Source organism: Thunnus albacares, chromosome 17 (genome assembly GCF_914725855.1).
Source record: "Thunnus albacares chromosome 17, fThuAlb1.1, whole genome shotgun sequence".
Classification (NCBI taxonomy): domain Eukaryota; kingdom Metazoa; phylum Chordata; class Actinopteri; order Scombriformes; family Scombridae; genus Thunnus; species Thunnus albacares.
The window spans coordinates 17353510-17478993 of NC_058122.1; the positions used below are offsets into that span (position 1 = coordinate 17353510).

The window sequence follows — 125484 nt, forward strand, 5'->3', positions numbered from 1 at the left end:
AGGTGAGGCAACATCCCTGAGGCAGAGAGTACCACCCCTGTTTATATTTCAACCAGGCTCTTTGAAAAGCAGCGTCAGGCTTTACCCAGTTCACAGCAGCTTGGATGTTCCCCTTTTACTCAATATTACTGCTGGTCTTCAAAACTCACAAAATCTAATGGCACAAATACAGATATGTTTTTAAGGCAGAAATATTGTGACAGCTCTTTGAAGCGTACCTTGCCCTGCATGTATTTTTCAGTTAGTTCAAAAGGAGTGAGGACAACAAAGCTGATATCACAGCCCATATGTACCCTACTCTGTTTTCAGAAGTGCCCACCATTTCTGTGCACTCGTACTTGCATTTTCTCCTTTGTGTGGTGAGAGAGGAAGTATTATGATGGAGCGAATGTTCACAGATGGTAACAGTCTGCTGTCCTACTTGATCTCAGACTCATTTATTTTTTTTATGAATCACATTAAATTGTTAAGGTGCAGGCTTTTTTCCTGTTTTTTGTTGTTTTTCTTTTTTTTAAAAAAATAAAATAAATCTGTGTTATAGTGTGGCTGTTTTAAACAGGGTTTACTGGGACCATTGCAGAATAAATGTTTACAGAACACAGCTCATACCAAATGCTTTTAGTCTTTGACCTAGTTATTGCTTTATCCTTGGAAGCAAAAAAACATTCAAAAACAGCTATTTGGAAAGATTTAGTTGTCATCAGGTAGTTTTGAAATCCCTTCTTGGGGGTTTAATCTGTCAACAATCAATCATAGTTGTCCAAATTTATTACCGCTTTCTGCCGCGTGGTGGCAATAGCGTACAGAGCACTTGGCCTGGGCTGGCATTGCTTGGCTCAGGTTGTGCGTACTGCTAGAGTATGTGGTCAATTCATAAAAAAAACTATTTGAATGTACAGTCAGCGGCCACCCATATTCAGAGCACAACAGAGGTGTTTTTAAGCATCAGGAAGGCTTTTTAACCTCCACAGGAAGGTGAACTGAACCTATTTACACTTTCATACACTACACACACCTGGGAGCTCAGTGCAACCTTACCGCTGGCTACTGGGTAATGAAATGAAGCAGCTGGCCTTGCTAAACAGCCTTGCTCAAGTAGAGTTTTTCGGGGAAGGTATTTGAGAAGGAAAAAAAAAGATCGTTTGACTTTAATCAGTGGACAGATACATGACACGAACATTTCGTTTTGAGCAAAAACTGCCATCTAGTCTTCATCTGAACTTGGAGACTGTACAGTCACCATCTCGTCATCTCTTGTTTTTTATTTTTTTTTTATTTCACTCGACTCTCTGATACATTCCGTGGCAACTCGGAGCAGTAAGTAGATGATGTCAATATTCTGTCTCGCACACTTGACAGCCGAGCAAATTCAATTGGACTGACTCCGCCTTGCTCATGCGGGACTTGTCCACAGGCTTTTCATACTACCGCGTGCCTGTCTGCATGCCTGGTGCTCTCTGACGGAGTGAGCTCTCCTCACACTCCCCAGTCACTCACCCTCATCACCAGTGAGGAGCAGTCTGACGCACAGGACCAGCAGCAGCCAGGACTCTTCCCGGGAGTGTGTGGCCGCTGAGCAACATGTTCCCAGCGTGGAGACGGGGAAGACGCACCGGGGGCTCGACGGTGCCGCCGGGGACCATGGTTACAGCTGGACAGACTGCACAGGTCGGACAGGTGTGGGTCTCCTGTTGGATTCTGCTGTCGGCGACGTGTATCCTCAGCGCTCAGGCTCAAGGTAAGATGCGCAACTCAGATTTTTTGTTCACATAGTCTTGCTACTAATGTTGTTGGATGCGACCAGAGGAGCGCGCAAGAAAGTCTGTGGTAGAGATGTAGTTTTAAATGAAATATATGGCAAAAATATAAGGAAAAACTGTCGTGAATGTATGCTTTAAAAGATGTGGTCATGCATCCAAACTTAGATCAGTTATGGTAAAATGCCTGTCACACACTGAATGAAATTGTTAAATTATTTCCCTCAAATAACACCGTGTGAAAACTGTGGATCTGACGTCCCCCATGTCCCCCTGCTGTAATCACAAGGCCACTTGCATTCTCCAAACGCTTTAGGAGCACAGCCCTTTGTAAAACTGAGCGCTATAATATAATATATGTGTATAATATAATAACACAACTTGGTGCCAAATGCGGGTTGTGATAAATGCGCCCACTTTGTCATTGTGAGCAATTTGGAATGCATTAAAAAGTCGGCAATACAGCATGTTGCTTTAAAGAGTTATGTGTCTCAAAATGGGACTTTAAAGAAATCATATTTTCATATTTATACTACTTAATTAATACATTTACAGAATGTAGCATTTTTAAAAGGGGATTAACAGATATTGTTACAAGGTCCTCATGAATTATAAAATAAGTGAAATCTGTAGAAAGACCAGTGACCCTGACTGAGATACCCCACAACAAATTGTGTCTCTGCTTGCCTATAGGCAACCCTTAATAGCCTAGCAGAAGTCATTAACTTGTATGAATATGACTATGGGAAAATCAAGCAGGGTTATTATTTGAAGGCTGTATTACATTTCCTAATGTCCACTTTTACACTCACTTGTAGGCTGTGTGAAAGCAATGTGCATGGTGCAGAATGAATAAATCACATGTGGTTTCACTCACGTCTAGCACAATCTGATATGTAGATATAGGCATGAACATGAACTACACTAATCACACAATTACTGTGAAATTGGTATGACTTGTCACTCGCCATCTGTCAGTGGATGACCTGTGCCTCTTGACCAATGAGAAGGTATCATGAGATATACAGTAGATGCTTGATAAAGACAGAAAGCAAGAGAAAATCCTTCCTGCATCCATATTTTATCATTGGAAAAACATAACTGCCAGTTGTCACAAGAAGTGAAGGTAAGTTCATAATGGACAGAGTACATCGTTTGGGCTTACTGGGTTATGAATTCCATCAGCAGCCTTGATGAATATTCACATTAAATGGAATTTAAGTTTATGCTTAATAATTCAACCACAGGGTTGTGGTTTTTATTACAGAGGGGCATGCAGAACTGTAACAGAAAATGCCCATTTGACATGAGGCATTTAATTCAATAGGTCCCGAAGGAGAAAAAAGAAAATCTCACATTAGAAGTTGATTCATATGGGAAGTGGCTTTTCTATGCACTCCACATCTTATAATCACAATACTCAGTGCATCAAAGTGCTAAAAGCAGCATAATCCCTTTGCTTGTTTGTCTTTGAACAGGTCGCATTGCTCTAAAGTGCTCCCAACCTTATCTGAAAAGAGTCTCAGGCGTCTCTTATTATGCAGGGCACAGTTCCTGTAGCTGTTATTACCATCCTTTTCTCGGGGTAACATGCTTGTCTGTGAGGATCTCTTGAGCGCTTCTAGGTTACTTCACAGGGCTTTACCTTTCCTCCCCAAACAGACCTCTTTCTCATCAATGCAGTTGGTATTCAGGCCCCCTTGAATATTCCCGGCTGCACATTAGCATTGGTGAGAGATTCACTTCTCTGTCTGCCTGCTCTTTCAATTGAGAAGGACCTCCTCTATGGCGCACAATTGCTGCTTTAGGTTCTTTACTGAAGACGCAGTTGCAGTCTTTGCAGGCGGTCCTCTCGGCAGCCAGAGAGGTCTTGTTCTCCTAAAGTAGGAAGCAGATCTCATCCTCATGGGGCATCCGTGTTTGCAAATGACTGGCGGAGCGGCTGTGCCTGTGCATAAAGTAGGAGAAGCTGTAGTCATTCCCTGAGAGCAGAGGACCTCTGAGGATGTCATAAATTAGGCGACACACAGGCACATGAGGCCCCCAGGGAACCGGAGGTGGTATGTACTTGTTTTTCAGCAGGTTCCTACTGAAGCTCCTGCTGTGTTTAATACTGCTGGCTGCTCCAGTGCTCAAGAGGATACCTGATAGAGTCCACAGGGGAACCTTTCTCCTGCCAGAGGCTGCTCTCAGCAGGCCATTTTAAGACTCATTTAGACCCCCTCATCAAAATACCAAGTAAATAGATGTGAGGTTTTGTATTTCTTCACCTCGTAGCGGTTTCTGTATCTCCTCACCCCTCCTCAGAGTCTGTGCTGCTGAAATCTACCCCTGTGGTTCATGTGAGAGACTGTGTTTCTATGCGCATCTTGTTATGTGCATCTTTGAAAGTGCGTGTGTGCTTGGTGGCGGTTATGTTCCTGTCTATTGAGCTTTAATCTAGATAGCAGCATTGACATTCTGCCAACCGGCAGCTGCTATAATTTTCTGGACGTACGTTATTATGCAGCTTGACAGCTGTCAGCCATTTCCAAATCTTTAAATCTTATGATAATCCACCATGCTTACAAAAAAGCATTTGTTTAAAACACTCTGAATCCGTGTGTGATTAAAACTCCCTGCTCTAATGCGGGCACCAGATCATAATTCATCTACATCAGTGACACACTAACACACATGCTCATGCAAACACACCCATGGAAAATAGAAAAATCAATGTGTACAAGATTACACAACTCCATCACGAGAAATATAATACAGTTTTAATAGAATCAAAGACATCTCCTAGTTCCAAAGAAGACACACCCACACATACAACACTCCATCACAAATGATAGAAAGCTTATCTGTTTTGCATCTAGCTCCACAAAAGTAGAGCTACATACCCACATTGATGCCAGATGTGCCTCAGGCATCTGATTTTAGACATGATAATAAATCCTGAGCCCTATAGGTGATGAAATTGTTGCATTTTCCCAAACTTAAAGCACTTTGATTGCGTCACAAGTCCCATATGGGGCACAGTGACATGAGAGTGGGAGTGCTGTAACTTCTCAGCTACCATGCCATAATTACACATAGTACATATTTATGACATATGTATCTCCCTGTTTGGTGAAATGTAGTTAATTAAACATGTTTACTGCTCCAGAGAGCTAACAGATGTCTGCTGAAATTTGGACTAAATGCTTGTTTTTCTTCGCAACATGGCTTGTGCCCAGAAAGACCAGCTAGTCGCTTGCACAGCCTCAGGTGAAATGCAGTGGCAGCCTGACTTCCAAATCAGACTCCTCGTGTGTCTTCAGCGCCTGCCTCCCATGTCTGGCTGGTTGGCTGCTTTTTGTCTGCCAAATGCTGTCTACACATGTTTATTCATGTTGCCACAGGATGCTTTATTCACCAAGATGGAACATAGCACAGCTGAATTATATATATATATATATATATATATATATATATATATAAAAAATCCATGCTCACTGGCAGCAACATTTGAAATAAATGAATGAAAAAGCCTGATACGATTTATTTTTTTTCTTAATGGTAATGTATCAGAAAAGAAAAAATAGTGCTTCAAAACCTGTTTAAGGGTGAAAAATGATTACAATCTACTCTGTTGTTTAAGAACAATAGGGCTGCCATGCTGTCAACGTTTCTTAGCTTCAGGAGGCCTTTAATTGGCTCAGTCGAGCAGCAAAACTGTGTTTATAGTTCATAATGGAAATGTAATCAAATTAACTTGTACCGCAGGGTTTTGGCATTCGCCCCTTGCCCAGTAATTGCCATTTGCCCAAAGGGCTATGGTAATGGCTATTTGCATGGGGCAAAAAGTCCTATCTCCCACCATGACTCTGTCATGCTGCCATATTAGGGTAACTGGCTGAAATGATGACTTACTATGCTGGAGTTTGGTTGCGCTGTGCTGTGTTAAGCACTTATTACTACGATGTTAGTTTGTGTTGAGAATCTTATTGGGCCAAGCAGGCACACAGTAACCCAAACCTGGATTGTTTTTTTTGATGATAGGTTTGAGAAACGAAGGTATGATGCAACCAATGAGGTAAGGAAAAACCTTCAAACCAATCTTTAGCCACAGATAGCACTTCTTTGTCTTACTGGGTGAAAAATACAGTTTGGGAAAGGTAAAGGCTACTCAAATGAGATTTTTTATATAATAGCAGCATTGACTGAGGAAGCAAGTCCTTCTTTTGAGGCCAGTTTTAATCACATAGCTGAGAGTGGTTTTGTTCCCACATCTCCTTGTTTACTGATGAGACTGAGGGGAGAAGCACTGCAGGGGGAAACAGACAAATTCTTCACGTATTAATTCTCCCGGCTAAAAGTCTAATCAATCTGACACAGGACTGGCAGGCACCTCTTTTACTATCAAGAGCAAAAAAAAGAAACGTCTCAAAGAACAGGCTCTGAGCTGGTGAGCTGGGACAGAAATTGAAAGAGGGAATGACCTTGGAAAGGGAGGAGGATGCAAAGTGGAACTATATGTTTGATTTGTCTGATATAATTTTGACAAGGGAGCGAAGATGTTGTGCATGCTCCTTCATCAAAGCATCATTCTAAGGAGACGTTTGAGAGCCCTCAAAATGGTGTCATTACTTTCATCCAGGGAAAAAAGGGATTGTACTAAGGCAGTATTCTTGGACCATACATCTGTCTTCAAGCCCCCAAGCTGTTCCATGTAAACATTTAAACAACACAAAGGCAACTCAAGGAAAACTGTGGTGAGAAACAATGCTTTTTACAGAATAATGTGAGCACTGAATCTCTGCTCTCATTCAGCTTGCCCCTCCTGGGGACTGGTGAGTGTATTCTTGTGTTGTGAATAAAATGGCAAAAGAGGCAGAGAAATGGAGGAAAAACTGTGGTGGGGGTGGCGGGCCCGTGTTTTCTCTCTTTCCTAGTAAAAACAACTGGTCGTAACGATCCATTTTCTTTGTACATTCACATGAATGAATTCACATCTTGCCATTCTGCTCCATTCCTCTGCTGACCTCAGACCAAGCCAGTCACAACCCCTTGGTTATGTTACCTTACCACCACCATCAAGTTTCCCTGCAGTAAGTGATAATGTGGATACATGCCAATATTACTGTGTCACTCAATACAGATACATGGGAAAGGAAATATAACAGAGTCAGCTGAACAACAAGCCCCACCACATATGGAACTGAGGAGGACAGAACGAGAATGTGCTTGTGTTTGCTTCCAGGGTGCTACTTCGCTGCCTGCTTGTTTGACTATCAAAGCTGCATCTTTCAGCTGATACTGACAACTTTTAATTTGGCTGTTTGAAGAGATTTTTTTTTTTGTATAAGCACCATACATGGAAGTGAGGTCAGGGTTCAGTGGGTTGCCAGGGCTGGGTGAAGGGAGGAAGTATTCCAGTCCGTGGCATACTTCCTGTCCACGAGCAGGGTCTTGCCTGGAAAGAAGGAGCCTCCACGCTCTCCGTCTGCAGGGCTGAGTTTGCTGCTCTGCTCAGGCTGTGCTTGGCAGCAGGCCTGCCAGTCCCGCTAGGGGGCCTGGCAAAATGCCTCTAGCTGCATCCCAATGCCTTGTGCTCAGTATTGATTAGGACCAGCGCTGACTCTCATTCCCTATGGTCCTTTTCTTGGCCACATGGGATCCCATATCATGTTTGACATCACTTTTGTTTCCCAACACCTGCCTTCTCCCTCTTCCCCAGATAGACAGAGCTCAACATCAGACCATCCCCACTGTCACATTTTGACAGTACTCCACCTTCAGTGTAAACAAATGGAAATGAAAGAAATTCCTATCTACAATCTCGTCCAGCAGGGCTTTGGTGTTTGCTGATAAAGAATTCCTGCCCAGTGCACAACGCAGAGTAGAGGTGGTTGTCACCGTAGTATGGCAGGACTTTAATGTACACATATCTTTGATCACTGTCCTTGCCTCTAACATCAGCAGAGTGTCAGTTAAGAAGTGTGATGCTGATGGGAACTGACAGTAGCACTGCAGGCCTCTGCTCTATGCTTCATGTCACATCTGGATTCCCTCTCTATGGCCCCCCAGCTCAAGCCATGAAAGCGCTTCAGGTGTGAGACTGAAAGCATATGGAGGGATTCAGCCTCAGTGTTTGTCCAACACTGTATGAAAGGCAGCATTTCTCTCTCAAGGCAAACTGTGTGTAAAGAGATAGACTTAAAACAAAGACAAACTGCCACCTGATGATTTTTCGTGAAAAAGATTTATTTTTCTCATTTTATTGCCCTGTCATAGTTATGGAGCTATTTATACAACTTATACATCTCTTGAGAGCATATTGGGTGACGACATATTTGACCATAATAAAGAATTGACTGGTAATATTTAACTTAAGTACTTAATCGAAACATACAGAATGAAAAAAGGCTCCAGAAAAATAAGGGTGGTCGGAGAGCTTGATTTCTTGAATGATACAAATTATGTAAGTGTACAGTACACATGAAAATCAATACAGCCTTCTATATGCTTACAGGATTAATAGGTGCAGGGCCACCGAGAGCCAGTGTTTGACAATGAAGCATGAATCCGCCAATACGCAAATCGAGTCTGCCATGTGTTTCTGCCTGGAATGATTTAGGATCAGTTTGGGAGAGCTCCTCAGAGGTTAAGCGGGAAGTCTGTGGTGCATTGCACCTCTGAAAGCAACCAATACTGACAAGGATAAAAGAGATCCTGTGCAGATAAATTTTCCTATTTATTTTAATTTCAAAGGCAGCTTGAAAGAGGAATCCAATAAAAGTGCCTTTATTGCTTTAATGCATGTTAGCAGATGCACAAACATGCACACAGTAAAAATGTGCTGGGTATAATATGCAGACACATTTTCTTCCTCTAACACATGCATCTACACACGCACGCAGATTGTTTCATTATCGCTAAATGGAGCTTTCTCAAAAGACCAAACCAGTATTTGAAAGCTGTTTTCGGCACAACTAATGAAAGTGGGGCACAGCCACGGTGTCTCATGTGAATAGACAAAATCAGAATCAGCTTTTTCAGTGTGAAGCGTCATGTTCTGATGGTCCTCTGTGCAAAATACTTTCCAATTGAACCTGTCTCCCTGCCATATCACAGTTACTGCCAACTGCAGTGAGGTGGCGGAGAAAAGGGGGAACAGAAAGAGAAATGAATATTGCCACGGACGTTGTGAGAAGGCATATGTGGAGGGGGCAGGGGGCGGGTAGGGTGGGGGGAGAGGGGGTGCTGGGTGGGGTATTGATGGAGGAAAGAAAGGAGAGCGCTGCATCAGTGGGGTAGAGATTGCTGTGGTGTACAGTAGCACAAATCCTAAATTCTGTGCAGATCCGACGGTAGCTAGGAAACAGCTGACAGTAAAATGGGGGGATCAAAGGGATTAGTGTGCCCAGTTTGAGCCCAAACAGTAACCCTTCCACTTCACCCACTGCCAGCCTTTTTATACATTCACCCCTGTATTTCAGTGGCGTGCTCGGCCATCTGTGGTTATCCTCCTCTGAGTCTAATTGTTTAATTTGGAATCACCCTTTTACACACTATTTAGTTCTTACATCCTCTCACAGACAGGCAATATGTAGAAAAAGGTCACCGTTTCAATTTTAGAAGAAAAGGAGGCTGAGTGGAGTAAGGCAACCCCGCTCCAACACACACACACACACACACACACACATAGGCTACACAAAAATACATACGCCTACACACAAGTAATCCAGACAAAACAAAGACATGGCATCTGAGGGAAGAGAATGCACATGTCAGACACAATCAGTGCTGCCTTTTGTGATCTGAGTGAGATTTCCTGTCACTGGGGCTTGAGAAGCAGCCTGTTTAATTCTGCAGGGGACTGCCATGTCCCAAATGCCTCGGTCACTGTCTCCTCTTGTCTCGGAGCCAGAGAGACGTACTTAAACAAACAAGCCCATGCTTCCCCTGTTGGGGAAATGTACCAGGAGGACTTTTGACAATGTTGGCCTCCCGTCTCCAAACCGGAGAAGCAGCGGACACATGAACACACTCTAGGCTGACACAGAGCTTTACCTAAGAGACTAAAGCCAAATCGGATCTACATCACATGTGACATACATATGATGGTTCAAAACTGATTTGTGATGCCTGACTTAGGCGGAAGCATTACAGCAGCAACAAAGGCAGGGATGGCTCTTGCTCTTGTCTCTTTGTGAGCAGATTCTACATGTGGACACATGATGGCTGCAGCTGCTCTGACTTGTGTTGCTGTTGCAGAGGCCTGAGGATGAATTTCAGTGTCATAGTCCTCACAGCGTGCACAAATCGCTGGTCAAGCTATTTTAATTTGGTAGCGGGAAGCTTACAAAGAATAATTTCCATGTTCTGTGAAAGGGAATGTTTGAGCACGTATCTTATTGTAGCAATGCTGGACATTCTTTGCCTGTGGGTACAGCAGAAACGGGGGAGTCAGTGGGATTATATCAGTTTAATGAAGTTACTCTGGCCGATGTTTAATTTCATGAAATTCAATTAAAAAGCTTTATTTCCATTTCTGTAATCACTCAAGGGGTCGCAGTCATTAGATTATAGAGAAGGAATTGTGAGGAGAAATGGAAAAAATCAAAAATGTGTTCTTTGAGTGCTTGTTATGCAGATCCACTTGTGTCTTTCAAATGCTTCCAATGCACAGTGAAAACTGTGGTAGGGAGAAAAAAAGGGAGAAAAAAAAGCTGTAACTGAAAATTGAATTGTAGGTAGGTAAAGAAACACAGTGGAATAAGTGTATTGTAAGGATGCAACTGGGTTTGTGCAGTATACAAAGAAGTATACATGTTAGATCCGGACAATAGATGCCATCACTTCAGCAACTACCTTCCTCTTTTTATTATCCTCTGTTGGCCCTGCTCTTGATGCTCTGATTTTATTGTCGAAGCTCCTGTTTTTGCTATATATGTTAAATTGGACAAAGCACTTCTCTTGTCCTCACTGCATTAGTGAGGAATAGCGAGGAAGAGAAAAAGAGATATTGTAAATGACAGGGAACATGTAACCCACCAGCCTTCTTACAAACACAGACTGCTGAGCTGACATATGCGAACTCAAAGGGTGGCGGTGTTTAAAAGCTTTAATCACACCGCTGCTCAGAGCCTCAATGTGGCGTTGCACTCTGCATCATTGAAAGCTTGTTTTATTAATGTTGTCCAGAGTGAAGTACGGTGGGATAGTGGGGTTGGGGGCGGAGGCGGAGAATGCATTGTGCTGTTGATTTAAAGTGGGGTGGAGCAGAAACAATGGCCATGAAAAAAACATGGCAAGGCTGTGAGAAGCAGCCAACATCCATTACTTTGGAAGGCACAGTGCCTAAAATAGTGCATAAGAGAGTGGATTTATAGTAGAGAGGAAAACATTTGTACATGATGGGTCTTAATGATACTAGAGAAAACTATATTTATATGTAAAAATTTACAGTCTTGCCATCCTTAGTATAAGTGTTGATTTTTCCCGGATGTCAGTCATAAAGAAAGACTTGACTCTGGTGCTCTGGTGCTCTGGTTGGCTCTGTAGAATTAGTTCATCATGTGCTTTATGTGACACATACAAGCCAATCAAGGCAGAGTGCGCTGTCTTTCAGTGAGTGGATGAAGTTAAATCTCGCGTGAGTGCCTAATTGCTCTCATTAGCACCCGACGTTCACACCAGTTATTCTGCACAATTAACTGGCTGCCACCAAGATGTTATGAGGCAGAATATTGCGGTGGGTCAATGGAAAAAAAAAGGTTGTAATTAATTCTCACTTAAATTAATGATTTCATATTTCAAAGGCTGGTACAATGGCAATTTTGCTGAGATTCCCCAAGGGGAGACCACTGATGAGTGTTTTTGTGTCTGTGTATGTGTGCGTGCGTGTGTGTGTGTGTGTGATTTGGAAATGAGGAAGTGCGCACGGTTGATGGAAATCAGGAGGCATTGTTGTTTGACAGTAGGCACCTTTGCGGTGATTGCCTGTGTTATTAATTTGTGAGATGAGGCTGGCTCCTCCAGCCTCTGATGGTTACGCACGGCATTAAAGAACTGCTGCTATGAATGACACTAAGGACTAATGAATATGAATACATTTATAAAAATAGGCACGGGCTCCCCTCTCAGTGCAGATTGGGAGTGACAGTCACATTGGCTGGGCATGGTTGATGAGAGAGGGAACCGCTGCCCCTGGAGATGGAGAATGTTGCAGGGATCAGACAAACAATCTGCACACACATAGACAAACACACACACACTCAAACACAGACGACTGCCCCGGTGTGACATTCAGAAAGGCTACAGCATTTAAGAATGACAATCTTGTCACCTCGCGATAGTATTTACTCACTGGACACAAACAATATATGAAAGCCTTTGTCTATACTTCATTGTTATGTCCCTGAAATAATAATTATCCCAGTATCCATCCTCATGGCCAGATCAGTCTGAGCACATGCCCAGGGCCTCATTGCCACTAGGGGGCCCTGACAGAGGAGTAAAGAAGATCAACTGCCTACATTAAATAATGTTTAACATATAATTTAAAATATTTTAGAAATATAAAATTCAAATCTGAAACTTTATTTCAATGTTTATATATTATTTTATTCATTTTCATTTCCAGTTTAGTAGAGATCATGCTTGTATGGTAGCAGCAGCGACATGTAGGCTGGCAGCTTTTCGGTATACTTTTGGGTGCAGCAATGTGCAAAAAAAAAAAAAAAAGAAACATGAAGAGGAAGGAAGATGACAGAGAGGGGCTTTACACAAGTTTCTCTCAGGCCCTGCAATTTCAAAGCCCACAAGCTAGCCTCAGTTCCCCAATGCAAGACCTTCCACACCTGAACATTCGGCGGCAGAGGTGGATGACTTTAGCCCCAACGTTACATTAGCAGTAGAGCAGCAGTGGGTTGCAACTTTGACAGATACCGAAGATGATTCCTCTACAGCAACACAAAAACACCACAAGGATGGACAACAGATGAAGACAATGCAACATCAGCATCAACAGGCTGAGAATGGATTAACAACCTCCCTGGATTTTGATGACATCACCGAGGACTTCACCTGATTGAAAGTCAGGAGAAAGCATCTATAAATGTAAGTTTCCATTTAAATATTTAAATCTGAATAAGCAAAGACACATATTAAAATCATATGTAAAATGCATATAAATTAAATGTATTTATATCATACATTTCATGTATACTTTCCACTATTAATAAATGACAAACAAATTGCGTTTAAATACACACACACACACACACACACGCATATATATATATATGTATATTACCTAACTAAATTAATGAGCGTAATAATCGTGTGGCAGTTAAAAGTCATTTTGTTTGTTTACCAAATATCAAAATGTGCATGTAGGGACCCATTTAATCCGGCTCTGTCCATCATAGCTAATTGCTCCATTTATGCATGATGTCACAGTAAATAGATCATTTATTATTATGTGCAAAATATTGAGCAGGTGTGTGACTTGAAAGACGATTTCTGTTACCTTTGAAAATCCACAGGTGTCATATTGTTAGCAAGTGATTTATGCCACACAAACAGCACATTTACATTCCCTGTCAACCAATTTATAGACTGTTTCCTGAGGAAACAAAGTGGAGTAATTTATTGTCATTAAGGCACAATTAATTACTTTCCAACTGACTTTGGGGACATGAAGATATGTCAATTTATGCCTCTGTGGTTGTAGTTTGGCATTTAAGCACAGTCATTACCTTATAAGGCCATTAATAATGAACACCAATGTTAACTGAAAGGCAGTTGTTGATATTGCATCCAATATACAAGAAGGAAAGCTTTTATCGCTGCACTTTTCATTTTTTTTGCTGCTGCTGCTGTTTGAAACTAGTAGCAGAAATGTGCACTATGGAACTTTTTTTTCCATCTTCTTCTCTAGGAACCATTTTCAGTAAGTCATCTATCACATGTGCCGACCATCTCACACAGGCTTGTTTCTCTAAAGATGTATTTCATTTTTCTATTTATCAACATCAAAAGCTGTGACCTCAAAAAAAAAAAACCCACAGTCATTCCACCACACAGCCATCAGAGAAACTTAGCATCACTGAGTGCGTTCTTCCTTTAACACAGATGAGAGATATGGCAAACAAGAATATGCAAATGTGTTCATCTGTTTCCCTCGGCAGGCGACAATTTTAATTGATTAATTGAAGATGTTTATTTGACTGGTTGCAGCTTAATAATCCAAGATGTTATTCGTCAAGCTGTTCAGTTTAGGTGCGATAGCGTGACTGTTTTACCCCGCTTCCATATTTTCCCTGCAAGTTAATGTCCTTATTTTTCTCAAGTTTGAAGCACAGGCAAGACCAATCCCTCAAAGATTTGTGAAGGACTTTGATTGAGATAAGTGGGATACTCATTGGCTCTGACAGACGTAACCTTGGAGAGTGTTTGCTGGCAGCCACTTGAGGAGCATGGCAGACTGTGAGAGCTGGACATTGGGCATGACTGACACCATGGCGCTAACCTTGAGCCAGGTTCCTGTAGAGCAACGGCTCAGTATTTAAAGCCCAGAGAAAACTCATTGAGCATCTGACTTAACTGGGTTAGACTACACCCATGGTTGCAAGCCATCAAACTGAACTAATTAACAGCTGAAACAACCTTGAAAGCTGCAGACAATGGTGTGTTAACAGTGTTTGCCCCACCACCATTCTCATCCCCCCACCATTCCTAGTTTGCTTCGTGCTATGCTACTCAATTCATTTGTTTTGCACTTGAACAACAGTTACTTTATAATCTTTTCTCACCAGCTGAAATTAGGTTAGAAGTACCTTCCCATCAAACCGTTCTGTTGAAAATTGGAGAGGCATAAAAGACAGATAAAAGCGCTGCATGTTGCCCCTGAAAAAAAAACACGTTGGTTTGCGGGGTCTGAGACAGAGACAGAGAGAGAGAGAGACAGAGCAGATGCAAGAGCAATCTCAGAAAAATGCTCATCACTTTCTAGGATGCTTAATGGAATGAATCATTAAATTTACTTGTTATTTGTATGTTGGCATGTCTGTTTGTGATGTTGCCCTAGAAAGTGAAAGTGCCTGTGAACATAATACAGGTTCGGGAGGCATGCTTTTGACTTATTCTTGCATGAATCGAAAGCAGCAGAAGGATTTACTCAAAGGGGAAACTCATCAAATTCTGTCAGATTTGAACTCTCATACCACTGAGCCCCAGGGACTCTGTTTGATTTCCTTCTGATTCAGCAAGGCTGCCATTTTCTTCTGAGGGTAGTTTGGCGTGAGCTGCTGCTGGAGGTCAGGGGCCAATTCAACGTTATTGAATAATAAATAAATAGAAATATGTTCCAGCTGTAGCTGATCCCTGTTGTTTCTTCTCCTCTCACTTCCCAGGGCAAGTAGACAGCAGCTGGGGCCTTGTATTCGCTGTAATGGCCTGTATATATGCACGGTTTCATATTTCAATCACCGCCACGGCAGCAGAAATTGGTGGTTTAAGATGAAGTTGAAATTGGAAAGTGGCTATCGTGTCTGCATGAGGAAACACATTTGAATCCCAGTGGAGAAGGTGCTCGGCAGCTGCGTATGGAACGCAGGCTGACAAGTCCTTAGGAGTGGAGTTAAAGTTAGAGTCACAAGTGCTCCAGCGCCTTTCAAGCCATAGCCAAATGATTTTCTAGCGGAGGTCGCATCAGGGACATGAGATTTGAGGAAGTATTTCATAATAGCCCCATAATCAATGATTCATCACTGGAAATATTAATGAACCATAAATGATGTATTGGACTCTGATGAGGTAGATCTACAATCATATCGTTAAATGTCACTGGGCTGTTCATTCATGGTAATAAGGTATTTGTAATAATTAATGTTTCGTGTTATTTAGCAATAAATCCTGTGCAGAAAATGATATGCCAGTGCATATTCATTTGGTTTTTGTAGTTGTGCTGTAAGGCCGTTGAAAATGAGTTTAAGAGTTTCACCTTTCATTTTTTGCTGTCACTTCTTTCTGTTACTCACACAGTCTCTCCTCTCTGCTACATTAACTGAATATTCATTATGTGGCTAATAGTGGTGCCTTTGAAGAGGAATGATCATATTTAATTTTCTTGCCTGAGAAGGAACAAGTCAGTGAGGAGACTGTGTAGGAGAGGAGTGTATGGGAAAGATAAAGGGGAGGGAGCAAGAGAATTAGATCAATGATGAATGGAGTGGCGGAGGGGCATGGAGTTTATGGACAGGCAGGGGTGAAGGGATGGGGGGCGGATAGGTTGAGATGAGTCTCCAGATTACAATATGATTATATCAGTCTATCTGCCTGATAACATTGATTGACCTGCACCTGTGTCTCCACAACTCCTCCATCTCTCAAAGCCAGTACAGTGTATGAGAGTGCATTGTTCTCTCCCCCACATTGTGCCTCCCCTGCTTGGAGTCTTTTTTTTTTCCTTTACTCTTGGCAAGAGGGGATCAGATTATGAGAAAAAAAACTCAACCAGTGGCCACAGCGGTATTTCTTCGCTCCAGCAGCTGCAGTCCCTGGCTGCGTTTATCGCTTTATCGATTACCATCACAAGGCAGTAATTTGCCGGGACTTACAGGGACATGATTAAAGATCCGCAAGCGATGCATGGTGGTTCGAGTTGGTGCTGGGGTGTCATGTTGATGAACACGCACTGACATACATACACACATACACAGACACTAACACGCTGGTGAGCAGGGAGCGCTCAAGGGAGGGGGGCGACGGGTGCATTCCTGTCACAGACATCAATGGCTTTAAATCTCCTGAGCTAACCTTTTAATGCTCTCAGATCCTTATGGCTGGCTGGATAATTGATTGTGTTTGGTCTAATGGGATTAAGAGGCAGTAGTGGCCTTGGGCTGGACACAGTGGCGGGGATGGCAGCAGTGGTAGTGGATTGGAAGATGGAGAGGCAGATAGAAGCATAGAGTGGATGGTGTGTGGAGAGAGAAGAGTGTGTGTAAGAGTGAGAAAGACAGAAAGTGAGACAAAGTGACAGAGACAGAGAGGCAGGGCAGAGCCAGAGAAAAGAAGCAGATTTGAAAAAGACTGAGAGGAGAGAGCGGATAAAAAAAACAGGGTGGATAGATAGCTGCAGGTCTGCTTCTCAGTCCATCCCTAATTAGCTGTATGAGAAAACCAGGGAGGGGAGCTGATGGTATCCCCAAGTGAAAAGCTTGTTAGCGTAGGAGATGCTATCTGCCGGCTATTGGTTTTGGCCGTGTTTTGCTCGCTGGGTGAGTCACTGGGTCTACGGTGTGCAGTGAGATGAAAGCGGCGGGAAAATGAGAGCCAAGGTGGTGAGGCCCATCCCCCACTTATCACCCAGGATAAAGCCTGTCCCATCCTAACTTATCAACAGCCGCTGTGCTTTAGCTTCATCCCTTACACCAAAGCTTGTTTGAATGTGTCAGTCTGCTAGCCCCCCTTTCTTCTCTGAATTATTTTTAACTTCCCTCCACACTTGGGATGAGATAAAAGGAGAAGTTTGTGTGGGAGAGTAGTGAGGGATGAGGCTGCGGTTTGTAAATTTTTGCTGGAGTTTTCACTGACTGCTTGTTGCCGTGTATATTGCAGCCGTGTGACTGGAACCCCTAGTCTCTTTACGCAGCACATGGCTCTATCATGAGTGCACACACAGCACAGAGCTGTCAACATCAATGCCAGTTTCCTTTTTAGTTTCTAGCATCGGGCGAGTGCCTAGGGGGTACCAGCCAATTTGCCGTGCTGGAGGGCACCAACATAAAAAAAATGAAAAAACGTTAATAGTTGTCATGGTCAGAAATAGAAGATACAACATTTATAAAGCACTTGATTTAGCTGTTATTTATCATTATTCCTATTAAAAAGAATATGAATAATAAGAATAAGAAAACAGTTGAAAAGTAGCCGCTGCTGTGCGTCTTTCAGCACCATGGATGTATGGAGAGTGGTGAGGAGAGACACAGAGAGAGAGAGACAGAGAGAGAGAGAGACGCTGTTATTTCAGTAATAACAGTAGTACACTTTATTTACAAAAGCAAGAAGGAAAATCAAGTCCTTTATAAATGTTGTATCTGCCTTTTCTGAACAGGGAAACGAAAAAAAGCCTTTCATTTGTGGTTTTGAAATGAAAATCTAATCACCATCCCTCAAGAGAGGAGGAGGTCTATGACACCACTTATCCCCCACCCACAATGCTGTCCTTTCATCCCTTACCAGGAGATTTAACAACCATTCACATTTGGCCTCATGTGGCAGCTCCAACGACTGTCATTTACATTTGGCCTCAAGTGACTCCAACGACTCTTACGACTGTCGTTACAACAGCCAGGAGCACTAACGAGCCAAATGACCTTGATAACAACCCCACAGAGCTTTAATACCTGGGAGTCCCCAACAGTCAGTTAGAACAGAAGAAGCCCCTTGGATGAGAGGCGAAACATCAAGCATCTACAACTAAGTCCAGTTGCCCTCGCTTCAACCCTCCGTGGATAACCATGACCTGGATGACTGAGAATCTTCACAGATGAAAACCAAATCAATATTCTGTTTTCATTCCTTTAATTTCTGTTTCTGTAAACAACAGAACAACAAAACAACCATAATTTCTAATAGCCAACATATTGCAATGCATTGTCTGAATGTGCTGTTCACGTCACCTCTACTGTGCTCTATTATCATTAAGCTGTTGAAATGATTGCTTGCAATAGTTGTTATTGCCCTTTCCTTATTTGGTATATGTGTGTAATAATAATAAAGGTTTTGCATATAGTCCTCATACAAGCCATTTATGATCAAAATAATGATATTTAGCATGATGTGTTGCACTGGGATGTGAGTTCATGTAAATCTATGGTCTTTATACCTATAGTAAATTTCACTTTTTTTACATGTAAAGTGGGAGGAGGGGGGCACTTCAAGTGTGGTCACCCTAGGGCACCACACTGTGTTAATCCGGGCATGCCTGCCTCTCCATCTATGTTGTATACAGCCAGACAGAGCCTCATAGTATAGGGTTAACAGGGTCTGTCATTGCCGGATTGTTGGCTCTATTCACACGTCCAGTCAGCCAGATCATGCCACAGATCCAGGTTTTGTCTCTAGTGAATAGAGAGGCTGCTGCAGCCCACTGGCCTTTTATGATGGGCCACGTTTTCACTTGGGCTCAGAATATGCCAGGTCAGGATAACTGTTGCCATTTTGGTGGGCGGCGGAAGGCATTTTGCCAACCTCCTGTGGTGAGAGTAGAGTAGTGAAGCTAAAATGTGTTATTGTGCGTATGTGTGTGCATCAGTGACAGTGCGAGTGTCGGTGAATGAGAGACAAGAAGAGAAGAGAGCAGCAGCAGGAACCAACGAGGGAGGGTATGCGAAAAGGCGGATGATAAATCCAATGTGTATAGAGTAGGGAATGTGTGTCTGCATATGCTCTGGTGGGAATATGAGAGAGTATGGGGGACTGCGGCGCACATGAAAAATCATCCTCTGTGTTTGCGAGTTAGAGAAAATGTGTCACTCTGACCTGGCTGTCTGCCTATTCTTGTCGAGGAGACGACAGGTGAGGGGTTGCTATGGTTACCTGGAGTAGGGGTAGGGTTGGAATGAGTGTTTTTGTATGGTGGCCTCACAATTTTGCAGTTAGAACTTTTTTTACGCCTCACATGTTCCAGTTTTGTTTAGGTAATGGCTGATATTGTAGCGCCATATGGGTGCAGCAGGTGTTACTAGTAGCTGAGTGCCAGTCTGTGCACATAGTGGGTGTTAGAAAGAGCTATCAGTCAGCCCCTTTCTCACTCCATAGAGACTTCCCAGAGAGCTGTGTTGTCCCAACAAGGGCCAGATGCTGCCTTGGTTTGCTCTGCTGCCCTCTTTCCTCTCTTCCCTCATTCCCAAGCCCACATCAAACACGCGCAGCCCATTTCCCCCCACAGCTCTAAATCTCTTTAATTCCATCATCTGTTGCCCATTGAGGGCAGCAATTTAGTCTTTACGCAGCATTTTAGTGTGCCATTAAAAATTCTGTGAGGTTGGTGGCCAGGCCCTGTAGCGGAGAGGTGGCCAGTCTTCAAACTGTGTCTCTGTGTCTAACCTCTACATTACCATCCCCCGGGACACATCCAACCATAAAGATAGTGTTTGAACAGCTCGGCCTGGACACATAGAGAATATATTACAAATCCCCTACACGCCAAGCTCAGCCACTCCATCATGATGGTTGTCTCTACAACATTCACATATTGTGATAACAGCTTAGGCCACACTATGGTAAGGAATGGGGCTGTTTGAGTAGTTATCATGTAATTATTTTTTCTTTTTTTTTTTCTATAGAAGTTAGTCACTGTTCAATATCTGGCAACCATATGAGATCTGACCTTAACCAACATCTGGAAAGGAAAGTTATACGTGCTGCTGGATGGATTTTATAGACACTAGTTTTATGTACTTTCCAGCAATTTTACCATTACTTTTACAGTGATTGGAAACTGGCTGTGCTCACTTAATGACTTCCCTATCACCCAGATGGAGAGCAACACCCACACTCAAAACAATGACAGAACAATGACTTGCAAAATAATTCTGCCACACAGAATTATACCAGTATGAATTGTTTACATCATTACAGCAAAAGCACTCAACACTAACCTGAAGCTGCTCAAGCGTAATAAGCAGGCATTTTTGCCCTGTATTGAGTCCCGGGTCCCCTGAGGTTGGGTTTCACTGGTTCACTCCTTCTAATGGTGGGCTGGATGAACCGATGTTGGCCCTTTGCTGCTCTTGCCAGCCACTCTCCTCCTCTAAGGTTAGAGAGAGGCTGTGTCCTTAGCAGACCTGACATTGACACTAAGAGTTATTGGCCTGTCTTAATCAGAGGAGTGCCTTGAGGCAGCAGGGAGTCCCTATGCTCGGTACAGACCTGACCTGTCCTACTGCCCTGCTGCCCAGCTCTCCTTCTGACTTTTACTGAGTTAGAGTGAAGGGTGTTTTCGATTTTTTTCTTACCAAGGTCTTCTAGATAAACTTTCATTAAATAAATAAATAGAAATGTGTGTTTCTTTAAGACTTTTCTACAGCTAGAGTATTTTATCCCCCCCAGTAGTATTCTCTTCTACTGATATCAGTTTAGAAACTGTAAAATCCCTGTGGAGATCTGAAAAATAAAACCATAGTATCCAGTAGAGGTGTGCCCGAATACAAATACATTATTTGGCAAAGAAAAAATAGTGGGTCTTTTACGAATATTTCTTTCATACAAATATTTTTAAAATTATTTGTTTTTAGGAAGAAAAAAAAAACATCTCAAATACCAGCACACAGGGTGGTTATACCGCTATCACAGTCTCTCTCCTCTGCTCCGCTGTTACATCTATCAGTAGGTTTCAACAAGGGGAGTCACATCCAACAGCCATATTACGCACATTTACTAATTTGGACATCACTCCTGGAGTTGGGGGTGTTCCCCAGAGATAAAGCTGAGCTACTGACATGAAGTGCTCCCAAGGGACTTTACATAACCTGTTGTTCCCCTTCTCATCTCCACAAAGTTAGGTTGTAAAAAATACGCAATAAATGAAAAGTGCAAAACAAGTATCACCTTTGAAGTTCTTCCCTACACGTTTAAATGCTGTGCTGTCTCTGTGTTATGGGTGTATAAAGGTAGAGGTCTGCCTGTACTAAGGCAATGAGCCAAGTTTTAGCTCAGTAGTCAGCGCTGTCGTGTATGATCTGGGAGACTCCAGTTCGAAACCCAGTATGGGGACCTCCTTCATAAGATAGTTTATTTACCAACACTTATTATAACACTTTAATTGTCTAAAATTAAAAGCGTAATAAAAACAAAAACAGTATTTTTAAGCCTATTTCCGCTTTTTAGAATACAAATACAAATAATTTTGTTACCTTAACAAATATAGATACAAATACAGATACTGGACTGCACATCCCTAGTATCCAGACTTGGACATGCTTCTTAGTTGGGTCAAAATGACTAGATAAGAGATCAGTATCAAGTGTCCCTGGAAGGAACAACACAACCCAGGAACACTCAGTAAATGAGTCATAGCACATAGAGGGGCACCATGATCGAATTTAAAATAAATCATTGTTTTATCTGTAACACTATGAGAATCATTCTCCCCTGGTCTACTGTATGTGTATGTTTAAGCAACTATTTTCCATGCATGCTTATCACTCAGTATTTAACAGGATGGATGCAAAATGTGTTATATCCCATATTATTCCTACCAGTCTAACACAACAGAGAAGATGTTTATTGTTGGGAAAAGAGAACCTCCATTCATCTGTTTGATGAGATTATTATCAGTAAATATTTCCTGTCTCCCTATTTACTCTGGTATCTCATTGGCAGTGGCGTGTTCCCATCTGGGAGTGTTTTTCACCCGGTATCTCACGGACAAAGATAAACACTGGTGTTGTTTGCTGGTGAGCCGATGTCAACACCAGTGATGTCACTGATACCCATTGTAACAAACAAAACCACGAAACAATGATATGGGATTAGCTGCCCGCCGATCAGGGACAGCCCAAGGGTAGCGGAGAGATATGGGCCTGTATAGCCCTTTGGTTTAGCACATCTTGCTGACAGCTGTCTGTCCACATGTCAGCCAGTGAAACCAACCTAATCCAAGGCTGCATGGCACCTCAAACATACAGAAACAGTGACAGTAAGGAGTAACATGTGCCCCCTCCCTCTGGCTTTGCAAATGCTAGGTGCTGGATTATTTGTGGTGTGGCAGATCATCCGCAGCCCTCTCACCCACCCAGTCAGCCGCAGAGGTGGATTAGAGAGGCCTGGTAATCTGACTGTGTGTGGTGACACATGTCAACCATGGGATGTCTAGAGAGAGGAGTTTGGGTGAATTAGAAATGGCTGGGTAATCCAGGCTATCCAGCCCCAGAGTCTTTCAATTCATTCTCACACCAACCCCCAGTCACCCCAGAAACACACACATATGGACACACACACACATATGTAGGCACATATTGCACACATACGCAGACATTCATGTACATGGGCCCGTGGGGTTCCTTGACATTACCTCCCTGACATTACCTCCACAGCACAAGCCCAGCCTGGGATTCCTGTCACATCCTTCCATGGGCAAGACTCACATTTTCATTATGGTGGAGCCAGTGGCGCTGCACAACCTTTTTCTCCTCTCTTCCTCTCCTTGTTTCATCTTCATCACCATGTCAATCATCACAATGCTGTCACTCTGGATCTGTCTCTGAACTAAGCTGTCTCTGAGCTAAGATCCAGACACACTTGAGAGACCGAGGCAGACTACTCACCCAGACTCTTCTTACTTTAAGTTGTACTAGTGTTTCACTCCTTTCTGCCTCTCGACACTTCCCTGCATTTTTTTTCCCTTTTTCCAGATTTTCTTTTCTTTTTTCTTTTTTTTACTGATCTAATTTAGAATATTTCCACATATTAGATGAAGCCTGTACATGCGGAACAGAGTACACATGGCCAGGGAATTGAGAAGTGCAAATAATTCCCTCATGTGGAAAGGCTGCAATTAACTGGGGATGTCAGCCTTTGTAAAATATAATTGAGTTCAGGACGAAATGAACGTCTCTAATCCGGCCGACAGAGCACTGTCAATCAGCGTTCCTCGCATCCCCAAAACCAACTGTCATGCTTGTTTATGTCTGTCTCTCTACTGAAATTTTGGACACTAATGCTCTAGCAGCTGCCTCTCTCTAATGCGTGGGTGACTGTGTGAGTTTGTGCATGTCCAATGGGAGCGGGATGCTGCACTATGGAAGACACTGGACATCTGTTTTCTCTGGTCAGGCTGGAGATAACGTTGTGCACTCAGGCATGGTGTCAAACACCTGTGTGACTGCAGAAACATTTTCTCCATTACTGAGCATAAATCGCCTCTTGTGACGTACAAAATGATATCAACAGGGAATGTAGCTATTAGCATAGCATGGCTTCACCTCAATTCTGAGGGTCAAATAACAGTCAGCCATTCAACTGTCTTTCTAGTCAATAGGCCACTTCCTCTCCCATAGATACTGTATATGAATTACATTTCTCATGATTGCACTGCTGTGCAAGGTATCTTCAAGACATTCTCATGGAAATGTCAACCATTTTCAATTCTCAAATAATGCCTGTCATAGCAAAAGGATGAGTGTTGACCTTAAAGTGTCTGGATAAATGAGTCCACTCAGAGAACAATCATTTTTTTGTCCTCTTTAATTCCTCCTCACCTGTCTCTCCTGCAGCAGCGGCTGCTTCAGGCTCTGATCTATGGCCTTTTTCTAATCAACCCTCTTACTGAGAGGTTGAAAGGGTTTAGGATTACATCAGATACCTCAGTGTCACTCAAAACAGGCCTCTGTGACTTTGTCTGTGTCACACAGTTCAGCTTTTGTGTGTGCAATGGTTCCCTTTCAAGGGCCTCTTCAATGATCCCCACAGACTCCCAACAGGCTCCAATGGAAATGGATTAATTACAGGGCGCCTGACAAATACCTGCCCGCAGTTGTGGCAGCTTTGTAAATTCTCTTGACTAATCAGCTGAAGACAGAGCCTGGTCACTCAGCATAATCTCATCACCAGCCTGACACTGTAGCTGGGGCTGAAGGGCCTCTAGTCAGAGATTAAATGTGTTGAACTCTCATTGTTGTTCACCAGTAACTTACGCTGTCATCTCAGCGCTGTCAACAAAAAGCAGTGGTTCTTCACCTCAGACACCTGTGGACCAGTTGTGATTGAGAAAAATCTCTCTGGTCCTCTTCAAACCCTTTATCTCTTAAGAGCTTTGATCTCTTACTGGAATAGATTTAGGATTGATTGTCTGCTCCCTGTGTTTGTTTCACTATGAATTTCTGTTTGCTATGTGCGCTGTGTTGTGCTTTCTCTTTTCTCTGGGATTGCTAAGCAGTTGAACACAGGGTTTGTTGTGTTTTCAGAGTCATCAACATGAAAATAAAGTAGATGTTGTTCTTAATGCAGCCTTGCACCAAATGCACAATTTGTTTCCCTGTGCAATAGATACTGAAATGTGAGTTATTACAAACAACTGATGTGTAAATATCCAACGTGATTTCACTAAAATCCCTAATAACCATAATTCTTTGTGCACATTCCTGAAACTCACTCTGAAGTACTTTGCAGTCTGTAACCTGTTTTCTCAGGCTCTTACCTACCATATGTTGGTTTTGAAACTAATTTCTTGTGGTGCTTCAAAATTAGATACTCAAGTCTGAATATTCATTTAATATATTCAGTTGGCGTTTTCTGAAGTACAGAGGAATGCCTGCAGCATTGTTTATGAATTTGAATAACCCTAAAATTATAGAATACAGCAGGAATACAGAGCAATGCTCTGACGTACCTCTAAGAACACCTTTGAAATTATGCGTGTGTGTGTGTATGTAGTACCCTGCTGCATTTTGTTTACACATTACATTTCCTTTACATATTGTTTCTTTGATATGTATTTCAGTTAGCAATTATACAGCGTATCTCGAAGCCAAGAGAGACACTAAGACACAGACAATAGATGAAACAACTGAGAGACGAGACAGTGTTACAGAAAGCTCAGACGAGACAACATGACCTTAGAGACTAAAAAGGGTCCCAACCAGACTAACCTATGATTTGCTAGAGAGCCCGACATCAGTAGCAGTTAGTACACATAGTACTACCCTAGTTAAGGTCAATGACAAGAAAGATTGTTTATCCCTACCTCCTATTAAGAGATACAAAAGCACTTTTTACAAGTGGATAGATTAAATGTACCTACTATGACAGAATGGTCCTGCAAGAGAGAGTCTCAGGAAAGAATTCCAAGGGCTTAAGAATGATGTTGCATGCCCGCTCTCTGCCTCTGTAGCTGCATCAGAAAGTATGCCATAGCATGTATCCCAGAACCACAACCAGAAAGCTACTTGAAACTCACATACACATGGAAAGAGAGTGCTCCTAAACCCCAGTATTGTGCTGATGTCTTTTGCTATAGGTGTGGTGAAGATGGTCATTTGCAGTGAGAGTGTCAAAACCCAGAAAATCTCAGAAAAGTGAATAAGCGTCTTCTGAAAACAAAACAGTCAACAGGAAACTTCCCAGAGGCTCAGAAGAGGAACGGCTTGACACTCCAGAGAAGATATATTCCACAAAGTGTGACATGGTAAAAGAAAGGAAGGCTAATCTGCCAGAGGGTTTAGTTGGACCTAGCTCTATTGTCTCTATACAAATTGAGGGCATTTATGCCAAAGCTTTACTGGATAGCAGGTTTCAAGTAACCCTATTGCTCCTTTTATGACAGGTATTTGAGGCACCTGCTCTTGACTCCTATTGAGTGCCTGGAGATTTGGGGCCTCAGTGTGGAGTAGTATCCATATGATGGCTATATGTGCTTGAAACTTGAGTTTAATAGAGATGTAGTTGAGACCATAGAAACACCTGTGCTTGTGTCCAGATCTGACCATGAAAGGTGAGATTTCCATTGTGGTTGACACAAACACCTCTATAACTGGGAGACTATTCCATTCCTTCAAAACACATGAGGCAGACAATTTCCTAAATACCCTCTATATTCACCCAGTAATAAAAGAAGTTTGTGATCTGTTTCAGGAAACTCCTGATGATTCGGCTTAGACAAAAAGAGGAACAGTCTGATTCACATGGTACAAGCCTTTCACTCTGCCGCCTGGTGGAGTTTCAACAGTTGTTGGCATTCCAAGTTTCCTGGAAGTCTCCCTAGTGAAGCTGTTCTTACAGACTCGCCTGAGGAGTGATACCTGTTGTTTAAAATTCAACCACTGTCCACTGTCGTCGCATCACAGTCACTCTGAGAAATGTGTGACATTGAAATGTAGAATACCAGTTGCTTACCTGTTTCTGGTAGATGTGATAAATACAGTCCCTGAAAAGGAGGGGCTTTATTTCAATTGTCCCCTTCCTCCTTCAACTTTGATTCTCCTGTGCCTTCTGAGTAGAAGGAAAGACTGTGTCAAAATAAAGAGAAAAAAGAGGTTTTCTCCTGCAGTGAGTTTGATGTTGGTTGTGCAAATGCACACAACACAGCATTCGTGTGACAGATGAAAATCCATTCAGAGAACGTTCCAGACACTTACCTCCAGGTGATTTAGAAGATGTGAGAAAACTGAATGAATCTGAATGATCTCAAAGAGGCTGGGATCATTTCAGAATCCAGAAGCACCTATGCTTCTCCAATAGTTGTGGTTTGCAAGAAAAATGGAACCATACACGTGTGTGGACTACAGGACATTAAACAAGAGAATGATTCATGACCAATACATACTCCCTCGTGCGGGAGATGCTCTGTCCTGCCTGAGTGATGGTTCAGCGTGCTTGATCTCAGAAATGGCTGTTTTTAGATCCCTTCAAGTGCTGCTGATAGCACAAGTTGTGGAGAGGATTGGTGATATGGACCTATTGGAAGTTCTGGTGTACCTCGATGATGTAAGCATTTTTGGAAGAACATTGGAGGAGCATGAGTAAAACCTTCTTAGGTCCTGTTCACACCTGGCATTAACATGCCTCTCCACATGCATCTTGAGTGACCAGTCATGATCGGATCGAGTAGGCGGCCTTTCAGTGTGGCCCAGGACACATTGCATTCACACCGCAAAAAGAATGTGGTCACATGTGGCCCAGACCACCTCTGAATGTGGTCTAAGAAATTGGATCTCAATGCGTCCTCAATGCGTCTCGGGTGCGTTCACACCTATAATTAAAGCTGCGCACTTGTGATCAGATCACCCAAAACACATGTTAATGCCAGGTGTTAACAGGGCCTTAAAGTGCTGGACAGATTAAAGGAGGGAGTACTAAAGTTATCCTTGGATAAATGCCAGTTCTGCTGCCCCTCTGTAACCTACCTTGGTCATGCTGTGTCTAGCAATGACATTGCTACCGACCCTTCAAAGATTTAAGCTGTGAAATCGTGGCCACACACTGAGAACATCACTGCTCTTCGCTCTTTCCTTGGCTTTTGTGGATATTACAGACAGTTTGTGAAAGATTTCTCCAGAGTCTGTCATCCATGCAGCCAATTATTGCAGGGCTGCATTGTGTTTGGAAGGCTAGGAAAAAGGCAAAGATTAAAAATGATATCAAAGAGGAAAGGAAACCAAAAACAGACTTGCAAACAAAAGAGTGGTACCATCCCCCAGAGCCATTTGGGCCTAGGTGGGATGAAGAATGTGAGAAAGCTTTTGAGACTTTAAAGAGAATTCTTACAGATGCACCTGTCCTGGCCAACCCAAAACTACCTTATGTTCTGCATGTTGATGCAAACAGAGAAGATTTGGGAGGTGTCCTCTATCAGGACCAAGGAGAGGGTTTGTGCCTAGTTGTTTTTGTCAGCAGAAGCCTATTTCCAGCAGAAAAGAATTATCCCACACCTAAGTTGGAATTTTTAGCTTTGAAATGGGCTGTTACCAACAAACTGCATGATAACCTCTATGGAGTCAAGTTTGAGGTCCACACGGACAACATATCTCCCAGCCACAGCTAAGTTGGATGCAGCAGGGCATCAGTGGTTGGCAGAACTGTCAATATATGATTTCAGCCTGAACTATTGCCCTTGAAACAGAATATTGATGTGGATGCATTGTCACAGTGTCTTCATGCAAACAACAATACTTCTCATGAGGAGGAGAAAACCTGCCACCACAGTCCAAGTTGTCTGTCATATGTCGTCGATCAGACCACCTCATTACCACCACTGCAGAGCCGTTGACCTCATGGGCTCATCCAAAAATGCTGTATCCAGAGCCTATTGCAGCTTGTCTTTTTGAGCACTCAGCAGTTGCCCAGAATGATTTCGGCAGACATCTCAAATTCTCAGCAGAAAAACCCATGCATTGGAGAAGTGTGGCAGGCTGTTATTCAGAACAGTGCCGACTGTGCCAACAAAGGGAAACATCCTGATGTGTCATTGTTGCAAAAAGAGTGGGGAAAACTAAAGGTCAAAGACTCTGTATTGTACAGAATAAGTAAGCCACCAAAAAAAACGTTCAGCCAGCAACTGTTGTTCCCACCAGAGTTCAGAGAGACTGTGCTCCAATCCTTACATAACCAATTGGGCCACCTCAGGTTTGACAAGACCTACGGCCTGATACAAGAGAGGTTGAAAAAACTGTCCTATGTGTATTCAGAAGAGGACACAGCCTAAGAGAGCTGCTGAGTTTTCACACCTTAACAGTGATGGAACGATGGATCTCATCTGTATGGATTTCCTGACGACTGAATCTGACCCCAGAAACATCAATGTGCTTGTAGTTACAGATCACTACACGCAATATGCTCAAGCTTTTGCAACTAAGGATCAAAAGGCATCAACTGTCACTATGGTTCTGTGGGAACAGTATTTTGTCCACTATGGTCTACCAAAGGGAGTGCACTTAGATCAAGGCAAGGATTTTGAGAGTTGCCTCATCCATGAACTTTTGAGCATGCTTGGCATAAAGAAAACCAGAACTACACCCTACCACCCTCAGGGTGATCCACAGCCTGAGTGAATCAGCAGAACTCTACTTTACATGCTCAGAACCCATGAAACAGAAGACAAAAATAAATGGAGTAAACATCAGCCATCTTGTGTGTGCTGAATGAGTCAATTGGCCATTCTCCATGTTTTCTAATGTTTAGACGAGAAGCCAGGCTGCCAGTAGACATGACATTCGGGGTCTCAAGTGGTGGTACCTCCACCAAATCCTATTTGAGGTATGTTAAAAAGATGAAATGTGAGCTGAGAGGAAACAAGCAACGCTATGATCAGAGAGTTAATTTCTGTCCATTTGTCTCTGGTGATGGACTATTGATCCGAAACCTTGGACTACAAGGGAAAAACAAGCTTGCTGACAGTTTGAAAGCTACTCCTTACAGTGTGGAAAGTCAACTGCCTAGTTTGCCCATGTTTAAATAGAAGCCAGAAAATGGACATGGTTCTGAAAAAGTACTGCACTGCAATCACATTCTGCCTATTGGACAGGAGGTGCAGCTGCGGCCTGAGAAGAACAATGAGATACCTAAACCTAAAAGGACAGCCAGCAAAGGACTCAAAGCAAAGATAACTGAGAACTGTGATCTCTCTTGTTTACGGGCCCCTGAACGGGATGACAAGATGGAGTCTGCATCCGACTCAGAAGATGATGAAATGAGTGTACAGCACGACTATCATCCACCACAAGAATTACAGGAACCAGAACCTCAGAACAATGAACACTCCAAACCTTTCAGTTCGGATTTGGATCTAGCTGTCGTCACAAGTAACTCAGGAATGGAAGAGGCCACAGGTGAAGAACCTGTAGCGGGGGATGAGGATGAACCCCTAATATAAAATAGGACTGCTGAGAGGTATCCTGAAGCCAAGAGAGACACTGAGACACAGATGATAGATGAAACAACTGAGAGATGAGACTGTTACAGGAAGCTCAGACGAGAGAACCTGACCTCAGAGACTAAAACGGATGCCAACCAGACTAACCTACAACTTACTAGAGAGCCCGACATTAGTAGAGGTTAGTGCACATAGCGCTACCCTAGTTAAGGTCGATGACGAGAAAGATTGTTTATTCCTGTCTCCTAGAGATACAAAAGCACATTTTAAAGCACTTTTTAAAGGGAATGTTTACAACCTATTTATAACAACCTATTAAATGAAGATAATGTGATTTATGTCGTTATCCATGTCATGAGGACATGACCATTTTGGTGGGGGGAGAGTATCGTACCCTGCTACATTTTTTTAACATATTACATTTTGTTTACATATTGTTTCTTTGATATGTATTTCAGTCAGAAATTATACAGTATATCTCAAAATATGTGCTGGTTAAATTAATCGCTGGAGTATAATAACTTTTGCATTAATTTATAGTTAGGTACGATGTTGAAATGTTCTCTGTTTTAAGTAGTCTTTGAACCTCTCAGGTCCTTTTTCTTCTGGTGTTTATTTGGGGTGGGAATCTTTGGGAATCTCACCATTCAATTCAAATCCGATTCTTTTGTGTGTGATTCGATTCAGAGTCAATTCTGGATTGAATGAATAGAAAAGGGGGGCAGGCCTATTTTCAGTCTCTTGCTCCAGTATACTGTGTGCCGAACCATTCGCTGGTGTCCTTAGTCCACTGAAATACAATATGAAACATAACTGCCAGATAAGATAAATGGTCCGCAGCCTTTTTATTTTAAAAAGTTAACTGCATTATTGAATTAAATAATTAATGTGAAAGCATCTTACAGTCTGCTGCCTGTATGAGAATAATAAAATGAGGGAGAGGTGGATTGCTCTGCTGTGTTGTTATTAACGTCATGTCTCCAGCAGTGGAGAGCAGCCTCTCTGCTGCACTGTTAGCTCTGGGGACTGACATTGTTGTCCAACATGCTGAGCGGGTGCAGGGTTTTTGAGGTGAAACAGACTGAGCACCAAGTTATTTTCTTCAACTCAGAGAGTGTTTAAGTTGTTTGTGCTGCAGTGTGTGTTTGTCAGCTGTTCTCATTTGTTACTGCTGGAGTTCACTGCTCCACTCTCCTAATGTTAGTCTCCGAGTGATGGCGCAGAAAGTTCACAATATACTTAACGTTCGTCTCGCAAAGGTAACTATTTAGACATTAAATCAAAACATGGTTGCAACCACTGCCTTTTGTGAAGATGAACTCTAGCGTATGTGTGCCGTAGACTGTCTAGGTGCTGCACTGCCCTTACATTTGAGTTTTGCCTTTTCATTCTGTCAGCATCACATTATTAACTAACATTTAGAAAACAGATTTTTGAGATTTGTGATTTGATTCAGAATCGTTCATCGGGATGCATCTGAGAATAGATTTTGGGTAGCCAGGTGTAAATCTGTTATTAGCCAACCAGGGCCAATCAGGAGATGAGTATCGTAACCTACCAGGCTCTTAGAGGGATGGGACTAGAAAGAGCAAGAAACTGTTAAATTACTCACCAAAGTTGTTAGCCAGGGGTTTTATCTCAGTGTGTAACCCTGTTAAAATGGGAGCGTGAGCTGTGTTTTGGAGTTGTTTTCAGTCAGTAATTCTACTAAACTGGTGTAACTGCCATAACCACGTGTGGACTGTTGCTAGTTAGCTATTGCCCTTGGTAGCTGGGAAGAGACTTTTGCATGGTAATGATATGATGATATGGACATTTTTAGTTAGAACATAGGAAATATACTAGTGTTTGTGAATTTCTGGATAGTGTGCTTTGGATGCTGCCACACATGTTGCTGCAGTTAGAGGTGCTCAGGACTTGCTGCTGCATACCAGAGAAACCTGCCTTTTGCACACAGACAGAGCCTCTGGATGGCTTTCTCCATCGCCCAGCTCACCACTGAACATGATTTGAGGATTTGAAAAGACAGTTATCAACAGCTTTCTGAGTTTCCAAGGATCAGTGAGTACAGACAATATTTTCTGTGAGGATTTCAAATGAGCTCCAACAAGCGCGCCAACAACATGGTACCATAAATTGAAGGACAAAACCCTGGGTGTTTTGTTTTATTTTGTTTGGGATCAGTAATATTTTTTTTCTGTTATTGCATTCAGGTCTTTATGGTTTAGTATTTGTTAATGTTTGATAGAAATGCAATTCATATGGTAAAAATAGGGGCTATATGCATGGGAGTTTTAAGCTCACAATAACAGTATAGCTATAAAATAATAAATGTCCAAATTTGTCAATTATTATAGACACATCTTAATTGTGTATTCTCACCAATTCCCCTCCCTTGCACAGATGTTATCAGGTATTAAAAGGTATGCCATAACATGCTGTAAAATGAGAATTGAGTGGGTGGGCTACACTTGTGCTTGTGTGTGTGTGTGGGGGGGGGTTGAGTGTAGAGGGAAGAGGATGGTGGATGAGAGAGAGGGTTGGTGGGGTGTTGGGCATGCGTGATCCCTTTGACTGGGATCCAGATCCACAGGCGGAGAGCACTGAGCCCTCAGTCAGCATATCACATAAAAGCACCAGGCTTTGCAGGATTGCAAACTGGGAGTTTATTTTTTCCTCATTTGTTTTCCTTCCTCTTGGTGAGGACAGGTTTTCTACTATTGTGAGGAGTACACAAAAGAGTCTACCATTATCACAGCCGTAATCGACCATTACAGTTTCTCTCCCACTAGAGTGCTCGTTAACTGCAGGACAAAAAGCCTCCAAAACAGACAACGTGTTCTGGTGCAAACAACAGGGTGGTTCACCGTGCCAGCTTAAACCAACAGCTTGTAAATTGAATCCTGTGGCATACAGTCAAGTTTACAGTGTTCAGTGGAGCTTTGCCACTATCAACCAGCCAGCAGAGCCCCAAACTGACCCTAGGGCTCAACAACACCTGGCTCTTCCCTAGTTAATCACAGGCAAAGATCCAATCTAAACAAAAGTGTCAGACGTGAACCATGCTTATACATCACAGTATTTTTATACTTCAAAAACAATGCTTTTGCTTAATGCCAACAGTTTGATAGTCTATGTCAGCTGTGGCTAGTCTAATTCACTGTGTATCTCACTGTGTCTGCATCCATTTACAGGTTTTTGTTCCCTTTGTCAAAGCATATTATTAACACTAATGGGCTTAGAATCATACATGATTGGAACTGTCAGCATTTGGATAAAAATAAAGGCTAGTTGAAGATGGAGTAAGTGTTTTTAAGTGTGTGTGTGTGTGTGTATTTGGGGCCAAACTGTTACCTGTGTGTGTACGTTGGCATACAACTTTACCTACGCTTTGAGTGGCTCATTCAGGGGGCACACTCGCGACAAATATCCAGTTGCATCAGAGAAATTATGTGCGACAGCAATCACTTTACATTCCCAGAACCGAGCAGATGGAGCGTGCTATACGGTGAAATAAACACACTGGTAAAAATCAAGCCAGCTCTGGGGGGAAGGGGACAAAAAGTCACAGAGAAAACAACATTTGGCAGGGCTTTGTTCAGGATTGCCCACTGCGTTGATGGACTTAAGGTACAGAATTAATCTGTTGATTGAAGTAACATTTGTCCCTAACACCATGTCATCCGTTTATTTTAAACACATCTCTCCATCTCTCAATCAGCTCTCTGCTCTTCAGATGTCTTCTGCTTTAAGTGTTTTGGTCAAATAGGATTATGAGGGACTGGTCCACATATGGCCTGTACTGGTCCCTAGTCCTGCTGGGAGATGTAATCCCACCCTCCGTCCCCTCTTGCTCTGCTGCATTATCAGATGGCCAGCATGTGTAGTAGTATTATGCCACATACCACCACTGTCAGCACCCTTCCTTCACAAAGTACCATGGACTTTGTAACATGTATTATCAGTGAATCTCCTTTATAAGCCGTTGTCTCCCCCAAATTGTGGCTGACCAGGGTGTTTGATATACTATATTTGGTGGGATGGGGGGGGGGGGGGGGGGGAGCAGAATGGACCTGCAAGGAGATTACAGTGAGGGAAGTAGAACAACAACAATGTACGGATTACAGGCAGGATTTGTGTGAGAAATACATGATATCCTCTCTCATCCCTTTATCAGATTGGCGGTGATGGAGAGGCAGTGGTGGCTGGGACCAGAGAGAAGTAGGTTTGGATTCATTAGGACAGAGCCAGATCAGGACAGAGAGTGATGATAGCAGTTCATAATTCAATAGAAAGTCATCTCACAGTCAGATGAGGCAACTGCCTGTATAAGTCCAACTTAAAATGTAATATTAGAATCTGCCTTTTCCTAAAATGAGAGAATAAATTTGCCGATTGGATAATTTCAGCAATCTATGTTTCAACTTGACTTGATTCATGAATTTCCATAATTAAATTGCATTACTGTACTCTTAAGTGCAACAATTTAGCAAACAATGACGTTTGTTCCTCAACCAGAATAGTCTTCTGAAAACATGTTGCAAGAGGAAAAAAACAATATTTAAGGCCATTTTCAAATTTTTATCAATGTTGTTTCTTCCAGGCTGCCCTGTGTTTATTTTCAATATGTGTCAGTGTTGCAATTGTTGCATGGTAATGCACAGATTGTGCTGAAACCTCTTTTGGTTGTGCATTCAAGGAAACTCTTGTCTTTAAGATTTGTGAATTGGCTGCTGAAAAACCCATTTTAAAAGAGCAGTAATGTAAAGTACATTGTACTTGCTGTTAATAGACTAAAACACTCTAAACAACTAGTAGGCTAAAGTTCTTTAAGAGAACACAAGACGGGCATTTTTCTGAAGTGAAGTAGTCCACATAGTTAATGGGAGCTTCTTGAATCTCAGCAGTGAGGGAATTATAATTTAACCTATACAGACAGAAAATCAATTCTTTTCCTCCCATGAAGCTGTACGCAAACACAGAGAAATCAACAACATGTCCTTTACCTATAGTTATCTGTATTGACCGAGGGGGAAATGAACAAACAGCTCCCTGCCGTATTTATTGCCTGTGTTCAAGTGAACCCAACTCTGACAGCATCAACCAGACAAGGCTGGGTCCCTCACTAGTCAAGCTGACACACCTTCTCACAGTGCTGTCCTCCCACACCTTTCTCTCCCATCCCTCCACTTGTCTCCTCTAAATAGCCACAGTATAGGGTTCCTATGAATGCAATCACTGTAAAGACAAAACTCACCAAGCTTGACTTTCTGCAGTGTAGTTCCACCACAGTGCCAGACAGAGGGAGTTGGGGAAAGTGATAGACAAATGAAAGAGCAAAGAAGTGAAATAGCGACAGAGAAGATAGAAACTAAGAAAGGCTAGGAGCTGAGGGAATAATAGAGTGAGAGGACTAGGGAAGGAAACAGATCGAACAAGAGGATGCCATGACAATTATAGGCAACAGAGCCCCTAACGTCAAAGTGGAACCCTATTTCTGGGAGCTGTCTATTCTTCCGAATGTGAGACAGTAAATACCTTGTTTCTATCTTCCCCAGACGTCATTGTGACCACCGATTCCACAATGGAAACCCTGATGAGGAGCACATGCAATTGCTCTCTTTTAATAAAATCTCACAGTTCCCATTACACCCCGGCACAATGGGCCTCACGCCTGGCCGCTGATTGAGTTCCTACTCTTGGGGAACCATAATAGCAGCCAAGCCACTCCCCAAGCCTCTCCTCTCCTCTCCTCTCCTCTTTTCCTCTTTTTTTTCTTTCCGTCCTTGCTACATTTCCTCCCGCACGGAGGAAAGAGTGAGACCTGCTGTCTTTGACTGTTATTGATCTGATTGATAAGTGGCCACTTTTAAATTGTTACCTCATCTTATTGATGTGAGGCACACCTTTATCAGGGTGGCCTTAGTAGCCTTGGAGACAGAGTCTGTCAAAGAGCAGTGCTGATTATGAGGGATTTTGTGTAGGTTTGCTGAAAGAGTCACGGGGTGAGTTGGATTCCTTTGCCGGGGAAAGGGCGAGATGGTTCTCAGAAGTGGGTTAGGTTGTGGGAAAGGGGATTTATTTGGTGTAATTGTGCTTTCTTCTCCGGCAGTACTTTAGCCTTAAGCATAAATACACTTTGAAGGAGAATTCACCTCAAACTAGAAACACAACTAAAGAATGGATGTAGAAACAGTAACTATTCAGTGTTTGAATTACAGATCAGTTAATTTGCGTAAAAAACAATAAGACCTCAACAAAGTCTTCAAATTTTTAAAACCACTTTAATATCATTATCAATGCCTTACATGAATGAGATCCATAAATATTAAGTTGGCCATGCATAATGATAGAATAGCATTAAATCTGTCATAAAATCCATTTTTAATCTACCATCAAGGAATTTAGTCAGTGGTGGCCAGACCATGACCTCATCTGACCTTTGCAACTTTTTTGAGAAGTGGTTGCAGCATTGAAACGCAGCAGCGGTTGGAACAGTCGTGTGGCTACTACAAATTAAAGGATGAGCATGAGACTCAGATTTGATTCATTAAATTCTACTGACTCACACCCACTTTTAGGGCCTTCACTGCATAGTCTGCATCCACTTTGTAGTGGATCAAAGAGGTAATTTTCTTTTCCTTGTTGACTTGTAATAATATAATCAAAACATCATATGAGCATATGCACAGCAAGATTATGAGCATACGAACATACATTCTGATCTGGTACATAAAAAACACACACACAGCAGTAAACAGACAAACACACACACACAGGCTTCCTCACAGGTGGTAACCCATTAGAGACCTTTTGATTAGCTGTTTTCAAGATGTGAGTCAGGTAAACCGAGGCGCTCCCTGCTGCTGTGTGATGCTAGTAAAGGTCAGCAGCTGGTGGCTTTGCTCCTGTCTGCACTACACTTACTCCCTAAACAGAGCTCAGACACCCTGGGAGTAAGGAGAAAAAAAAAAAAAAAAAAGCTTGTATTCACCAGCTGTCTTCATGTGAAGGCCACACATGTATGCTCCAGAGAAGACATACAGAATTGTAAGCAGGCATTTTAAAACGAAAAAAAAGAGGAATGTGCAATTTTGCGCTTTACACCACTTTCTTAGATAAGAGTATAGCTTCCAGATATCACTTTTTTTTTTTTTTTTCTTGCAGGGATGATTTCAGATTTCTTAACTTGGCAGAGTATGTGAAAGCGAGGAGGAGAGATAGAAGAAAAGAGAGATGTTCGTTCTGTCACTGTCCAGTCTACTGTTTAACTTCAGTGTTTCATGTAGGTCAGAGCTCTTGATGCACGCTTTCTCTCTCTCTGATACTCCCCAGGCCTGCCATCAGTTGCTTATGTCATATTAATTTCATATGGACTAGTAGATGGGCAGCCTTTGATGTACTTTATATTGATTTTTAGTGTATTACTTATATTTGATCCAGTTGGTTGACTTGTCTATGTGTGAGGGGACTGATACCATGAAGATAAGGGTGTCAGATCAGTCGGGTGCCATGCTTTATTTCCCCCTCGACAAATCCGCCGAAGTTTTCACATCTCATCCCTGCACCGCGATGACAGCCCGACAGGAGCGGTCCGGCCCGACACACATTGCAACGATAGACAGCTCATGCTGAGAATAATGCCACCGTTGCTCATGCTGACAAGAGCACATCCCTTCTCATTTCACTGAGAAGGGATGCAGAGAGAGAGAGAGACGGGGGAAGGGAGAGTGTGGAGGTGGGAAAAAGAGCAAGGCTGACTGGCATCCAGTCAAGGAAAAAAGACCGATTTTTGAGCTCCACACAGTCTGCCACCATGATGGTAATCCTTCAGCAACACCCTTCTTCTGCTGTGTAGGTAGACTGTCAGACTGATAAACAGATGCACACACACAAACCTGGATTATATAAACCAGGCCTGTACATCTGTAAGCAACTTATATGCGTGGTAACACGCTGCTCAGTAATAATATTTTGACACAGAAATAATTGTTTAGCAATGAAAAAGCCGTGACCAATACAAATTAAGCACTGCTATTTGTTATCACATGTCTAAAATCAAGTATGATCAACTAGTATGGCAAAAAAAACTTTTCCTGAACATTCTCAGTGATAATAATATTAACATCAGCTGATACAGGTAGGAGTTTTTTTTGTTTAAATAATGACTCTGACCTTGTAGGATAGTACCAACAATTATTGTGTGTAAAATGAGCATACGCATCTCATTCGCACTTGTATAAATGCACGGTAATGATGACATAGTCAGCAACATAACCTCAGCTTTCTTCAAAAGTCTTAACATCGGTCAGTGTTGAGATTTTCAGGGCAGTTAGTTGTGTGCACCCACGTTATTAAATCACAAGACATATGCTTTCCTTTCTTCCCTGAACATTGTGTACAGAAAATATGTCTCCTGCCGGTGAAAATGTGCCAAAATCATGAGTGATTTCATACTACACTGAAAAACAACCAGTCATTTGTTATGTTAGAATGTGGGTGTGTGGCTCTTTGAGACTAATGTGATTAAGTACCACACAAATAACTTTGACTTGACTTTTCTTATTAGGGGTTGGACCTGTTAATCCTATTTTAAATGTAAGCTTACATCTGTGATTTTCACTTCAATAATTACACCCACTTTTAGCTTTAATGTTTGCCATTATTTTTCATATTAGAATGACAAACATCCTCTAAGATGATTTTGAAAATATTCTCTTTAATTTTGCTTAAATTGGACATCGGTACTGTAAATATAAAATCAATCCTGTCCAGCCTGCTTTATACTGCTGGGATTTAATAGCTAACATGTTATGAGAAGATGCACTCATTTATTCTGTAGGTGAAGCAGAGAGTAAGCAAGTACAAGATTGATATATATAATATATTGGAATAAAATGTCAAATACATAAAAGAGTAGTGAATAATGAGTATTATTTTTGTGAGGAGACCCAAGTTTTAAACACATAAGGCAGCACAGCACAGGACCAAGTACTCAATATATAAACATGACATTCTCTGGTTGATATGCATTGGATTAGATCAGAGTGGATTAGAGGAATGTGGAGGCAGGTTGGTGAGAACAGATCACCTAGATTGAAGAGGGATTTCTAACACTTCTAAATGAGATATGGGCACGCCTTCAGAGATAAGAAGCCACATATGAAAATGGGTCAATTGTTCTGCAGGTTTAGCTTGTGATTAAGAAGATTACGTTCCACCAGTGAACAACAATGGCAAAGTCAGACAGCAGCCCAGTTGTACTTAGCCACTCCGTCAGCCTGGCTGATCCCTATTCTGTCCTTTCACCAGCATTCAGACTTTCATGTTTTGAGCGATGGGTCTTAAGTACTGAGGCTGTGCTTGTCAGGCAGCTGATTTTCTGCTGGAACAGAACATAACAAAGCACAGTATCATTTGCCTCATTCCCCAACCAAAGGCTGTTTTGATGAAGGTTTGTGCGGGTGTGTTTCTGGTCCCACCACCTCAATCTCCATTTTTCAGAGGAGAGTGATTAGAGCAGGGGCACTTAGGCCAGAGCTAGTAGACTGCTATTGATTGATCAAACCTGGCCATTCAGTCCTGGAGAAGAGGGAGGGTTTCAACGCAGTCTTCTATCCTTCTCTAATGAAAGGGAGGCAAAGCTTGCTGCCTCCTTTGATCCAGATGGGATTAAAACAGTGTTGCTTATGGAAGTAGAAAGATCAGGGCTGACTGTTTCTCCGTCTGTCTGATGTACTGCTGGGAAATATATACAGTCCTCTGCTGTGGAGTTAGAGAGTGGGTCAGTTCATGGTGGGGACAGGAGTTCTGATTTACTATCAACTCTCAGACCACTTGCCATTACTGTGCTTTGATCACCAGCATCATCAGTTTCTCATCTTTATTTATTTTCACCCTCTGTTTTCTCTCTTCTGCGGATTTATGAGATACGGGCTGTGCCTCTATCTCTTGTTTCTCTGTTTGTTTCTCATTTCCTTCCAGAATCATATCTGTGTTTGCCGCTATTACATGTTTCCTGTGTTTCTACGAACAGTTGTCTTTGTAATGCATCACAAGCCTTCCACTGAAGGCAACAGATCTGAGGTTTTTGACAGTCTGTCTGTTTCCAACAAGGCAGGTTAGAATCAATAAGATCATTTATTTATGCACAACAGCGCCTTGGACTGCAATTTGAAGGAAGTCCTGAAAAAGACTAATAAACTTGAAGCCACGCTTTCAGTAATCAAAGCTGATTTTCTCTGAGAGAAAACATTTTCGCGGGAGCTGGTGAGGTGGAGGGCTTTGATACAGCCTAGAAGCCTTCATAAAATTTTTAGATGTAGAGAGAGTAATTGACATTTTTTTGCAAGTTGGCAGTCAGAACCACATATGCTTTGCCAAATGGGACCTCAAGTTTGTGCGGTCAGTCTCTTTCTTTCTCTCCCCCTCTCTGTCTCTCTCTCTCACAAACACACAAACAGACATGCACTCACACACACACACACACACACACATGCACACACACACACACACACACACACATTCTGTCAGGTGCATTTTCAGTTTGATCTGTTTTATGGATTTCTCTCACAGCTCAGTTGAAAATTCAATTAATTGAGCCAAGCTGTGAAATATCTATCAGATCAGGATACAGTCATTTTTCAGTGTGGACCATGCAGTATTCATATCTGCATGATGCATAGAGTGCAAAACATAAACCAAGCTGGACCGTTGATATATGCACATATCTGCCTGATTTATCTGTACTGCTACTCACACAAATATTGAGGCAGGCACTTTCGGTGATGAGGCGGTCGACCAGGTACTTAGGTTTTCAAGCCTTGGGGCAGTGGAATGCGCTATGATATGTGCTGTGACATGTGGCCCTACTGTTAACCGTACATTTGTTGTATGCCCTTGTCCAGCTTTTGTTTGTGTAGCCTTCAAGCTGTTTAAAATTACATTATGCTAAAACTGGCCACCAGAGGGGTTTTGTGTGGCTATTTAACACACACAAACAGATTCACCCACTTATATGTTACCACAGAGGGAAGGTGGAGTTGTTAAAGAGACACTGATAGCTGCTGGCAGAAGCTGTAGCTCCGTCTGATCGTGCTCTCTGGGAGCGTTGTGCATGAGAGAGCGAAAACACAGCAAGTGGCATCAGACAAAGTGAGAGAGAGCCTATTTGTCGCGTTCATCCTCTCTGTCCAACTACCTTCTCATTAGGCTGGAGACCGGCAAGCTGCGTGAGGCCTGGTGTGCCTGCCAGAGAAAAACCTGACATTATCACCTATTTATCAGAAGTTGCTGAACTCGTTGTTGCACTACCAGGCATCAATGCATCAATAAATCAGCGATCACTCTGGGCGGTTTTGACTTCTATAGCTTCCTGCCACCCTGACACACTTTTATATACTCCATTTTATTCACTTTTTATGTGCTGGGTTGATGTATTTTATTGAGCTAGTTACTACAGAACATAAACTAGGGATTACAACCTTGTGCATAAAAAAAATCTGCCCCCAGAGAGAAATGGAAGCAATCTGTTTTTAATATACTCTACTTCTCATTCTCTGCACTGTTTCCACGCTTCACTCTCCGTCACTCAGGCTTCCTTGCTTGTTGCCTGTGAATGTATGCAGAAACCGAGCAACATTGTTTTTATATCCTATTATCCAGAGAATTTTGCCCGACCCTCTCACCCCTCAATTTCCCTCCGTACTTTACCTTTCTACCTGTGAAGACTTTCCAAAGCAGATGCTGTTATCTCCCAGGCTTTCAACAGCCTGTCACATCCACTAGCTGCTCCCTTCTTCAAAAGCTGTCTCCCCCTACCTTGCTGGATGCACTCCCTGCAGTTCCTGATACCTGCTGGGAGGCGCTGCCAGTGATGTCAAACTTGGACAACTGTGAAAAAAAGGGGGAACCGACACAAGGGTCAGAATGATGGAAGGAAGGAGAGAGCATATGAGTGAGAGATTGAGGGGTGCCGCTGCAATAAGGTTGTTATTTATTTTTTTTCCTTCTGTTTCCAAAGCTGACTTTATTGATTTTTCTAACCTGAAACACAGCCACAGTAGAACCTTCCATCGTCCTATAGATTGGAATTGATTGCCTTGAGGCTCTCTTGTCCTGTAAATATTTGCAAGGCTTTATTGATTCCATTAGTGGCTGGCTGCTATTTGTGACAGTGGTATGGATGGTCGCTGTTGGTAAGACTAAACTAATGCTGGGAGGCCGGCGTTCTTTTTGTTTTTTGTTTTCTTTTCACATTACATTAAGGTCTTGTTTCACACGTGTATTGCTGTATATGACCTGTCCTTGCAACCATTATGAGGCAAATGGTCACCTGCTTGATTTGTGTGCCACTTTCTGAAAGCAAGCCATTCAGGTGGATGATATACTAGCTCACAGCCATTCGCATTAGTCCGTTTATTCATCCTCAATGAAGGCATCAATACTCTATTTACTGCCAGATATTTGTATATGAAGCCATACACACAGGGATGGAAAGAGTACAAGAATATTTTATTTAAGAAAAAGTACTTTACAAGTAAAAACAAAATTACTTTTGTAAAAATGTATTTTGTACTGTTGTAAAAATGTACTATAGTATAGCGTAACAAAATCCATGTCCAGACCAACAATACATATCTTTTCTTTAGACAGACACTTTGCAGTCTGTGCATTAAACTGATTATCACACACACAGCACTACGTTCTTATGTAATGCAGTCATTGTTGACATTCTCCTGAGTGGCTGAGTGGCATCATGTTAGCCTTCACAGTCTAATTTTATTTCATTGTTTTTTGTTTTTTTGTCCCACAAACTGTTCACAAACTGCTAGGGCCAACCCAAGTTTTACTACCCCCCTCATTCCCCCCAACACTTTACCAGTGAACATACAGTACGTTTAAAACATGTAACTTTTACAAGTAACCTTTTTTTGGCTACTGTCTTTTGTTCCATTCAGTTTATAAAGACTTTTTCATGTGACTTCTGTTCTTACTCTGTAATAGGTGCGATTTGTGGGGCAGCGGAGGCAAGTTGTGAACAAGCTGATAAGCTGATATGGCAAAATTGTTATCAGACAGTTGCTACTTTACACATACAGCAATTACAGAGCGACATTATCATTCATTTTGACTCGTGTTTCTGTCCACCTGATAAATGTAAGTTCAATATTCATTCTCTTTCAACTCCTTTGGTCTCTATCAACTTTAGAGCTTTTTCTCACAAAACAGCTGCCTGTTACAGCTGAAAACGAGAGTGGTGAGATTGGACCAAAATGGTAAAGTTGCAGGCCGGACAGCTAAACACTGAACCTAAACTCAATAAAGCTCCATAAAGCCGAGAGGAGCTGCAAAGTCAAGTGATGAATCTCTGTTGGTTCATCACTATGATTGACGCCTCTGACATTACTCATTGTCATTTGATACATTGCTATTATAAAAAAATATTGATTATAGCCACCTTTAGTAAAAGTAAAATACATAATATTTTAATGCTCAAAAAAATACATAGTACATAAGAAAATAGGACAAGAGAAAATGTAACTCATTGCTTCCACCCCACAAACGATGACAGAGATGTGTTTTGTAGCTAGGTGTGGAGGGCCTGACCTTGGATGTGATCCACACTAGTTCAACCTCGTACTGGTATGATAGAGAGCTCTAAAAGTGCTGTAGTCTCATACTCATAAAGCCTAAACACAATGCTCTTATAGGGGCCAGGGATGTACAACAGATATATAGGGTGGGTGTTTCAACTAATCTGAGGAAGCGAGGGGCTGCGAGATGCTGCTTAAGAGCACAGCGGAGAGCGAAGTGGCCCACGCACTGCTGCTCCGTTAACCCTCATCTCCTCAAACTTCCCCCCCGCCTGCATATTCTACTGTTGTCTGAGGAACACAAAGACTATTTTCAGGCAGCCAATCCACACAAGAGTGGGAAACTGCAGCCCTGCGTGCCCCTAAAAGCCTTCATGACTTTTTAATCGGTGGCTCAGGGCGGTGCGTCCGGCGGTTGGAGAGAGGACCCCACTGCCAGAGCTCCACTCCATGGAGGGATCAAATCCCCCCCGCTTAAATCTCGTGCCTGTCAAAGCAGTCAGGCATGGAGGCAGCGGATGGGTGGAATCTGAAGGTGAGAGAGGGAGGGAGTTGGCAGTGGAAAAGAGCAGTTTGCGGTTGAGAAGGGTGGATGGGTAGAGGAGAGCCAGGAGGGAATGTTTGTAAAGGGAGAAAGAATTTATGTAAAACTGCTGAGAGAAGGAATAGCCCTGCACCAAAATAGCAATTTCTGAGGTGAAAAAGAGTTTGTTCAGTGGACTTGTAAGAGAAAAGTGATGTGTGTGTGTGTGTATGTGTTTTCGCGTGCATGGTACGTTTGGTAGGGGCAACACAGCGTTTGGAAGTGATGGATTGTTACAGCATACCAAACAGAGTGGGAAAGGTGGGTGGTGGATTTTATTGGAGAGCTGGAAAGGTTTTGTGATGAATAATAGTCATGAGTGAATTGGTCATTGTCAGAACCCTCCAGAGCCTATTGAATCAGTAAGGCTAGGGTTTTGCAATGAGCTTCAGCCATGAAGATCAGCCTGTTGGGTCGTAATAGATGGAAAGTGAGTTGATGGAGGCAGGAGGTACAATAGATGAGGCTAGCTCTCACTGCTGGAGCGGCATTTGTCTGTGGGGAAATGGGCCACAGGAGAGACCTGTGTTCCTCCCACACACTGTGCAGAGATCAGAGAGCGATATGGATGGATTTGATGATCAGGCACATGCACACACACACACACACACATACATACACACATGCACGGGTGCATGCACACATACAATGAGACTCGGAGCAAAGTAAACATGCTACAAGGGTAACATGCAGGCTAATGATGCCCTGATGACCCTTCGCTAATGATTTCCCTCAACTCAGCCAGGAACATGATGGGCTTTGATCTGTCTGTCATTAAGGGACTGTTGAGTGCATGCACGTCTCTTTAATCTGATGAAGAATTCAAATATACATGCATCGACTCACTGGAGACGCACACACATGTACAAGCATGTATCCAAATATGAATTACATATGCACACTCACATTCAGAGACACAAATAAACTCTTACTGTACACATCTGCAATTACTGTAGCCTATATAAAGGTCAACAAGAACTGCAGTGATACTCATCGCGCACACACACACACACACACACACACGCGCAGGAAAGCACAAAAAGCTCTTGAATCCATGACAGAGATTAAACATGTCATTTACTCGTAATGGTAAAAGAGCAGTAATAAATAAAACAGATGATTTATTAATATCCAGAGTTGTAATCCACTGCATTATATGTGTATTAAAGCACATTACTTACCATGGCATGGTGAGCGTTAAAGTGCTTCTAATAAAATTCTTAAGTGCCTACAGGCATTTCAAATAAGCAGCAGATCTCTGAGCAGTATATCCTCAGTGTCTCACTAATGGGACTGATGTAAATATGTTCATTTGTGAATCTTCCCTCCAATTTAGCATTGCTCATATTGTAGATGAAGATTATCCAGGGATTATGAGGCTTGAAAAAAAAACGCTATTTGATGTGTATTTATGCACGGCTTATAGATGTAGTAATATGGAATTAGGTCCCATCATGGGTGGAAAATACAAACGTGAAAAAATAAAAATTGTCACTTCTTCCTCCCCCATCTGGCTCCCTGTCAGGTTGTCATTTAGTGATATTCATTTCCAAAAGTGGAAATTTAACAGACGTTTATGATGCAAATCACAGGCTATAACTCTATGTGGTGTGGAGGGCCGCATTAAGCCTTCAAATCACTCATGCCGTTGCTTGGGCGCCAGTAGCATTATGCCATATTCGCTTGATCGTTCGCATATATTTCAGTGCGTGATTGCAGCCAGCAACAGTCAATGCCTCCGCTTTGTAGGTCCTCAAAGGCGGAGAAAGTTCAGAGAATTACCAACATGATTTTTTTACACTTGTGTGTTAAGAGCAGTGGTGGGAACATTTCAATAACACAGCGTTAGAAAAAATGCTCTGAATACATTAACCTGATGGAAGATGGTGTTCCTATTTAAATTTATGTAATTTCTAACGATAACCTCCAGGATATACCTGACATTGTGTTAAGACTAAAATTGCTGTGGTTGTAATTCCTTTTTTTCACATAAAGAGCTCTTGCATATGTATAAGACTGTGTCAAAAAATAGAGCTAACCTTGGTTTTTACTTTCACATATTTAAAACTTCTTCACACCTCTCTCAGCTTATGTCTCACATTCTCTTGAAACGGACGTGTTGGGGGGCAGAGAGTTGAAGGCTTGAATACAGGATGGGACAGGGTAGATTTTCCCTTTAGCAAGGTTATTAATCTTTGCTCCCAACTCAAATGGAAGAAAACAACCCTGCCACCATCACTGCAGCAACACTGGGAGCAATCTTAGCTCGAGTGCAAGCTTAAGAATATAATTAGAAAAACATCATCAACTTCATATATTAGATAGCATTGTTGGCACGGCGCCCTGAGCTGTAGTCTGTGCCAGGGTTATGATAACTTTTGACCATGGAGCATGGTTTTCTTGTAAGCAGCTTGCAGTTTTTAGATCCAACTGACGAAAATCGTACAAGTAGAAATGGGCTGGTTACATTAATCATTTGATGAACAGATGACAGGAGGAGGAAGAGAGGGATGACGGATATAAAATCAAATTTAGAGACCAGATCTCCCACTTTTATGTGCACTAAACTTACATGTAATAAAGAGAAATATACCCATTATTAATGTTCTGGTGTGGTCTGCCAGAATTAGTGTTATCATTGTTAATTATTTTCACTCTCAAGCATGCATAATTTCATAGTATTCACATAGGATTCTATTATGCACACCCAATCTTAACAAGTTGTGTTTCTCACACTAAACCTTCCTAAAGGATTATGTGTAGAGAGCGCAACAATTAGTATCTCTGACTGAGAATTCTTCCTGTTTTGTTCGAGTTGCATGCGTCTCACTCAGCACCCATTACTGTATCTGATAATTGAGATGAGCAATGTGGTGTGAAGTCATGTAAGAACCAGCCAAACGCCTCCATTAGCATAATGTCAGGGCGTTCAGATCTTTGTCTGCCTGCTGGCATAGTGCTGGCTGCCTGTCTTCACACAATGCCACAGAGCTGTGTTCCTCCCCTGTCTTTCTTGCTACTGGGGCATGTGCACTTCAGAGACAGGAACAGGCAAAGAGTGTTCCTCTGTCTGTGTTGATGTCTCAGAGGTCGGAGACGTGGCCTTGCGGGATGTTGGGTAGGAGTCTGGCAGCTTTGAGGTTCCATCTGAGGGAAGTGATTTTGAGGGTGATGGGGTAGCTATCATACCATCACAGAGCAGGACTTGGTGCTCTAGTATGGATGATGGGAGAAAATAGTGGTCAGAGGGCCTTTCTGTAATGTGGTGGAGAAAGCAGTGATGTGACAAGCTCCATTCTGTCAGCTCTCACACTCCAGAGGTCTCAATTAGGAACAGGGACTCTCTGCTCCTGCAGGATGCCCTGATGACAAAGGGGATAATCCTGCTGCACATCACTCCAGACCTCCACCAAAATTAGAAAAGATGAGAAAAAGCATCCATTGCATCGTCCATATCCTCTTCAATTCTACTCATCTATCATCTTGAACTCTTGCCAGCAAAGACCTGTCGTTCGTTACATGTAATCAAATCTGTGACGTATTGTCAGTGTTACACAATCCCCGCCTGGATGAGTGATCGGCACCAACGAAGGTGTTTGTCTTCTGCGAAACAGGTAAATAAAGCCTTGCCATTACTGGTTGCTGTTCACACTTGGGCCTAGAGAAAGGAAGGGAGACAGACAGGCAGGCCGTGTAAATGTAATGAAGGGAGATAATAATTCTTTTCTCTGTCAGCTGCTCTCTGCCATTAGCATTTACTGCCAGCCCCTGCCACTCACTGCTTGGCGCCCATGCACTCTGCCACACTGATAAGAATCACAATCACCAGCCATTCCACACGCATATATTACAATGGCAGGCACCCTGATACTTCGCACCTAGCAAAACACTATTAGCATGCCAGTGGTATCGCACCAATTCAGAGATTCAAAGGGATCGGCTGGGGAGAAAAGCACGGATGGGACATGGCAGTTTGAGTCCATGCATTTTGCCTGATAATACTCTGGTGTCTGTATCTTAAAGACACACAGTCACAAACACACAAGGTTTGTGCACACGGGCACAAACCTCCACACACACACATACAGTATGAGGAATAAAGGAGAACAAGGGGCAGACAGTTTTTCATAATGTCAAGAGCAAAGATGACTCTCTCCTCCAAAAACAGTACAACTCTATCTATATGTTAATGGTGGGAAGAAAAGATCCAGATTCTGTCTGGTGCATCAAGCAATTAAATCAGTACTTGTCTGATAGCTACACCTTCGTGAAGCTACTCACAGAGGTCCCAGGATGGACAGGCAACACAGTATTGCAGGTGCATCTGATCATCTCCATCTCAATGCATGTGAAATAATGTTTCCCCCACCATACCATCCACTAATTAGGATCTAATTATCCAGGCTAGTGTAAACAATCGCGGCAGATGGCATAGCACGCAGTATTAACTCTAATGACCCGGGGCCCTGTGGAATTCACATTTCAGCGCGTTTGTTTATTTTCCTCCATTAGTCTTTGCCCTACTTTCTAAATTCACTTAGGCCTATTTCCAACCTTCTCATGCCTTGAGAAAAAAGCTGCCCGCCTCCTATTCCCGATGCCGCTCTTGTTATTTTTTTTATTTGCTATTTCTTCTGCTCACTGTAGTTTATCTGTTTTGTGTTGCTCTCTCTCTTGTAGTTTTTTTTTCTTTCAAACAATGTCAATTAGCTCTCACAAAGATCAAGTGAAAATTTGTACCTATTTTCTCCCCCACCCGCTATCATCCATCTCCCTGCTCCCTAGTGAAATAGAGAAAAGAGGAAAGTCGGAAAGAAGTGTGTGTGTGTGTGTGTGATTTGCCGCACAAAACCTTGCTTCTGCCTCCAAATTGTAGAAGCCGTCTGTCACACCGGGAAATAACACTGTGATGTCAGTCACACACGCACTACAACGGGTGGTAAAGCCTGGATCATTTCCCATTGTGTTCTGCCTATAAGAGCTCTCCAAACCTCACCTCCTGAAGACAAAACATTTCTTATATCCTGTCCTTAGAAAGTAAGAAATTAACCATAGCGCCTGGCTTACATTTCTAAGTTGATACATCTATTTGCTTCAAGAATATGCTCACAGCTGATGTAAGACATGAATCTTATTTGAGTGCCACAAAATCAGGCAAGAATATCTGCTTCATCTTTTACAAAGCTATGACTATCCCTTGGTGATTTAAGACAACTTTCTTACATCTTGCTACAGTTGTTCAGCTGTGGTTTCCCCACTGTATATCGGACGAGGCTGAGCTGACTGGAGACTTGATGCAGCGGAGGGTGTGTAATGGTGGCTGTGAGTGTGTGAGGTCTCATTAATTGACGCCGGGTCTTGTGCCTGTGCTCTTCTGCATGCCGTGTTCTCTGCCCGGAGTTGGACTTGCTAATTAGGCTCCTGGATATGACACAGACACATCCCTCGGTAGGCCATACAATATACTGGTAGTGACTCAGAAACAGAGTGCTAAAGGAGAGAGCAGGTTCGAGGAGATGGAGGAAGATAGTGAGTAAGGAGCGATGCAGAGATGCGGAAAAAGATGGAGAGATGTCTCGACAGCGATCTTGGGACACAGAGAGAAAGCTTGAGAGAGAGAGATGACAACTGATGAGAGGGCAGGGAGAGAGGGTATGAAAACAACTGTATTGGGAGAGATCAAGGCCGCCGAGAAAAAGAGACTGCCACAACACACAGAGAGGAAACTGTTGTTGTGGTGAAGAAAAGAGAAGAGAAACTTAAGATGGGAAGAGAAAAAAGAGGGGGGAATCAAAAGGAGAAAGATAGTTTGTTTGAGACAGGCAGAGCATAGCAGAGAGGTAGAAGAAGGCAGTCAGAGGAGCAGCGAGGCAAACAGGGAAGAATTCCAAACAGAAAGGGTGTGTGTGTGTTTGAGTATGTCTGGGACTCTGAATTTGTCTGCGCTGCCTGCTAGAGTGTGTGTCCAGATAATTCAATCTGCTGCCCATTGACTGGCTTCGCGCTCCATCTTCACTCCTAATTAAATCTCCATTTGTTGGCTGGATGATACTGCTTCTAATTGTGTTGCTGTAGCATCAGATAGGCACACCTAAACACACACATGCACACACACAGGCCCCGCAGCGAGCGGGATCCCTGACACGTCACCGCGGTACATTACACCTCAATTAATCACATCAATTACACATCAATTAACCCGTGGCAATGCACTAAACACAGCTGGGATGCAGGCAGTATTTCATCTGCTGTGACCTGAGGATTTTTTTTCTGCAACATCAAAGCAGACGCATCATTAAAAAGAAAAACATTTTAGACAACCTAACATGAAAATCCATATTTCTCATTCATCTCCTCCTCTGAACTTTATTAACATGACTGTACAAGCTTTTAAAAGCATGCCACTTCGGCCATGACGTCTATATTGCCACAAAATAGATACCAAGGGATTTTATACAGTACATAGTCCTACTGAATGGTAGGGGAACATGATTTAGGGGCTATAAAAACAGAAGGGGGTAGGGAGACATCGAGGTGTGATGGACTGGCACTCACATGTAGCATGCAGATGTTGATCCATGGGCAATTTCTCTAAATGAATGTAGGGGTAGATGGAGGCTCTCCATCTCCTCTTGCTATCTTTCAGGCCTGGCCTGCTTGTTTGGCTTCTGCTGTAATGGGTTGCTTCACCTTGCTGCCTCTAGTTGGAGGACACCCCCTCTCTCTTTTCATTTCTCTTTCTCCCCTTCTCAGTCCCTCACCTCATCCTGTCTCTACATCACTTCTTGATCTCTCTTTGTTTTTTTATCATTAAGCCCTGCTTTTCTCTTGCCATCTGTTTCACTGGTCGTCCTCTCTTCCTCCCCTCTGTCTTTTCTTGTTTGCTGTCTTTCCTAATCCCTCCCTTTGTGTCCGCCTGCTTTCAGACTCACCCAGGTGATGGTGTGTAAATCAGCAGGGGTGCCTGTTGTCACGGTGACAGCAGCAAGTGACAAAGTGACAGATCAGCCTGACCTTCAGGACTGACCGTGTTTTCATGGGGGGAGGCGTGAATATTTGTGTGTGCTTATGCGTGTGTTAGAGGAGCTTCACGTCCTGGCCCAAACATTCTCATCTCAACTTGTACAGCGACAAATGAATTGAAGCTAGCCAGTATGCATGTGTGTGGGACTGCGTGTTGTGCATGTGTGTATCCATGAGAGAGGTGTTTCATCAGCTTTTAAGATGCTTTTAACCCCCCTCCCCTAACCCCTCAACCCACACCCTTTCACCAACCCATTGCTGGGCCAAGGTCACTGCCATGACTGTTGTATAACCCCCATCAGAAAGGCTAACCATGACCCATCTCGCATGTTAAGATCCAATTGGAGCAGCTAAACGACAGCTCTAAATTTTCCTGGATGACGTGATGCACCATGAGGTGGACTGAAGGTGATCAATGGAGCAGGGACGTTATGTGCATATGTTTGTATGCGTGTCTAGGAAGAAAAGGAGAGGTGGAAGAAAATAGATAGCAAGGTAGAGTGAATGACAAACAGAGAAAGAGTGAGAGCAGATAACGAGAGTAGAGCTCCAAATGTTTCAACAGGCAGGGACTCCACTTTATCGCTGCATCTCAGCGATACAGTTGTGCTGAGTGCCAGCTAGGGTGGTTACATTGGCTCAAACACAGGTGCCTGAGGATTTAACAGAGGGTAGGAAGAGCTTCCCGCTGCTGGAGTGGAGCAGGGGTAAGGAGGTGAGGCACAAAATAAGCAAGAGAAAGAATACACGACAAAAGCTGAATGCGAACGCTGTCTGTGTGATTGCATGCCAGCATGGAGCAATGTTGAGTACAATGGGCTTTGGTTTATAAAGCTGCCCCGATGCCTGTGGTCTTTGTTTCACAGCCATTAAAATTCTGTGTATGCAGCAGGGGACCCGGCTGGAGCCATGCCACCATTCAACCTCAGCTGTCAGGTTAGAATAAGGTGTTTCTCTATACAGTATGTGGTGAATTGGCTTTGGTGGTGTAGCCTGGCTGTTGGGGGCAGCTGTTCTGCACAGCAGCCACATTAAAGCCCTCCTGGTCCTCCAAAGCCAGGTTCACTCTTCCCTAGATCTGCTGACCTGCTTCGGTTGGCTTTTATCTGAGCCCATAGTGCTGCTGGAATTCCAGGTCCACAAGGACTCTAGCTTTCCATCTGCATTGTAAGCCTACAGTGGGCACTGCCATGCACCTGCCAAACCCACCACTGTCCCTTCTTTCATCAGTGGAATTGAGGAAGCGACAGTTCTGGGATGGAGGAAGCGACAGTTTTTCTCAGCCCCTGCTCTTCCCTTTCTTTCCTCCTCCACACCTGTCTCTTCCAGAAAAAAAAATGCTTTAACCTGAAGCACATGTCAGATAGATACACATTCTCCAGTCATTAGATGAGCCTACAGTCTCCAATTAGTATACAGTATATACAGTACACATTGGTGTGTGTTTTTATCTACAGGCATGTGTGTCTGTAAACATTTTTGAGTGTTATATGCTGCAGGCTTATGTTCCATGAAATCACAGAGTCACTGCACTAAAAGTAGATGACACATGAGACAAATCAGCAGTGATGATAACACAGTGGAGACAAACACATCAACCTGACACATTAGTGACAGCAGAATTCTCATTTACAGTTTGTCATCTCCACTGTACAGAGCTTTGTACTACTGTATGTGCTAACGTGAAAGATCACATTTGCATAAGCAAAAATAGACAGATGTTCTCACATTCACATACGCATGTACAGACACGTTGCATACATCGACAGTATTTATCTGCAGTGGCTGACGTACAGAAAACACAATCCTGCCACCGCACATGCAGCTTCTACCACACACAACAAACATGTATCAGCAGTGTTTAACTATGGTTCACTGAGAAGATCAAAAAGCACAGTGATGAAGAGGAGAATGAGGGTCAGACAAGAGGTTCGTTGTTGGAAACTCATTAGATCCCTGAGCCCAGTGTGCAGAGGAATTGACCCTATCTGCCTGCAGCAGCGAGAACTGTTTGCGTTCGGCGGCCATTTAAGTTCTTACCGAGTATAGAAGAGCCACTTTAGTTGTGTATCACATGGAGAGCAATCTTTTCTTGGGTTTAGCAGCATGGGACTGGATGTCGATTCTGCGCTCTCTCTGATCTTTAACAAAGACTTTTCTCTCTCCCCAGCTGGCTTTGTTCATGAAAATATGCACTTTGCTCTAAATATGAAATTCTCAGTGTTCAGGTATTCATAATTAACTGAACGGACTGTTTGGATCAGGCACAAACATGAACACATGAATGGCACTAAAACAAGTAACCACAGTGGTGATTATAGTGCGCTCAATTTCCTGTTCCACACTTTCACATCAGTAAAGTATTATGCATATTCCTTGCCTCAGACAATCAATGTGCCAGTCTGGGTTTTGCATGTGGAGGTCTCTAATGGTGGCTTGTTGATGGAGCCGCATTGCTAAGTGCACATAGCCACCAAGCCCCTGAACCAGCTGGAAGTGGTTAGATGTTGCCTGTGTGTGTCTGGCATAAGTGAATGTTTTGGGGTTGTGTATGTACTCTGTTTATGTGTATGTGTGTGCATTTGTGTGTCAAGTGCAAATGCATTTACTAGTGGATGGAATTACGGCAAAGCCAGCGGCTAGTGCAAGGGGAAAATAGTGATGGTTCCTCCATTTGGGTTGAGGCAGGGATCATTTTCAAGGGCTTGTTGGGTTTGACAGTGTTTGTTTTGGAGGAGTTCATGCAAGGGTGGCAAAGTGAACAGATTAGCCAGGTGCTGGAGTATTGTTGTTACCAAACAGGAAAAATGTAAGGACTGCTTTTAGAAACAGAAAGTGATGAGATGGCTGTTGTTTGTTTGCCTCTTTTTTTGCGTTGTGTGTTTGTGGGTGATAGGGGAGTAAGCTGCAGCTTTCGGAGGACTGTTGTGTGTGTGCTTGTGTGTACGTATATGTGTGTCCTATATCTGTGTTTGCGTGTACGTACACTGCACGCGCATGGCTGCTTGTGTGAAACACAGAGGTGCACAGTCATTCTTTTATTTACAGTTTCAATCAGGTTCAATTTTCTGTATCCCCGTTCCTGCTCAGCGAGGCTGCCCTCACATTCACCCAGTTCCACCACACCATCCTCTGCATTTACTGCCATAAATCTCGGGTGTGAACTTGCGTATGGGTGTGGGGCGAGCGAGAGAAAGAGGGAGAGAGAGAGAGAGAGAGAGAGAGAGGCTCCAGTAATCAGCCATGAGAGTGAGTCAGCTAGTGTGGTAGAGCTAGAACCAGGCGTGCTCCAGGCCTTGGCGGCTTACTGCAACTATTAATACAGACTTTAATTAGCCCGCCACAAACACTGGCACAATCGGCTCAGTGTCGCCCGTGGCTGGCGAGGCAGACAGATCAATAGGTCTGATCATGCCTTTTTCATCAGCTCCAATGAAAGCACTTTGTCTCCAAGCTCAGCCCTGGACCTTGCGTATCACCTTAAAGGCTTTCTGTGGCTGCACTGGCTGTGTGCAGTGTTGCGGATGGGGCCTGTATAATCTGGCTGCATTAGGGAACTATAAAGATAAATGAAGGGAGGCACAGAGCATAACTCATCCTGTCAGAGAAAGGGGTTTAAGGCTGGGAAACTTTGTGTTTTCTAAAGCAGCCCCTACCACCCCTACCCACATGGCTTCCCATTTCTCACTCTCTCTTCTTCCTACTTGTCTGTGTTCTTTTTTTGTATTCAATCTCTGCTTTTTCTCCATCTGCTTTCTGTCTATTCCCCCCACCTATCCCCCCCATCCTGCTCTCACCATCTCCTTCTCCCTCTGTGTCTCTCTTCCCATCCTCTTTTACTGATCTAGAGGTATGGGAGTGTTCATTTACACTTCTTCTGCTGCACAAATTGCTCTTCTACCTCTTTGCCAGCACATTTCAATTTGAAATAAAAGAGTAAGCTGCTTTTGCAGTAACAACTTATTCCATGTGCTTTTTTGGCAGGCTTTTCTGTTGACCTTCAAGTTCCCAATCAGTGCAGAAGAAAAATGGAAATAGCTTGTTCTGAGTCCTCATTTCCTGTGAATTGCTGGGATTGTGTTGTGTGTCTGTTCACAGGGGTTACTGAATAACTGAGTCACTGCCTTCTTACCTACTACCCCCTCTTACGGCTTCACTTTCTTTCTTACTTTTTTCTTTCTTTTTTTTTTTCCTTGTATTTTCTTGTGGTTTTACATCTCTCTCTCTTTTCCCTTCTTTTTTTCTCTTTCCAGTAGATGATGTCCCACCTTATTTTAAGATGGAGCCTCCGCAGACCCAGGTTCATCTGGAGGGAAACCGCCTGGTGCTTACCTGCATGGCTGAAGGCAGCTGGCCCTTGGAATTCAAATGGATCTACAATGGTACCGAACTCACACGTTTCTCCTTGGAATACAGGTGAGGAATGCAACCTTGCCTGCCAGAGCTGATTCTATTATTGCTTTTTTAATTTTAATTCATCAACTATAATTAGCTTACTACACAAGGATATTTTAGCAGCATTTAATTGTATCTAATAGCTCAATTGCTCATTTTTATTCATATTCCAGACTCATTTCTATGGATTTATTCAGAGCTGATTTGGCTGCATGTCTCCCTTGAGACATAACATCTTGTGTTCAGGGGATTGTCAAATTTATTCAGATTTGTATCTCCCGCTGTATTCAACATGCAGAGATGGTGTGAGCAGATCACTCTTCTTTTCTCTTCGGCTGTTTGTTGAGACTATCATTGCTGCAATAAAATCATACAATGCATATTTTTTCATCAGATTGTACAGTGTGGGTGGGCTTCTTTGCTCTGTCAGCAGTAAGATGTTTCACTGACTATCGAGTTCTTCTGGATATTTCTTATTACATACTTCAGCCTCTAAGCACAATGCTGAAGAATTTTGTCAACAGCACAGAGTGGCAAAAGAAAGCCTCAGCCCGTGCTAACAAGGCCTCTGTGTGTATCTGAGTGTATGCATCAGTGTGCTTATTTGTACATGCACTATATGCTTGTGTGCCAGCGTGCCTGCCTGTGTGTGTGTTCGCAGGTCACAGTTGCAGTCCACAGTGAAAGTCAGTTTCCATCTAAATCTAGCCGTGTTTTCTGTGTTCTCTACTCACGGTCTGACTAGTCCCCTAGACATGGACAGACATTCTCAGGTGGCAACGTCTGATTGCTATCACTGACTACCTCCCCACATACACCTTCCCTTCCCTGTCTGTCTTTCTCCCCCTCCCAACCCCCCCACCCCCCACCCTTCCCCATCTACCTCGTTTTCTTCTTCTTTCCCTGTCTTTCCTCAGCATTTGGCTGTGCTCTCACGTGGCTTAGTCTCTGGGTTTGCCTCGCAGGCCAGCCCTCTGCTTGTTATTCTTCACCAGCCCTGATCAAAGAGGAGAACTGGAATCCATTTAATCAGACCCCCCACCACCCCCACCACCACCTCCACCCCGAATTGCAGTGCAGGGGGAACATGGCAGGGGCGGACTCCACACTCCTAAGTGGCTATAGCAAACTAATTAAAGGGGACACAACTCTGGGGTTATCTACCTAGCATTTCACACACACCATTTAACATGAATGCACATCTGGGGAGAGACGTATGCCATGGCTGCCTAACATGTGAGAGATGCTTGTATGAATTGATTCCACTGACTGAACATACAGGATAACAGTGGGGTTTTGTGAGTCCTGCTAGTCAGAAACTCAGCTGCTCTTCGCTCCACAGCCGGCCTCAAAATCGCATTCTTCCTTCTTTAGTTTACATCCGCGCTACATCAGCACCAAATCACACTTCAAGGCTGCTCTGTTATATCCCTGCTTCACAACATTTATGTCTCATAGCTAAGTGGAATGCCATTTAAGATGTGTTTCAGGTGCCCAATGAAACATCTTGATTAATTTAGAATACCGAGTGTGGGGGATAAAAGCTCCAAGATGACAAATGTCGCTGTCTGTCATGCTGATGATGACTAATGGTACTTTGTGTTGTGTGTGCCCATTAGGTACCTGATCCCTTCGCTGGACCAATCGCATGCTGGCCACTACCGCTGCATTGTGAGAAACCGAGTGGGTGCTATAATGCAGTGCAGTACTGAAGTGCAGGTTGCCTGTAAGTGCGGGTCTCTTTCCATATATTGCCAGTTCTGACAGAGTAAGGGGAGGACACTGTATTTGTGAGAGGCTTGTCATGCACAGTATGTGAATGAGTCACTCTGAGTAAATGAGCTTAGCTTTTGAAAAAGGTAGATAACGGGGTAATAATGGCAATTCTTCTTTTTCATCTTCTTTGTTGCTGGCATGGATTTCCAACATTTTCTCTTTTAGTAGTTTTTTTCTTTTTCTTTTTTTACTCAGTTCCTTTATCTCTTCTATTTATACTCTTTTTCTTTATTTCTCCTAGATATGGGAGGTTTTGTGGAAGGTGAGAGGTCTCAAACTGTATCCCAGGGTGAGGGTGCTCTCATCCAGGCACCACGGATACACAGCTTCCCAAGGCCACAGATCACCTGGTTCAGAGATGGGCGTAAAATTCCCTCCAGCAGCCGTATGTAAGTCTAGCTTCGCCTCAACTTGGTTTGTTTGGTTTGAGCAGAGCGCGTGTGCATATGACTTGTGTGTTTCTGTGCGCGTTTGAGTGCTCTCATATATGAGTTGTTGGTGAATGCTGAGCTGCTGAAGCAGAATATCTTTCACTTCAGAGAACTCTAAGAAGTTCAATACTGCTCACAGATTTTCTCCAATCCCCCCACACACCATGAGTGAAGTTGAGCAGAATAGTTGATGAACGAATGTTGGCGCAGGCCCTGTGTTCATCATTGAATCACCTCTCAGTGATAAAGCGGGTTATTACTGTATATCGCCCCTATTGACTTAGCAGGCGGAATGATTGAAGGGTAGAGATAGAGCAGGCAGCAGGGGAACCAATTAGACAAAATTGGACAAAAGGCCTCAATTGATGATATGTTTGATTGACAGTGCTCACCCTTGGGTGGATTTGTGTGTGGGAGGTTGTGTGTGTGTGTGCATATGTGCATGTGGTAAGAATCTATGTGAGGCAGTGTGTGCACTGTGGGAGGTCTGTGGGTGACTGAAGGCTATGGTGCAAGTGTGAGTGTGTGTGGCAGCTTTTTTTTTTGTTTGTTTGTTGAATTCATGCCTGTCCAGATATGCAATTTTCCTAAAGAGATACTGTGAAGGTAATCACCTGGGATTAATTTTGCCATCCAGATAAATAGAGGAAGGCAGTCCACTACACATCAGAAACCGCTTCCTCGTCTATTATTCAGCAGCAAGCTCTACCATGTCGTAGCTGACATGAAGACTTTAACCCCAAGTTGCATGCTCTTGCTTGAAGAACGGACTGTTGCGCACATCTTCTGCCTGCAGGGCTCCAAAAATGCAGTTCAAGCACTGAGGAAAATTGTAAGAAAAATCTCAACCCCTTCCAAGAATGTTCAACCAATTCCAGAGCTGGTTACTATGCAGCGGACTCTTACCAGAAGTGAAGCAGTGAAGCTTTTGCCTGTGACAATGAGAGGCACTGACAGGACACTCTGCATTTACCGCTTGTTTGCTCGCTTTGTGTCAGGCCACATTGATATTCACAGACGTGTGTGTATATTGGTGTTTGTGTGTCCGTGTAAGTGTTTGTTGACTCGGAAAGAGCCACAGCTCCTAATTGTCCAGGAATGTGTCTGTTTATCCTGCACCGATCAGGCAGATCCTGGCAGATACGGAGAGCCTAATCTGGCCGCGTGCTTACCGTCAGCTCTCATTTAATGGGCCCTTCTCACACGTTTGAGACCATCAGCCTAACCAACATTCAGCCATTCTCGTGGCTATTGGGTGCAACATTCACAAAAAGGATTTAAAGGGATAGCTTGGAATTTTTCAAGCCAATTGCTACATAGATGGATGTAGTTTTTGCATTTGTCCATCCTTTTTTCTTGTATTCCACGTAGCTTGTCATAGTTATGGTACATGCAGTTAATATGGGACAAATTAAAAATCAATTGCAGTGGTATAGGTGTGTTTATTGCTTAATTAGGGACTTTATCTGCTGCAGTTATTCATCTCTATATACTGGTGCAAGATGCACAAAATGAACTTTGAGTGTGGCTTCCACAGTATCTGACAAATATACTTAAAATATGCAGGTATCTAAGTTGCACAAAGTGGTTGTAAGACCCTTTCATTTATCTGGATATGTTAAGACTAGTCTCCAACTAAAAAACATGGCCAACTGAGCAACTGCTTCCAGGTGAAAAACTAAGACTGGCCTACAGTATCTCACAAGACCAGCCTAACTTATCTCTGTGCAGCACAGCGATAAAGATGATAGTAAACTACAGCAGAAGCACTGCGGGAACAGCGAGTATAAAATAGTGAGAGAAATTCTGAACTATTGTAGATGGAAGTGCTCAGACATAATTTATGTCTGTGTGTGTGTTTTGTGTGTGCTTGTGTGTAAGTTTACCCTGAGGATTTATTGACTGTGAGAAACAACTACTCACTGGTTTAATGATATGAGTGTCTGTGTGCTTGTAGATGTATGTATACGTGTATGTGTGCATGGTTTGCTGTGTGTGTGTTTGGGGACAAATTTTGGAGTGTGCACCAGATGACTGGGGATGTCTCTTTAATTGGGAGCCAAATTGGTGGACCCAATTTGATTTAACCACATTCAAGACTGCCTAAAGCTGTCTTTGTCTTTATTAGTGTAATGTTAAGGTTACGCGAGTGTTGTGGGAATGAATGTAAGTCAATTCAGTGCCCTTAAAAGTGTGCTAAGCTAAAGTGTGGGTGTGTTTTTGCATCAATATTTACTTAGTGCCATCACCTTGGATAACACACTGGTCATCCTGTCCACGGTGGCTCCTGATGCAGGACGCTACTACGCCCAGGCAGTCAATGACAAGAATGGGGAGAATAAAACCAGTCAGCCTGTCACACTCACGGTGGAGAGTAAGTACACATGACATTAAATGCACACAGGTGCACATGCATACATACACATTTAAGCAACAGATTCAACTCACAACTCACGAGCAGATTGTCTATTTCATCAGCAGATTGCATTAACAGGTTGTTGCAGATGACACAGTAGTTAAAAAAAAGTTAAATTCATTACATTCTTTCTCTGTTCAACACTTGAGCACACACATTCAGTCAACACAGCAGCTACACAACAGGTGGCTCAGCCAAAGACAATAGAAACAGAGATAGCGCCATCTACTGGGGTGCCCTGTCATCATGTCAGTCCTCTTCTCTCTGTCCAACAAACGTAATCACACCCATTACCTGCACCAATAGTCGTCCTCGTCTTCCTCTAACCCCTAGCTTGAGCAGTGAATTACGGTCATATTGTGAATTTTAGGTGGAGCTCCAGCAGCACCTCTCTGACTGGCTGGATGTACAGACCCATAAACTAGACCTTCAGTTTAATCGCTCCTCACAAATAGCAGATTTATGAAAATGACACTGGGCAAAACACGGACCGAATAAAACACACACACTCACACAAACACAAACACACAAAATAGAAGGTCAGCCTGGCTCATAAACAGATATGTTCACAACTTCGAATAGTTTGTCACAAGCGTGGTTACATGTCAAATTATTAGTGTTAAGCATAACCTGACTCTTTCCTCTCCTCTAACCTTTTTTCATTTCAACAGCCATAAAAATTCTCCCACCTACTGTTATTTACTTTCATCTAAACAGAATCACACCAACAGTCCTTCTTAGCTTACTACACTATTTTTATACAATATTTGATAAAAGACATCACCAGCTTCATTATGATTTGTTTGATCTTTCTGATCAGGCTCTTCATTCTCGTACAAGGACTTTTTAACCTGTTCACTTGTGGAGCTTCACATTTTTAATATCAGCTTCCTGCTCTCTCTGAGCATCTGCTCGTCAAATTAATACAGTGTTTGTAATTCAGTGCTCAATACGCATGACACAGCAGTCTGTGGGGACCAGATATCACTGAATATCACTGGATCTGACCTTGCAGATCATACAACCGTCTTTTGCATCTGAAAGTCAATAAGGTTTTTACAGCTGCATTTGTTCATTTTAGCAATTCTGTGGAGAAAAGAAATAAAAATATGCAGCGGAGGGAGCATCTTGTTCCGAAGGGAGCATACAAATGAGACAGTGCCGAGTCTAATAGCAAAGCGCAAACTGACAATTGGTAATACTCCAGATGGGAAGACATATTGCTTTTTGTTTTATTCTTTAGAGTGTGAAATACACTGCAGTGTACAATTGTCTTTGGGCACAGACAGATGTAAACATTATTGTGACATTAATAGTGAGAATTTGCTATGCAGGTCACCTCGTTGTTTACTTTTCCCATTTAATTAGAAGATTACACACTTGAGGTATTCTCAACACAGAGTTTATAAACTGCAATACATTAATTAGTGTCTGCCAAGGAACCAATCATGTCTTCTAGAGAACAAAATGAGTTCTAGTCAAGTCAAATGGATTCCCAGTTTTTATTGTATCAGTGACAAACATAGACGACATTAACAGCCAAACCTAATGGAACGAAACAAAAATGTTTAGTTTGCATATTTACAAAAATGTGAAAAACATTTATATACTTATAGTTAATAACATGTAATATCAGCAAAAGCCACTTTATTTGAAGGGGACAACTTTATACAGAAGTTGCAACCGTCACATTTTTTAAAAGGTTCAACATGACTGCAAAAAACACTTAAGATTAATAAATCTGTCATTAATTATTTATATAGTATGTGCTCTTTAAAATTCACCAGTTCTACCGCTATCAGTTAGTGACCTTGGTAAACTTTGTTTAGTCTTCAGCTCTTACTCTACTCGGTAGAAGATGAATATCGATGGTGTTAGGATTCTTCTTCTTCTCTTCCCATCAATCACTTCTTCTTCTCTTCTCCTCCCTGCTCCCTCTATGTCTCCATCTCCACTAAATGTATCAGGAGCTCAGAGACCATAAGACCCACACCAATCAAACTTTCCTCATAATCTCATTAGTTAATTAGGCAATAAAAATTACATAGATCAGCCAAATGGTGTAATCTTACATTTTAGCCAATAACGTCAGACCCAAGTGATTTAGATTTTTCCTCATAGATCCCTCAGTCCATAAGCAAATCATTGCAACCTGTTTAATTTATTTCTTTTTTTTTTACTCTTCTGATGACTTGACAGCAAGCTTTTCCACATGGATTGATCGGTCTTCACTATGCTAATTGATAATAATGTCAATAAAACCCTCAAGATAATGCTTGTACCACTGTGATGATATGTATTAATGAGGAGGTTGAGTAGAATTCTAAAACCTTACAGTATTGCAAAATATATCTATTCATGTAAATCTGCCTCCAAATATTTTTGAATTAAATAAATCAAACTTCTTTAAAAGGACAGATACTACATTGTTCTTTATCTATCTCTACCCATCCCAGAGCCTAGTGGTTTGGATCTTCCATAACAAAGTCTACAAAGGCTTCAAAATCCACTTTGTGTCCACACAAATTCTGTGTCTCTCAGCTGTTATGATTACCTTTTTAATTAATGCTGTTAGACCGGCGGGTTGAAATGTATTCATTTCAAAATGTTAAATGCATTCTTTAAATGTGCTGGAAGATAAATATTATTTTGTGCTTCTGTTCCTTCCTCGCTCTTTGTGTTTGAAGCTGTTTGGTTTAGGCATCATCATTAGGCTACTGTTACAGTTGGTATCTTACTGTCTTTCACTTGTGGAAACATAGCCCATTGTGAACATACTCAAGGCTTAAATTTTAAACCTCAGCTCCTTGTTTCTTATTACATAACAAGAATGCTATGGGAGACAGTATGAAAAATCTAATTTCACATATTATATTGTTAAAAAGTATTTTCGTAGCAACTTATTAAATGTGATTTGCATCATATTGAACTATTTTGTTGTTGTTGTTTTTTTTATTTTTTTTTATTTTTTTTTATTTTAAAGTTCAAACTCCATAACTTAAAAGCTGGGAACTTGAATGAAACAATCAAATCAGACCCAAACATCAATAACCCCTCAGGACGCCTGCTCGTACATTCAGGCAGAAGCTTTGTCATTACACAACTGAGATTTCACAAAAATGGTCCTTGAAAAGGTGTGATTTACAATAAGGTGGCACAAAATTAAAGTCAACTTTACTGTCAAAAGGATCGAAATGCTGTTCCACGCAAGTACTAAAACACAACAATGAGGCTTTAAAAAGCAAAAATGCTAAAGGAACTAAGAATTTAAATATTCACAAGTTAAGCTAAGCTGGGGGTCAGGGGGACAATAACAAGGCAAAAAAAACCAATAATGACAACAAGTATAGTGCAAATAAGACAAATATAGTGCAATACATGTGCCAGTAATATGCCGTCCACAGGATGTATAATTAACATAACAATAACAATAATAACAATAAAAACTTGATTAGGTACCCTATAAACCCGGGGATAGCCCTGCACTTAACTTCACAAATGAATGTGGACACACACAGGCGCGCACAGACACGATACACACACATGCATCATAAACGTGCAATCACTCAAACACATATAAGCGCACAGGCCCATACCCGTACTCCGGGGAGGTGGGGGAAAATGAGATCAGATTCAGAGAGAGATCACTGATTGAGGGCAGTGAATCGATGGTTGGCTGGAGGCTCCGTGAAACCCGTGAGTGATGGTGCTGCATTTAATCGCCTTTTGTGTTTGTCTCAATTATGCTACATAATGGCTTCTAACACCTGGGCTAACACCGTGCCCAGGAAATGCTGTGTGCACTAGAAAAAGGATCTAAAGTAAAGACAGGGGTGTTAATAGTTGGGTAATAGCATGCTGGCTAGCTAGTGGTGATAATGACAGATTGTCAGTCTCTGTGTAAGGATCCAGTTATGCTCAATTGGCTATATCAGGCAGATGCACAGGCTTAATCTAAGGTCTGCATATAGTTTATAGATTTTTTCACTTTTTTCTATCTGTGTACTTACGTGTGTGCGTGTGTGTGTGTGTGTGATAGATGTGGGAGGACCTGCAGACCCCATCGCCCCCTCTATCATCGTCTCCCCGAAGAACACCAGTGTAACCGTGGGGAGAAACGAGGCTATCATGGAGTGTGTTGCCAATGCGAGGTATCTCCTTTTAAATTTTTCACACAGACACACGAGGAAACTGAAGAAAAATCACATGCAAATATAGACTCAGATATGCACACATTATCAATACACCTCCACTTTTCTCACCTCTACATCTGATATTTTGTGATTTAAATGAAATCTTTTGTCTGAACATGATAGAGAAGTGTTTTGTACATCTCTCATTTTGTACCTCTCCTCCATTCTTCCCTTTGATTCAGGGCTTCACTCTGTTCTCCCTATCTCATGCAGTCCCAGTCCTGAATTCTGACTATTATCTCCAATTCAAAGACTTAATCAGAATGACATATGTATCCCATTGCTCCCTCAATGCTCTGGAACCTTGAAACAGAATATGAATCTGTATTAAAAACCACGCTCCCGATCTCTTGCTCTCTTTTTCTCCTTTTCATCTTTTTCTCCTCTAGACCCCTTGTCAAAATGAGTATTACTTGGAGGAAAGATGGGGTTGTGGTCAATACGGGGATCCGAGACTTCGGCCGTAGATTGGTCATCAGCTTGCCTGCAGTCAGTGATAGCGGCTACTACGAGTGCGAGGCGTCACTCCGCAGTAGCAGCGTGCCGTCAGTCACTGCTGGGGCCTTCCTGCACGTTCTTGGTAAATAACCCACAGCTTACATTTTAACCTTGTGCAAAGTAATTGAGTCTAAATTATCCAAATATTACATCAGCATGCTAACTCCCATGTTGAGAGAACATTCTGTCGCCATTTATATTTCAGTAATTGAGTCTCTGCTAGTTCAACAGAGAAGGGTCGAGATAAAAAAGAACTGACGGTGTGTGAGTTGTTTTTAAAGGCTTTAATGGATGTGTTTGCTTTTTTTTCCTCTCTGAAACAGAGTATCCTCTGTTTGTAAAAGAACCACCGAGTCACATCAGCGCAGAGATGGAAAAGGTAGTGGATATCCCCTGTCAGGCACGAGGTTAGTGCTGTTTGTTTTTTTCTTTCTGCTACTGCATTTGCGAAAGAGCAAGAAAGCATGAAAAAAAAAACCCCAAAAAGAACAAAAGGGTCACAGTGACATGGAAAAAAATAAATCCTCTCCTTCCTCTGCAGGCACACCTCAGCCAGACATAGTGTGGTATAAAGATGCAGTGCCTATCAGCCCGGTGAAGATCCCCAGGTACAGGGTTTTGGTAGGAGGCAGTCTACAGATCAACGGTCTTCTGCCAGATGACACAGGGATGTTTCAGTGCTTTGCCCGCAATCTCGCAGGAGAGATCCAGACAAACACCTACCTAGCTGTTACTAGTATGTCCCCTTGAAAATTTTCCAAAGCTATCTGCACGTCTGCTGCTTAATTCCGTTCATCTTCCCTCTCTGTTCCCTCCCTTTCTTATTCTCAAATCCGCTCCTCTGTTCTCATTTCTAATCCTCTTTTCTCCCTCTCTTCTGTCTTTCCTCCTACACCCATCTATCTATATATCTCTTCGCGTGACAGGTTTGTCACCTTGGGTGCTCGGGCAATTATTGGCTATTTTTGAATCAGAGAATGTGCAGGAGAAGCAGTGAGATGGAGACGCCTTGTCAGTTTCTCAGAGCTGTCCTGGAGAATGAGACCTGACAGCCGCCCGTTTTGTCAAGTCTATTAAGCTCTCAGCTGCCGTCTGCTTTATTAGGGAGAAATCTGTTTATGTCTGTCATTATCACCTCTGTTTCACCTGATTTTTTGTGTGTGTGTGTGTGTGTTTGTGTGACCCCTCCCGTCTCAGGTATCGCTCCCAACATCACTGCTGGCCCTGCTGACAGTGCAGTGATTGACGGCATGTCAGTCATTCTGCACTGTGAGACCTCAGGAGCCCCAAGGCCAGCCATCACCTGGCAGAAAGGTGCGTGGGCTAACAGTGTGAGGTTCAGAGGGGGGGCTTCATTATGCTGCATTTGGACTTGTCAAAGTTAGACAACATGGAAAGGATTGAGAATATGCGATTTCACCAAACAAGCTGTACTTCTTTGCTTTTGTTGTGGTGCTTTCCCTCCTGTTTGTTTTCCCTGACATTTCTCCAATACACTAATCTCTCTTGCTCCCTGTCCCCCCCTCCCCTTTTCCCCCCTCTTCTCATCGCTATACCATCAATCACTTCCACCCCTCCCCTCCCTGCAGGTGAACGTGTCTTGGCCAGTGGCTCGGTCCAGCTGCCCAGGTTCACCCTGCTGGAGTCGGGTAGCCTGCTAATCAGTCCCTCCCACCTGTCTGATGCTGGTACTTACACCTGCATGGCCAGCAACTCCAGAGGCATTGATGAAGCTTCAGCCGACCTAGTAGTCTGGGGTAAGCATAACAGAAACATTTATATTGTTCGCATCGTCTGCAAACACTTCTGTCTTCATTTTCTACCTTGTCCAGCATGTGTGAAAAATACTGCCAACTATGAGACCACCCTAAACATCTTTTATTTAAATCCATGACTTGTTTACTTCTAGATACAATAAATACCTGGTTCATGCAGGTCATTGTCAAGACATTCTGACTATATAGTGGGATGACTCATGCGCATACTCATTTTCTGTGCATAAATTCACATTACCACTCTTTAAAAGCCTTGAGAAATACTCCACCCATTTGAAATACCGTATGATTCACCAACAGACATTAAGTGAAAGCTGCTCTAGTAAGCTCAGTTCAATCCGCTGTTCAAACACCCTCTGAATAACAACATCTGTGTGTGTTCACAGCACGTACCCGCATCACTAAGCCGCCACAAGACCAGAGTGTCATCAAAGGGACCAAGGCTGTTATGACTTGCGGTGTGACCCACGACCCCAGTGTCACTGTTAGGTGATGATGAATTTTGTAAAAATTTTTATGAATATTTGATTTTTTTTTTCTAGCCTCAATTAATCTATCACATACAGTCACAGATATGTTTTGCAACAATTTCTTGATGTAACCCCAGTCTAGAAAACAAGGATATCAATGTTGTGCTTAATTACTTTATGAAATCCGTAAGAGATCTTGTAATGTTTATCCCTTAGACGACCTCCTATGGGAAGACTTTGAAACTCTTAGTCAGATTGAGGAATTAGTCAGTCGCTTTTCCTCTCTCTTCAGACAATCTTGAGCGTGATAGAGTATGTGTACATGCATCTGTCTCAGAGGGGGTGAAATGATGTCTATGGAGCCCAGTGATTAGAGTGCTTGTCACCTGTGGGGCCATGACATTGATCAGATCGCGGGGTAAACAGATGAATATGTAAACAGAGTAATAACTTCAGACAGCGCCTTTAATTAAACGCAACACAGAGGAGATTAGCTGGAGAGCCCAAACAGTCACAATTAATCACAGGAGCTCCTAGTGTGTGCATACGTGTGCATGTGTATGCGGGTTGCAGGGGGGGGGGGATGCATAAGTGTAGTTGGGTATGTGACAGGGAGAGAAATGGCATAGGAGAGAGATTTTATACTGTATGTGTGGCAGAGAGAGATGGTTTTTAGATTCAAATCATTTTGCCATCGGCCTCACAAGGCTTTTCATTGGTGTCAGCGCCTTCTGTGTTTTGCTGTATGAACTGACACAAAGCAAACAGATTTACTGTCACAACACTCAGAGATACAGAGTGTTAAAATGTGAGTGTGTGTGTGTGTGTGTGTGTGTGCGTCCCTCTGTCGTATGTGTTTACTACCCTTACATACCCATGTACATACCTCCAGGTATGTGTGGGAGAAGAGCGGCTCGATGATTGACGTGAACACGTCGCCCCGCCTGCGGCTGGATCCCGACGGGACCCTGCACATCTCCCAGACGTGGTCGGGTGACATCGGAACATACACCTGCAGGGTGACCTCAGTGGGTGGTAATGACTCCCGCAGTGCCCACCTCCGAGTCAGGTCTGCATATTTACCTCACGTCTCCCTCGTCTTATCTAGCCGTCTGTATTTTTTTTCTCTCTTATTTATGTCTGACCGGGACATGATGGATGGGTGTGTTGTCCACTGTTGTGGTTTATCAGTGCTTTCCTCTCCAATCCATCAAAAACAAATATATACTAACTAACATTTGCAAGTCTTGCAGTTTGACTGTTTAATTTTCTTATTTGCTGCGTCTCTTGTCCGATTATATTTCACTTTATCACTTTCCCCTCCTTACTACATACAGGCAACTTCCTCATGCTCCAGAAAATCCAATAGCAGTTCTGAGTGCCACAGAGAAAAGGGCCATCAACCTCACATGGGCACAGGCTTTTGATGGAAACAGTCCTCTGATCCGCTATATCTTGGAAGTCTCAGAAAACAGTGAGTGGTTCAGTGTGATCCTCTATCACCCAGGCACCAGTGTCACCCTTAACAGTGCACATTGCTCAAAAAACTGATGCTTTTATTGTTTCTTGTTTGTCATTTTAAAGGCAATATTGTTATTTATATGCCTTGGAAGCACTCATTTGCTACACCTCTTATATTACATTTCAATTGTGCCCCTAAAATTGGCAGTGGCATCCTCTCTTACCCTCTGCAATCAGTATAACTCAATTGCTTCACCTATGTGCTTCTTTGCGAATGATAAGGGGAACCAAATTGTGTTGATGTCCAATGTTCTTATCTTCCATTCCAATGATAAAATCAAAGAAGCGGGAATGCTTTCACCCATAGAGAGTAAATTGTTCAGCCATTTCTCATCGAAGCTCAGGCTAACTGAGAAGATGACAACTCATTAAGAGGAAAATGAATCCGAGGATGCAGATGGGATCTGGCTTTTGGATAATTGAATTTCAATCTGATATTTAGAGGAGTGTATACAAAATAAAACACTTGTTTTTCATCAGTAGTTTCAATATTATCACTATAAAATGAAACAACAGTGTGCGATAATAGTCAGGGAAACATTGAATTTAGATTTGAGTTTGCAAGTGCTGAAGAGATTTGTGGAAGAGAATGTAAATGCTTCTCGCAAGGTCATTTATTGTATCGTTCACTCGCTGTTGCTCACAGTGCGTCTTCTCCGTCTCAGATGCCCCTTGGACCGTGCTGCTGGCCAACATTGAACCGGAGTCTACCGGGGTTACTGTTGGTGGCCTCATCCCAGCCCGTTCCTACCAGTTCCGCCTGTGTGCTGTCAATGACGTGGGCAGAGGCCAGTTCAGCAAAGAGACTGACCGGTGGGTACTGCACTGAGCTGTTCTGAATATTAAAAAAGTTACTAGCTGTCTCTGTAACATAGTGTACGTCAGCAGTGAGAACAGCATTGCACTTTGAGGGCTTTCACAGCTCTGGAACAACCCGTTCTCCCTACTTGTCTTGACAGTTCAATAGAAAATCCAGTGATTATTTCCTGTAAGTCCACTTTTCGGTCTTCACTCCTGTGGGAGCGAGTGAGAGATGAGCCGGCTTCGGGATGGGGCCTTTTCAAGATAAAACTGTGAATGAGCTGAAATTGTGCTTTGTGAAGACTTGATGGGAGCGCTGACCCAGCTTCATCTCTCTCCCTCCTATTCACTGTCTTTGCCGCACTTCCTGAGTAAAATACAGAAAGGCTTGAAAGAGGCAGAGCTTCACACAGACTCAAATCTCAAGTGAATTCTCTTGACTAGCAAGACGAAACCGTCACAATCATGCAGGCACAACCACCACACATATACACCCACCACACACACACACACACACATACACACACAGTCTATCGCAATTCACCAATGCATACTTCTTTCTGGCCTCGTCCACATCAACACAACCCATTTGCTGCTTTTATACCTGCAGCAAGGAACTCCCTCAAACTGAAAGGCATCACTACCCATCACTCACCTCTTGCACCAAACATTCACATTCATTCTTATGTGAATGTGCCCAGAGAACAGCGCACCACAGGAGGGTGACTGAGCGTCAATGAGAGTGCAGGGCTTTTCTGAGGCATCTCTCTGGCACACCTCTTTGATCCTAAACACTCTGCTTTATCTCCTCCAGAGCAGTGCTCCGGTGCACTGAGAAGAAATCAAGATGTCATCTTAAATTGACTTAAGGGAAAAGTCTGCCTGGATCTCTCTTTCTTGTTCTTTTATATCTTTCTCTCACTTGCTCTTTCTCTCTGTTGTGCTGCTCCATTTTCACCAAGGCCTCTTTGATCCTTATCATGCCACAGCAAGATGTCCCTCTGCGGACAGTATTGTACAGAATATGTTTTGGTCAAAGACACAGCCACACTTATCCCAACTTTGCTTTGTGGTGTTCTAAAAAATACCAAACATGGGCTTTATTATGATTTGATGTCTATGATGAAATGGGATAGAAATATGCGGAAACTCTTGATAATTAATGCATGGCTTCACTCTTTGTCTCTTCTTTCACCTCTCTTTTCTTTTCTTTTTTTTTTTTTTTTAACTGCGGCAGGCTAACTCTCCCCGAAGAGCCTCCCAGTGCTCCCCCTCAGACAGTCATTGCAAGTGGCCGCACCAATCAGTCCATAATGATCCAATGGCAGCCACCCCCAGAGAGCCATCAGAATGGTCCACTCCAAGGTTACATCATCAGGTAAGAAGACCATGACAACCTGCCTAATTTCTTCCCAGGGATAGGTGCCTCTCTGGGCCAATGCCATTCAGATGTGATAATAACTGGTATGTCAGCTTCTTTTCTTCCTCTCCATTTCGCTTCATTCTCACTCACCCCAGCAATGGAATAATTGGTACCAATTAAATACCTTCCTCTCCATTCATCTGTTGTCACCTCTCTTTTTGTAACCATTTTATAACTATTCTGCACACCTTCTCTTTCATCACTACTCCCCCTCCCTCTCTTTTTTCTGAGAATTTGTATTCTAATACATCTATATATTTGCCTGTCTGTCTCTCTCTCCCTCCATCCATCGATTACTCCCTCTGCTGCCAGGTACTGTCTATCAGGGCTTCCAGTAGATTGCCAGATGAAAAATATCACCAACCCAGACCAGACCAGTCTGCTCCTGGAGGAACTCATCATCTGGACCAACTATGAGATTGAGGTGGCAGCCTATAATGGAGCAGGCAGGGGTACCTATAGCCACAAAGTGACTGAATGGACACTACAAGGGGGTGAGGACAACACACATGTGTATTATGTTATATGTTTCCATAAATGCACCAGCAACCTAAGCATACTAGTGCAACTGGACCCAGCTTAGTTGCTGTAAGTGTGAGATGACTTTATTTGGTTTTACAAATTCTAGTCATTACCTGCATCCTCATCATGATGGTCCCTTAGCTAATGTTAAGCCCGCGGCATGAAACTTGTGACTGATAGTTAATCCAATCATCTGTTTTTAATGATCAAATTAAGGTGTTGTACAGCCGTGTTTTCTCCACAGTACACTTCTTGTAATCCTTTGCTAACCTTGAAAAGGTGATTCACACACTTTAAGACTATGACAGTTGTACTTGTGGTTGGTGCAGACTACAGCAGCAAGGTTTTGAAAGGAATGAAAAATACATGGCCATGTAAGTGATATTTGCCTCCAAGCGCTACTTACCTGTTTTTGTCAGGTTTTATATAACTCATTTCCCAACAAATGTTGCCGTAGAATAGAACAAATTGTGTGCTGACATGAGCTGATAACTTCACCAGTCTTTTTTAAGAAATTCAATCCATGGTTTTACTTGTTCGTTTATATGTCTAGATTGATCACTTTCCTCTTGTCGATTTTTACTCCATCATCTATTTAATTACACTTTTTTTCTTTTGGCATGGCTTACTGTTTGTATCCTCTGCTTTTGAATCTTGTGCCTTTCTTAAAAATGAATAAGCCCAACAGTCATTAACGTTTTTTTTCTGACGCAAAGACTTCATAAAAAAAGAAAAATGCTCATATTGACCACCTGGAGACTTTGGTCAGCCTCTCTGATTACATGTTTAATTGATTTGGCACAAAAATTACCAGGTGATGATGTGCATCAGACTTCTGACAAACCTGTCGATGTTTCCTATGGAAGCTGCCTCGGTTGACTTCTTTTCTTATTGTACATACGGAGTAATATAATTAGAACACACATCGGGAACTTTCCCCAGTGTCATCTAGCTATATATTTCTGTCACGCCCTGTGGTTCCAACACCTTATGTGCTTTGCCTCCCTGTCTATTCAAAATCCTTGTCTATTAAAAATCGTCAGAGGATGAAAGTCACATTTGTGACTGTAAAATTAAACTGACACAAATCTAAGATTATTTTTGCCACCAAATCCAAAGACACACGCATTTAGATGGGTTTGGAATCTGGCTCCTCTGAACAGTCTGCAGAGAAAAGCCGAGGTGTAATTTTACAGTGTGCCTTAACCTTTTAAACCATACATTAACACACTGACTTTTTTATCAAGAAATATAGCCAAAGTAGCTAATGCATCAGCGTGTTGAAAGGTTAATCCATGTTTTTATTATATGGAGATTGAATAATGTTCCTCACTGGCGTTCCTAAAAAGTCAATTCATAGATTACAGTCAGTTTAAAATGCTGCTGCTAGACTTCAACAAACACAAGAAAGAGGGTATTGCTCCTGCTTTTATATATGCAGTTCTGGCTTCCATATTGATTTTAAATTCATTTAACTTGTATATAAAGCTTTTGAAGGCTTAACATACTCACATATCTCAGAATCCCTGTCATGTTAAATCCACTCAATGAACAGAGATCCTCTACACCAGACTCACTAAATATTCTGAAGAGCTCTCATAAGAAAATTAGGAGTGTTTCCTCTCTTTAGTCTGTTCCACTCCCTGCTCAGATACAGTTATTAGAGAGGCAGACATTTTGATTATATTAGATTTTACAAGATGTTGTGTCCAACTTGTGCTGTATATTTGCCTAGAACAGGGATTTCATGTTCCAGATGATTTATTTATGTAGCTTTTTGAGATAATCAAGTTTAAAATACTTGATTAGACAAAAAACAAGACAGAAAATCAGATATAAAAATGTTAGCTTAAATACTTTCTTATCTTTAGCCAAGCCAGGCTTCTCTTGTAACCCAGTGGGTTTATCTCACACAAATAAACTCATGCGCATTCCTCAATTCCTCTCTCTATTATGACTGTATGCTGCTCATGAAAGCCTCAGCAATGCTATAAAGCAGCGTCTCATTATAGTCTCTCATTGATTTTTTTGTCTCCTTTGATAATAATTTCTTTTCAAATGGTTTATCTGGTCTTTTCTCTATGTGTAATCTCCATATTCCTTTACATTGCTCTGTATCTATGAAGGTGTGTGTGTGTGTGTGTGTGTGTGTCTGTGTGTCTGTGTGTCTATTTTTGTCTGTTTCTTTTGGCTGGATGATTACAAAATACTTCAAATGCTTCAGAAACGATAGATTCTATCTGGCACACACATCAGCATACTTTGTTTGATGCCTGATCAATCAATCAATTAATGAGCAAGTCTAAATCAGTCTGTTGAATTTGCAAATCAACAAATGTACTGTAACACATTTGATTGTTGTGTTTAATTAAGGAACTTTAAAACCTGGAAAGTATGGAAAACATCTATTTTCAACTCACTTCCCTTGCCAAAAATAAATAATAATTTCATCATCCAAGTCACTGTCAGTGAATAATGACAGTGAACAAGCCACTCATGTTCTTTTAGCTCTCATTAATTGGATGCTTCTGTCACTTACTCCATTAAAAAACACAAGAGTGGGTCATAATGTGCATTTAAATATACTCAATGAGAACCAAGGATAGCACAGAAATATGAGGACCAATACTGGCCAATCAGCTTCATTGATGTGTGAGTCCCCGGCTGTTTTCCGGTGTTACATCAGAATGGCATGCTTACTTCAAACAAACTGCTGCAGGGTTCACCTGGAAGCCGCCTGAGGCAATCGCTCTCACACCCAGTTTGATTGGCATGTTCTTACCTCCACAAATGAGCCAAAATAAAAATGCTTCAGTCTGATTCTCACGCTCTAAACAAGGCTGGTCTGAAAGTGCCTGTTGTACATTTTCAAGTTTCTGCTTTCTCTGCCTCATCTCTATTCTCTCCCTATCTTTCTCTCTGCGTCTCTGTCCCTCCTCCTCTCTCCTTCTTTCTGATTCACTCCCCCTCTCTGTCTTTGTCGTTTTTTTCTCTTTCCGTCGTCTGGATCAGTGCCCACTGTGCCACCAGGAAATGTACACGCAGAGGCTGTCAACTCCACCACAGTGCGTTTTACCTGGAGTGCCCCAAGCCCTCAGTTTATCAATGGAATCAACCAGGGATACAAGGTGAGTAGCCCCTTTCTGTCAACTGGTGCACTCTAGTGGTCAGAGGTAGAAGAGCATCTGTGGGCAAAATCTCATTAGGGGCAATTGGGAGATGGATTGTATAGAAAACGTAATTTTCTCTGTAAATCAAGGCTTAGCAGATGTCTAAAGCTTTTATTGGAATGGTTTTTATTTGTGTTTTTACTTTATCGAAATTAAAAAAAAATGTTTGTGACTAAAATGTACACATTAACATCTTGTCCCTTATCACATCACTTCCAGCTGTTGGCATGGGAACCCAATCGTGCAAATGAGGTCACCGTGGTCACTGTGCGCCCCAACTTTCAGGACACTGTTCACGTTGGTTACATCTCTGGCCTTAGAAGGTTCACAGAATACTACTCATCGGTATTGTGCTTCACAACCCCCGGAGACGGCCCGCGCAGCCAGCCTCAGCGGATACGCACCCATGAAGATAGTAAGTGTCCCCATTCAGGATACTATATAGTATTTGTGGATAATTACAAGTCAGGCTGTTCACGTACTACCTATTGTTTATCATTTTTTATAGCCCCTGGTGCTGTGGGACACCTTAGTTTCACTGACATCTTGGACACCTCACTAAAAGTCAGCTGGAAGGAACCACAAGAGAAAAATGGTCTTCTCACGGGTAATTGATAAAGATGTAACGTTAACATTTCTTCTTTGCTTCTTTCACCAAGCTTTATTTACTGTGAGCACTATGTAACACTTCCAGGCTATCGTATCTCTTGGGAGGAGTTCAACAGGACCAATACTCGGGTGACTCATTATTTGCCCAACCTGACTCAAGAGTACAAGGTGACAGGGCTCACTGCGCTCACCACTTACACCATCCAGGTGGCAGCTATGACCTCCAAAGGCCAGGGTCAGCTCTCTTCCTCCACTATCTCCTCCGGTGTACCACCAGGTCAGTAGTTTAATTAACTCTAACATAACAATGGGTCATCTAGTCGACTCAACTTTAGCTCTCCCTAGGACTTGAAATGTTTTCTCTTTTCTTTGGTAATGTTTGGGCCACACTACTCACTGAAAGGGTTACAACCAGTTACTTTACTGGCTATAACTCAATAAATTTCTCCTCAGCTATTTCTAAAAGCACAGATGAACTGAATGTTATTCATTTCCTTTAAATCCGTCTCCTCCATCATCTTTCACAGAGTTGCCCGGTCCTCCAACCAATTTAGCCATCTCCAACATTGGTCCTCGCTCTGTCACGCTGCAGTTCAAACCTGGTTATGATGGCAAGACATCCATTTCCCGTTGGCAGGTTGAAGCCCAGGTGAGACGTTTCATATCTATTTTAAAGTAATGAGAACAGTCAGAGTTTCTTTTGCAAGCTGTTTGATGTTTTAATATTGTTGCACAGCTTTTGCAATACCAGCTTAATTGTTTAATTTGTTTAGCTGCTGCTATCACCACTTCCTCTGTATGCATTTCAGATTGGTATAATCGGAGAAAATGAAGAGTGGCTGGTGGTTCATCAGCTGGCTAATGAGCCTGATGCAAGATCACTGGAGGTCCTGGACCTGAACCCCTATACTTTCTACAGGTGAGCACACACACCAACATACATTTGCACAATTGCTATACATGTAATAAAGCATCTTGCACACCTACCTATGAATCTGTCACTGATTATCCTAATAGCCTTATTGTTATTTTCTTCAGATCTCTACTCATAAAAAGAATCTATTCTCCGCTTGTACAATGACCCAATTTCCTTATGGGCATCATTAAAGTTTCATATAATCCAATCTAAAGTAATTTAATATACTCATTTCATGTATCACTAGCATTTCATCACTAAACACCCACCTTAAGATCATTTATCCACGATCAGCTGGTTTTCTTCACCCCAGGTTCCGAATGCGTCAGGTAAACATTGTGGGCACCAGTCCTCCCAGTCAGCCCTCTAGGAAGATCCAAACCCTGCAGGCCCCCCCAGACATCTTCCCTGCCAATGTCACTCTGCGCACAGCCAGTGAGACCAGCCTGTGGCTTCGCTGGGTGGTAAGTTTTCACAGCTCATTGCACAATGGGCCTGAGTCAGACTGTATAAAGTTAGTTTTATTAGAATATTATTAGATTTAGATATGCATGTCTGGGTTGTTCCTATTCAGACTTGGACTATTGAAATTTTACGCTGTAGATTTTAGTATGCCTTTGCATGCCTATAAGCTATTTGAAATTGCTGTCTTTTTTGTGCTTCTAGCTGTTATGGTAAAAAAATCATCTTGGGAAAGGACCGAATTGGCAAAATGCCCTTGGGATATTAATTGGATGCAACTTCTGTAAGATAAACTTTGTAAAATCTGATTTAAGAAATTAAATTTTTCTCATAAAAATGACTAAAATCCAATTTTTCAAATATTAAAAAAGTTAAACATCAAATGGTAAGTGTATGACAGTTGCTTTCAACTCAAGTGACTCACAAGTATACCTCCTGTTCCAAAACTCAATTTAGATTTCAGCACACTTTTTAATGCCTTCATTGTGTGCCATATTTTGTTCATGGTTGCCTTTTCCTTCTTCTGTAAATCTATTGTCATACTCTGGGGGCCGTTATAATGAATACAGGTGATGGCACTGATGAGGTGTTGGAATGCATGTTGTCCTTGATGATAGCTGCTTTCTGCGTCATCATTTGGCCAATGCATTCTTTTCTACATCTGTCCTTTATCACGTCTGTGCACCAAGGCTTGAGCTATTCCTGCAGCTCCTGTAGGATTAAAAAAGGATGCATGTTACCTAGAATTAACAGCAGAGGGATGTCAGCTGTGTGATATGGCTCTACAAATTAATGACACAGCTCAATGATCGAGGTCCTTTTCAAAAGCTGGGTGTTAAACTGTATTAAACTGTAGTCAAATTTTGTGGTCCGCTTTGTATCCATGGCATGGAAGTCTTGATTTGAATCAAGGCCACATTAATTTAAAAAACCAGTACTTTCATAAACATTAGTGCAGTACATTTATTCATGTCAAGTTGAGTAGAGTAGAGAAGAGGGCACAGTGCTACGGTCCTTTTCTTCACATAAAATACATCACAAAAACATGAGAAGTGTTTCTCATGATGCTAGACAGTTGCTTCACATAAAAACCTCTTAGAAACATAAAAGAGACATGAGACTATACATTTGACATTGACAGCACAAAGGCTTAAAAAGAAACTGTAAGAATTAAAGTGCAAAAGTGCTAAGTGTATTTATTGCACCTTGCTCTATTGCACTAAGATTTAGCATTACAGTTCAGAAGCTTGATGGAGGCTGGAACAAACGATAGCTTCAAGCCGTTTGATTTGCACTTTGGCACACAGAGTCTTTGCTCATTCATCATGCTCACTTACGAGCTTGTGTCAGTATTAAATACTGTATAAAGAATGCATAAAACAAGTATGTCTAGTTTTCAAGTCAGACTGGCTGAGTGACTCTTTTAAGTGGCCGCAAACACCCTCAAATTACACTTGTGATGGCACAACAGTTAATTAAAACATTAATGTGCTAAAAATCATTCAAAGCTATATTTATGCTTTGCATAGCAAGCATAGCAACGGTGCTTTTGATTGATTTTCAAGCACTGCTTAAATACAAATATATGAATAATAGGTTTATATCATTATTGATTTAACAGATATAGTGAATGTGATGTTATTTTTATACAGTGGAGTATTACTGTGTTTTAGAATAGCCACTTGATGCAGTGCTAAGTGCTGAGAGGGTTCAGCCTCACTTCCCATACTGCTTCTTACCGTTACTGACAGTACCTCTCAGCTGTTCTGAAATCACTGTAAAGTACGGCCTCTCATGGCTTATTGCTTCATTATGCACTCAGTTATGATGCCATTTAAATTGATCTTGCTAGAACTGGGGGTATAAAAACAAAACAAAAAAAATCCTCTTAGCCTCTTCCAGAGTGGGAGTACAATGGGAATCCAGATCTCGTTGGCTACCGGGTCCAGTACTCTAAAGCCGGATCTAAAGGCGGCGTGCTTTCACATGTCATCGTGGACCGGCTGGAGAGGGAGTTCACTATCGAGGACCTGGAGGAGTGGATGGAGTATGAGGTCAGAGTTCAGGCCATCAATGGTATTGGCTCAGGGCCATGGAGCCAGCCAGTCCATGGCAGGACCAGGGAGTCTGGTAAGGAAGGAAATATATTCATACGCATGCCAATACATGCTTAGTTACACAGATGGGCTTTGTATTTTAAACTCCGGCCTCTACCTCTTGCTTTAGTGCCTTCCAGCGGTCCCACCAATGTCTCAGCCTTCGCCACCACTTCCAGCAGCATCTTGGTGCGCTGGGGGGAAGTCTCAGAGACTGATCGCAATGGACTCATCCTCGGGTACAAGGTCAGCAGTCAACAGTCACACCGCAAGAGTGATTTGCATTTCAGAATTCAAGTAGTATAAAGCAAGATTGTCCACATTAAGCAGGTTATGGGGCTGTATGGCTGTAGAGTAAGATAATCAGCATAAAAACATCTTCCTGTTACTAATTTCAACATCACCTCAAAAGCTATAGAACTGTTAAACCTTAGTGACCCCTGTCCTTTGTGTATATCAGGTAGTGTATAAAGAGAAGGACTCAGACACAGCTCCCAATTTTTGGACAGTGGAGGGCAACACCAGCCACAGTGTCCAGCTGAGCGGTCTGGGAAAGTACGTCCTGTATGAGATCCAGGTCCTGGCCTTCACACGTATAGGGGACGGAAGGAGCAGCTCGCCACCCATTCTCGAGAGGACCCTGGATGATGGTAAACAGCAAAAACATTGAAAACTCTCACTGTGAAGGCTTATATCTCACCAAGCTATTTAATCCAGTTGTTATCTTTGAAATTGAATTTTTCTCTAAACAAATTAAAATAATATATCACTGTGCTGAGATAATTTCACATGTCGCTAATCAATTTGTTTTGAGAATTCTGTTGCTTAAGGTATTTTTTTTTTTGCAAATTATTATCTTATTACTCTTATAAGGAACATGTGGAGAAGATATGTTTATCTTGTTTTGATGGTGAATGGTGAACCTGAACTTTAAAATGGATATGATTACTTTTTTTATCACATGGCTTATGTCACACATAGTACTCTTGCTGGATTTTTAAATTTTGGTGATTGTATGTGTGATAGTGCCAGGCCCTCCAGTTGGCATCCTGTTCCCCGAAGTGAGAACCACCTCAGTCCGGCTCATCTGGCAACCTCCTGCACAACCAAATGGCATTATCCTGGGTGAGTTTTCAATGTACAGACAATGTTCTTAGATATTAATATGAGATGTAGTTTGCTATATGTGTGCTGGTCAAAGAGAATAATTCAATTTCTCCAAAAACTAATGTTTTATTTTATAGTTCTGTTGAATTGTTCTCTTTGCTCCATCATTTTTATGCATGACTTTATCTTCATACAAGTTTGTGCTCTTAGCCTATCAGATCACATACAGAAGAAACTCCTCAAATAGTAACGCAGCCACAGTGGATGTGCTGAGCCCCAGCGCGAGACAATACACAGCAGCCGGACTGAAACCAGAAATGGTTTATGTATTCCGACTCACTGCTCAAACAAGAAAGGGTTGGGGCGAGGCTGCAGAGGCCTTGGTAGTCACAACAGAAAAGAGAGGTAAGAGTAAAATACTGTAGCTAAAATGTATTATTTAGATTATTCACCTCTAAATATTAAGTTTGAGAGTTATCATGCGTGTGTGTGTGTGTGCACGCGCATTTGCCCTTCAGCCCGACCCCAACCCACGAGCCGTCCCACAGTGCCTCAAGAAGAAGTCCAGGCTCGCAAAGTGCTGTTGTCATGGGAACCAGGCAGCGACGGCCTGTCCCCAGTCCGTTACTATACAGTCCAGTACAGAGAGCTGCCAGACAGCAACTGGACGGTCCACTCTGCATCGGTCAGCCACGAGACACACTCTTATATAGTGGACAGGTATATTAAAGTCCACTTCTATTGCATATACTGTCAGCATTTTTTATCATTGGGAAGTCAGAAAACAGACAATGAGTTGCATTTTTTTGTGTATGTCTTTAAAGGTTAAAGCCCTTCACTTCTTACCAGTTTCGTATTAAAGCCACCAATGATATTGGAGACAGTGAATACAGTCAGGAGAGTGAGGCCATCACTACACTACAGGATGGTAAGAAATTGTGTTCATTGTAATTAGATATTGACCAAACTAGAGCTGTAACGATTAGTCAATCAAAAGAAAATGAATTGGTAACTATGCTGATAATTGATTAATTGTCATTTTTCAAGCAAAAATGGCAAACATTTGATGGTTCCACGAACTCATATGTGAGAATTTGCAGTTTTTCTTGGTTTTGCATCTTAGTTAATAGAATATTTTTTGGTTTTTAAGTATTGGTCAGACAAAAATAGACATCTGATGATGTCACCTTGTGCTCTAGCATACGTTTGTCACTGTTTTCTGATGATTTATAGACCAAACAATTAATCGATTAATCAAGAAGATAATTGGCTGATTAATCGATAAGGAAAATTATCGTTAGTTGCGGCCCTAGACCAAGTAATTATGTGTCGATTTTCTGTGGAGTTGTACTGTACACAAAGACTTTTGTAATTGTATGAACATGCCTTTATACCCATATTTTGACTTTGGATTTTCATAGTGAATGCTTTATGTCAACAGGCCTTGTGTTTACTCTTCAGCTGTTCCCTACCAGACTGTTTGAATTATATATCACTCTCCTCTGCTGTGTTGGTTTGCGAACATCTTTTTTTCCTTATCTTCTTATCTTTTAGCCCCAGACAAAGCCCCAACAATACTGTCGGTTACACCTCACACTACCACCTCTGTACTGGTCCGCTGGCAGGTACGCTGTTGAACTACTTGGCATTGTGTTTATGATGGGAAGAATAATTCATGACAGTGACATTTAACTCATAAGAACCCAAACCCATTTCTCCTTAAAGGAAAATTATGGGGAATATAAAACAGACCAAATGGACCACAAGGAACACATTTCTGAATTTTTTTTGAAATTCTACCTTCAGTGTCAAAGATCTGTAATGTAACATATATGTCATAACGATATTTCCCTAACTTGTTTTATATCAATTTGTTCAAGAAATGTGGTCGGAACAGGTTAAATGTAATACAGGACATCTTATTAAAGCATCAGAATTGTTAAATGGGTTGAAACCTACCTTTAGTAACAAAAAACAATCTTTGTAAAATTAGCTAGTTCTGTCACATTTGCTGACCAGGCACACTGCCGTTTTGGAAGTGATGTCATGAGTACACAGATTCACACATTGTCACATGACTGCACCAGGATGTTCAGTAGATATCACTTAGGGACTTCATGAGTTAAAATCAAGGATAAAGCTGTATAAGCCAGAACATGTAAAGGGTTGGTGACACTTGTGTCACCACAGGTTCTTATGGGTTGAGTGAGATTGTGTTGTACATTTGTTAAATATTGGATATTAAGCAGAATTCTCCTCCTCCTAGCCTCCCTCTGAGGATCACATAAATGGAGTCCTGTTAGGGTTCAGGGTCAGGTACCGAGAGTTACACTATGACCGGATACGCAGCTTCACTGTCCGCACAGTTAATAGCGCATCTGCCAATTGGGCTGATCTCACTGGTGAGTTTTTACTGCTTACCCATCCATTACTTCTGCTTATATTCAGAAAGTGATGCTATCTTGAGTCTTAAATGTATCAACCATTGTTTGTTTTTGCATCCAAGTTTTGCTTTGATGCTATCAGTGTAGGTCTGCAGTGTGTTTTGCTAAATAATAAGTCTGCTAATATTCCCACTCTTTCCTGATCCTGTGAACCTTCCTCATTTTCCTGACTCTGCCCCATCTTCTATCCAAACTCCAGCTCCTTACAGCGTCAGGAACTTGAGTGAATCCTCTCTCACCCAATATGAACTGGATAGTAAGTTTTAAATCCCCCTTTATGATTCTCTTCTACCACTCTCCATCTGTTTGCACATCATCTGATATATTTTGTTTCCACAAAATATGCCATTTGTATAATAAATTACAGCATATGTGTGTTCGTCATCCTCCCACTCAGCTGTACCCGCTGAGGGACCTCTGCTGATTCTTATGATGTGTATATGACTTTAATCTCTCCAAGCCACCACGTCATTATTTCAGTGTGTTTTATTTCTTTTTCATCACTGACAAATCTTCCCAGTGTCCCCACAACAACCCCATCTTTTCATCAGTTTGCCATATAATTCCACCCCTCCGTCTTTTTGTTCAATTAGTGATGCCGTCTTGCCACAAGCGTCACTATGACTGTGTGTCTCTTAGGAGTAACTTATTTTTGCTCTTTTATCTTAACTGTTCTATTATAATGCTGCTATGGTTAATCTCCTTGCAGATTTGAGTAAACACAAACGCTACGAGATCCGTCTCAGTGTGTATAACGCAGTGGGGGAGGGTCCTAGCAGCGCACCACAGGAAGTTTTTGTTGGAGAGGCTGGTATGTTTCTTCTTTCACTGTGCAGCATCTGTGTTTGTCCACTTAGCTTTTATCTTTATACCTGTAATATTTAACAAGTTATGTGTAACATGATAAAATGTGATTCTTTTTATTTAAATTCTGCCCCTTTAGTTCCAACAGCTCCACCCCAAAATGTGGTGGTCCAGTCCTCAACAGCCACACAGCTGGATGTCACATGGGACCCTCCTCCTCTGGATGCTCAGAACGGGGACATACAGGGTTACAAGGTATCAATAATGTGTCTTTCTGTGTGTTACTGCAAATATGGCAAACTTACATCATGCCTGTTTCAGTTTTATATTTTTATTGTGGGAAAAAAGCTATGAATTCTGCATCCTGAACTCTTTTATTCTGTTTATAGATCTATTTCTGGGAGTTTCAGCTCCAGAATGAGACAGAGCGCTTGCGTACTCTGTTCCTGCCAGAGCTTGGGGTGAAGCTTAAAAACCTGACAGGTTATACCACCTACATGATCAGTGTGGCAGCCTTCAATGCTGCAGGGGATGGACCCCGCTCCCTGCCCACCAGAGGGCGCACTCAGCAAGCAGGTGAGTTACACTAAATCCAGATGTGGATAGAGAGATTATAGTGATAGTTCAAAAGGCCAGTGGCAGTTGGCTTGAAACAAGGAACTCTGTCTGCTGTGTTGTTCAAGGCCAACACCATGAAGCATTTCAAAGCCTCGGTGTCTTTATTTCATTATGCCTCCCTGCCTCTTCTATCTCTCTGCCATCTGTGCATTGATGCTTTTTCTCATTATTTAACCATATTGTTTATGATACTCAAGTGCTTTCATAGAGCACTATCTCAAGGTTAGTCCACCCTTCATTTACAAAAGGTGCCTACAAAGGAATAGATGATGAGTCACTGTTAAACAAAACTGCAAGTTCCAATTGAAGTACTACAGCTTTAAGACAAATAATGTCCTATTCACCAAGAAATAGAGAATTTTCACTAAAGAGTCTAGTTTCCTCCTGTGAGATATAGCATAAGAGATCCGAGTCTTCTTGGCACCTCCTCCAGGACAAGCCACGGGGGTGAAAGCCTAATGACAGCGGAGGAGCAATGAATACAGAGTGCGGGGGACACATGTAGATTAGTTTTTTGGCCACAGCTGCACAAAGACGTCTGTGTTTACCAGCTAGCAAGAGTCCCTCCTCTGCGGTTTCAGCATAAAAATGGTTTACAGTATAAATTTCTCTTGTCTGTTCCGCCCCCTTAAAGGCTGTGACATTGGTGAGGGGTACAAAGTGCTGAGAACTTAAAAACACAGGCAGGAATTTTGGCTCACTGCACCACAGGGTACTGGGAAGAGAGCCAACACAAGCTTTTGTGAATTTTATGCAGAATTGTGGCTAAATCCCGACACTTAGCTGGATCTGGGTTGGGTCAGCAGGCAGAATTCTCACAGCTCTTGTTCAAGGTCACAGAATGATTTTGCACACTCTTGTACTTCCAGTTTCTTTTTTAAAAATTTGCTTAAACAATCATACGTTTTTTTTTTTGTTTTGTTTTGGGTTTTTTTCATGACATCATGACAGACTTACAGATTTCATCTCAGTCTGGATAGACTATTTTTACTTGCACATAACAGTTTAGTGTTCCTACTCTGATAATGAACAATGAGACCTCTGTGATTTTTAATCTCCCAGTATGCCTGTTTCAGTCATCTAGAATAATGTGATTTTTTTAAATGAATATATCAAATTGTCTGTTGTAGACTATGAGCACTACCTTTGGATTTCTCTCTGCTACAATGCTATTTTTGTTGTAACACTTTGAAAATGTGCTAAATTAGTATGGCATTTTACAAAGAGAAATGTCAAGAATTAAATATATTATGTGTGTGTGTGTGTGTGTGTGTGTGTGTGTGTGTGTTTGTGTGTGTGTGTACTGCATGATGGCATTTCTAGGTCACAGTACTAAGCATTAACACTGTATTTATTCTCAGTCCTATGAAGAGATCCAACTGTCATCCCTCTTTTTCCCTTTCTCCACCAAAAGCGCCCAGTGCTCCCAGCTTCATCCACTTCAGTGAGCTGACCACCACTTCAGTCAACGTGTCCTGGGGAGAGCCCAAGCAGGCCAACGGCATCATTGAGGGCTACCGCCTGGTTTATGAGCCCTGCACTCCTGTCGATGGTGAGAAACTCTGCCTGGAGCCTAATAACTCTGCCATGTCTTGACATTCCTCAGCTGGCTTTCTCAGTGATTTACAACCTCTTGCCTAGTTACCATATTCTTTTTAACTCACGCTGCTTAAGCTCATACTACTAATCTGTTACAGATGACTATAGGACCTGCAGTAACATATCGTATGGCTAATAAAATATGCTGGAATGTTCTAGTAAAACTTTGCACAGCTCTCTCTCTCACTGAGAGAAAAATAGGCTAATAGCTGGCTAAGTGTGGTTGCCTGGACCTGATTGTCAAGTAATTGGGAATAGTGGTGGAATGCCAAACAGAGGCTGCTGTGGTCCCTCAGCTGTCCACTAATGGACTCAGAATAAAGGAATACCAGTTGGTCTATTATAAAAAAAGGTCCTGGTGTCTTTCACTATCTGGATATCTCTATATCTGCTGGAATAATAGGCCTTTTCTGTTATGTATGCAAAGATGTGCATGTCTCTGATAGTCTGTCCGTCTAGTTATCTAACTCTCTGTGGTTGTGAATCTGTCTACGTGCCTCTGTGTTTCTGTTTATTTGCATAAAGCTTGGCTATGTGTCGCTTGTAGAAAACAGCATCTAGAGTCTTAGTGTTTCCTGTACAGACTCCTCTCCTCGCACTCCAGGTGTCAGTAAGATAGTGACAGTAGATGTGAAGGGCAGCGCTCCCCTGTGGATGAAGATCAAAGACCTGGCTGATGGTGTCACCTATAACTTCCGCATCCGGGCCAAAACGCTCACTTATGGCCCTGAGGTGGAGGCCAATATTACCACTGGGCCTGGAGAAGGTGGGCCTGTCTAGAGCTCTAAAGCTGTTCATTTCAATAATATAACACTTGGACCGAGTTGCCTCTCTGACAGAATCCACGGTTTCCTCACTGTCCACCTTTATTGTCTTCCAAAGGAGCCCCAGGCCCTCCTGGAGAACCCTTTATTTCTCGTTATGGCACTGCCCTCACACTGCACTGGGCCAGTGGTGATCAAGGTCGTGCACCCATCACACGATACGTCATTGAGGCCAGACCCTCTGGTGAGCCAAATACATGAACTATTTTTGGGTTCCACTAACTTCCTAACAGCTTCCTACATGATGATTACAGCTGTGATTAATATATTTGTATTTTTTATTATCTTGTCTTTAGATGAAGGATTGTGGGATATCCTTATCAAAGACATTCCTAAAGAAGTGACATCATACACACTTAACCTGGACATGCTCCGAGAAGGGGTCACCTACGACTTTCGAGTAATTGCGGTCAACGACTATGGATATGGGTCTCCCAGTGCCCCCTCCCCCTCCATATCAGGTTGATTATACTTTAAAATGAGGATTTAATGCATCATTATGTGAATTATGCTACACATGTTTTGTTCAGGTACTAACATGTTATCTGTTGTGCTCAGCCCAGAAAGTGTCACCGTTCTATGAGGAGTGGTGGTTCCTGGTGGTGATCGCTCTGGTGGGGCTCATCTTCATCCTCCTCCTCGTTTTCATCCTCATCATCCGAGGCCAGAGTAAAAAATACACCAAAAAAGCAGATTCAGGTAGGAAAGTGAACCGTCCGCTAAACCCACTGCTAATGTCTCAGTTTTTCCATCTGTTTCTGCAACTTTAGCTATCGACTAGAATTTGTCTTCCCCTCGGACAGCTCTGCTGAGAATTGCAATTTAATGATTGCACAAGGAAGTTTATTTTGTGAAAAAGGAAAGTATGAAGGCTCAGACAATTAGACACATTTCTTACATTTCCTTACATTGTTTGCTTGACAGGGGAGAGATGAGAGTAAAGGTTGCCAATGAAACAGCTGAAATAGGCAGTTGAATAAACATTATTGTTCATGTTTAACTGCGGTGAGGATCAATACTGGGATTAATGACTTGGCAGTGCTTTAATGCTCAGATCATTAGTCAGGCTGAGAGTAATTATATAACTACACCACAAGTGGCTCTCACACCACTGTATCAAGAAGCCAATTTGGGATAATTGTGAATTATCCCAGGTGACACCCCTGTTCCCAGAAACCCTTTGTCAAGGTTTTTGTCTTGAGAAGCAAAGACATGAGGCAGGAAGTTAATCAATATTAGTAGTCTTATTGTTAATACCTCACATTGTGGTTGGTTGGCAAGTAATCTAATGTAGTGATAATTATTTAGACATGGTCTGGTCACTCAGTAGTAGCTGGTAGTAAAGATGTGGTGAGCAGGGACAGAGGGAGATTGGGGGGAAAAGTGAAGGGTCAAGTCAAGCCCTCTTAAAGTCCTGTACCAGTGACTTTTAGCTTAGTCAGCGTTTAGCATGATGCCAGGGTTACCAGGGTCAGTAAACAGACCAGTACAGACGTGGCCTGTGTTTTTGTGGGGACACAAAGAGAGCTTCTTAGCCCCTCTCAACCCCTCCTCAATTTTCCAAGCCGTGAAGCTGGATTGGCCCACTGCTGGCTGTTTGTTTTACCAGGGGCCAGTACTGGATTGTGGGCCTGGCTGCCTGACTGATGATGATGATCTACAGATGTAGTCAAAAAGCAGCTTTTTGGCTCGTTTTGTACATGTAAATTGAGGAGGATGTGATCAATAATACCTGTATATAAACTGTTTAAAAAAGAACTAAGGGGATGTAAACTTTAACAATATTAAGAGCTGTGTGTAACTACACCGTGACTCTGAAACTGATTGTAGATTTGATTGAGGATTACAAATCACTTATTTCATCCCACAACCCAAACAGTGTCGTCCTCATACCCCTGTCCAGGCAACCACTCCAACTGCACAGCGCTGCCTCTGACCCACGGAGAGATGGTGCGCTTGGACGAGGGACGCTTCCCAGCCCTGGAGCTTAACAACAGACGCCTCTCCGTGAAAAACTCCTTTTGCCGCAAGAACGGCATCTACACACGGTCAGTCACCATCACTGTAAAGTCATACGGTAACAATGAACCCTGGTTTTCAGCTGATCACTGTATTCGTTTCCTGCACGCAATACTGTAGATCAACCCTCCAACTCTCAAATGCATTGTTGTTTCCTTGAGTTTCCTTTTCCAATTCAGTGTGTTACTTGTGATACTGACAGGAATTAATTATGTGGTGTTATGTGTTCCCGTCTTCCCTCACAATAGTCTGTCAGTCTTGAGAGAACAAACTGAGCCTCAAGGAACCCAGCTGCAGATTTGAGCCTCCTTCCGCTCCCGTCGTTGATATTCAGTGTTTGTATGTAGCAACAATTTATATAAGGGGACAGCACAATGCCAGCCAATTAGCATTCATGAGGTTCTGTATGTGCTCTTTGTCTGTCCATCACAGCTTCAGACAAAGGGCGCTTTTGGGTCAGAGCAGGCCATTTTCCTTTGGCCTTCATCCCAGAATTTCTCTCGAGTGCAGTGCTGTTAGAGCTATCTCAACATGAAGTGCAACACCGTCGGTATTAGAACATGTCATTCCACCTGTCAGCAGGACTTTGGCAGGCTGGCTCTTTGGTAATGTTTAGGTAAACACTAGATAAGAGGAATTTCACGAACTCGGCTGCATGAGAAGCAAAAGGAATACCTTGTGGAGAGACGTGGGGCACACATGGTGGCTAGAATGATGGTCACATGGATGTGTTGGGGGGTTGGGGGATCAGAGTCTGTGTCTTGTCACAGCAAATAAAAAGAAAGGCAAGAAAAGATGTTGAATTGGACATTGGTGGAACATTATGATGGAGTGTGCAAGAAGGGGTGCATTAAGGGCAGAGGAATCTGGACTGTTTTCTCCTTGACCAAGGAGGCCAAGAAGGGGATCAAAGTGTCTTGTGCTGCTCCCTCTCTTTGAAGCGCTTCAATCTGGTACAGTACTCTTTGCTAATGATCTGTGGACTAAGGAGGATGAGTGGGAGGGCTCCCTATGGGATATTTGAAAGGGTGAGGGATGAATTAGACAGATAAGGCAAGGGGAAAATACAGTCCTCCTAAATAATTCAAAGCTCACTGGCAGTATTTTGGAGTGTGATCGGTAGCAGAATCCTCCGCCCCTCCCCTACGCTCACGTGGTCTCATCTGTTTAATGTCTGACTCTACCTTGTCTGAATTCTAAGTAGATCTTTTTTTTTTTTTTTTTTTTCACAATCCGCCCCCTCACGTCATCCCCTTTAACTCAGACGAGATGTCCCTTTGTTGTGTCAACCCTTTCACGACCGTTGTCATGTTGTGTCTTCTAAGCTTCCTGACGTTCCCAGTGATTTAGCTCCCGCATATTATCTCAGTACATTTTTTTTTTTTTTACTATTTGAGAGGTCGTCAAGGTTTTGCCCTTTATGCCTTAATATTAAACTTGACATCACAGCATTTTATGCTTGTCTGCTCTGCCCCCACATACACCATTTTCCATTTCAGATCATTTAAACATTTACTTTCATGCCATTCCTAGTTTATGCAAATCTTTAGTATTTTTTTTTTCCTGAAATCAACTGAGCAAACTCTTTTCCTAATACTGTGTTAGCTTGAGTTACATACTGAGCCCGTTGATGTAGCTCAGTGATGACCGTCCGATTCAATCTCAGCAGACCTTGAACGCAGCAGCAGTCATTACTGCAGAGGAAGAAAAGTAATTGTCTGCACAGATATTTCTCTCTGCTTCACTTTATGGACTTAATGACTGGAACAAAAAGAAGTGAAGGGTCTTTTTTACTTGACCTGAACTCATAAAAGAACTTTATAATACTTTCCTGAGCTCAGGGCCATGCTTAGTTACACAGCTTTTCTGCAGGAGGTCTAAATCTCTAGCTGACCCTGTACAGTCATTCAGCTCTAATCAGCACAAAGAATCCTTTCATGAACATGCTCATACGTTTTTTTTGTACAGGATCCTGTTTGTCCATCTCATGACAGTTGAGGTGAGAGTTGAATTCATGCAGAACTCACCTCCTACCAATGCTCCTACAGTCACTTTGCAAAGATCAGTCAAGTCAATTTATAGACTTTTTCCTGCAGATTATATCAGTGGCTTCCAGGAATGCACAACACATTCAGTACTTGTCTAAACTAAATCATTTTCATTTTCATAATCAATGAGTCTGCACTGAATCTGTGTATGTTGATCCTACTGTGGGAGGACGTTTTGTGAAGTTTTTTTCATTTTTAGAACTATAGTTTGGAGCCTTTCATTACTCATCTGAGTGGTGTCAATCACAGGAATGACGGGGCTTTTTATGTTTACTCAAACATGTTCTGAAAGAAGAGAGGGCTCTAGAAAATGTGTTTGAGTTTCCCAAAGGGAAAGATGATGATGATGAAATGAAACTCTTTTCTTACATAACCATGAGCTGTCTCTGTCTCTCACTGTCTGTTTTGCTTTCAATCTCACTCACACACTCATTCTCTCTTTCTCTCTCCTCTTCTTCTCCATCTGTCCAGGTCACCACCAAGACCCAGTCCTGGAAGTCTCCACTACTCAGATGAGGATGTCAGCACTAAGTATAATGACCTGATCCCTGCCGAGAGCAGCAGTCTGACCGAGAAACCCTCTGAGATATCTGACTCTCAGGTAAGCAGTGACCCTGGCTTGCAGCCTATGTCCACTCTATGTCTGGAATAGGCAATGAACTTAGATTAAAAAGTAAAATTCAACTGTTTGAATTTCTCAAAGTGACAGAATCCTCCAGGGAAAAGTCATAACCTTTCCAAACTCAAAGAGTACTTGTCTTCTTTCACTTTATTTTACTTCTGTCACATTCACAGCATATCCTCTTGATAACCTCTATTTTTTTCCTCATAGTCACTGCTTTGTTATATGCAAAAATTAGATAGCTGTCTAATTATGAATTTCTGTGAATAAATTAATGACAGCCAGCAAGATAATCTGTCTCAAGTGGATCACCTTGAAATTAAATATCCTCTGTTAGTGCAGGCCAGTCATGGCTGACATCTCCAGATGTGAGGTTTAATACTGATGTCTCCCATGAGAAGGAAGAATAGGGACGATTCTCATGTCTCGAGTGTCTCAAAATATCTTCACAACTAATTAATTTTCCTCAAACAGGAAATGTCGTGTTAATATGGGCTGCTGGGTTCTAGATGGTTGTGTCATTATCTCAGCGGCTCACTGTATGTGTGATTGTGTGTGTGTGTGTGTGTGTGTGTGGAATAAGGAGGTCCAGCCGAGAGACAGGGAGGTTAGAAGTGATGAGGGACGATGGTTACGAAAAGCAGAAAAGCCGTTTGCAGCAGATTGTGAACATCTGTCTTCCCACACCACCCCGGGTCTCCCCGGCCAATTTATCTGGTACCTGCACAATCAAAACATTGTTCAACCCAGTTTGAACAAACCCTGCTCTCCCGGGAGACACAAACTGGTGTTATTCTTTTCCTCTGCAAAGCCTCCCACTATTTACCTGCCACTTGTGCAAATAAATGGTGCTTCGACATCTGTTAAGCTGTAGTGCAACAGAAGAGTAGATGGGCAGGTACTTGTCAGGCACACCAATGTGCCAAGAGCGTAATGTTTTCTCTGAGAGTAATTTGCTCTTGTTTTTTCTTTTTTTTTACCTGTTTGTATTTCTCAGCCCAAACATTGTGCTAGGACACAATGAGGTGACAAGATTTGTCCACATAAACATTTGTAACTTACAAGACTGATGACTTATTACATGCAATTGAATCCTGTAAACGCTGCCTTTGTCCAATTCTAGGACACTCTTGTGTACGCTTATCACATCTGTGCTCCAAAGAGTTATGGGTGAGCTCCTATGTGTGAAAAATGCCAAATAGAAGTGATTATCTGCCCCGTAGAATTGCTCATGGTTTAATAGATTTCCAGTTGTCTCTCAGTAGATATTTCCTAGTGTTATGACTCAGTATTGTGTGGTTAGAATTAGCCTTTGAGATTTGACAGCATAAAAATATAGCTGTCATTATTCTCTGTAGTAAATGTCTTAAATGTACGTTTTTGTTTTTCACTACACAGTATTTTGTAACTATTAGTGTTTTCTTACTCACAGGGCAGCGACAGCGAATATGAGATGGATCAAAGCCGGCAGAAGACCCACTCCTTTGTCAACCACTACATCAGCGATCCCACCTACTACAACTCCTGGCGGCGGCAGCAGAAGGGCGTCTCTCGTCCACCGGCGTACGGCTACTCCCAGCCCGAGCCCCTGGTGGAACAGGAGTCACGGCAGCACCCGCCACCCGTGCCCCCTCTGCCCCCTCTCCTCCCCCAGAGTGCCCCATCACCACAGCCCCAGTGCCAGGGCCAGGGCACTCTGTTCAGGCCTAAGGGAAGCCGGACTCCCACCCCCTCCCTGCTGTCCTCCGAACCCCCGAGCCAGCACAGCACCCTCTACCGGCCCCCGAGCAGCCTGGGCTGTGCCGCTCAGGCACCTACCGCGGGCTTCTCCTCTTTCGTTTGACACACAGCTCTCCTTCCAATAACAACAGGACCCTGAGGACGAGTCTTTGAGTTTGTTGTTGTTGGTTTTTTGTTGGTCTTTTTTTTTTTTTTTTGATCTTTTTTTTAAATTATTTTTCTGTCTTACTGACAGAGTTGTTGCTCAATATTAAGCATTGAAGGCATCTTGAATAGCGCTTTCTCCTCTGTGAAGAGTGTGTGTGTGTATGACTGTGTGTGCTGCGAGTATGGTTGGTTAATCCATGTGATATGTATTCTATGAAAAAGACAATCATTTGAAAGTTTTTATGCGTTGCTTGAGTAAATTTATTTGAAGGAATGACCATGTAAACAAGGGAGAACAGAACCTGAGGTTCTGAAAAAAGAAATCCTTGTTTTAAAAAAAACACTGTATTATTGTTTAATATGAGAGCTTTATGGGAAAACAACCACCTTAGAACCATATAGAGTATGGACCACTTGGCTTGCTGATATTGGACAGTGGAAAAAGCAACTCTGATGGAGAAATGTGATGTTTGAAAAAAGGACAAACTGATAGTAAGAAATGGACTCTGACCTGGAGAGAGGCACCAGTGGTCACCGTGGCCGCCGGCTGCCTTTGACTTTCTCACTCTGCCTAATCATTGTTGGAACTGCATTATGTGTTTACTATATGTACTTGTCTCATATTGTTTACCAGATATTTATATCAATCAGCTTAAAGCTCAACATTTTCAGAACATCACTAGTGACAATGTTATGAATCACATTAAAGCATTGTGGCACCTTTATAGTAGTCTGGGGAATGTGTTGATTGTGTGCTGGTACAGTAGATATACAAGCTAAGACAACTTTTTATAATATGCATCCATTTGCTTTTATGTTATCCACAGAACACAACTTAGGACCAAAAGCACAAATCTTCTTGGTTCAACTTATACCCTCACAGCTGTATCAAACATAATGCTTGCACTGGCTGTCAAAGAACTTCAAGATTAACTCACTTTGATCAGCTTGATAAGTCATTAAGAACATTAGTAATATGCTGATTTTCACAACAGTAACCAAACTGAAAGCTATCATTTTCAAGAATGCTAAATATTTTGAAGAATGGGTTCCTGTGACAACATTACTGGAAAGACGACATGGAATTGTTCACTTACTTTTTAATAAAAAAAAAAAAAAGCTGATATGTATTTCACAAACTGAAGTAGGAGTCAGCTTAATTGTATGAATCTATGCTTATTTAACAAGCTTTATTTAATAATGGACATCAACAGTACACAGGAGTTGTGCGTGAACTTCATCACCAAGGACTGTCATGTGAGGTTCTATGTGTTCAACATAATATACTACAGTAAAACTGTTGTGTTACAGTGTAACATGGCACTGGTATGATGACTGAAAACGTGTTTTATGCTCACAGTGCATACGTATACATATGTTATGATATGAGATGTTTTCTACAACACTTTTGGACATGTTGTTTCTTTACAAAAGTTGAATGGGGGCATTGCTGTGCTGGATTTGGATCCATAGTGTATAAACTTAGACAGTCTGTCTTTGAGCTCCAAAATAACATCTGTCAAATTCCCAATGTGAACATCACTGTATACATCATGAAGGAAACATTATGGACCTATTCATGATAGCTCTCTAAAATAAATTATTCTATTTTGTAATGTTTTTTCTTCATGCCTCATCTGAATATACTGGAATATTATACAGAACAATACATAATGGGAAATAAGGCAGATGATATATATGGTAATTTTAACATAACGGGAGATCTTGATAAAGCTTTGAAATACTGCCATACATACAGGTTTTTAAAGAAATCATGCCAGAGCCTGCAGACAACTATTTTACATAGAGAATCCTAAATAGACCTATTAGCATGGTCTGGAAAACAAAGTGATTATATGTGACACTTGATCCTTCAGTGCAGAAATGACCTGACTCTCTCAGCCACAACAGAGACATAATTGGGATGCATAAGAGCATGAGTTACATGGTAGAAATTGAAGAAGAACCTGATCCGGTGCAAGCATGCTGAAAAGCTGGGGGAGGGTGGGAGAGTGTGCCTGGCTAATCTCCTTATTTCAGGCCGGAAAACATTGATCTTAAGCAAGGCAAAAGGGGGGGAGGAACAGAGGGATCAGGCTGTAAGGTTTTAAGGAAAAGTAGAAAGTCAAGTCAAGGGTACAGATAGTTGTTACTGGAATATCTTTATTTACCCTCAACAAAATCTCCAACAAAGATTTTTACTTGACAGAATAAATCATGGGGATAGATTGTGAAATATACTTGGTGTTTCTTTAACAAAAACTAAACTCTGCTCAGTTTTAAAAACTAAATACCTCACATTGCTTTGTAACATTTCAAAATTATATTTCACACTAAACACTACCATAACTGTTGTTCACCTTCTGCCTTTTTCACAGCAAAAAAACATGCGCCGGGCTTCTGTTCACTCTAATTCATTCTCTCACACACAGATGCACAAACACAGCTTCACATCAACAAATCTGTTACATTTCAGTTCAGCATCTTCTCATGGGACCGACTTACACAGAGCGCGTCCTCATTCTGACTGCGCTTGTTGGAGTTTATCAGAGCGCATTTGCAAAACAGCTAACTCCTATTGACTGGTGTCTCTAAAATTAGGACAAAATAACAATGTGTGATAGAGTAAGGAAATTGGAAGTTACAGCTTTTAAAAAGTTTTGATGAACAAAACATTTTTTTGTCACAATGTAGAAGTCTTCTGCTTTAGAATCACATGGTAATCAACATGCAGTCAGTTAATCTATCCAGGCTTGAGTTTGACAAATGAGAAGGAATTCACCAAAAATGGAAATTCTTTATTGTCTAATTGAAATATTAATTGAAATGAACATTATGCATTGTAACCCCAGTTCTGAAAAACAGACTCTAGTGGTCTCTGTTTCTCCTCTGTGGAGCACCATGCTGAGATTTGCACACACTTGCTCAGTCAGTTGGGACTTTCTGAACATCCTGTTCACCATACACAGTATATGACCACCACAACCCAACCCAGCATCAACAAGTGAAGGTTTTGTGGACTAGCATGGCTAAAAGGTTAAAGGGTACTTATGTGCAAAACATGCAAATGAATGAGAACGAGTACCAGTCACACAGGAGTGAACCTCCATTCCAGGCAGGCTCCTTCAGGACTAAGAAAGAAACTGTTACGTTACACAGCTCTGTCCCTGATCTGCTGGCACCACAGCAACAGCCACACTAAAGGGATACACAACACCAGACTGTTAACTCTGTAAGGCATTGCCAAACCCTCCAGTGTGAAAGTTCTATAAGGTTGAAGGGGCCCCAATCTGCCCAGTCTGGGAGAAAACTCAGCATCTGACCCCCTGAGCACTAAGCAGATGGTGAAACAGGGAGAAGCCAGACAGATTTTCCTGAAGGTCCAAAGTACCAGAATTAAGAATGGACTTTTAGAAAGATTTCAGAACAAAAACTCATAAAAACGGGTAAGCCTAGGATCAAGACACTGTTGCACAAATATATTCTACTGATGTACCACTGAGGCGAGCTGACACAGATGCTAACACAGTATACAAAGCTGCAGCACTCCAGTCAGTGAGAGAGGAAGAAAATATACCATCTTTGATTTTATGTGGGCTTTACTGAATCTAATGAAACATTACACACTTAAAGGAAGTCATATTTTTCTCACGTTACGTTCACCTGACTGAGTTCCCTCTTGATAGGATGCCGCTTTACACCAGTGAGTATGCATTTTCAACATTCTTTCATTAGAGAACTGAGCACTGGATGCATGAAATGTGTGCTTATTCAGCACAACAGAAAAAAAAAATCTGATTTGACCAGCTGCATTCAAATGCTAGTTAATATTTATTTCAAGTGTATGTCAGCGACTTTAGAGAGAAGTAGTTGGAATGATTTAAGGCAGTTACTCTATGTCAAAAAAAGTAATACATTAAACTCTAATGCAACTTGATCCTGGACGAAAGGCCACTGCAGTCAAATTCTCATCTTAAAGAGCGCTGCTCTCCCATCAGCTGGGACAGACCGTACTGGGAACGTAGCCAGAGGCAGGAAATAGCTCTTGAATGTGTGTGGTGGACATTCACTCCATACAGCTCACTACATTACAGAAAGAACAGAGATTTTAAAGAGTAGCTTGGGTAGATAGACTTGCAGGACTGACACAACAAAGGGGCTGTAAAGAGAAAAGGTGAATAGTCATTCTATCAAGGTACTGGAGCCAAGTGACATTTGTCCTTTGATAATTATCAACCATTCACACATTCCTTTCAATTGAGCTCAAGGTGAGCATGCACAGCCTTGGGGAGTATCTCAGCTTCCTCCCACTCATTTCCACTGCAAAAGTTCCTCCTCTCAAAAGGGTAATGAATGGTCAACAGGCAGAGGGAAGCTGATCTACCTGGAATACACAAAGTCAAACAAAAGGTTGAGTCCTTCAATAAAATCTTCAGTTAATGATGCCAAACAGGGAGAAATCCATGAAAGCTTTTGGACATCTTTCAAAGTGTAATTAATATAACTGAAAAGACTTTAAAAGAAAGGAAGCTGGAAGGAGATGACTAACTTTAAAGGGATTTTTAAACGTCATACTTTTTATTTTAAATGAATCAAATTCACCTTGTATTAATATATCTTGCTTTGCCTTATTCTAATTGTCCCAGGCTCATTTTCCACGATTATAGTGCTTAAAGGTTCATAACAGTCTGCTAAAAATGACACATCAACCTTGTTAGTCTTATGATGTGTGGTGTTCATGCACCTCCCCAGAAATGTAATGTAGAACACTACAGGAGGGATTGTTTGTCTGCTTCCTCCTTCAATATCAAAGGAGGAAGCAACAATGAACGTTGTATGTTCATTGTTGTCACGGAGGATGACCATGCTCTTCACAATCATTCACAATCAGCCCCTTTTTTTTGTAATATCACAAAGTGAAAGTTACAGCTACCTTAATGAAAGCACAACCTTGGCTAAGGCCAAAACTGCTATTTGCAAGTTTCACCAATTCTTTGCAGCCTTGCATGATTAATTATTTCCTTTCCTGGTAGCAAGCACGGGTAAGACAGAGCTAATAAAATTCTTATTTCCTGTTAATCATTTTCATAGTGTGTCGTTAGTGTGCATCATGACACAGACCCGGCCTATCAGAGTGCAGGAAATGAGACTGAGCCTGTCTGAGTGGCCCCATGCTGGCAGCCTGTGTCTTTAAGGAGCCATGTAAAGAGGGCGTGTTCAAACACACTACTGAGGCAGGAGGAGGCATTGTAGTGAGTTATTGCGCTTCAGAGCAGCAGCACCGCTTCTGAGGATGCGGTGACAGCAGCAGTAACACTTCTCGGAAAAAGCAAACAGCTTCTCTGTCCAACAGTGTTATTTGGATTCCCGTGAACTGCTGATCTGAACGTTGAACATCTCATTTCCTTTGACGAATGCGCCCCCATTGTCAGCCTGCTGGGGGCCTAAAAGTGGAGCTGCACCCGGCTTTTATGAATGGGATGCTCGGTAAGTGTGTGCGCTTCAATATTTATACACGCACTTAGATTTCAATCTATAAAATGTACCTTTGCTTTTGTTTATGATGCTCAAATGTGTATCTTTAATACTGCTGATGTAGACAGTGATTCAGCAAAGCGCACGGTGCGCAAGGCTGCTGATGCTTTGTAGTATGGCTACTTATTGTTCTCCTGCCATTGACCCACCCAGAATCAGAGCATTATTGTAATGTGATCGAAACATTAGACAATGATGAAGGCGAGAATGGATCAAGTGCTATTAAATTGAAGGCTAGAAAATTATTTTTATTGTTTACTGGAGCCTTTATTTGTGCAGACAGCTGCTGTGGCGAGAATCGAGCCTGTTTTGTCTGCAGTCCTTCAGCAACAATATTAATTTAGTAATACGAATATTAATATTGGTGTTATTAGCTTGTTTGGGAAGGTTTTGAAGCCAAAATGAATGAACAACGTTGATATTTTTCACATATCACTTTCCCACAAAGGAAAACCGCAGAGGCCTTACATGAGAGCAGATGTTGAGATTCAAAATATTCAGAAGTGGGTAAAATGGGTTTGTTTATTCATTTGTTTTTTATTGTTTGTTTATTTGTTTGTTTGTTTACCAGGGACAGTGCACATTAATCAGCATTTCAGTATCCACATCAGTGTAAATGTGCCAGAGTTAGCTAATTAGTCCCTGGGTAGGTTATTACAAATTAGTGATCAAATGTCGTCAATACAATGTGATTTGGAGATGTTTACATTCTGATTTTCACATGCACTTTTAATTACTCTAATGTAACTGTGCAAATGTATGTTTTGGTAATATTGGTTTATTTTGAACATCTGTAAACTTACTCCAGAGTCAGTGAAATGTCTTTCTGGGCAGTAGGGGGACTTGAATTAGGGCACATCCAGTTTTAGATGATGACTTGATGTCATCACACATTACACACGTTCTGCCCCAACATGCGGTGTAGGCCTGTCCTGTTTGTCTAGTTCATTACCCACAGTGCCTGTTGACTTGGCAGTCTTGTTCAGTTTGCTTGGCAGGGGTGTCACGATGGCATCTGATGAGCTCATTGGCTGGGATAAGGTAATGGACTTCAGGTCTGTAGGCCATCACTCAATCACTGCCATACTGATAAGAACTCCTTAGCATTTGTTTGAGGAGATAATCTTATCAGTGGTCTGCTTGTGGGGCTAACTGGGTGGCTTTTCTTTGTTTTTGCAAGTTTAAATGTGACATTTGACCTGAGTTATCCAAAATACACAAAGGGCTTTGTAAGATGTCAAATTGTTCCACCTGGACGCTGTGATGGATTAAGGTGGACGACACAGCAAACAAACAAGCCTCATCTCTAGGATGTATATGCCATGGCTTAGCTTGTTTACCTTTTCACAGAAATGTCTCTGAAATGCCTTTCAGGATGGGCGACTTATTTAAAACCGGTCTGCACAGGTTCTGCTCCCTCTACTTTTTTCTGTTTCTTAAATTACAAAGTATCTAATTGCCTGCAGGAGACATGTGTTTAGTGCCTGAAGGTGAAAGTTATCCTTCCTCCATGTGGTGTTGGACACTGTGCCAAGCACTCTGTTATGGGGCACTGCTCAGTGTAGACCGCATTTGCTGGCTCATAGCCCAGAAAACACAACCTGCTCTGAATTTTGTTTACAAAAAAGAGTGGTTTAGCGTACTTTCATTTCAACAATAATCAGCACCTCAAGACACCCTCTTCAGTAGTGCTGGAGTGCAACTTTAGTATGTTATTTGTGGCCAGTGAGTGTATAGACCTGCATCCATGTTTGAACATGTCTGCAGTTTGTGTGCTCGTTTGAGGCAATGCGTGTGTCCTGTCCAGCCCCTTTGCATTCCAGGAAATACCGACATAAACTGTTATTTTTTTCCCCGAGGAATGCCTCTGAGGATGCGATAGTGAACTGCTGGATTATTATAGAGGACATGACAAGTCTTTTGAAGGATGTGTAGGACAAATATATCATATTGGATTGTTGACATTGTTCTTAATTACTACCACAGGTCTACAAATGATACACATAAATCCTAACCGGACGCGCCAGATGGTTTGTTACACAAAAGCATCTGAGAAGTTGTCCTTGGAGACTGTTTGGAAAGGGGAGGGCACTTTCAAAAAAACACTTGGAAGGTGATTGGATGAGTCTCACCTCCCTCTCACCGTCTATTACTGTCTTACCTTGCGAGGCAGCTGGATTCCCAACGCTGATTGGTCCGAACCAACGGTGGTTCGGACACAAGTGTGTAAACTTGAAGCCCCACAAGTTGGATTCTCACGTGATCTTGTGATGTCGTGATCTCACGAATCCAGCTGCCTCCCAAAGCAACATAAATACCAGCTGAGGGAAAATTTAATTGTTGTAGAAAACCTCCGTTCTCTCAGTACAGAATTTATGGACACAGTTGGCTTGTTTGCAACAGTTCATCAGTTCACTTCCATGACCTTTTTTTAACTCAACATCAAATCCTAAAGGCGTCTCATGTGTCAGTGTGTGAATGTTGTGTTTGTTCCTGTGCCTTTTGTTTAGCAGCATTGTTTTCTGGTCTGCATTGTGACCCAGTATGCAGGGGTTAGTACTATAAGCCAGAGGAAATGTTTATTCTGTTGTGCCATCCTGTTTCCTTGTCACTAGTTGTAAATATTGAATGGAGTTGATATCAGTGTAGCGTTAAGACAGTGACAATGGCTTATAATCTTAAACCGCTCAAAATGTTCTCAAGTCTGTCCAGAAGAATTTGTTAGTTGTGTTGTTTGTTTTATTTTTTGGCACAAAGTCATTTTTTATTTCAATCTGAGTCAGTCTCTTCTATTTGATTTGATTTGTATAAATCCAATAATTCAATATTAAATTCTAAAAAAGATGCAACACATGCAATCTTCAGCCACTCAAGAGTGTAGAATACTCCTCTGCTGGCACAGTTTGCCATACACAAGTCAAGTAGTTTCTTGTATATTTTTTCAAATATAATCTTTGACAAAAAGTGTCCTCAGCTGTTTGATAGCTGCTTCTCTGGCTTTCCTCCAGCCAGCTCATTTTGTTGCTTTTCTGCTGCTCTGACCCTATAATTATGGCACTCTTTCACTTTAAAGCAAGATGCTCTGGATCCCATAATTTCCCCGCATTCTTTCCATCAGAGGAGTACAGGTTTTCACTCGAGTGTTTCAAAATGTAAGCATACTCCATCTTCTGCAGCTCTTAAGAGACACCTGGCCAGTCTCTGTCAGTCTGCTTTGGGTGAGGATACGGACACCTGGGCCTGAGGCTGTCATCAGCTGTGACTCAGCTACGTGCTATGGAGAAGATCCGGTTGGAGTCCTCTTCTAAAATAATTAGTATCACTGACCTTCAGGCACTCCACATACTGATATGTTGCATTTATGGCTGTTGTTGAGCATACAGCTTCAGCAGTGGCCCGCATCCCTGTAGGTTATTAAAACTCTGTGTTGATGGAGATATGAGCTGTGTTTGTTTGGTTAGCCCATCAGTAATACAGAGTGATGGAGCACAGCCTTGTTGATATTGTGAGTGGTCAGGAAGGGCAGGCTGAGTAGATTTCCGGAGAGATGGGAGGCTTTATTAGCTCATTTTCTCCCTGCCCTTCCTGTGGACGTACCCCCTAACACGACAGCATGTTTCTCTGTGAAAAAAAACTTACATCACATGTGGCTATGCAATCTGTGCTTTTGGGAAGCAGTAGACTAAAGCCGTTTTCTCGTATGAACTCCAATGCCCTTTCACACATGTAGCACACAACGGGAGATTGTCTGTGTCAGATGTGTTCTCAGCTACTAGAAATACTCTGTTTGGTTTAGGTGAGGGATGGCGCCTGGGTAGAGAGCGTGCAGGAGGCTAGACAGGATGCAAAAAATACGCTGTGGTTATAAACAACCAATTCTCTTGCCGTTCATTGAATTTGTCTGACAATTTTGGCATTGGCCCTCACCAACAGAAGTTCCTGAATCCTGTTGTCTCTCCAGTCAGACATTTATATTGGCGTCTTTGTGTAAATGATCCTTCCTCTTCACCCTCGGATGTTTGTATTCTTTCGGTTTCGCGCCCGTTGATAGAAATGTCATCAACACGCCCATTGGCTTGCTCAGAATTCTCCAGACAATGACTTACTTTATTCACACGTGGGCTCAATCGGACATTACACGGACTTTGTACTAGGGAGCTGGCATGGAGCAGTCTGTTAATGTCTGGTCCAACTGATTGAGACATTTGCCTTCTCACATACACCTCCCTCCTGGTGATGTCTACATAAATTCAGGGTTGCAGTGCATGTGTGAAAGGGACTTAATTGCTGTATTGAGGTTACTGGTGTCAGTCAATCATCTCAGCGGTAATTGGTCATATTTGAGCAATTCTACGTGCATGCACAGTTTGAGAGTGCTCAGACGTTGTTCAGACGGGGATAGTTATTAACACCCTGTGGCTAGTTGTTGATCTTGCAGGCCCAGCTGGCTCAGAGTGAAAAAATCTGGGGAAATTTTAGCCACGTCTCATCGCTGAAGACATTCAAAATAATGTTAAGTGGTTATTTCTGGCATGCTCTCATGTTGATATCGCCAGTGTCAACCTCCTTTCTGCTCATTCTCTCTCTCTCTGATGATGTTGAGACACTCTAAATGCCAGACTGGTGCCAATTTTTAGCCTCCCTTCTGCCTTCATTTGTGTTTAGATGCCATGCCCAGTTAGTAGATGACGTTGATGTGGAGCCATGCTGGCTGCAATTTCACTAGCATGTTTGTAACTTACATTCTGATAAGAGCAAGGAGTAGGAATGAGCGTTATTGTGTGTGTGTGTGTGTGTGTGTGTGTGTGTGTGTGTGTGTGTGTGTGTGTGTGTGTGTGTGTGTGTGTGTGTGTGTGTGTGTGTGTGTATAAAAAGGCATTGTAGATCCATGAAAACGATGTTTATCAGTCTTGCTTCTCCCGCAGAATACTTTTCATTCTTCAGTGTGTTGAGCTGGATAGAATACAGCATTCTTGTCTGCCATCTGCTGTTTGTGTCTCTAATATAAGCTGTCAGTTTCATCAAAGCGCGGGGGCCGAGAGAAAGAGACGGAGTGTCGTGTCTGGAGGCTGTGTTGGCTGTAAATGTAAAAGAAACAAGTCATCTCCTCTTGGGTGTCAGAGGTCAGCTGGTACATGTCGAGCTGATTCGCTGCAGGTCTGTTCTCTGCCAGAACCCTTTCATTGGCTGACGGGGCTCTTCTTTTGAAAGCTATTATAGTGTCCTCGTCATTATCTGTTCGTCATTTTTCCTTCTTCTCGCTGGCTTGTCTGATCTATATGTGTGACAAATAGGGAGTTTTATAGTTGGCCTATTGATGATTATGATGACACTTTTAAGTTTGAAGGGTTGCTCTATTAATACAGCCTTGATTCCATACTGGTTATGTGGAACAGTCGTTGTATAATCTTTTACCAGCTCTGATGGCTATTTTTGAACACTGCTGAATTCTTGTAAGTTTGTTCATCCCATCCAAGCTGCTTACCACTAATATTCCACTCACTGATAGACGGATAGCAATAGATTTAGTACTCAGAGATAGGAATGCCAATTGAAAAACCCGCAGGCACTTTTTTTTTTTTTTTTAGCAGGGAAGCTCTAAAAATCTGTTATGCTTTCTTCCTAACTTAGCAGAATTTCCTGCTGGGTGAGGTGATATTAGCATAACAAACCTGCCTCACACCAGCGTGCCAGGTATGAGTGGGGATGGCAAAAACACTGTCATGTGATTTTTTTCTTTTTGTGCCTCCACGACGGCGACAGTCATGGCCGGAGGCATTATGTTTTTGGGTTGTTTGTCCATCCCGTTCTCGTGAATGTGATATCTCAGGAACGCCTTGAGGAAATTTCTTCAAATTTGGAGCAAACGTCCAATTGGACTCAAGGATGAACTGATTAGATTTTGGTAGTCAAAGGTCAAGGTCACTGTGATCTCATTCACATAAATGTCTAAAAGGATAAAATGATGAAGTGATGACATTATATATCCAAATAGTCTCTAAGTGAAGACAGCATGTTTCTCACTGGAAATTATTCACTGGAATCATACATGTTGATGTAGTGATAACTTCCATTTTGCCAGAAAATACACTTAATACCTTTTTAACTAAATTCTTTCAAAGTCTTCACTACAATTATTTTATGAGTCTGGACAGACATGGATGTAAACTGCGACCTGACTGGTTGGCGGAGGCAGACAACCGCAATGTGGTATTTCTAGTTGTTTTTTTTTGTTTTTGCAGTCTGTGTTTTAGACACAGGTCATTTTTTCTTCTCCTTCCTGTACTCAGAGACTTTATTGTTGCATTTTGGAGAAATAGTTTTAGTATTTAAGGTGTTTTTACTTGCGGTTGAGGATATATCTCATTTTAGCTTTATTAGGAAAATAACTGTCTTTTCTCACTTTTATAATTTCATTATATGTCAGAATGTAATTAAACAGCTGGTCATTAAAAACTAACACACATACAGAGACCAAGGCTTATGTGAACACTGACTGGTCAGCAAGTACAGGAAAAGTCTCTTACCATGCTCAGCGTTTCCCCCACATTTCACAGCTACAGATTTTGGATTTGCCGTGCTCTTTAGACCACAGAGGATTTACACTTTGATCAAAATGAGCCCTTGGCTTTCTTGGCATATTGGAACTGCATGGTGAAGAATAGCATGGCAAATGGGCGGCAGGGGCAGGAGGGCACTGAGGAGATACCCTGTAGGTCAACAACTTGAACAGAATTCACAACACGACAAGCAAATGGTATGCCTCTCAGAGTGCCCCAAATGGGCCATTTAAGCAACTGTTAAATCTGGCTTTTATGTAAGTAGGAGGGCTTTATTTGTAAATTCTCATTAAATCAGCATGTTCTCTCATTGCTGTGTTTATCTCAGAGGGCGTCAAGTAAAGTCAATTTTATTTATATAGCACCAAATTGCAACAGAAGCATCAGCTTGATGTCTGTTGTTCCCTGCCTGTGTGATTGAGAGATAATGTGATTTCTACTGTTTGTCCTAGGGCTGCTCCTTCCTAAATGAGATATTCAGGCCCGCTAACTGAGTTGCGTGACAGATACCTATCTACTAAAGGCTATTTGTCTGCTTAATTACTGGAACGTGTGTGTGTGTGTGTGTCTGTGTGTGTGTGTGTGTGCGTACTAGCCTATTCCTGAACAGTATACCTCTTGTCAGTGTTGCACTTAAAAATGCAAGAATGGATGAGAGCTTTCACTGACAAATGGGATTGCAAATGGTATGACTGTGACTGTCAGGCTAATTTTCAGACCGAGCAGTTTTGAAGTGTCAGTAGGTCAGAGGAAACCAGCAGTTTTAGTCCTTGTTTTTTCACGCAGATTTGGGTGCATGTGGCCTCCCATCCCCTAAAATCATTTCGCCCTCAGGTCATTCAGTTGGCCATCCAGGTCAGTGGCTTCAAATGAGGCAGACGGAGAGCTCCCAAAAACTGCAGCAGCCGTCCTCTCCCAGACAGCAGAATACACGCTGGATGAATGAAGTACAAAGAAGATGCATCAATACTCAATTAGGGAAATGGCCCATTAGACATGTTTCAGAGTGAGCGTGTGTGTGCGTGTGTGTGTCTGTGAGTAATCTCTTGTGTATTAGTCTTGACTGGCCTAGTGTGAGAGTATTGACAAGAGAAGGAGGTCGATATCATTCTTTGATTTCCTGTATAAATTCACTGTCTTCTGTTTGGGTTTTTTTGTGCTGTGTCCATTTTAATGGATGCATGTTAACTGTGAGTGATTTGAGTCATCGCTTAGGTTTACAGCGGACGTGTGTGTTCACTTCCTCTGATGAAGCATCTGTCTAGTTGTTGTGTTGAGAAATGACTGCGGCATTTCCTTTGAGTTACAATTCTCCCAGGTGTACAAATTGAGGTTGCGCTCTGATTTAGTGCTCCTTTTTTCACCCGTTCAGTAGCATGAGTTCTATTTTCTTCTTTCTATGTTATTTCTGTGCTTTAACCTCAGACGATTTGGGTGTGTATTTTTTTTTTCCCACAAAGTAGTGGCTATAACCATATCATATTTAAGCAGATTTAGAACCCCCCCATTAACCCCGGCTAGGTATTTATATTGATAAAATGTGTATGTGATCTATAAACAGAGGTAACATTACATTCCCATGGCATAAATACATTTGGGGAAACAGGCTGAAATATCATTTATCCAAGCAGATGTTAAAGGAAGAGAGAAGTGAAGCAGCATTGGCGATGGTTTTGAAACATTCCTAGTGTGCTCAAGTTTATACGCAGTGTGTTTGTGCATGCATGAATGCTCTGCTGCTTTTTACTCAGCAGTTGAGAAATACCACATCCACATCAAGACATCTGCAGAAATCTTCAAAATTCTTCAAAAAGTCTACATATCATTTAGATAATATTTAAGGTCTGTGGGTCAGAGAAGTGTGCAGTGAGTGTTAGTTTTTGGAGACCTTATAAATGGTTTCCGATTACGCTGTCAAAATAAAATGATGCAGACATGTTTCATTCGCTCGTCCTGCCTGTTTCTGTCCCACATTCTGTGTCTCCAGTGGGCTCTGCTGTAGCCAGACCCCGAGTGTTGTGAAAGTCTGTTTATGAAGTCAATCCCCCCGCTGTGACCCCGTGGTTCCCACGCTAACTGCCTGCTGCCTTCTCAGGCCCTTTTCCACTTTTTCATTCACGTGTACACCCACACGTGCATGTACACACACTTTCGCAAGGATACACAAAGCTATAAATATAGCAGGGCTGTGAATCAGGTTTGAGGTGGCTGCAAATGGCCTGTGCGGCCGCATAGCTGCCTGGATCTGGTTTAGATTGAACTGATGAAGAACAGTCTGCCTGCTGGTCTGTGACAAATTTCTGGACCCATGTCCCTACAATGGGCAATATTGAGCTTTTCAGCTTGATCCTGGCCAGGGGGCGGGGGGGGATTGAAATGTAGGGGGCGGGCTTTTACCATCTCCTCTTGTTTCATCTGCTGGTTGTTTTTTCCCTGTCTGTTTATGCCACCCAGAAGCAACTAGTCAGAAAAAACTTGTTTTTTGGCTAGGTGTGAACTATGTCTCTCCCCCTCATTATCTCCCCCCCCAAAAAAAACAAATCAGAACATGTAGCTGCAATAATAAACATGTTTTATCCAAAAAAGGGCTTTTTGTTTGTGTGTTTTGGCACAAAACCATTTGGAGTTCATGGAATCTTTTCATCGTGTCTAAGCCTCAGTTAAAAGTGCTACAATCTTACACGTACTTTATTAATTTTTATAAATTAATTTCTGTTTTGTCATTTAAAAAGTACGCAAAACATGGATGGAGTAAATGAGCAGAAACATAGCAGACCTCACATTCAAAGCTTGTATTGTCTGAGCTGTAGGTTGACACAGAAGGAGGCCATGTGTTTAAGCCTGCAACACAGAAGGAGGCCATGTGTTGCATGCTTCTATGAAGCCTGAAGCCGAGTGCAGCCCATGACAGGAAATGCTGTCGCTTGCTTGCAGGAGGGTGTTTCCATAGCAACCAAGGCAGGTGAGGGTATTAACAGGAAAAGGAGTAGAGGCTCAGCTGGCAAAGATGGGGGGGAAGATCCTGCCACATTAAACAGCCTCCCAACGGCATTTCTACCAAAAACAGTTCTGACTTCAATATATTTTGAAGGCTTTGCTGTAGAAAACCAAAGTCAAAGTTAAGTCGCTGACTGTTTTGATGATCTTCCTATGTCAGTGTGAGTAAACAAAGATAGAGGCGAGCCAGAGCAGACTTAACATAGCAAGGTAAGCGTTTTCTTCGGGCCTGCTTTCGTGAAGCCGTAGAGATTTTCCACCCACATCCAGAGGTGCATGTGTTTTTGATGCATGTCTGTAGAAACTGCTTGCACTTCATTTTGCAGACCACCATGGCAGTACTCTTTTCATGTATGGATCACTAATGAGAAAACCCTGCTCCTATCCTCCAGTGCAGTACCTGTGGAAGCATCAGTCTGGCGTAAGGTTTTCTCTGTTTGGACTACATGTTTCAATAATGCAGAAGGACGTTTTCTATCAGCTGTCAGTCACAAATCTCTAAGGGCTTAAACACTGTTGTCTAAGAGGAAGATGGTTAGGGAATATTTTCTGTTATTTCCCGTCCCTCCAATTGCAATTCCATATACATTTGTCAAAACAATGTCAATTGCATACCCAGATGACAGGAGTGTTATTGTTCTCTGATGCTTGTATAATTGACTTTTTTTGCCTGAAGAAAGATTACTTTTTTATTGTATACACTGTGAGTCAAAGTTGAACTTCACACCAGAAAATCCCTAGGAGCTCTTGACTACCCCTCTCCAATTTATGTTGGTCTGTGGTTGCTGTTTTGGTCTCAATTATAATGCAGTTTTAAAGCAGAATCCTGTGGTAATCCCCGTCTTTTTTTTCCCAGTGCATTTTAGAGGTCATCTCACATTGATGTTGGAGTGCTGCTTATCATTATGGAGTTGCATAATTGATAGCTTCGGCTCTTGTAATTAGTGGAACATGGAACAAAATTCCTAGAAATATTTTTTGTTTACTTAATGGGATTTAACAGCCATATGTGAATATTGTGCAACATAAGGTGGAAGTTGTGCAGTAAATAGATGAGATCATTTGAGCTTGAAGACTTTAAGCTCCTCATTTGCTTTATGTTTCAGTTGATTTGAGCCTCTTTATTTTTGTTTGGTGTGACATTGTAGAGTGGTGTTTCCTATGTCTTAGTAAGTGGGTTTGTACATGACTTAAACTGTCTTTTTTTTAATTGTGCATTAAGTTTTGACTGATGTATCACTTAAAAAGTGTTGGGTTTTTTGTTTTGTTTTTTAAATTGAGTTTAGGTTTTGTGTAATATATTAACTTTATTTTCATTTTTCAGGTTCCCATGCTGACTGGAATTGAGGAGCATCAATATTCATTCCAAGGTCTCTAACAAGGATTGTACTGAAGATTTGGGAGCATTTTTTGTAGCCTGACCACATCGCTCTACTACCTCTTTGTGCAAGCAACAACAACAAACTCCTAATCAGCCACCATGCCAATCCTAAAACAACTAGTGTCTGGCTCCTCACAGACCAAGCGTCGCTCACGCATGGACCTGACCAGGGAGATGATCAGTGCTCCTCTGGGTGACTTCCGCCACACCATGCATGTAGGCCGCAGTGGTGATGCCTTCGGTGACACCTCCTTTCTCAGCACCCGCTCAGGAGAACCTCCCTCCGAGACCACATCCTTCCCTCGCTCTCCCCGACCTGGCCTCCTGTCTCGCACTTTCAGGAGCAGCAAACGCTCCCAGTCTGTGACGAGAGTGGACCAGCAGAGAGACAACTCCCTGATGGTCCCTGGAGAGTCACCTACCTACGTGAAGAATGCCATGTCCCTGCCCTTCCTTAATGATGAAGACCGAGGGGACGATCTGGTGGCAAAGAGTCTGTCCTCCAGTCCTTTAAAGCAGCACGGGGAGGTAGATGGGAGAGGTGCGGCTGCAGCTGCTCACTTCCTGGAGCTGGAAGAACGGAGCTTTGGTGAGCTGACTGAGCTTCCAGAGAGCTCCCGCCACTTCGGAGGTGGAATGAAGCACGCCGAGTCAGTTATGTCCTTCCACGTCGACCTTGGACCCTCCATGCTGGGTGAAATCCTGGGGGTTATGGAGAAGGAGGATGACGATCTTGGCTACGAGGAAGGCAAGAGCAGTGAGGGCCGTGCCTCACCACCCCTCAGCACCCACGGAGAGGAAGAGGATGACATGGAGAGGAGACAGGATGAGAATACAGAGGAGCAGGTGGTGGCGGAGGAAATCGCAGAAGAATTGCAGCAGCAGCAGGCCTCTTTGCATCAAGCCAGCTCTGTAGATCTGGAGCCTGAGCATGGAGGACCCTACACCCCAGAGTACACCCCAGAGACAAGGCCAAAGCACTTGCAGCATCTAGACAGCTGCTCTGTGTCCAGCTCTGGCTCTGCTGCCCTGGATGAGAAACCAAACAGTCAGACATATGCAGGAGATACAGACAGCGCCACCTTCAGTGCCCCGCCTGAGGAGGAAAGCAACTTCTCCTCTTTCTTGGAGGATGAAGATGATGAGATTCGCGTATGAGATTCTAAAGCCTTTAAAAAAAAAAAAATAGGACAGAGCTCTGGAAGGGGTTTATTTGAAACTTGCAAGTCCTTTGACAAGTGTGGATTTGCACTTGAACCAAAATAAGACACTGTAGTCGGATACTGTGGGGATGGGATTGTGAAGAAGACTAACTTCTGTAGGTCTGCAAAAAAAAACAAAAAAAGAAGGAGTGACTGCTACCTTAAGATGAGCCAAGACTCCGTCTATCAGAGATCCTTACCCTCCACTTTCTGTTTGTCTATCAATCCGTATCTCCCTTTGAACATTGAAGGAACTGACATGGAAGAGCAGCCACTTTTTGAATATGGAACATTCCAGAAGTAAGCGGGGAAGCAGCAAGGACTGGTTAGAAAGGAACTTTTGTAGGAAAAACACTTTCCATAACTAAGGCTCAGTTCCAGCTTTCTCTCTCTCCCCTCTCACTTGACGTGTCACATGTGCTTTTTTCATCTAGTTCGCCTCTCTTCTTGCTGCGCTTTCTCTCTCACTGGCTGTGGGACATTATAAGGCCTGAGCTGAACAGAAGGCCCCTGTCACCACAGGATCACTGGTGGGTATCTTGTCACAATAAAGGGGGCTGTGTTTGTCACTGGAGTGTGAAGCCCTGCCTTGAGCCTCTTTCATCTGAAAATATTATAGTAAAGTGCCATAGATCTGTCATAGTTCCCCTCCTTATGTAACTCAGGGTCCTTGTGACACTGTTTAAAGGCTGCCGTTTCCTGTTATAAAGCTGGACCACAAAGCCAAAACCAAAATTCTCTTTTGTTTTGTTTTTAATTACTGTGAGCGCCACACAGGCTTAGACTCAGTGTCAATTAGAGAAAAGCAGGGAAGTAAAGCAAATGGAGATACATTATCCTGCATTAACTATAAAGCATGGTGTTACTACAGGAAACCAGAAGTGTGAAAAGAAAAGTAGTGTGTGGCACACCGGAGAGGGATTACAACACTGTTTGTTGCCCTCTTTCTCCAATGAACTTTTTTTTTTCATCCTGAAGCCATAATGTTCATGATTTTACAAATGTCCGTGAACTGACATGAATTGGCTATCTTTCTTTTACTAATCTGTCCTTTCAAGTAGAAACTGAAAAGAGATGATAACCACTTCCTTCCTTCCTTCCTTGTTTTTTGCACATCTGAGCAACTGCAGTGGTGCAACTGAACTGTGTAAAAGATGCTGATCCTTATTAGTCCAGGGTCAAGCCTTATGTACAAAACAGTTTCCACCACTACGTATGAGGAAGGTTTTAGGTTATGTATTGTTAAGTCAGTGCACCAGCAGGCACGATTAAACCAGACACTACTAGTATTTGGTGTTTAATACCTGTTGTTTTTATTTTCTTTGAAAAATCTTCTCTATTTGTGTTATGTCTGTTTTGAAGAGTCGTGGAAAAAGAAGACACAGGCAGCAATAGATGCAAGAGCATTAAGAAAATATTACTATTTTTATGCAAGTTGCATAGTCATTGCAGCTTGAATGTATCTCTTGCATCATTAAAAACTGTGGACAGAAAGTATTGAGGCTCAGTTGTGCTGATTGATTTCACTGCCTTAACTGAAGCTGACAGATGTGCCAAATCATAATTATCTAGCCAAAAATAATTTGGTTGTGAAACTCACTCTTGGGAGAGCATGTCAAATCTGCCTGTCACTTCCTTCTGTGTGGTGGTAATCAATGTTGAACTTCAGTTAAGAATTTCAGCTTGCAGGTTAAAAAAAAAAAAGAAATAAATAGGGTTGTAAGACCTAATATCATGCAGGAAAAATAATGAATTTGCATAACTGGACATTTATGTTGCCAATAACTCAAACACTACATAATATATTCAGGTAATTTCCACAGTTTTGTGCGAATGGGAACTTGTCTGTGTTGCCCTTTTTGTACAATGTTTATGTATATTATGCCTTATTGTTGTCTTCTTTACAGCTTCTTTCTGTACTATCCAAAATAACCTATATTTTTCAATAAAAGAAATCCTGAACATCTTTACTGCTGTATATTGTTATTTTTCCTCTGTCCTCAGTACATCAGAAGATAATTTAGTATATGTATGCATGGAGTGCTCCTCAATCAGCAGCATTAACAAAGGAATTCCTTGAGTGCTGTCTCTGTTTCCTGTCTCTATTCTCTAGCTCTCCCAGAAGAGGAAGGAAGGAAGCAATTGAGGCCTAGTTGGACATGTCTCTTATGTATTAGCTATACAAGCTGAGAATGGTGTGTTCGTGTGTGTGTGTGTATGTGTGTGTGTAAAAGATGTAAGCCTTATTTTAAAAGCTCCGCTACCCCCATGGAGCAGCTTTACGCTTCGTAACTTACCCGTGCAGATGTGGGAGGGGTGGAAGACGGATGGAGGAGGAAAGGTTTATCATTATGGATATCTGCTTTCATAAACAGGGATGACAGGTTGTTTTTTTTCACCCTGCTGATTAGAAGATGGATGACTCTGGCATTCATGTAAGACCAAGATCCTGCTCATCATCATGGACTCCTAGCTGTTGTCAGTTTTGAGTGTACAGACCATGCTTCGGCTTTTCACACACTACTGAACCCCTCATGACTCGGGCAAAGTTCAACGCACTCTGTGTTGTTAACACTGGCTGCAGACAGTTCAAGGTCTCACCCTTCATCCATCCACATTAAAACTGCACACTGAAAACACAGCTCTATTCCTCTTCGGTATCTTTTACCGATTCAATCTTTCATGTCCACTTTGGAGGATGTTTAATCTCCTTCCACTTTCAGGTTTTCACAGTCACATTATGCCAGCGTCCAATCTGCCAGGGGGCTGGAAAATGTCATTATTCTTACACTTGTGGTAAAAACAGGCCATTTATATTGATTGTTGTGGTCAATAGAAACCAGTAGTGCTATTGATCCTGCTTTTTTCTCTGTTTTAAGTCATTATTCTTTTAAGACATTTCTTTGTTTGTTTCTCTGAGAAGGAAAGACTAAATCTTCACTTGTCACTACTTTTGAATTTTCTTCTAAAAGTTTTGTTTTTAATCACTTCTTTGAGATAAATTATTTTTATTCATTTTTGCTGCTGGCCAGCACCGTGGAGCAGGTTGCTTTGTCCAAGTCTTGTTATGTACTGCCATCTAGTGTTTACTTGATGAGGCTCACATTTGGTGATGGGTGTGTCTGTAATGGCTGATTTGACTTTGGGGTTGTAAATCGAGCTCTTAAATACCTCTGTATCATCTTACACCCGAAACATCACATTGATTGATTTGTTTTATTTTTATTTGATGCATTTTACAGTGTTACATCAAACTATTCACACTGATAACCAAACGTGCCAAGTGAGGTTATTTGGATGATTTGTAGTAAGAGGGAGGATATGAACACAACTGTTCAAGTTGAACTTGACACCGGAGACGGCTGATTTGTTCAGGAGGCTCAGCTCATCCCCCTCCCCTATAGAAACTCATTGTAATTTGAGTCTGCCTTGCAGCTGTTTCTCCCTCTCAAACACCCTGGATGTAGTTTCTCATCTGCTTCAGCAGTGGCTGTCAAATGTCATTTCCCTTTGGTTTCCAACTCGCTTTGAAAATCGTATTTTCTTACTCAAGCCACCAATGGGAGGCGCTCATTGCCTTTAGGTTTATTATGTCAGGAGCCCCTGCCTGGACCCACAACCTTTTCCGCCAAATTCCATCAGCAGACTTGCAAGTCTTCCAGGAGGCCGGCGGCATGCTGAAATCTGGAAAGTATTAAACAACCTGCTGGTGGAGGGGACTGGGGAAGGGAAGGTGGGGGGCGGATGAAGGAGAGAGAGAGGGGAAGTAAAAAGTGGGGGATGGGGGAGAAAAGAAACAGAATACAAAATTGTTCATATACCGCCCTTTGCCTGGCTCTGCTCCCTTTCCCCTCCCACACACACACACTAGTGTGTGAGCTTCCCTCAAAAATCCAGACCACTCCCCAAGCAACTCCAGCATTTTTCTTTTATGTTTGCAGCAGTATTTTGCAAGTCCTTTTTTTTTTTAATGGGTCATAAACAAACAACCAATTCTGCTATGTAGTTCTGCACTGAGGGAGAGAGGTTGGGGAGAGTGTGTGGGTGTGGTGTGTGTATGAGAGAGAGTGTGTGGAGTTGTTTGCTGGCACAGAACTGAAAGGCGAGTGCCACGGTCGAAAGCCCTGACTGTGTGTTTGTGGTTGGAAGTGAGAATGAAAAAAACTGGATGGCATCCAGACATCCTTTCCCATGTTTTGATATACATATCTCTGACCGAATGTATGCACAGTATCTGGGAGGGCATAATGTGCCTGAGAGAGAAGGCCCACCTCTGAGAAGATGTATAGAATCTGAACTGTGCCGAGATGTGTTTTTAAGCAAGCAAGCAAGAAATTAATCTCCCACAGAGCAAGATCCGTTCTCTCTGTAAAGTGTTGGTGCATACATTGATTTTCTTATTCGAAATTCTCAATAATAATTTCTTCGGTTCTGCTAGGATCTGCTCAGATAAAATTTGATGGTATTTCAAATGTCATGACATATTTGTTAGTCATTCTGTAAAGACTTTTCTCCTCGGCTGTCTTTTTATTGATTAAATCTCAACCTCTGTTCCTGGAGTAATTTATCTTTGCCTTTCCAAATGTTGCACAGCCGCCTTTAGTTCGGTCTGCCAAGTTTCAAGTAACCAAACAAAGTGTTGGACTGACCGCCTACACAAACTAACTAACTTTATCATTAGGAAACATTTTTTCCCCCTCCATGTCTTCAAAGATAGGCTAAGGTATTCCTCTAGGCCGGCGATACACAGCTATACGGATATTGGTGTTAACAGGAGCAGCGAACATAAACATTCCAGTACCCAGTGTTGACCTCTTGACCTCTAAACCCTGGAACTGCAGGGCCGGCAGCAGGAGACCACACACACGTGGGGGGAGGAGCAGGGAGGATGCAAAACTTCTCCGGTGTCCTCGCTTTAAAGACCTTCAGATGCCTGTGCTGAGGACTGTGAAAAATTAGCCCATCATCTAAACATCAGCGCAGTTCTCCTGCTCGGGGGATTGTTGCATGTGCAGGTATGTCAGAATGTGGGTATGGCTTTCTCAGATGGAAAAGTTATTCCAAGCGAAACACTGCTGCTGTCTCTCTCATTCTTCCCTAGTCGTTGTGCAATGAGCAGTTTCCTTTATAAATCTGGAGATTGTGTCATAACTTTTTTTTTTTTTTTTTTTTCTGGGCTGAACTCAAATCTTCTGCGTTAAAATGTGTTTTTCCATCTAGCAAAACCACAAGTGCTAAAACCGCCTTCAACCCAGCAAGACTGCACCATGTACTCACTAAGTTTTATTGTTCTTTTTTGCTATGAATGAACAGACAGCCAGAACAATATGTCATTTGTTTTTGTTTCAAAGTAACGATTTCAAAAGTCAGTCGCTGTTCTATTTTCTGCATCCGGCATGTTTGCGCGAAAAATCTGGATGTGGAGGACTCATTTTTGCCATAAGCACAGAAACAATGATTCACCCCCTCATTTTCCATTCTTTCCTTCTGTCTGCATGGTGCTGTGCTAACCCTGTCTCACTCCACTGAAGAGAAGAGCGGTTCCTGCAGCCATGTGCGTCCTCAGGAGGTCTGGCCTGGCCTCCACTCAGCCATGACCGCATAGGATGGGACTGGGGGCTCTGCTGCTCTCTACCCCCTTATCTCTGCCGTAGGCTACCTCCTTTCCAAAGCCTGTCCACGGCTGGCTGACACTCCACACATACTACACTCCTCCAGACACCCACACTTTAGGTTGCTGTCAAATATTAACCTCCACACGTTAAGTTTTAACTAACTGTTGATAATATAAAGTCCTTATCCTAAAATTTAGAGTTAGGAGAGCACTGTAAATTGAGTAAAAGAAATTGGGGATGTAGCCCATTGGTGGGAACTGTCAATTTATAAATTAACCCAGGATTGATAAAAAGAGGCTTTAGATGTTGATCACACAGTGAGTCTACATCCATACCGACATAGACTTGGCACCATCCCAACAGAGGCTGTATGTCCATACAATACCTTCCTTGTTTAATAGACATTGTGTGCCCACTGTGGAGCCAAATGCTCTAAAGTTGACCAGGAAGTAAGGGGTCACAATAGGTCACTTCCCATAGGGCAGCTTTAAACTTTGACCTTCTAGTCCTTCTTCAACTTAATTCTCCCTCTCTGCCAATATAATGAGTGATATTCACCACAGGGGCCGAGGGAAGGACAATCTCAGAAGTTGACGCCTTCAGAAATTTGATGATTATCTGGAAATGAGTCACTTTGCACAACTCATTTCTTTTATCCATTTCCTCTTTTCATCCTCAGTCTAAAAGTTATTTTAGTATATATTGGCCTTGCATGTTGAAAAGTAAATTCCGAACATCTCTGTGTTTCTCCATACTAATTTCAGCTTTTCACATTCTCAACTGTGTTTTAAATTAAGAGTGCACATGCGCATGTAAGTTTTGAATTTGAAATTTTTAGGATAAGATATGCAGCTGGACCCCATAATAGTGACATCACCTCAAAGTGATGACTTCACAGCTATTTTAGAAGGTATTTAAACTTTTCTCCGTTCACTTCTTACTTCATATTCGGTTGGGTGGGATGAGGGACTGTAGTCCGCCTACGTACATTCCCGTTAGCTTTATAAAATGTGCAGTGTCCACCACAGTGATTTCATATGTAAACTAATATCAGCACTGGCGGGGCCAATCAGGCAGACTTTCCATGACAGTCTATCACCTTCCTGTTTTCATCTACATCACTAGTGGAAACATTGCAACAGCTTAAGCTCATTCACTTTCCTTCTCAAATCTCAACAGCATCATAAATCAAGGCGTGTCTGGAGATAGAAAACAACACTAGGGCGAAGAATCCCAGAGCTCCATGGAGAAATTACTTTAAAACACAGTGTACTGGGTGTTGGTCCTCCTTTTAACAACTCTGTCATCCAGTTTATTCTCCCCTCCCTCTGGCCATGGTTCCCTCAGGGCTGAGCTGGAGAGGAGAGGGGGAAAAGTCCAGCTGATGCTGGCTCTCTTCATAGTCCTACCGGCCAGGCTCTCACTCTCCTCCTCCTCGTCTTAGTTCACACAGCCAATCAGGGCCGGCAGACCATACACAGATGCATTGTGTGTTTGTGTGTCTGTAGAGATGGGTTGAGTTTTGTTAATTGTATTTTGTCTGATTATTCAATGATTGAATTTGGCTAGATGCACATGTCTCTTTAATAGAACAATTAAATCATCACTTCACAAGTTCAAGAACAACAAAAATAACTGTGCAAAATGACTTAAGTAAAAGTGATTTTGAATGAACTGATTTCTAAAAGAAAACAACATGTAAACTGAATACAGTACAATATATTTACATCACGCACATATTTCAGTCATCCAAATACATTTTTCTACTCAATGTTAAATGGCAGAAGTCAGAAAGGAAGACTATATACCAGTAGTAAACACTTATGAAGGAGACCATCCAACAGACATGCATGCTATAAATGTAAATATTCACTCAAATGCTAGATTAAAACCAGTGTCAAAAACAGCACTGTGCAATGATTTGATCTTTTAAACAACCTTAACATTCTTGCATCTGTCATGAGATATTTCTTTTCTTGGGTGGATTTAGGCTTGAAATTAAAATCTATATGTGGTGTTTATTTTAAACATAAACACCCAATGTGACAGTTTGCATGTGATGTAGAGGCATGTCAGGCTCTGAGCTCGGAAGACGCAGCTGTGCATGAGGCCATCTCCTGGCTTTCCTGTATCAGACAATTGCCTTTTGGCGGTGTATCTAGCATGGTAAACCCTGGTTAAAGCCCTCTCCATCTGTAGCTATTTACTTTGATTGACAGTTCGCTAGTATGCTCAAAGGGGCAAAGAAAGTTGTACCAGATTAATCTCAAGCGAAACGCTGCCTCATTCACACCACAATCTCCAGAGAAACGTCATGTTGACAGCGAAAACCTCAAACTTTATGGGAGCAGGGTGTGTGTGAGTGTTTGTGTGTGTTTAATGCAAGAGTGTTTACGTGGGTGTTTGACCGACTTGGTGAACAAGAGTGAGGGTGCACAAAATGTGAATCAGAGCAGGGTGGAGCAAAGAGAGAAGGAATGGTTAAGTAATCATCCAAATCCTTTTTTTCATTATTCTCCTCTTGCTGCATGCTCCAGCTGTGCTGCAGCTTTTGGGCCAGCCAGGAAGTGTTGGAGGGGGAGTGTGAGGGGTGGAGGCAGGGTGAGGTCACTGTGCTGTTTGCCCCTGGGAAGGGAGGATTGCTGAGAGGAGAGACACACGGCCCACTGTTACAGCTCTATCTATTCATTCCTAATCTTATTGTTAACTGAGCCCTTCATTAGCAACATATGGTATATCCAAGGCTGTTCAGTACACACTCAACATCTGGAACGCCGCACAGAGCTGCCATTTCGCACACGATCTAACTCTGACCTCCTCTATGTACCCACAGACATGCATAGTGAGAGTGAGTCACCCACAGAGCTGTAGGCATATTTAGAGACCACTGTGTGACTGCCTGGCCCTGCGTGCTTGGGATGCCTTGGGTGTGACCAGGTTGGCCTGCAGTGTGTGTGCATGTGTGTTATCGTCACTCCAGCTGCCTGTCGTCTGCAGCCTGTCCCATCAGTTCTCACTGAAGGGAGAGAGCCAGCTAGACAGCGACTCAAGCAGACACCACACATGCTCACACTCACACTCACACATACACACACACACACACACACACACACACACACATACACATACACAAGCACACGCACACAGAGGAAAGACTACTCAGTGGAAAGAACTGCTGATAGAATTTGGAATTTCCTGGTCACCAGCACTTTCACTGTGAAATTAAGCCATGGTCATTTTCAGGTTTTTACTGTGGCACTGATAATCTCACAGTGCTCATTATAACTCTAAATGGACAAACCACAGAAAGTCAAATTCAATAATAATGAAACTGAAACAGTTAGAATTTACCTAAGTGTTTATTAGTCACAAACCGGTTTGAACATGAGGGCGAGACGTTTCACTGTTTTACTGTCAACAGTTTTTTCCATGAAGTTTCCAGTTATGTTTTGTGCAACAATTACACTTAGATAGTCTGGTGATTCTCAGGGATTGGTGAGTGTGGCCTTCTCCCTCCTCCCACAACCATGTGTGTAGTTTTTAAAGACTGGAGGTCTACAAATACAACCATTGCCTCAGAGAATTAAATATTCTCCTTGGAAAACTCCCACAGCCCCAAAATGGCATTTTAGGTGTCTCTGTGTGTAAGAGAGAAAGAGAGAAAGATATTTTGTTTGTGGCTTTAAATATGTGAGTGTTTTCCATGAGCATGCATCTCCAACTTGTGTCTGTATGTAGTCAACAGATGTTTGTACATGTGGTATGTATTCTATACATTAGTTATTAAGCCCAAAAGACTGACATTAGTCCTTGCAGAGGCCCAGCTTTTTTAATGGGGCTGAAGCTTAACTGGAGGCTCACTGTAATGAGAGCCCAGGTAATTGTTTTGAAAGGGTAACTTTATAATGGAAAAATATAAAAACAACTCCTGCTTTCAATTAAGTCTTTCCATCCCATCCCCCACAACACAGTTCAATCCAAGCTGCCATGCTATATTTTCTTCTCTGAGTTCACCACTTGCCTACACCATATGGCCAAGTATGAGATTTAATGTAATTTTTCTGCTTCTAAACCTCAGTTTTTCATCTTGGAAAATGGCTGAGATCTTATTTATTCTTCAAACTTCTTTTTGCTAAAGCGATTCTTGAAAATGTAGAGATATTGTTTTCTCTCTTTGCAACCTTGTTTGCTGTTTTTGACCACACCCAGTTTCTATTTTGTCATGAAAGGGTGAAATTCGTTAAATGAAGGAACTTAGTGGAACACATGTTTTGAAACACTCATATGGGTGGGGGAACAGGCTAAGGTCTCATCTGGAATGTATAAAGCATAACAATACATCCCAACATCTCTCATCACTCTGGATCAAGAGCGAAGTTACGCTGGGATGGGAGTGGGTGGGATCTTCAGTCCTGCTAGAGTAGTATTGGTTAATGCTCTATTTTGTTTAGATCAAGCTGCTCTTCCTGTTCCGTCCTTCATATACGTGAAAAATGTACACTTTTAAAGGAGGACACTTTTTAGTTTGTCTTAAGTTAAAATGATTATCTGCAACATCTGTGTCTTTATGGGGATTTTGGACACATGTTTCATGGTAAACATTTATGCTTTACATTTCACAGATATCATCCCACAGTAAAACAATGTGACCCCCAGATTTTCCTTTGATTAAGTTTTAGTTTCTGTGGGTAACAGAGGCTCTTTTGTTTGTGCTCAGTTATGGCAGTTATTGCTATTTTCAGTAACTACACAATTGTTTGTTTGTTTGTTTGTTTTATTTATTGCAATCCAATTATGTTTTGTGGGTCATTAATTTCTCTGCAGAGATGCTTGTGCTTGTAAAAAAAAAACCCAAAAACTACCTGACACACTCAGCTTAATAAGCCTTGATTAACTTATCACTGTTACATTACACAAATCACCAAAAGAGAGTAATAAAAAGAGATATTTGTGATGAATTTCTCACAAATTATTGCTTTAAGGTCAAGGTGAGGCATTTCACACAATGTGTTTGGGTTGAGCTTGGGGTTAGGGAAGGATTGTCAGAGCAATAATATTAATTTGTATGTGGATTTCTGGATGTTTTCATGTGTGTGCATCATGTACATGTGGATTTACGGCACACGCTGCCAGAGTTTATCAATCCATCCTCACCTCCTCCACTCTGCCACTGAGAGGAGCTGTCAGTGGGTTTGATGCGGATTTTGTGTGAGTGGCTGCTCTGGGCTGCAGTCCAGACCGATGCCGACAGATGAGCACACACAACACTGCTCCAAGCCAGGCTTTATGGCACTGGCCACAGTTTCCTTTGGGCAGGCCACTATACAGGCGCTAGACTAGCCATCACATACTGGATGTGTATTACCACATTTCCCTAAACAAACCATGTTTGACCAACCATTATCACCTTATAAATACAGACAGGAAACTGAAACACCATGAGTACTATGTATTCCATTATCAAGTTTGATTTCATTCATCAAGCAGCTGGATGACTCATAACTAAGGCAGTGAGCCTGATCTAGACAAAGATAAAGTGAAAGCTTGCTCAGCAGCATGTTTCAGAATGATCCTGTTCGTGTTTGTTTTTTTTTCTTTTGCCTCCTCTCTCTCCCACACAAGGTAACAGCCCTTTTGCTAGCTGTCCTAAATCCAATTATCTGTTGACTCTCCTCTCAGCTGTTCAGACAAAGACTTAATAAAAGTGAGTGCCAAGTGTAACCATGTGTAAAAACCACCTGATTACCTCAGGGTATCAGAACTGCACTTGCCAGCAGTAACCATGTAAACACATCTTACATCTGAGAGTAAATAAGCTAAATGCTACGTGTTTACTTTGGCCTATCATGACCTTTACCTGAGAAGCAGCTCTGTATATCATTTCTACAAAGTTACGACACACAAATCCCTTAGATAGTGTGCTAATAGCCATTAAAAGTCAACTCCTTATTCTCCAGGTAGACCCAATTTACAAAAGCGTTAGTGCTGGCAACATTTACGGACAGAAAACATTTGCTGGCACACACCTCTCTTCACATAAAGTCTCAACTGGCAACCTGTAAAGGAAGTGCTGCACTGTTCGCCGTCAAAGGAGCACAGATACACTGCTTGGAAAAGATAGCAGAACAGCAGGAATGTGAAAACCACTGATAACAAGTAGGCAAGAATTATTTTCTCCTACAGGAGTCATAGGGGATTTTAGCTGCAGATCTCAAAGCAAATTAATCATATGACCGTGAGTGTTTATTCAGACACATTTGATTAGAATTAAAAATAACTAGCATGGACTGTGTCTGATGCAGCTTAGATATTCATCTGTAGATAAGAGAGCTGTGTAGAAATGAGAGCAAGGCGATTCAAATTGAATTCCTTCATTGCTTTTATTGCTTCATTCCAAACCCCTGAGGCCAGTATCACTGTGATTTGAAGCAACAGTTTGTATGCTGGTTCTGCCTATTGGGATGTGTGTGCTGATGACATCGACTCCAACAGGAAGCCAGGGGCTAATGATTAGCACATGTTTAGGATCACTAGGGTGCCACAATCTTGAGTTCGTAATGCCATTTGTCTCTGATTTATTTGGTTGTTGTTGCTTCACAGGGAGGGACAGGCCTTTTCTGAAGGGAAAGAAACAAAGCCCTCTCCCCTCTCAAAATTCTTGGCCCATTTTATCTGATTCAACACCCCACCAATGGAGATCTTCAACTCGGTCATGGTCCATTTTGGAGCTTTAGAGTCTAAAATGGGAGAGGTGAGATGGGGCATGCACAGCACGGATGCTGTAATGTGATCCTGTTTACATTTATATTGTGTTTCTTTCGCACACAACAGAGAGATTTTCGATAGACTGATAACAACCCTACAAAGATAAGCTATAGACATTGTGTATTAGAATTTGAGGCCTGGTTGTTTTTAAAGCAAACATGAAGCTAGTCAGTGAATCTGTAAGCCTGTCTTTGTGAGTGCATTTTATGCATGGATATGGTACCTGTCAACATGCACTCTAGTATCAGTTACTGTGTGTGAACAGTTTTAGATGCCCTTGCTAAGTGTGCAATCCTTTAACATAGGTCTGGGTCTGGAGGGCTCTCCCAGCTCCTCCTGCTTGGTCTGTGGGATGTTATCTGATAGTCACTAAGTGGCGAAACACAAATACTAAGAGCAACACAGTGAGGCCAGTTCAGAATGAGGATAGAGCCATACACATCCTGGAAAGCAGAGAATGCATCTGCCAGAGGAATGCAGCTGTCTGTGGTTTCAAAGTGAACTTGGTGATGCGTCTGACACTCCATTCTGATCAAACCAGGCCACAACCAAAGAGGCCAAACTAACCCAAGTTATAACAAAAGTATGAAGTTCTGTGTGCAGCTGTGATGATTCAGAAATGTCAAGAGAGATTACCTAAGAATGTCTTTTCTTTTCGTTTTTTTGTGGACAGGCGTTGTCAGCTACTTCTGATGACATTTGACCGGGCTGACACAAGAACTTGAGTGTTTCCTCTTGTTTTGGCAGTGGCTTCCATAGGTGAAGGAGCGTTAGGGCGTTCCACCATTCCTTCATATTCCCAAGAGGAAAACTGCCTGTCCAGCTGTCCCACTAAAACTTCCTCAAGGCAGCCAAACCAGGGTCATGAACAAAACCAAAACCTAATCCCTGATTGTCTCACTCTTCCCTCAGCCCCATCTTTGCTATTGGAGCTGCAGCAGTACGGGAATCATTTGGCCACTCCTGCAGGTGGAGCCCAGTGCTGTATACCAGGGCCGGGTCTGAACTGAGTCATTGTGTCATGAAACAGCGGATCATTCCAGTAATATGCCTTGACAGCAAGTGACATACAAGTCTTGACTCGACTTTTGATGTGAACACAAGTGTAAGCCTGGCATAATGGTTTTGAATAAACACGAACCTGACATAGTTGGCATCGGTGCCAACAATAAAACTGAGTTAGCACTCCCCATGACGTCCCACCTTTAACACACAGTCCAGATAAGATATGCTGGTGTAATGCTATTCCAATTTAGATTCAGATCTAATCACAACTAATGACAAAACAATGTACTATCACTGTAAAAGCATTAAGTAATTATGTCCAAATCAGAGGTATCAACATTTTAGATCTTGCTTCTTGAAGGTTTTTATGATTTCCTGTAAAGTCATATAATTTCCAAAAACAGCCCAATGGTTCATAGAAATAAAATCTGTATTCAGAAAGTACTCTAAATTGATATCCACAAACCTGGCAATTCATCTTAACTTTCTAAAATGGCTCACCTGTGTCTTGGTGAGTCCCTTGGTGACACGGGGTGTGCCAGTTTCAAATTTCAGCTGCAGCCTCGCCACAATGGCTGTGACTATGGTTACTAGTGTTGAGTTGCTCCAGCCTGTTTGCTTTGAAATCCCTCACTTTCAAAAGAAGACGAGCTGTGTATTTTCATTTAATGGGTTCGGGGAAAACGGTTTTGGATGGTCTCCAGTGCTATCAGCCATGTAAGAAAGATCATAATTCTTCAGCGTTATGGTTGAGCTACCACTGGCAGCACAAAATAATCAGTCAAAGAGATTGGCGCTAATAAGCGCGCGTGGTAAAGTGAGAAAAACCATACTCTCATATCTTTTCAAGCGTCACCACAATAACTGGGATTTTGCTCTTTTTTTTTGGCAATGGCTGTGTTTCATACTGAAATATTTATCACAAAACCTCAAACAATAACTGATCAATTAAATAAAAGATCAATTAAAAGTGCAATATGTGCATGCCTTTCCAAAAATGTATTAAATATCCAACCACTGACATGTTGAATACAATCCCAGACATTATTAAACTGAAGGAAGTTGTGCAGTAATAAAGAAAGGGTGGGGCACTTCTTAGCTTACTATAGTGAAACTTAATATGCTGAGGAATGTGTTAGTGTTTACAACAACAACATTGTCGCTTTAAAATTAAAAATGATCTTTATTATTATTTTCTGAATGGATTTTATACCTCAACAGGAAAAAATGTATTCTACTCTCCTCTATTCTGCTCTGTATTATGTCCACTTTGTCAGTAACAGTGCAGGATTGTGTACGAATCCTCTCTGACCACAGAGGAGTGTTAGACCACTGTGACACGCACAATATCGTCTCCGCTCACACCTGCTCCAGCTGGGCAAGCAGGTTTGACTTCTCACCCTGCTGCAGCTGGCACTGCCTTCCCCTCCTGACCACCTCACCAATTACATCTTCATAAACAGCAGCACGTCCAGCTGAGTGGTCGGGTGATTGTCAAAGAGCTCTCTCTCTCTCTCACTTTGCCCCCTCTGGCTCTGCCAGGACACACGGCACTGCCTCGCCCGCCATCCCACAGCGAGCCTGGGCAGCAGTCCACAGTTCCTCCCCTCGCGTGTTTACAAACACAGACCACAGGAATCCACCTGATGGGCCAAAAACTGTGAGGGAA

The 125484-nt window shown here is 42.2% G+C and overlaps 2 protein-coding genes across 6 annotated transcripts; both read left to right on the forward strand.

Moving 5' to 3' along the window:
- Positions 1–827: 827 nt before the first annotated feature.
- sdk2a (sidekick cell adhesion molecule 2a) lies at positions 828–93484 on the forward strand. Of its 5 annotated transcripts, XM_044332322.1 has the most exons (46): positions 828–1317; positions 1415–1738; positions 55563–55725; positions 57324–57430; positions 57722–57869; positions 60152–60285; positions 64367–64478; positions 64910–65100; positions 65342–65425; positions 65560–65754; positions 66216–66332; positions 66608–66775; positions 67180–67282; positions 68156–68332; positions 68601–68737; positions 69450–69597; positions 70823–70963; positions 71321–71502; positions 74543–74658; positions 74920–75115; positions 75209–75307; positions 75395–75586; positions 75837–75958; positions 76119–76228; positions 76539–76689; positions 78580–78817; positions 78914–79029; positions 79244–79433; positions 79810–79908; positions 80101–80295; positions 80409–80610; positions 80715–80818; positions 81445–81515; positions 82157–82292; positions 82534–82590; positions 83044–83145; positions 83278–83393; positions 83528–83714; positions 85171–85308; positions 85939–86121; positions 86238–86363; positions 86476–86640; positions 86738–86878; positions 88059–88227; positions 90718–90847; positions 92301–93484. In XM_044332322.1, the coding sequence occupies exons 2-46, from the start codon at positions 1582–1584 to the stop codon at positions 92709–92711; spliced, it is 6726 nt and encodes a 2241-aa protein (XP_044188257.1). In that variant the 5' UTR covers positions 828–1317; positions 1415–1581; the 3' UTR covers positions 92712–93484. The 5 variants fall into 5 exon arrangements, with proteins under 5 accessions (XP_044188257.1, XP_044188261.1, XP_044188260.1 ...); XM_044332326.1 differs by having other exon boundaries at positions 828–1738; positions 88083–88227; XM_044332325.1 differs by having other exon boundaries at positions 828–1738; positions 85960–86121.
- A 4506-nt stretch (positions 93485–97990) lies between these two features.
- On the forward strand, positions 97991–112400 carry cdc42ep4a (CDC42 effector protein (Rho GTPase binding) 4a). Its single transcript, XM_044332231.1, has 2 exons — positions 97991–98242; positions 109172–112400. Exon 2 carries the CDS (start codon positions 109328–109330, stop codon positions 110384–110386), a length of 1059 nt encoding a protein of 352 aa, XP_044188166.1. The 5' UTR covers positions 97991–98242; positions 109172–109327; the 3' UTR covers positions 110387–112400.
- Positions 112401–125484: the final 13084 nt, after the last annotated feature.

Coding starts and splice junctions, on each gene's coding strand:
- cdc42ep4a (XM_044332231.1), top strand. CDS start 109,328: ATGCCAATCCTAAAACAACTAGTGTCTGGCTCCTCACAGACCAAGCGT.
- sdk2a (XM_044332322.1), top strand. CDS start 1,582: ATGTTCCCAGCGTGGAGACGGGGAAGACGCACCGGGGGCTCGACGGTG. Junction 79,030..79,243: donor GACTCATCCTCGGGTACAAG/GTCAGCAGTCAA, acceptor TGTGTATATCAG/GTAGTGTATAAAGAGAAGGA. Junction 79,909..80,100: donor ACCAAATGGCATTATCCTGG/GTGAGTTTTCAA, acceptor TTGTGCTCTTAG/CCTATCAGATCACATACAGA.